Genomic DNA, 102,515 nt, shown 5'->3' with positions numbered 1-102,515 from the left:
AGGAGCCATTTAACAATCAGAGTCATTTTCCACTAGTCAGGCTGTTAATTCCCTTGTACAATTTCTCTTGGCCTCCCCAGAGAAAAGAGACTAGTCAGATTTTAGGCACTAGCGCCCGCTGCAGTGTTTGCATTGCAAACCGGAAGGGGGGGAATAGTTTTTTTAAATGTCTAGTTTGACTGTTGACAGTAAATGCGGGAACCATGGCTGCTGGGCTGAGCATCTGGCAAACGTTTGTACAAACCAGCCTTTCGGAGTGTGGTTCGTTTCCTTTACCCCCCACCCCACAAAGCAGCAGCTGTGGCCTAGTCAGGAGGCCTGAATGGGCAAACGGGGAGGGGAAGGCGCAGTCTCTCTCTCAAAAATGGCATCACTTGAGTGACTGATGCCCCCAGTGCTTCTGGCTCAGTGTCCTAACTGATAAGGCACAAGGATGGGGCCTAGCTGGCGTCTGTCCTGACCCCCAAAATCACACTAGGGAACAAGGCATGCGTCAGAAACAGCTACCCAGCGGCCTGCCTTCCATCAGCCAGTGACAGGTGCTCCATGAGCTGAAAGGGGCAGCGGTGATGAGGGCCAGCTTCAGTGCTTGGGCTGGACCTTTCCCCCAGGCGGCAGACATGCTAACTGCTGCTCTACGGCCATGGTGGGCAGCTCTATGCCCCAGTCCTCACCTCCCCCCTCTGAGATCTCGCCAGCCCTTTTCTCAGTGCAGCGTCCAGCAACAGAGGAGCCCTGTGGTGCGGTGTGACATACCAGAGACGATCCAGATCAATGACTAGCTGTGTCACCCCTGTCCTCTAACCTGTGGCCTCCAGCCTGGACTGCTCACAAACAGCCTCCAGCATGTAAGGCATTCCCAGCTATGTCTGTGTGTGCTGCAGCCAGCCTGCCACCCCTTGGCTCCTACCAGCCTGGGTTATGCTTCAGGGTGACCCCAGCACCCTCCAGTCCTAGAGGTCCCCCCGAAATGTGTGTCCTGTACTGCCCAGCCCTCCCCTGGATAGTACAAGCCTGTACAAAGCCCCTGGTGTTTGATTAATAGAAATGCCATGCACACATGTTGTTACCCAAATGGCGTTTCCCAGCCACTTCAATTCAAACACGCTGGATTAGATAAAGCGAGTTTATTAACTAGAAAGAGGGAGATTTTAAGTAGTCACAGTAATGAGGCATACGAGGCAGACATGGTTACAAGAAAAATAAAGCTAAAATACAACTGATGTCTAACTTAAACAATGTTAAATTCACAGGCATGCGCGGTTTTTGTACCCTTCCCCAGCCACAGCCATCTTGCAAGGAAAGAGAACAGTCAGGCTGGGGCTGTAGGTGCATGAGACCAACAAGGGCAGTGCTCTGGGAAGCAAAAGTGCTCACACTTTCTGTAGGACGATCTAGCAGCTGCTTCCTGCCTTTCATCCAGCTGGCTTCTTCCCCACCATGAGCCTAACAGCCCCGAGGTGCCATGGGGCCAGGAGCTCACTGACATCAGGGGGTGAGATTCAGCTGGCTTGACCAGTTCAGCCTGCCCCAATTCACTGACGTCACACTCTGTAGCTAATAGGTGTCATGTAATGCCTCCCCGATCCTTACTGTTCTGGCATGCTGTATGTACACAGGGGTATTAGGAGTTGGGGCTGTATGCTGGAATTATGACTAAAGTGTGTTTAAACCAGGCACGCCAGGGGAAGTGGCTAAACAGCTGTGCCCTAGACAAAAGCATGTGTATTTGCTTCCCTGACCAGTGCGGTCATCAGGCAGAGACAACGAAGATCCATTTACATATTAGGTAAACAAAGCTATCACATGGGGGAGGGGTCAGCATGGCAGCTACACTCCAGCGAGAGCGAGAAGTTTGGTCTGGGTTTTTACATTGCAAAGGTTTACTGCTCTATAAAGACGGGGTGAGGGGTGCTGAACCGCAAGTGACGAGCAGTTGACTCAGCGGATTGTACACAACGTTACTGTATTATAAAAGCATGGTGAGGGAGGTGTGTTCTGCCAGCCTATGACACACTGGGGATTAATATCAGCATCAAATGTTGCTCTTGGTGGTTGATCTGGCCTCATGGCTACACATTGATATTAAACTTTACAAACAAAGGGTGAGCCAGTGTCTCCCAAAGAGGAGGAAATGTCACAGCTATTCACCCATCTGGTGGAATCACAACAATGGCCATCCATTGAAACCAGGTCATTGAACTTGGACAGACCTAAGCAAAGACCAAAGCCATCTTTGGCACCCTCACTAGCCAGACACAAGGGATCAGAGCTCTCGCAAGCTGTGAAAGACGGGCCTTTCAACTAAGGGGGAGGGCTGAAATCCCTGAATATTGACTCTAGGTGAGAAACCTGCCTAGGCCAAGATCCTTCACCTAGCAAGCCAAGGGGAGCCAGCCCCTTGTTCCTCTGTGGAAGGTCCTGATGAGGGAGAGTCAGCCATGGCTGGGAAGAAGGAGGATTGATAAGAAAGCTGCCTTGAACAAGACTGTAGCTTGTTAAGTCTTAATCAGTAGCAAGTGTATTTTGGTTTGTTTTACGTCTAACTCTTTCTGGCTTCATTCCTGATACTGGAACTCACGTTATCCTCAGTATATTTTGGTACAACATCTGTACCAAACCAGCTCAGTGCTGGGTTTGACAGGAAGGGGGTATTTACCCCAGTTACATTAACAAGCTGTGATGTGCTTTTAAGGAGCAACCAACCCCATTATTTCCCCGAGTGCCCAGGTGAGGGCTAGACACTGCACACGGTTTGGGGGAAATTCAGGCCTGGGAGTGTGCTGGGGACACCCTGCTGGTGGTAGCCAGCGTGGGGTTGTAGCCAGGCTGCTGACCCAGGGCTGTCTAGCACACAGACACCCGGCAGGCTGGGCTAGGAGCTACAGAAGCAGAGCATCGCTAGGCACCCAGGTTTGCTGGCCTGGATCATGCCCCCAGAAGCGTGACACTCACTCAGAAGCAGTCACTCTCCGCGGCTCCCCCAGAAAAGGGTGCAGCTGCTGTCACAACAAGAGCCTTCCTTTGGCTAAGGGAGGTTCACAGGGCTGCCGCTGCCGAGCACCGAACCAGGGATCTTGGAGGTTGCACATTAGCAGCCTCTGAACTGAGTTACTCTGGCTGCTGTGCGCTCCTCAGGGCGTTCCTTCAGGGCTCACACAGACAAAGATAGTCAAGGCAGCTCTTGTGTGGCTGGGTTTATCAGCGCCAAGGAACATTTTCTGCTTGGTCTGTATCACAACCCCAGGTTTCCTGTACCCAGGACTGGGGGAAAACTGCTACTGCCCCCAACTCTGCAACCTGCTCATGTCACCCCCCTCACTCTGCTCCCGTTTGCAAGGACCCTGGCCCTGGAGTCGAGTGATTGCTGATGAATACGGAAAGTGCTCCTCGAAGGCCGCTCCATGAAAACCCTGTCACCACATCCCCACCAGGCTTGGCTAACGCACTGGCTGTATCAGTTACAACTAACCCTGTTAGGGGGCTTATTTCTTCACCCTCTCACTTCCCTGGTCCTTCTCGCATGAACAGAGAGCAACAATACCCGAAGTCCGAAGGCGCAAACAATTCGATGTTTATTGGGGTGAACTTCCAGCAAGCATGATTCCAGTTTCCTTCCTCAGTGTCCCCCTTCCCAGCTCTGACACCACAGAGCCTTGTCTGTGTCCCTGTTTCTGTTCCCATCCCGTTCCCATTCCCCCCTTTAGGAAAACATGATCCCAATTCCTCCACCCCCATCCCCAGTCCCTGTTCCCATCCCCCCCTTCCTGATTGACTGCAGACTGTGTAGTAAAACTTGAGTTCTGCTTAGCTAGACCTTAACCAATTTCAGTAAAATGATTGAACTAACCAATCCTAACATACTATAACATGGTTATTTAACCAATTATATCCCACCACCTTAACTGGTTTACACCCAACAAAATGCATTATACAGCAGCCAGAAACAATCACAGAACCAGACAGATTATACAGACAAACAACAGGGAAGTGGAGACTACAGTGATAGAACAATACAGAAATGAGGATTTCACATCCCAGCTATTGATAAGGGAGTTCTTGCCAGACAGGCTGCTATCAAACTAAGTTTCCTTTTACATCTTCTAGGCTCTTCCCTTTCTCTGGAGGTGACAGGAATATCAGGACAGGACTGTATTCCTAACAGCCCAATAGCACCTTATTTCCATGTGACTAGTGTGGAATGTGAGGATGTGACCATACACTTCCCAGCTTATGGCTGCCTCTGCTGCTTAGCCGAAGAACCAGGCCTCAGACTGTCACAGTAAGAGAAGGCCATTACACAGACAGACAGTGATTTTGAGTCTCTCTTTTATACCTCTATAACTAGCTAAGTGCTAAGAATACACCTAAATTCTTAAAGTATAGGCCTTTACAGACAGGCCTAAACATCTATATCCTAACACACCCCACAAGTGAACTCCTGTAGTATTCATCTAGCAGTGCCCTCTTCACCTTCTCAAGCCCTGGAAAGTCTTATGACAGAGCCCAGGTCAGACGTCCTCCTCAGAAGCTTCTGGGTTCTATGCTCCCAGCCCTGGTGTCGCCTTCCTGGATGGACAAGTCTCTGGTGTCCTGAGCATCCAGCCCAGGATCTTCAGCCAGGTCCTGAAAAAACCCACTTCTAGATGCCCAGCCTCAACTACCTCTCCTCCCCGGGCCTCTCCCACCAGCCGGCATTTGAACAAGCAGTCCATGGCAGCTCCTAGCAACTGAACAAGTCTGGACAGAGTCCTCCAATGTCAGGTTGTGGGCTCATGGCCAATCCCAGCTTTACTTCCCACAGCCGCATGCGAAAAACAGCAGTAACTCCCTGTCACGTGACTGGGACATGGGTGATTGGAGCAGGAGTCAGGGCTAGAGACTGGAGCAGGAGTCAGAGGCCAGGAAGAGAAGCCCAGGGACAGAGTCAGAGTCAGAGCCGGTTACCTGGAGTGAGGCACGGCAGGGGAGGTGGGCACAAGCAGGCACAGGCATGGTCCTAGCCGAGCCAAATGCTTTGACCAGCTGCTGAACTGCCTGCTTAAGAGTCAGTCTGCTGCCTCCTCCAGCCAATCACATGGCCTAGCCAATCAGGCAACCTACAATGGGCTGGCTGTGCCCAGAGATGGTTCTGCTGCAGGCCCTGAGGCCTGAGTCACCATGTTACCTACCCACAGGCTGTATCAATTGCTGTAATTCTCCACCAGGGCTAGCACAGATGGGGCCTGGGTACTTATCCCTCCACCCTGTGTAGCTTACCCAGAGCAGCTGTAGCGACCCCGTGACAAAACCGCCGCAGCGCTCTCTGTGCCGCAGGATCTGGCGGGGGTATTGCTGTGCTGGTGGAGAGTGACGCCCTCAACTTTGCTAGACAAGGCCAGCAAGGAAGGCTGGAGGGGCTGCAGCACCGATGCACATTTTAAGAAAGCTGTGGCCAGACTAGAGCGTGTTCAGAGGAAAGCCACAAAACTAGTCCAAGGTTTAGAAAATCTGACCTGCGAGGAAAGGGGACAAGACCCAGGCATGTTTAGTGTTGAGAAAAGACAACTGAGTGGGGACCAGATAACACTCTGGTAAAGGCTTTTACAAAGAGGCCGGTGAGCCATTGTTTTCCAGGTCTACAGCAGATAGGACACGAAGTAATGAGCTTAATCTGCAGCAAGGGAGATGGAGGTTCGCTACTGGGGAATTAGAGAGGCTATCAAAATTAAGAATCCAATAATAGTGGGGGATTTCAATTATCCCCATATTGACTGGGAACATTTCACTTCAGGACGAAATGCAGAGATAAAATTTCTCGATACTTTAAATGACTGCTTCATGGAGCAGCTGGTACGGGAACCCACAAGGGGAGAGGCGACTCTAGATTTAATCCTGAGTGGAGCGCAGGAGCTGGTCCAAGAGGTAACTATAGCAGGACCGCTTGGAAATAGTGACCATAATACAATAGCATTCAACATCCCTGTGGTGGGAAGAACACCTCAACTGCCCAACACTGTGGCATTTAATTTCAAAAGGGGGAACTATGCAAAAATGAGGGGGTTAGTTAGACAAAAGTTAAAAGGTACAGTGACTAAAGTGAAATCCCTGCAAGCTGCATGGGCCCTTTTTAAAGACAGCATAATAAAGGCCCAACTTCAATGTATACCCCAAATTAAGAAAAACAGTAAAAGAACTAAAAAAGAGCCACCGTGGATTACCAACCATGTAAAAGAAGCAGTGAGGGATAAAAAGACTTCCTTTAAAAAGTGGAAGTCAAATCCTAGTGAGGCAAATAGAAAGGAGCACAAACACTGCCAACTTAAGTGCAAGAGTGTAATAAGAAAAGCCAAAGAGAAGTTTGAAGAACGGCTAGCCAAAAACTCCAAAGGTAATAACAAAATGTTTTTTAAGTACATCAGAAGCAGGAAGCCTGCTAAACAACCAGTGGGGCCCCTTGACGATGAAAATACAAAAGGAGCGCTTAAAGATGATAAAGTCATTGCGGAGAAACTAAATGGATTCTTTGCTTCAGTCTTCACGGCTGAGGATGTTAGGGAGATTCCCAAACCTGAGCTGGCTTTTGCAGGTGACAAATCTGAGGAACTGTCACAGATTGAAGTGTCACTAGAGGAGGTTTTGGAATTAATTGATAAACTCAACATTAACAACATTCACCCAAGAGTTCTGAAAGAACTCAAATGTGAAGTTGCGGAACTATTAGCTAAGGTTTGTAACCTGTCCTTTAAATCGGCTTCGGTACCCATTGACTGGAAGTTAGCTAATGTAACGCCAATATTTAAAAAGGGCTCTAGAGGTGATCTCGGCAATTACAGACCGGTAAGTCTAACGTCGGTACCGGGCAAATTAGTCGAAACAATAGTTAAGAATAAAATTGTCAGACAGATAGAAAAACAAACTGTTGAGCAATAGTCAACATGGTTTCTGTAAAGGGAAATCTTGTCTTACTAATCTATTAGAGTTCTTTGAAGGGATGAACAAACATGTGGGCAAGGGGGATCCAGTGGACATAGTGTACTTAGATTTCCAGAAAGCCTTTGACAAGGTCCCTCACCAAAGGCTCTTACGTAAATTAAGCTGTCATGGGAAAAAAGGGAAGGTCCTTTCATGGATTGAGAACTGGTTAAAAGACAGGGAACAAAGGGTAGGAATGAATGGTAAATTCTCAGAATGGAGAGGGGTAACTAGTGGTGTTCCCCAAGGGTCAGTCCTAGGACCAATCCTATTAAATTTATTCATAAATGATCTGGAGAAAGGGGTAAACAGTGAGGTGGCAAAGTTTGCAGATGATACTAAACTACTCAAGATAGTTAAGACCAAAGCAGATTGTGAAGAACTTCAAAAAGATCTCACAAAACTAAGTGATTGGGCAACAAAATGGCAAATGAAATTTAATGTGGATAAATGTAAAGTAATGCACGTTGGAAAAAATAACCCCAACTATACATACAACATGATGGGGGCTAATTTAGCTACAACAAGTCAGGAAAAAGATCTTGGAGTCATCGTGGATAGTTCTCTGAAGATGTCCACGCAGTGTGCAGAGGCGGTCAAAAAAGCAAACGGGATGTTAGGAATCATTAAAAAGGGGATAGAGAATAAGACTGAGAATATATTATTGCCCTTATATAAATCCATGGTACGCCCACATCTCGAATACTGTGTACAGATGTGGTCTCCTCACCTCAAAAAAGATATTCTAGCACTAGAAAAGGTTCAGAAAAGGGCAACTAAAATGATTAGGGGGTTAGAGAGGGTCCCATACGAGGAAAGATTAAAGAGGCTAGGACTCTTCAGCTTGGAAAAGAGAAGACTAAGGGGAGATATGATAGAGGTATATAAAATCATGAGTGATGTTGAGAAAGTGGATAAGGAAAAGTTAGTTACTTATTCCCATAATACAAGAACTAGGGGTCACCAAATGAAATTAATAGGCAGCAGGTTTAAAACAAATAAAAGGAAGTTCTTCACGCAGCGCACAGTCAACTTGTGGAACTCCTTGCCTGAGGAGGTTGTGAAGGCTGGGACTATAACATTGTTTAAAAAAGGGGACTGGATAAATTCATGGTGGCTAAGTCCATAAATGGCTATTAGCTAGGATGGGTAAGAATGGTGTCTCTCACCTCTGTTCGTCAGAGGATGGAGATGGATGGCAGGAGAGAGATCACTTGATCATTGCCTGTTAGGTTCACTCCCTCTGGGGCACCTGGTATTGGCCACTGTCAGTAGACAGATACTGGGCTAGATGGACCTTTGGTCTGACCCGGTACGGCTGTTCTTATGTTCTTATGTCACGGAGTGTGGGGGAGTCAGGGCCCTGCACCCCCCACTTCCTGTGATTCACCGTGGCTCTCAGCCAGCCAGTAACACAGAAGGTTTATTAGATGACAGGAACACAGTCCCAAGCAGGGCTTGTAGGTACAACCAGGACCCCTCAGCCAGGTCCCTCTGGGGGGCAAGGATCTTAGACCCCAGCCCTGCCTCTTCCCAGCCAGCCCCAAACTGAAACCAAAAAAACCCCTCCAGCAGGCTCTCTCCCCGTCCCTTTGTCCAGTTTCCCAGGCAAAGGTGTTAACTCGCCCCACCCCTCTTCCTGGCTCAGGTTATAGGCTCAGGTCCTGTCCCTCATCCCCTGCTCTCCCACCCCCCATGCAGACAGCCCCAGTAAAACTAAATGACATTCCCAGGTTAATCCACCCTGCTCCCTACTGCGGCACAGATAGTAGAAAAACTTTCTAACGCTAAGGGTAGCTAAGCTCTGGAAAGGTGTCCAAGGTTGGGTGTGGAATCCCCGTTGCTGGAGGGTTTGAAGACCAGGTTGGACAAACCCCTGTCAGGGCGGGTCTAGGTTTAATGGGCCTGCCTCAGCGCAGGGGGCTGGACTAGAAGCCCTCCCGTGGGCCCATCCAGCCCGACGTTGCTGTGATGCTGAAGGGTTGGCTCTAGCTCAGCTGAAAGCCAGGGGTTAGCGGCAGGACTAGGCACTGAGCGACGTTCTGGTCTGCGTTCTGCAGGAGGTCAGAGGACCCTGGCAAAGCTGGCGTGACTCGTCATAGTGCCATTGACTTCAATGGCGAGCTGAGAGCCACTGTGAACGTGTGACCAAGCCGCCTCACCTCTCACGCCGACGGTGCGCCCCTGGGTGAGCCTGGCCTGGAAGATGGCGCACGCAGCCTGCTGGGCTGCAGCCACACGTGGGCAGCAGCGAAGGGCAAGGAAGAAGCGAAAGCAGGATGGAGAATTAAGGTGCGTGCGAGAGAGAGGAACTAGGGTGGGTCATTTCTCTATTTTACAATTCAGTGTTTTGCTCTCTCTGGTTTGTAATGTCCACCAGGAACTGAGACTGGGTTCTTTACTGCACTCTATTCGCCCGCCCCGCCGCATGCACGCCCATTGGCTTATTACGGTACGGCTCTGCTCGAGAACGGGGCTGCGGCTTAGCGATAGGCTTGTTGTGAGTGCGGGGCGACACAGCCTGTTCTTGTGGGGCTGCTCACGAATGCCGGCTCTGCCTCGCCTGGTTTGTTACTGGAGGGCTCAGCGCCTGGGTCCTTGCAGCCTCCCACCCCCAAAGAGGTACTGGCCTTTTCCCGGAGCAGCTGAGGGTGCAGTCAGTGACCTGGCTGGGTCTCTTTAAGAAACCAGTGACCTGCCCAGCCTGCCTGAGCACAGGGCAGCAGTCTGATGGGAAGTTTGTTGTGGTCCATGGGCGGGTTCAGAGGCCTGCCTGGAGATGTAGGTGCCCACTGGGGCTTGACTCACCGCTAGGCTGGCGTCTCCTCCTGGCGGCTCTGGAGATTCGCTTCGCGAGGTCCACGCCCCTTCCCGCGGTTGCAGGCAGGCTCTCCAGCCCTCTCTCTGGGTCTGCCCCTTCTGTGACACCAAAGGCTTGTTTCTGCAGCCCTAGGCAGGCCACCCATTCACTGCCCCAGGTGCCACCCCCTCAGCAATGGGCAGGAAACCCGGGCCCACCCTCTGCTCTGGCTCTGACTCAGGGACCCTTCAGGCAGCAGCCAAGGTCTGTTCCCTCTGGGCTCTCACTGCCTTTCCCTGAGCCCTTTCCTGAATGCCTGGCACTCGGGGCTTGCCAGGCTCCTAACGCCCTCCTCCCAGGCTGCCTCTGCAGCCTCCAAATCCTTCCCCCGGGGAGGGACTGCAGCCTTCCCAGCAACCCCCTCAGCTGCCAAGCTCCCGGGCTCCCGCCCTCCCACGGGGCCTCGCTGAGCCACCTGCTTCCCCAGCTGTGCCCTGCTGGGTTAATTAGCCCCTTTCTCAATCTACATTTACCTCTTCAGGGCATGTGTGGGGAGAATCCTGCTTCTGCCTTCGTCCTGGTTTAGCCTGCAGCCATAGCAAGAGACATCTACCAACCGCCTAGAAGATGGGGGCACCCAGCTGTTTGCACGACCCCCCCTTTCACTGAGCACCTGGGTCTGGGCTGTTTGGTCCGTTGTGTTTGGAGGCCTCCCCGAGGAAGCGGGGTCCCACGTTCTCCCCAGGGAGGGCCTGCTCCCCTGGTAAGGATGCTGTCAAAGCTGCTGCTGCCGCCTCTCCATGAGGAATCATAGCAAGGAAAATTAGACGAAGGTTTCTAACCATCAGAGGAGTGAAGTTCTGGAACAGCCTTCCAAGGGGAGTAGTGGGGGCAAAAGACATATCTGGCTTCAAGACTAAGCTTGAGAAGTTTATGGAGGGGATGGTATGATGGGATAGCCTAATTTTGGCAATTAATTGTTCTTTGATTATTAGCAGGTAAATATGCCCAATGGTCTGTGATGGGATGTTAGATGAGGTGTGATCTGAGTTACTACAGGGAATTCTTTCCTGGGTGTCTGGCTGGTGAGTTTTGCCCACATGCTCAGGGTTTAACTGATCGCCAGATTTGGGGTTGGGAAGGAATTTTCCTCCAGGGCAGATTGGCAGAGGCCCTGGAGGTTTTTCGTCTTCCTCTGCAGCATGGGGCACGGATCACTGGCTGGAGGATTCTCTGCACCTTGAGGTCTTTAAACCACGATTTGAGGACTTCAATAACTCAGACATAGGTCAGGGATTTGTTACAGGAGTGGGTGGGTGACCTGCGTTGTGCAGGAGGTCAGACTAGATGACCATAATGGTCCCTTCTGACCTTAAAGTCTATGAATCTATAAGGCCCTGGCACGCGTAGCTGGAGAGGTGAAGGGGGATTTTACCTGGGAAGAGATCAGAGTCTCCCATTTCAGGCCTGAAATTCACCAAATGGCTGAGCTGAAACCGTCACAAGCTGCGACATGCTGCATGTCTATTGACCTGTGCAGAGAGACCCGGCTCCGCGGGAGCGCCGGGCGGGGAGGTGGTGGCTCTCCAGGGCAAGCGGCCTGGGTTCTTTACACTCCCTCTGTGAACTGCGCTTCTCTTCTGAGAGGTGGCAGTGGGTGCAGGGGCACGCCGGTCTCAGCTTTCTCCATGCATCTCACCCTAGTTCTGTCAGCATTCCCCATCCCTGACCTGCTAAAGCTTCTCCTACGGCCTGATCCACAGCATCATTCCAGTGCTGGGACCCCGCCCCCCACCACGTCGCCTGGCCAGCGTGTTAGCCCCAACCTGCAACATCCACCCCAGCTAGGGCCAATGGGCATTAGGCCCTCATCTAGCCTGTCATCCTCCACTCCACACTTCTTTGTGAAGAGCCTTCAGTTCAGCAAATAGGCTTGTCTCTGTTTTGACCATATCCATGGCATGAGCCTGGTGCATTTCACCTCCGTTTTGATGCTGAGCACCCCTCGGCATTGAGATTATCACGTTAAAAAGTGAGGCCAAGGAGAAGGCGAGAGCCAAAGAACCCAGTGGCCCCGGGTGAGAAACGAGGAGAAAGAAGAGGTGCCATAATGGAACTGGAAGAGGGGCAGGCCCAGGAATAAGTCGTTATGGATTGTGTGGACTGTGTCTTAATGATCCTGCCAATTCAGACAGGAGAGTGGCAGCTCCCGATACCCTGTGCATATGAGCAAGTCTGCCACGAGTTACACGTCCAAACCAATTTATGTCCCATAATATTTTTGGTGTCTCAGGTCAGAGAAGCCATCAAAAAACAAAAAGGCCTCAAAAGTTTTACAATAGAATATTGCTGCAGTTAAAAATACAAAAATAAAAATAATGCTAATTATGTCATTTAGTGTCTTTTAAGCTTTGAAAGGCGAGTCTTGCATGAATAGACCATAATTAAATTTTAGAATTTCTTAACCCCTGGTTTCCCATCACTTAAGCACTCAGCACTAGCAAAATGAGAGACTTGTTTGGTAATACCATCCTAACTAAGGTTCAGGCACTACCATAGCCTAGAACCAATTTGCTGGCAAGCCTTCAAAAAGAACAATCACCCCAATGAAGCATGTCCAGATCAAGTGACACATTGTCTCCTGTTCGCTGACAAGAATCAGGCACCTCACCAGGAAGCGAGAAAGCAGGACTGGCGAAAGAATAGGTGAGACACAAAAACACACATGTGAGTCCCTGGTATTAATTACAGTACAACTTTTATTAATACTGGAATCTTCACAGTGCATTCGTTACTTGTAGCAGTGACTATTTAAATCAAGGGCAGGGTGGGGAACAGGATAATTGTCCGAAAAAGAAAAGAAAAAGAGGGTGAGGAAAGGGTAGCGGAGGAGGAGAGACAGGCGCACAGGGGGAAATAAATTAAAAAAAGGAACAAGTTAACAACAGCACCAGAAAAGTTACTTCAGTCAAAAGACATTTTTTTAAAGGAAATTTGTTTTCTCTGTACAAAATGAAAAATAAAACCAAAAAACAAACAATTGTCACGTGTCGTCATCAGCTCTGGTCACAATAAGAGGGGCGGGAGAGACGGGATGGAGAGAGGTTATAACTAATCTTTATTACACAGTGTCAGAGTAACAGGGTTGAGATGCGACACACACACACACACACACACACACACATCTGGGCTGGTGGGGCAGGCTGGGATCTCCCATTTCGAGCTATGTACATCGTGGTGATCTGCTGTGCTTTGCACGAGGAGTGCGAGAGAGGAGAAAGAAAAGGCCAGGGAGGAAGGAGAGGTTGTGCTTTCTTAAAGGCCTTTTACAGATCCCTAAAAATAACCATTTTCAAAGACTGACTAGGGCCTTCGGCGCCCAGGGACGCGGCGCCTTGGCTGCAGTTCAGAGACCTTTGCTTTTCACATCAGAGTTGGACTGTACATGCTAATAGCTTGGCCTTTATTCTTAATGCAATGCCCCCTCTCCAGCCCCACCCATCACACATCTGCTTCAGAGAGGCACAGGGCTGCTCTGCTTGGCTGAAGTGTTTCTCAAAGACCAGGAGAGCCAACCCCCAGCACGCTGCTGAAAGCCTGGCAGGCTACAGGAGAGATGAACAGTAAGATCAAAACCATGGGAGTCAATGACAGTGCAACTCCACCAAAATCAAAGGGATCTACTCAGCCCCAGTGCGACTCACTGAAATCAAGGGGCCCTGCTCATCCCTGGTGCGACTCACTGAAATCAATGGGCTCTGCTCATCTCCAGTGCGACTCACTGAAATCAAGGGGCCCTGCTCATCCCCAGTGCGACTCACTGAAATCAAGGGGCCCTGCTCATCCCCGGTGCGACTCACTGAAATCAAGGGGCCCTGCTCATCCCCGGTGCGACTCACTGAAATCAAGGGGCCCTGCTCATCCCCAGTGCGACTCACTGAAATCAAGGGGCCCTGCTCATCTCCAGTGCAACTCCACCAAAATCAAGGGGCCCTGCTCATCCCTGGTGCGACTCACTGAAATCAATGGGCCCTGCTCATCTCCGGTGCGACTCACTGAAATCAAGGGGCCCTGCTCATCTCCAGTGCGACTCACCTAAATCAATGGAGATCCCCAATCATTGGGCCGTTATATCCGTAGTAGCTCAGTCTGTGTATCCAGGGTCTGACACGGCTCCCGTCGCCGTAGGATCCCCTCTGCCCAGCTACTGTTCAGTGCAAAATACACCAGGCCAAGGGTAGCCCTCGTGTGGCTCCCTTCGTGGCTCTCTGTCCCCATCCCACTGTGGTCGGCCACCTGGTGACGATGGTACCGCTGAGCTGTCGGTCCTTCGGAGGGTGTAAGGCCAGGGCTTCTGGCTGCCTAAGGTAAAGGGGTGAGGAAGAGCGGGGGGTGGACTAGACCAGCTCTCAGCCAATCATAACTCAGCATTTCTCTAGCAAGCTGGTTGAGTACTATTCATTCCTATCCAATCAGATGCAGGGAAAGACCAGCTCTCCCCTTTCCAAACCCAAACCCTACAGACCACATGGCCACTGCTGTTCAGCCAGGACACCCTGCCCCAGCTTCCTCCCCTCCACTCACGCACCCACTCATCACAAATCCCTCCGCCCTCCCGACGGCACCTTCCGTTAGCCAGCACAGATGTTGGGGGGGGGGGGAAGAGGCAGACAGCTTGAGCACCCACACACTCTACCAGCTCGACATACATGGCAGGGGCATGGAGGAGGCCAGGCATAGCTTCAGATTCCAAGGCCACAAGGGCCCACTGGGATCACCTGGTTTGACCCCCCCAGCATGGCACCGGCCATAGGACTTCCCCACAGTAATCCCTAGAGCAGAGCTTTTTAAGAAGCAGCCAGTCCTGATCTTAACATTACCACTGATGGAGAATCTACCTCCACCCTTGCTAAATCGCTCCAATGGCTAATTACTCTCCCCGGGAAACATACATACCTCCTCTCCAGTCTGCATGTGTCTAGCTTCAACTTCCAGCCACTGGCCCGGGTTAGACCTTCGTCTGCTAGACGGACGCACCCATTATTCAATGGTTGTTCCCCATGTAGATACTAACAGACCATGATCAAGTCACCCCTTAACCTTTTCTTTGTTAGCTAAATAGACTGAGCTCCTTGAGTACGTCACTCCAAGGCAGGGTTTCTAATCCTTTAATCAGTCTCGTGACTCTTCTCTGACCCTTCTCCAATTTACCCACATCCCTCTGGAATGGTGAGCACCAGACCTGGACACAGGATTCAAGCCGTGGTCACACCAGTGCCAAATACAGGGAGAAAAGAACCTCTCTACTTCTACTCGACATTCTGTTGATGCATCCCAAGGTGGCATTCGCTCTTTTGGCCACTGCATTGCACTGGGAGCTCATGTTCAGCTGATTATCCACCCCCACCCCACATTTCTTTCAGAGTCCCTGCGTACCAGGAGAGAGTCCCCAGGCCGCAAGCATGGCCTATGTTCTTTGTTACCAGATGTGGACATGGACATTTACCCTTATTAAAATGCACATTGTTTGCTTGCACCCAGTTTATGAAGTTATCCAGATCACGCGGAATCAGTGAACCCTTCCTTTCGCACAGCTGCTGCAAGGTCTTTATGGGAGTGCACTGGCCTGGAGCGGCTTCTCATTCCTGTTCTCCCACTGTATTTATCCAACCAACACGGCTTGTAAGTGAGGGAGGTGTGTCTATCAGACCAGGTTATGAACAGAACACAGACAGTCATCCCTAAATCTGTCCCCCCCAAAAAAATTAATGCTTCTGTGGCTCTATTGCCTCTAACTCGAAATCCTAATAGGGGGACAGTGATCATGCCATGGTCTATGGTTTTGCCATTGACTTCTGAGGAAGGATGCAGCACCCCATCAGGGTGGCAGGAGTGGGAAAGCAGGTACCCAGGAACCTAGTGCTGGGAGATGCCAAGAGGCCATGATTATTGGGGCGCTCATGACCATTAGCCCCAGGTGGCCTTGGGCGAAGCAGTGTTACATTTACCATCAGAACTCAATGACAAGGAGCTGTGATCTAGCGCCCCCATGCGTCCCAGTGAGAACCATGTCCTCACTGAGCCAGAACTCCAGCGGGGCTCGTGGGCTCTGGCGGCCGGCTCTGCTCACCTTGTAACCACTGAGGCTAATGGGTCTGATTCTGCCACCTTTACTCCCACTGAGTAACACCTTCCTGTGTGAGGAGTCCCCATGCTTTTCAATGGGACTGTGTGTGGAGTAGGTGCGACTGGCCGTGAGTCTGGGAGGGTCGGGGGGAGAATGGCCCCGAGCAAGACCTGAGATTCCCATTCCTCCTGGGACGGCATCTTACTGGGAAAGGGACGGCTCAGGGCACCAAGGCCCCGCGGCACAGCCCTGTGTAGCGTAATGCCAGCGACGGGCCTCTCAGCTCCAGGGCCCTTCGCCATGACACATCCACCGGGGCCCGGCGGTGGCTGTCCCGGCCCTGTGCAGCTGAACCACTGATGTCAGCGTGCTGTGGTTGTGCTGATCTGGTGGCTACGACTGTTGTGGTGAGCAGGAGTGAGTGTGGGCAGATGCACCCCTCGCCACGCTGCAAAACCCTGCATACACCCCCAGCTGGGCACACGTGCACCCCCCCCAGCCTGACACACACCCGTGCAAACACCCAGATGGGGACTAGGCTGCACGAACAGCCCCAGGACACCCAAGCCCAGATCCCCCGGGACACTCGGGGGCACACCTAGCAGCAGCCTGCTGGATTCATAGCTATCTGGCAGCCCCTTTACCCTGTACTTGGGTTACCAGTCCCAGGCTAAGGCCGGCTGTGAAGCCGGATGCAGGGAAAAGGTAACTCTTGAGCAGGCCGGTTCCTTTAAACTACCAACGCTGCTGTATCTGAGCGCCTGGCGCAGAGCTGTGGCTGGGCACCCCGACCCCTGCCTTGTCGCTTTATGGCCAGAGACCCACACAAGCAGTCTAACCTCCTGAGAAACACCCGTACCCCATGGCCCCTGGCCTGAGAGCTGGACACGCTGGACAGAGGCGGGGAAGCCCTTCCGCAGCTCAGCTAATCGGGAGGGGAGGACAGCCTGGCCTTTCGCACAGTGCCAAGTTTTCAACAGGAGACTGTGAGGTGCTAGCCCCAAAACCCGCTCCCAGGGCGCACACGCGTGGGGGCAGCTGCTCCCCCAGCAAAGGCCTGTGACACCAAAGCACCTCAGGGTGTGCCAGGAATGCTCTCCACTCCTCTGGTGCTCTGGTGACCCTTTTCACTGCAGCCACGAGGGAGGGAGGGAGGAGAGAGGAGGGGGGTGGTCAGATGCTCAGCACAGGACTCCGTGCATCTTCCGTCCAGAGGAAGAGGAGGGAGGTGGCTTGTGGGGGACAGCAGCCAGCGGTCCTTGGCGTTGTGTGTGTGTCTATCTGTGTGTGTTCTTTATACTTATTATGTAGCTGCTTATTCGAGTCCAGGTTCGTCCCCCCCCAACACACAGTGGGGGTGGCCCCCTCTTGTAGCGCTGCCTCCTGCTGGCAGCGAGGAGTCTTTAACAGCCAGGGGCAAGGTGTGGGCAGGGGACGGGGAACGAGGAGGGCGTGAGAAATGAAATATAAAATAGGCTCCAAAACCAGTTCAGTGCCTCCTAGGCGGCGCCTTGTGAGTCTGTTAGCAAAGACTTTGAATTTCCGTTTAAATCTAGATTGGTCTCTAGCTCCATAAAGTGGCTTTGCCTCTGTGATTCTTTACTGGATCGATTTCTCTTCTACGCTCAGCCCGGCCCGGTGTTCGCTCTCTTCCCGTGGGGTGCGCTGGGAGGGAGGGAGGGGCGGCAGCGGCGGTGTCATCACAAGATCCGGGGGGCGGATCTGTCGTTGGTGACGGTCCTGCGCAGGCGCACGCCGCGCCGGATGGCTACCAGCATGTCTTCGGCAGGGGGCTCGCTGGCTGCAGCTGGGGGCAGAGTGGGCGTCTCCTCTCCAGGGCCGGGGACAGAGAGAGCGGTGGGGAAGGGGAACTGGCCCTCACCCAGGGCATGGGCACTGGCCACCAGCTCGCCAATCTTCTCCACCAGGCTGTGCCGGTTGGCGGCCAGCTGCTGGTCCTCCTCTTCCTCGGCAGAGAGGTGCTGCCCTGGCCCCGGGTACACCGAGATCTCCATGGCGTTGCTGCCCCAGGCCGTGTTGGGGAGGCTGAGCCTCTTGGGCGAGGCTTTGGCGAAGTCCATGGCGTTTGGGGAGGCGTCGTCGGCGTAAAACACACACTCTTCACTGCCCACGCGGGTGGGCCCAGTGTAGCCAGGGGAGTCGGGCACCGTGGGGGTCTTCACTGGGACAATAGGGGGCCGGATGGGGATGGGCCCGGCGTTGGAGAGGGTGCGGCGTACCGAGGGCTTGGTGGAGGGCGTGCGGCGGATGGTGGCCACGCCGGGGGGGGCGCTGGCCGGCAGGGGGCTCCCGGTGGGCAGCCCGGCGGTGGAGGCGGGGCGCTTGGTCTGGATCATCCGGCGGTAGTTCTGGGCGATGTTGCTGTTGCGCGGGATGGTGGAGGATTTGTCAAACTCGCTCTGGCTGTCACACTCCACGTCGCCGTTCACAGAGTAGCAGTCGTAATCTGAGCCTGGGGGCAACACGCAGCGTCAGTGCAACAGAGGCACAACCAACACATGCAACACAATCACCAACAACACGCAGCGTGAGCGCGACACACCACCACAACCAACACATGCAACACAATCACCAACAACACGCAGCGTGAGCGCGACACACCACCACAACCAACATATACAACACAATCACCAACAACACACAGCGTCACTGCGACACAGGCACACCCAATATATGCAACACAATCACCAACACGCAGCATCAGTGTGACACAGGCACACCCAACACATGCAACACAATCGCCAACAATATGCAGCGTCAGCCCGACACACCACCACAACCAACACATACAACACAATCACCAACAACACAGTGTCAATGCGACACAGGCACACTCAACATATGCAACACGATCACCAACACGCAGCATCAGCTCAACACACCACCACAACCAACACATGCAACACAATCACCAACAACACACAGCATCAGCTCAACACACCACCACAACCAACACATGCAACACAATCACCAACACCATGCAGCGTCAGCGCGACACATCACCACAACCAACACATGCAACACAATCACCAACACCACGCAGGGTCAGCGCGACACAACACCACAACCAACACATGCAACACAATCACCAACACACAGCGTCAGCGCGACACAGGCACAACCATCACAACCAACACATGCAACGTAATCACCAACAACAGGCAGCGTTAGCCCGACACAGGCATAACCACTACAACCAACACATGCAACACAATCACCACCAATAGGCAGTATCAGCACAACACACCACCACAACTAACACATGCAACGCAATCACCAACAATATACAGTGTCAGCACGACACAGGCACAACCACCACAACTAACCCATGCAACGCAATCAACACCATCTAGCATTAGCATGGCACAAACACATCACAAAACCGCCAGCAGTAACACAACCACAGCCACAACATGTGCAACACTACCACCAGCAACACAAATTACACCACATATCATCAGCATGGCACACACACACACCACAACCACACCACCAGCAGCAACGCAACCACATGTGCAACACAATCAACACATAGCATCGGCATGACACACGCAGACACACTACAACCACCACACCACCATGAGCAGGAACACAACCAGAGCCACAACACAATCAATACATAGCATCAGCATGCCACAAATGCCACAACCACAACACCAGCAGCAACACAACCAGAGCCACAATACATGCACCACAATCACCAACATCAGCATGACACACAAACCACAACCTCCAGCTACAAAACCACCAGCCACAGCATGCACAACACAACCACAAAACATGAACCAGCAAGAGAACCACAACCGCATTACATACACAGAACCGCCAGCAACAAAACCATTCCAGACACAATGAGCACCAGCAACTCAACGACACCACAGAGCCAAAATGCCAGCACCTATAATCAGCATGATCCAAAATACACATCATCACACATTACACAACCACAACTTCTGACAAAAAACACAATACAAACTTAACAACCAGACTACACGCCACACAATCAAAACATCACATCACACACCAACAACCACATTACACGCAACACAAACATAACACAATGCAGAAATAAGCAAACAAAGCACAACACAAAAATCATACAAAACACACACACACACACCACTTACAACACAGCCACAACACCCCACCCCAGTGTCATGGGTGCAAATATGAGCAAAGCCCACCCACCACACCACAAACCACCATGCAAACACAAGCTGGTGGGCAAACGGAAAACCACGTTTTGCAACAAATGTTGAAAACGCTGAAGAGATTGTGACAAGGAACCGTTTCTTATTTGTTCAGTACCAAGGTCACCAAGCAAACCCCACCTCTGGAGGTTTTAAGGGCAGGTAGGCCAAACCCCTGTGCGGGCTAGTCTCAGCGTACCCGCTGGTCCCTGCCTCCGCGCAGGGGGTGCACTCTCGAGGTCCCCTCCAGCCCCCCAGTTCTATGAATCTAGAATACATTTGCAAAACTGGATGTAGAGAATGCCCTGCGGCATGATGGGAGCTCCCGGCTCCCTCCCAGATCCGGCCCCCAGCTCGCCCCCAGCCTGCAGCAGCTTCTGATTCATTCTCCCCTCTTTGATCCCTTCAGCAGAAGGAACCCAGTGGCTCCATCCTGAGATCCCTGCAGCAGTGACCTGGCCACGCGAGCAGTGGATCTCAGTGAGTCCTGGGCATCAGCCCTGGCTGAGCACTTAGCTCCAAGGCCTGGAAAGCCCAGCCCCCTTGCCGGCCTGGCTACCTTGAGACGGGATGGTGTCTTCTGAGCAGGACGGAGTAGTGGTCTGGGTGCTGTAGCCACTGGAGTACTGCAGGGAATCCCGGCTGCTCTTCTGGTGTTCGAGGCTCAGGCCACGGGTGAGCACCATGGCCAGGTCGCTGGCAGCGGGGGACACCTCCTCGCCATGCTGTTGGAGAACCAGGGAGACCCGTCACAATCTGCCTTAGCTCCCAGTCAGAGAAGTTTGCTCCTCTCACCCTGGTCTCTGGGCACGACTGGGAGTCAGGAGCAACTGACATGAATACTGCAAGTCGGGCAGGGCCGATTCCCAGCCAGCGGGTCTGTGCACACGGCCGTCCCCAGCGACGGGGAGGGCAGGGTCCAGGCCCTCCCAGGGAACCGCAAAGGAACTGCACAGGAGCAGGGCTCGAACCCGGCACTCAGTGCTGTAAACAGTCGCCTTGGTCCCATGCTGCCCTCCCCTCGCTCCTAACAGCTGTACCTTGGCAGCGATGGTAGCTGGGGACATCCTGGGCCTGGGCACGTCTTCCAAGTTAATTCCCGGATACCCCATGCTGGCGGAGCCCAGCTCGGCCTCCCGCAGATGCTCCACGCGGTCCTTCCTCCGCTGCAGGGTGCTGACCACCGGCTGGTCGTAAGGACTGGCCTTGGACCAATCCTGCAAAGCAAGGCAGGCCTGGTAAGGCAGGGGGCTCGGCCGCAGCGGGACAAAAACGTAGCGACAGATTAGTGAGCATGGAAAGAAAGAGAGGAGAGTGCGGGGGTGGGGAGGGAGGGATCCTGGTGGTAACTGAGAAATGACTGGCTGGCTGCTTTGGAGTGACCACTGCAAAACCAGGGAAACCACGTCAGCAGAGGCAGCGGCTGTGTGAGCCGTCCTGCCGCCACCCTGGCTGGACGGGCTGCTATGCCACGGCCTCGCTTCCTTGTGTACCAAAGCCTCTCCGCGGCCACAGGTAGCGTTCAAAGGCTGTGTATGTGCACGCGTGTGTGCGCGTGTATGTGCGTGGTGTTTGTGCACGTGTGTGCGTGTGTGCGCGTGTATAGGGAGTCCCGAGGGGGATCTAGCCTGGACCATTCAGCCCAATGCCTAGTAGCCTCCAGCCACAATCACACCATCATCTGGGCAAGATACCAACCCCTCCCATTCCTTCCACCCCCTTCCCCACCCATCCTTGCTCATCCCCCTCCCCGCCCATCCTTGCCCATCCCCCTGCCTGCCCATCCCCCTCCCCGCCCATCCTTGCCCATCCCCCTCCCCACCCATCCTTGCCCATCTCCTTCCCCGCCCATCCCCCTCCCCGCCCATCCTTGCCCATCCCCCTCCCCACCCATCCTTGCCCATCTCCTTCCCCGCCCATCCCCCTCCCCGCCCATCCTTGCCCATCTCCTTCCCCGCCCATCCCCCTCCCCGCCCATCCTTGCCCATCCCCCTTCCCCGCCCATCCTTGCTCATCCCCCTTCCTACCCATCCCCCTCCCCATCCATCTTTGCCCATTGCCCTCCCTGCAAATTCCCACCCATCCCGCTCCCTGGTCTTTCCCACTCACCCCCATCTATCTCCCTCCCGGCCACATTTCTAGCCGTCCTTTGCGTTCCTCACCCCATGTCCCATCTGTCCCCACAGGCCTGCTCAGCCCCTTGTGTGAGCCCCACTCCTCGGCGCCGCAGAGCCCCTGTTCCAGCCTCCCGGCACTCAGTGGCTCCCCCCGACCTCGCTCGTCTCGGGATCGCACGCGGGCCAGGGCTGGGCCCATTTCGGGGCAGTCCCAGGTGCCCCCCGGGTCTCAGCTTCCCTCTGAGGTTGGCCTATGGAAGGGCCTGTGACATCCTGCCGAGGCCACGCTCAGCCGGGGGGGGAAGAAAGGAGGCCTGTGGTGGCTAGAGAACGGAGGAAGGGGCTGAGGGGGGGTGGCTGGAAGGAGGGACCCTCCCACCCCCCATGGCAGCAAGTCTCAGAGCGGGCTCAGGCCCCAGCGCTGACACTAGCTGTGTGGGGGTTTGGCCGGGCTGGAGCCCTGGGGAAGGGGTGGCTTTGCGAGCCCCGGCCCGAATGCCTGTACAGCTATTTGCTAGGCCCTAGCGCGAGCCGGGCGGCAGAGCCGGGCTCCAAGACTCGCTGCCGTTGCTCCTGGAAGGCCAATGTGTCCTGGAGCTCCGGGTGCAGCCTGACCCCCAGCCCCGCAGGAGCCGGAGAAGACGTGCAGAGAGGATGGCCTGACCCCCCGGCAGCCGAGTGACAGGGCCTGGGCTGGAGACCCCAGGGTACGGGCTGAGAGGCGACCCACGGGGCAGGCGAGGGGAACGCGGCCCCACTCCCTGTCATACGGGAAGCCGTGGGGAGGCCAAGTCTGCTGTCACAGCCAAGGAGCACAGAGGGTGAAGCCCCCAGGCCAGTGGGCCAAGCAGCGGGTTTGCTGGCCTGGAGCTCCAGGCTGCTCGGCGAGTGCTGGGGTAGCTCAGGGAGCGGGAGAGAGAGACAATAATCAACACCTAACGTGGCTCTGCTCATCCGTCCCTGCTGCCTCACCGCCCCACCAGCGCAGCGTCGGCAATACCCAGCACGCAGCCTAGCCCCATCGGCCAGGCTGCCCTGACACTCAGGTACGGCAAGTACATGCGCGGGCAGCATAGCCCGGCCCAGTCCGGCCCGGGGCCGAAGAGCCAGCCCTCCAGACGCAAAGCACAGCAGAGTCTCCCGCCGGGGATCTCCAGACCTCTGACAGGGCCCTGCCCACAGACACGCTGGGAAATACACACCAGGCTCAGGCTTCTTCGGGAGCTTCCGTCAGTCCTGGCCACATGAGCTACATTCATAGGTTTCAGCTGAAACACAGCAAGAAACCGGTGGTGAAGAAAACCCTGCGCTCACCTCCGTGCCATGTCCCCCCCAGCCTGGGAGCTGAGCAGCATGGCGGGCGGGGGGAGGGAAGCCAGACGCACGCCAGGGCTTCAGAGCCCGTGACAAAGCACAAAGCCAGCCGAGAGCCAGGGCAGCCCAGGGGTGGAGATGGAGGGGGAGATTAATGGGATGGGAGGGGTGCGTCTCCCAAGAGCCCCACAGGTGCCCTGGGGATCTGCATGGGAAACGTAGCCCCCGTGAAGTGAGACAGAGCGAGGCAGAGGGACAGAGAGAGGGGGACGTTGCCGATGAAGGCTTCACCTTTTCACCGCCTGAGCACGCCCCTGCGGTGGAGCTAGAACTAACCGAGGTGGGGGAGCTGCATTCACTAACTGACTGGCAGGTTTCCGAGGCCTCGGAGGATGCGGAGCTGGAGGACTTCTGCCATGCCCAGAGTCCGGCAGCGGGAGCGGCAAACAAACACACAGAGAAGGAAGACAATAAACTGGTTACAAAGCCAAAGGCATGCGGCAGGAGAGGAGAAAAACGCCACCCCAAGCCCGGGGGCCTCTGGACCAGCCCCACAGCAAGCAGTGCAGACACAGCTGGAGGGCCCTGCTAAGTGTTAGGTACAGACAGACGGCCTACGGGCACCCCCCCCTTCCCTGTACGTACACACGCACCCCTTCCCTGCACGCACACAGACCCTCCTTCCCTGTACGTACACACGCACACATACCCCCTTCCCTGTATGTACACACACACCCCTTCCCTGTACGTACACACGTACACATACCCCCTTCCCTGTACGCACACACGCACACACAGACTCTCCTTCCCTGTACGTACACACGCACACCCTTCCCTGTACGTACACACGCACACGCACCCCCCCTTCCCTGCACGCACACAGACCCTCCTTCCCTGTACGTACACACACACCCTCCTTCCTTGTACGTACACACGCACACGCACACCCTTCCCTGTACGCACACACGCACACACAGACCCTCCTTCCCTGTACGTACATACACACACACCCTCCTTCCCTCTGTACACGCACACACACATATTCCCCTTCCCTATACTTACACACACACACACACACACCCTTCCCTGTACTTACACACACACACACACACACACACACCTCTTCCCTGTACGTACATACACACACACACACACACACACACACCCTCCTTCCCTGTACATACGTACACACACATATCCCCCTTCCCTGTACTTACACACACACACACACACACACAGACCCTCCTTCCTTGTACATACACACACACAAACACACACACCCTCCTTCCCTCTGTACATGCACACACACAAATCCTCCTTCCCTGTACGTACATACAAACACACTCTCCTTCCACGTGTACGCACACACACCTCCTTCCCTGTACATACGTACACACACACACACATCCTCCTTCCTTGTATGTACATATATACACAAATACCTTCCTTCCCTGTGTACGTGCACACACACACAAACACACACACACTCTCCTTCCCTCTGTACATGAACACACACACATCATAGAATCTCAGGGTTGGAAGGGACCTCAGGAGGTCATCTAGTCCAACCCCCTGCTCAAAGCAGGACCAAACCCAACTAAATCATCCCAGCCAGGGCTTTGTCAAGCCTGACCTTAAAAACCTCTAAGGAAGGAGATTCCACCACCTCCCTAGGGAACCCATTCCAGTGCTTCACCACCCTATTAGTGAAAAAGTTTTTCCTAATGTCCAACCTAAACCTCCCCCTCTGCAACTTGAGACCATTGCTCCTTGTTCTGTCATCTTCTACCACTGAGAACAGTCTAGATCCATCCTCTTTGGAACCCCCTTTCAGGTAGTTGAAAGCAGCTATCAAATCTCCCCTCATTCTTCTCTTCTGCAGGCTAAACAATCCCAGTTCCATCAGCCTCTCCTCATAAGTCATGTGCTCCAGCCCCCTAAGCATTTTTGTTGCCCTCTGCTGGACTCTTTCCAATTTTTCCACATCCTTCTTGTAGTGTGGGGCCCAAAACTGGACACAGTACTCCAAATGAGGCCTCACCAGTGCTGAATAGAGGGGGATGATCACATCCCTCGATCTGCTGGAAATGCCCCTACTTATACAGCCCAAAATGCCATTAGCCTTCTTGGCAACAAGGGCACACTGTTGACTCATATCCAGCTTCTCGTCCACTGTAACCCCTAGGTCCTTTTCAGTCCCTAGTCTGTAACAGTGAATAGGATTCTTCCGTCCTAAGTGCAGGACTCTGCACTTGTCCTTGTTGAATTTCATCAGGTTTCTTTTGGCCCAATCCTCTAATTTGTCTAGGTCCCTCTGTATCTATCCCTACTCTCCAGCGTATCTACCACTCCTCCAAGTTTAGTGTCATCTGCAAACTTGCTGAGGGTGCAGCCCAACGATCTAGCCATCTTTCTATCCACTTTATAGTCCATTCATCCAGCCCATACTTCTTTAACTTGCTGGCAAGAATACTGTGGGAGACCGTATCAAAAGCTTTGCTAAAGTCAAGGAATAACACATCCACTGCTTTCCCCTCATCCAAAGACCCAGTTATTTTGTCACAGAAGCCAAATAGGTTAATCTAGCATGACTTGCCCTTGGTGAATCCATGCTGACTGTTCCTGATCACTTTCCTCTCCTCTAAGTGCTTCAGGATTGATTCCTTGAGGACCTGCTCCATGATTTTTCCAGGGACTGGGGTGAGACTGACTGGCCTGTAGTTCCCCAGATCCTCCTCCTTCCCTTTTTTAAAGATGGGCACTACATTAGCCTTTTTCCAGTCCTCCGGGACCTCCCCCGACCACCATGAGTTTTCAAAGATAATGGCCAATGGCTCTGCAATCACATCCGCCAAGTCCTTTAGCACCCTAGGATGCAGCACATCCGGCCCCATGGACTTGTGCTCGTCCAGCTTTTCTAAATAGTCCCGAACCCCTTCTTTCTCCACAGAGAGCTGGTCACCTCCTCCCCATGCTGTGCTGCCCAGTGCAGCTGTCTGGGAGCTGACCTTGTCTGTGAAGACAGAGGCAAAAAAAGCATTGAGTACACTAGCTTTCTCCACATCCTCTGTCACTAGGTTCCCTCCCTCATTCAGTAAGGGGCCCACACTTTCCTGTACGTACGTACATATACACACACACACTCCTTCTCTGTATGTACATATACACACAAACATCCTCCTTCCCTGTGTACACACACACACACACACAAACACTCCTTTCCTGTACGTACGTACACACACCCTCCTTCCCCGTGTACACACACAAACACAAACCCTCCTTCCCTGTATGTATGTACACAAACGCACTCCTCCTTCCCTGTACGTACACACCCCCCCCTCCATCCCTGTACGTACGTATACCGACACACTCTTTCCTTCCCTGTGTACGCACACACATGCACACACACACCTTGTGTATGCACACATGTACACGCTCACTGCTTATGCACCCCCCCACCACGTCATACACCCGACACACACAGATATAAACACCATCAATACACTCCTGCACATGTACCCAACCGCACTCCATATACACTTCTCAGACAGGTACACCCTCCATGTACCATCCAGACACACCCACGCCATCCCCACACAATCATATAGTACAACCTCATCCCCTCCCATTTACCCATCGAGTACCACAGCGGATACACACAAGCCATGCACACATCACACTCACACACTCCCCATCCCTGACACACCCAGACAACACACCATACGCACCGCCCCGTACCCGGTGGCTGCGTCACATCCACACTGTCACAGCATTGGCTGAGGGGGGGGTGTGGTGCAGGGGCCGCAGTCTCTTTCCGAGGAGCCTCTCCTGCTGCCCTCTCACGGGAGGGAGCTGCCGCTCCAGACTCCACCCCGGGAGCCCACACTGGGGAGTGCACCCTGCTCTGGCTGGCCTCCAGCCCCTTCTCCAGGGGACAGAAATGGAGTGTGGGGTGCTGTGCGCTACCCTCTCCCCAGCTTCAGCTGCCTTCCCTCTGGGCTTGCCCAGGATTCCCGAGGGACAGCCCCGGCGCTGCCTGCCGCACTGGCCCTGCCCTGGCTGAGAGCAGACTCACGGAAAGGACGATGGGCAGGTCCCCTACCCCTACAGTAGCGGGGGTGGAACCTGCTCCTGTCTTGTTCACGCAGGCGGCGTCCAACCCCCAGCCGGACCAGCAGGAAAGCTGCAGGGTGTTAGTGAGACTGGCTTAGCGCATCCACATTGCACGGTACCCCCCGGTTCTGAGCTCAGACACACCCAGCTGGGTTAGAGCCAGAGCCGGGCCATGAGCAGCCGTCTGAGATGTGTGTGCAGCCTGCGGGCGCCTTGCCCTTTGCCCAAGGTGTCCCCGATCATCCTGCGGGAGCCACGTCACTGCCAAGCCAGGGCAGGCAGAGAGCGAGCCAACCACCACCACATGTGGAAACTCAGCACCACGCCAACCCTGGCTGCCCTACCCGGGGTGCAGGGCCAGCTCTGCAACATGGGCCTCGTGCTGCTGACAACGTGCACTGTCCTTAGCACGCTTTGCACACCTACCATGCCCAAGCAATCCAAGCGCCAGGGCCGCCTGTTTGGTGCTACAGACCGAGGGCTTCTGGCTTTCACACTTCAGACTTGAAAAATCAGAGGGAGGGTAACTACTGGCAAATAAACTGAGTGGAGAGCAAGCCCAGTTTCCCAGGGGCTGCTCCTGACGCCAGCAGCCCCATGTGAAGCTGCTGATGGGCGGGGAAGAGAGCAGGAGCTATGCTGTATCGGAATCCACTGGAATTCCATGCCCAGAGCCCGGAGCCTGAAGGCACAGCAGGGGCAGTTGCCTAAGCCATCTCATCCCTCCCTGCTGCCGGCTTTTCTGAGTCCTTTGCAGTTCCATGCTAAAGGCAGGATGCCTGTGGCATGGGTCACTCTGAATATTTCAGGGCATGTCACAGTGAAGTGTGGATACTCTCCAGAAAATGTCATTCCAGGGCTCCAGGCTTCCCGTCTCTCCCTGATGCAGACACAACATGCTCAGCTTAACAGTAAAAAGATGTTTCTTGTCTATGTCCAAATTTGCACTGGGGTAGTTAAATCAGTGCAAACCCGCCTGTACACTCTTATTCCGGTTTAATGGTGGTTTATTTAGGTTAGTCTTAAACTTGTTTCTAGGTGACTTCTGCTAACTAGAAATAAGCCTGGTTCCAACCAAAACAAGGGCGTCCACACAGCCCTTGGCACCTACGTCAGTTTCAAATTATACCTGAGGCCAACACGGTACACCCGCCCTCCTGCCCTGCCCTGCCGAGTCACCCTGGGCTGGGACTCGGCTCGGCCGTGTCCCCAGCAATACAAGCTGCCCGTGGCTGGGGGGCGTTCTGGGGACGGTGCAGAAACCCAGCCGCTCTCTCAGGCCCAGTGCCAAGGGCTCGTGTCTGTCAGTAAGGTGAGCAGGTCGGCCCCGGGCACACAGGGAATAAGAAGGGGCCACGTTTTCTGACCATAATGCAAGTGTGATTCTGTCTGTTTCCTGAGATTGGATGGCAGTGGGTTCTCCCCTAAATCTCCTTACTGCTGGGGCTTCAAAACAGCTTGTTCAGCCAGCTGGCACGGGTCAAGAGGCCGCACAGAAACCTGTCCAGTTATCCCGCACGGATTCACTGCCATGCTGTGAGCGTCCACCTCCTGGTGCTGGACAACCCCTCCCTAGTGGGAATTAAAGCCATGTCCCCGCCTCATCTGCATTAACCCTCGCTGTGCCCGAGGTGGTCGGTGAATGTTCCCCTCTCTGGCAGATGGGGAACCGCAGGCACTGACCAGCGGGCGCAGCTTGCCCTGGATTACATGGCAAATCGGTGGCAGAGGCGGGATTAGAAGCCAGGAGTCTTGGGGTCCCCGTGCTCTATCCACTACACCCCGCTGCTTCGCTCAGGAGGCTTGAGCACATGTGATCTGACATGGAGCTCTGAAGCAGCGACTTTCCCTCTCTTTTGAAAGGGGTGTGTGGAATCCAGAGGGCATTCACCCGCCATGGCCCCCTTACCTGGCTGGTGATGTCAGATGGCATCGGCGAAGGCGGCTTGGAGTATGTGGCATCCTGGGAGATGAAGCCTGAGTCATGGGAGGAGACGCTGGACAGGCGGGTGTTGGCGTTAACCGGCTGCGCCAGGCTGCGGTAGCGATAGGTGGAACCTGGTGAGTATGTTTGGGACCCGCCGGACCAAGCGGTACCACCCTTTGTACTGTTAACACTGCTGGGGGGCGGCGGGGAGGAGGGATGAGAGGGAGGAGGGGTGGCAATCAGGAGAGAGATGCGTGTTATCAGGGTGAGAGGGGTTACGAGGAGGGCAAAGGAAGGAAAAGACAGTTTCAGACAAAGGTCCGCCACACAGATTTATACACGACAGGACTAGAGTTACAGACCAGGGGGTGGCAGGGGCGGGAGGGAGGGTGAGGGGCAGGAACAGGGGTGCACTCCTGCATTTCTGTCTCTGGGGCAGGCCCAGTTTCTGCCCCCATGCAGCATGCACTCTCCAGCACACACTCATTCTGCGGGTCCCCGGCCCCTCTCTAGCCCTGGCTGCACCAAAGCACATTCTGGGGTGAAGGGGAAGAGCCAGCAATGGAGGTGCTATGGAAGGCCAGTGGTTCAGTTCAGATGTGCACCCACAACAGTTGGGGAGCTGTTCGTCCCTAGATCTCACAGCACCTCCCCAGGGGAGCCTAGATCTTCTCTAGGAATTATTTCGGGGAAGTTCTGTGCACTGTGCTCTAAAGGAGGCCAGAACAGGTGAGCACAAGGGTCACTTCTGGCCTTAGAATCTATGAATGAAAAGGTGGGTAGGTGTCGTTACCCCCATGTTTACAGATGGGGAAACTGAGGCAGAGGGACACACCCATGGCCGAAGACTCTCTTAAAGCACAAGCAAAGTATCTGTGCAACCCGGCAGGGGTGCTATGGGCCCAGGAGACGTCATCTCCTCCTCAGCAACCCGTGAGCACTCCCTTAGTGTGTGCTGGTGCCTGGAAGAGCTGGTGCTCCTGTGATGTACCCAGCCTGGCTCCATTCCAGTACATGATTCTAAAGACTTGAGTACTGAAAAGCTGCAGGATCGGGGATCACCGCTGGCAGGCCTCTCACACTCGCCTCTCTACATTCTGCAGTGCCACAGGGGAAATCCTGCAGCTGTTTCAGACACGTTTTTAAAATGCAGGTTTTCACTGAGTTAAGTATTAAGATGAGTAAGACGCTGGGTGTCCGGGAGCCCCGGGGAGGCTGACTGGGAATTCAGTCCCATTTATCGTAGGCTGCCCCCATATTTGCAGTTTTCCCCGTGGCACAAGGTGTCCATCTTTAGGTTCCAGGGCCAGCTGACGGGGGCGGTTCACGCCTGCAGAGTGATCGCTTCAGGCTGTCGGCAAACATCTCTGAGTGGGTGACACTCAGGTCATGTTTTCAAGCTTTTCTTTGCAAGCACCAGGGCAGGAAACAGCCACTTTTAAGCAAGCTGAGATTCTGGATCCCAATTTGGTGGCAAAGAGGGAATTCCAGGGCAATTCCTAGCCCACAGGATGGTGTACATGGGGCCTGACCCTGGTACTTCTGATAAAGGCTCCAAGCCTGGGGACCCTGCAGGTGTGTGACTGAGTCGGGTCCAGTCACATACTCCAGGAGGGAGAGAAGAGATGGACAGTTCAATTAACTTCGTAACCATTCTTCGACCCCATGTGTTCCACAAATCCTCCCTCCACCGGGGGCTCTTCCTATTAAGTATTACTGAGTATTAAGATTCTCACGTAAGCAACTCCTCTGGGGTTACACAAGCACGGTCTGGGCACGGAAAGCACTGATTGTGAAAAGCAGCTCGTCTGATGGAGGATTAAGCCCCATGCCACAGATACGGATCTATGCTAACCCTCAGTGCGATGCTTTAATGATCAATTAGCATCTGATCCACAGGGAGTCTTGGGGACACTTCACCATGTGCCTGACAGCTGAGCTCAGGCCAAGTATCCGCGTTACCAGCTGAGCACTCAAGCACTTATACAATGAGGTTGTGAGTATTAAAGCAGAAACTCCTTCTCCCCAATCCCAGGCGTGTTTGTGAGGTCCCCTGTACATTCTGTACATACCTGCACATGCTGGACTTGCGGGAGCCAGAGCTGCTGGGGGAGGATGGAGGAGTCTGGTAGGACCAGCTGTAGTCAGAGCCTTTCAGGTCTTTGATCACCTGCAGGAGGAAGGAGCCAGGCCACGTTAGCATTGTAGCTTATCAAAGAGCAGGCGACTCGCTCGCTGTCTGTAAGTAGCTCCATGGGGACTAAATATAGAATACTGGGCTCTTCGTCTAGCAGGGAAAGGCCGCACATGATCCAATGGCTGGAAGTTGAAACTAGACAAACTGAGCCTGGAAACATGGCATTACAGGTCTAACACGGAGGGTAATTAGGCACGGGAACAACTTCCCAAGGGTCATGTGGAGTCTCCATCACTGGCCACTTGTCAGTCCCGATGGGCTGTTTCTCTCAAAGCTCCACTCTGGGAATGATTGTGGGGCCGGCCTCTGGCCCCTTCCATGCAGGAGGTCAGTGACACTCTGCATTTGGGGGAATACCCTGCTCCCCATGTTCATCCTTATAATAGGACTGTGCGGTGTCCAATGCAAAGTTGGTCATGTTGAGTGTCTTCGGAAGGCTCATGATGCACTGGCCATTGTTGTTACAGTGATGTCAGAGTGAGGTTATAGGTTGTAATTTCATGTATATAGTTATGAGGCTGAAAATGTGTCCTCCTGGCTTAAAATAAGCCCAGGCAAAACTCTCCAGGATCAGAGGGGCAGTTCACACCTCATCAGGGCATGGATGGGACAAACCCAGACCAACCTCAGTAAAGCAGTGTCTATGGGATAAAAATGTAAAGACTGGGAATGAGATGGCTCTTGTAGCTGATGCCTTTGAACAGATTCAGGCATCTACTGAGGGCAGGCCCCAGAAAGAGGGGTTTAAAACTGGTGGGACAAGAAGATCCCGTTTTATCCCTAGCAAGAGGGAGGGTGGCTGGGTACTTACCTCCCCAAAACCATTCCTCTAACCCTCATCCCAAACCTCCTGTGAAAGCAGAAGAGCCCCAAAGGTGCTATTGGTGTAATTCCACTGATCACCTGAGGAATAAATGCCCTGTGCTAGGCGGAAGCAGGCAACTAATAGTTCATATCAGTTCTGCTGTCCTCACACAGAACCCCCCAAGCAATCGAAACCTGGCATATTAATTTTGTGAGATTAGCCACTGCAGAACCAGATATGGACCATGTTAAGGTTGTCAAAATTAATGGCAGGAAACGCTTGGGGCAGAGGGATATAGGGGCCCAGATCTCTCTGGTTAAGCAGCGTGTGGTCCCAAAGGCCAGTATGTTACCTGGCCAAATGGCAGATTGTGGGGGTGGGCGAAAGCAGGTTCCTCATACCACTGGCTAAGATCCATGTGGTGTGGGAAGGTTGGAAAGTGTTTTGACTGGGGGGGTAATGGAACACCTCCTAGCTGATCTGCTTCTTGGCAATGATTTTGTCCGTGTAGCTCAGGTTAAAGTATTTGCCTGCAGCAGGAGGGAGTTTTATGCTGGGACCCCTGAGGGAAAGGGTCAGGTCTCAGGAACTGCTGAGAGAAGGGGCAAGAGTCTCCTTGATTCTTCTGCAGCAGGGGGAAGCCACATGCTTCCAGGTGGGAGACCAACTCCTGCCCTGCAGCTGGAGGCAACAGCACATCAGGAAGGGGCGGGGGTGTGATGCCTGTCGTGGCTATTAGCTGCCAGCAGGTCGCAGCTGAACCAGAGACAAACCCGGCACTAGGGAGCAGAGAGAAATGTGTCCCAGAGGGGAGCCCAGAGAAGGGTGATGGGATCTCGGAAACCACTGAGGTGGGTGAGGATTCCTGTGACTCTGTCACAAAGGGAAGCAGGGTGCTTCCAAGTATGGGAGGGGCTGACACTAGCTACTTTCCTGCAGAAGGCAACATGCCCTCAGGCGTGGGGGCAGGAGAGGGGTTGTCCATGATGAAGGAAATTGTCCCAGTTGTTAGCTGGCAGAGTTTTGCTGATGAACCAGGGATAGAGCCCTTCCTAGGGACCCCAGAGAAATGTGTCTTAGGAGGGGACCCAGAGGAGGAAGCTGGGGAAGGAATAGTGGGGGTGCAGAATGTCTCCTCACCAGTCACTTGGGGCAGGGAGCCCAGGACAGAATGGCTGAGTCAGCATCTGTGCACCCAGGCACTCTGCCCGTGACTCAGGTTTTGAGAAGGATCTGTGTACCTGACCTCCAGCGGGGCAGTCACACAGCTGACTTCTCAGGGACAGAGAAAGGGGGGCAGAGGGTACCCCAATCCAGGTCCCAGTTTTTCAGGATGCTATTTCTGAGACGTTTTTGGGAAGTAACTGTGTCTCTTTAAATGAAGATGCAGCTCCAACGCCTGTGACAGCAGAGGAGTTGAGACCAGGAAGTTGCTAGGTGAGAAAAGTTGCCAGGTAGTTTGTGAGAAAACAAATGTCCCAGCTGACAGAGAAGGGGGTGTCCTCCCCCACACTGGTGAGACACAGAGAGCAGTTATGGGAAAGCTGCTGGGAAAAGGTGCGTCTGATCAAAGGGTAAACACACCTGGCCCACAGAGCACAGATCACAGCCCTCTAGGGGGCAGGGAAGGACTCAGTGCTGGGAGGGGGAACACTGGGTAACCCCCAAAAGGGAGCTGGATGTTCTGTATGTGTCAGTCCTGGGGTTGGGAGACAGCTCCCCAGGGGGCCAGCCAATGTGCAGGATCCCCCTGGACCCCTATCTTGCCAGATCCTGAGGCACTAAAATTCCAGAAACATGATTAAATTAAGAGCCCACACAGAGGGGAGCACTGGAGGGAAACAAAAGCCAGTGACTGATTACAGGAACTCCTCACTTAAAGTCGTCCCGGTTAAAGTTGTTTCGTTGCTGATCAATTAGGGACCATGCTCATTTAAAGTTGTGAAATGCTCCCTTCTAACATCCTTTGGCAGGTGCCTGCTTTGTCCACTGCTTGCAGGAAGAGCAGCCCGTTGCAGCTAGCTGGTGGGGGCTTGGAACCACGGTGGACCGGCAGCCCCCCATCAGCTCCCCTAAGTTCCCTCTACAGCAGCTGCCTGCAGTTCAGCTGTGTCCCTCCCCCCACTGCCATGTGCTGCTCCTGCCCTCTGCCTTGGAGCTGCTCCCCGAGACTCCTGCTCGCTGTGGGGGGGGGGAGGGAAGGAAGAGGGGGGCTAATGTCAGGGTATCCCCTGCCCCCTGCACCCCGCTTACCCCATCTTCCCTAGAGCAGGGGGGACAGACCAGGACTCAGGGAGCTTGCAGCAGCTGTTTATCAGCAAGCTGAGCTAATTAACAAGGCAGTGTACTTAAGGGAAATGTGCATATCTCCCTCCCTCCTTCCTGCTGCCTTGTGTAGAGAGAGAGTTAACCCTTGAGGGCTCAGCCAATTGCTAGTTCATCATTTAGCAGTAAGGCATTCCCTGGGAAATATCCCACCCTCTGACTCCTCCACCTCAACCAAGCTTCACAATCATCATCACTGCGTACCAGTATTAAATTGTTTGTTTAAAACTTATACTCTGTGTGTGTGTGTGTGTATAATATAGTCTTTTGTCTGGTGAAAAAAATTTCCCTGGAACCCGCTCATTTACATTAATTCTTATGGGGAAATTGGATTCGTTTAACATTGTTTCGCTTAAATTCGCATTTTTCAGGAACAGAACTACAATGTTAAGTGAGGAGTTACTGTACATATCAATTTCTTTGTTAAATTGATGAACTCATATAAGCCTGTAGTGTCCAGCAGGCATAACTGGACACTGCAAGATGGAGGTTCCTAGGGTTGTGTCTGGGACCGGAGATATTAGCTAGTGTCGTTTGGTTGCACAATCCAAGGAGCAGCTGACATGCCAGAGGCTGTGTGTGAACAGCCCAGGAGTGGGGGTTCTCACAGCAGAGCAGGGTCAGGCTGGCTCCCAGTGTCAAGGATTGGAGTGACCTAGCAGATCACCAGTCCGGATAACACTAGAGGAACATCACAGTCAGGCTAGGTCGGTGGTTCCCAAACTGGGGTTCGCGAAATGTATCAGGGGGTTCTCAGAAAAAATTCTGTAATGGTGGACAGAGCCTTCCCTAGGGACCCCGGGTGCGGGGGGTGGCATCCCGAGCCCCATGACATGACTTCCTGGCAGAACAGGTTTAAGCTTTGTTGTAGTCCTGCGTTGTTTTCCTGGACTGCTCAAGACCCGAATGCTTGTGGGAGGAACTCTTTAATTGCGTTGGAGCCTTAAATACCTTCCTGCTGTTTCACGTCTGGTACTCCTTGATGAAACATGTAGGAGGCTTAATCAAAGTGATATGAGCTACAAAAGTGAAATCTTGGAAGAGTGTTGCCATTTTCATAATGTAATAAAATCAATACTGAAATGATAAATAATCATGTTATAATAAATAGTGTGTAATAAGCGTGTAATAAAAAAACAAATTATTTCCAAGACCACTGCTTCTATCATTTATGCTCAGATAAGGGAGAAAATCCCTGGAGATATTCATTTTTAAGAGGGAGTTTGTGAGATTTGATATTTTCGTGAAAGGGGTTCGCGGGTTGTTAAAGTTTGGGAACTACTGGGCTAGGTGATTGCAATGGTCCTTTCTGGCCTTGGCATCTATGAATCGATGAAACTGCTGATTTATAACCAAGTGCTTCTGTTCCTCTCTCCCCTCCCTCCAGCAAGACCCTCGATGGACATCTGGGTTAGCGCTGTCGGGGCCAGCTGCTCTCTGCTGCCAGTGGACATGCTGCTGTCTCTCCTCCCGGAAATATCCCCCCCCCGAACATTCCCATCCCCCACCCATGCACTCCCTCCCCACCCCGCACAACCTGTCCCTGCGCCCCTCACCTGCTCGCTGGCAGGGGGCAGCTTGTGCGGCTCTGCGGTCAGCACCACCAGGTCCTCCATGATGCCCTGCAGGTGAGTGATCTCTCCCAGCATGGTGATCTCTCCAGTCTGAGTGGCAGGAGGAGGAAGCATCAGCAGTCGGTGCCGTGGGAACCAGGGCTCTCCCCTTCCCTTCCTGCCCTGCTTGGCTTCCTCCAAGTCAGCAGTGAAACCCGCTCTGCCTGCCAGCCGGCTGGCCCTGACTGTTCTGCCAGCCCCCCAAGCAGAACGTCTGCAAGACCCAGCATCAGAGAGGTGGGCAGCCAGAGTAGCTCATCAGCCCCTACTTGGCAAAACCCCAGCGAAGTAAAGAGAATCCGGATCCCAGCCCCACTCGCAAAGCCAAGGGAGGGGCGTTGGTTTACATCAGTGGAGGATTTGGCTCTGGAAGTGTAACTGGAACCTGCCATTGCACCAGCCCCCGAGTGAATTGGGACCGTCTGGCCTCCTGGGGAGAAGCAGGAGCATCGAGGGCTGTGCCTGGCAAATTCCCAGCCACTCCATGGAGCAACTGTCCTTTCCCCCGCCACCAGAACCCTCCTGGCAGCACAGCTCCAGGAGATCCGCAACCAGGGAGGGGCTAATGTCAACCCCTCCAGCATTCGCCTCCTTGGCATTTCGCCTCGGAGCTCTGCAGCCGGGGACGGAGCTCGATCCATCAGTCACCATACACCCAACACAGCCAGTTCCAATCCATTACATGGGACAATAAAACTGATGGGTCTCAGCCACTGCCATGCGTGGTTCCTGGCAAGCTGAGAAAGGCCAGCAGCCTAGATACGTACTGGGAGGGCACGTCTCCTCCCCCCCCCCCAAGCCATGGAAGTGCCGCCAGCTCGGGGGGAGAACAATGCCAGCAGCTGCCGTAACGGGGCCGGCAGCACCGCGCAGCAGCATAGGAGCAAGAAGGGAAAAGAAGAACACGTCCGGTTCACGCTAAAGGCCCTGGGGAATCAGGTTGTAGAGGGCAGGTTGTAACTGCCCCGCTGGAAGGGGCCAGGAGCCGGGCTAACTTCCCTCCTCTTGTCAAACGTCTCCTGGCATCTTGAATGCCCTCCCAGTGTTTCACACGTGCTAGCTGGTCACCTAACCTTAGCTCACACCTCCCAAGGGTCCCAGCTTTCACGGGACTCTCACACTGATCCCCAAAGACCCTGTCCTGGGTGAAGGGCAGTTTTCCCTGAGACCCCCATTTGAGGGTCCCCTCCTATACTGAGCAGCGCAGAGGGCCTGGCTTGGCTGCCTCTCCGTCTCCCTCTACGGAGGGCAGGACGGGCCAAACGCCCTGTTGGGAGGGATGCCGCAGAGACACGGAAGCCTGCCTGCCTCCTCGCGTCTCTAGGATGAGACTGCAGGTTCCTCCGCGCTTGCGAGAGGGTTTGTTGTTGGGGAGACAGTTGGGGGCAGTGGGGAAGTGGCTGTTGGGGGACCCAGAGCAGGAGCTGGTTGGCTTCTGGCTTGCTTGGCTGGTTGATCTGAAAGCCAGCCCGCTGGGCTCTAACACACCCCTCCCCAGAAGGCCTGGGGCAGCGGCACTTACCACCACTGGCTGCAAGAAGGTGATGAAGGTGCAGAAGCGGCCCCGCTCCTCAATGAGGGCCTTGCGGACAGCCTGCTTCTCGGTCTCCTCCATCAGGAGGTACATGTCATTGACGTCTTGGAGAGCACTGTCCAGCTGGGGCTGTAGGTCCCCCTTCCCTGCAAGGAGACAAGGACACGGAGACATCATCCCCTCTCCACTCGCCGGTCCCGAGCCTGCTGCCTCCCAGAGACTGTCCCTCTTCCATGCTCTGCTGCTGTGGAACTGAGGCAGGCAGTGGGAGACGTCAGCCCTGGGGCGAAACGCTGCAGAATTTCACCCGAGCAGCCGCCAGCACAGCATCTCGCAGAGCGTGTAGGGCGACTGCTACCAGATTGCTGATGATTACAGCTTACGAACTGCGGAACGAGCTCCCCCGCTGCAGGCAGCCCGCCATGCAACCCCAGGCCCGCTGAACACCCAGCGCCAGGTCACTTGTGGGGAAGTCCCTCAAGGACCGGAAAGTAGCGTAACTCCAACAAGCCTCCTGCCAGCATGTCAAGGGCTCTCCTGAGACACAGCCTGCTGTGAGCATCCCCCTCTGCTGGGCTGCTCTGGGCTCACTGCGGGATGCCACGTCTGGCTACGCAAGGGGGAATCAGCACAGAAAAAAGCCAGTGGCTGGCTTTGCTCAGGATCCTCACGGGGCAATACAGCTCTGGAGTCCTTCCCGAGGCCTACGGAGGAGCCCTTCTGCCCAAACAAGGAGGCTGCAGGTGAGCTCCGGGGCTAATCATCCACCATGACAGACACAACAGGCCACGTGCCATCTGGCCGGTCAGTGGAGCTGCCCCGGGGAAGGACGTCGCTCAGCTTGTTCCTAGCTACAGTGCTAGAAAAGAACCGCAGGACAGGGAAAGGTGCTTTCTCCAGCTGCTGGGTTCAGAGATCTCCAGGCTCCATGGGCCCCTCCACTGGCTTCTTTCTCTTGTGGATTCCACAGCAGAGGCAGCGGCTGACCAGTATCCCCGCTGCCTTCGCCAGCTCAGTGCTCTGAACCTCTCTCTGTGTGGGCCCCAGCAGGAGGCGGTCGAGCTGACCCAGAGGCTGGGTCATGCGGCGAAAGCCCCGTCCTCACCTGCAAGGTCTGGCCTCCATGTCAGGCTCCAGCCCTACCCAACCAACCCTGGGGTTTTGCTTCAGGATGGCAGATGCAGAGCCCTGCTTTGCCCAGCTGGACATAGCAACCGGACCAGTGTCATAACCTGGCACGCTGGCTCTGCAAACAGATCAGCTATCCTCCTCCTCCCAGCCCCCACCCCAGCCCTCCCCAGCCCATGTCGGTTTCACACTCACCTTGCAGGAGTTTCCCTTGCTGGATCCCACCCCGATCCCTCCCAACATCACATTTAGCAGCATGGGTCTAAATTCATCCCTGGGGCAGCCCCACCGAAGCCCTGGAGTTGCACCGGGGAGGAATTTGCTCATCTTGTGGCTGGAGGAAGGCACCAGCCAGTGGAATGTGGAGAGCGGCGAGGTTTGGGTGAATCAGTTCGTCCAGTGGGGGCAGAATGTGACCCATGCAGTGGGCGCAGGAGTGCCCAGGCGTTAGTCCAGGGTGGGAAGATGAAACACACATGCACAGACAGAGCAAGCCAAGCGAAGAGGAGCCGAGGAGTGAGCGCTTTAGGTGGGCGGGGCCCCCAGCTTCCCTGCTTAGGGGCCACGGTGCCACCTGCATGAAACAGAGCAGATGGCATCTACCCCAGCCTCACTCTGTAGGGGCAGCCTGTGGAGATGACCAATCCCAGCTCAAAGGCTTGATCCAAGCAGACCAGGCTGAGCACTGGGTGTGGGGCTCTCTCTTGCGCATGGGTTCCCCCAGTCATTGATATGAGGGGGCCCAGGGCGGCGCTGGGGACATGAACCCCATGGAGTTCCAACAAGCCACCGCCCCCCGCGATTCCCATGAAGAGAGGGTAAAGCCGGACGACCGAGAGGCTTGGCAGGCGGAAAGACCAGGGGAACGAAGGAGAAAGATGGTGACACAAGGAGTTCCCAGGATGAGACGGTCAAGAGGCTAATCAGGCCAGGAGGTGGCGAGACGCACACTTGCGGTGGCTGAGTGCTGAGACCGGGCTGCACGAAGGGGGCTCCAGGCAGGAGGCAGAGCCCCAGAGAGGGCCTGCCTGAGCACAGGAGAGACGGGTCCGAATCAGCCCCCTGGCCAAGTCGGTGGCAGCTTGGAATCTGGACCTGGATCCCAGTCTGAATTTCCCGTCTGGCCAGCCCCAAATCCCAGAGCCAAGCCGCCGGGAACGGGGGCTCAATGGCCGGAGTGAAGAGCTGGCCTGGGCAGTCGGAGTGGGGATCCCGCCACCCCCTGGACCAGGCTCTGGAGCGAGCGCCTTGCCGCAGCCCCCCAGAGATCGAGGCTCCACGCCCAGCCCAGCGAGGGGGCACCGGCCCAAGAGGCAGGCAGGGAAGGCCTGGGTCTGGCAGCGGCCCGGGCCAGTGCGGTGTGACTGGGGGTCGTTTCATTTCGAGCTCAGGCAGAGGGGAGACCTGGCCTGATTAGCTAAAGGAAGCGCAGGTCACAGGGGAGGGCGGGGGGGAGCTGGCTCGCACCGATTGACTTACCAAGTAGCTCTACAGGAAGGATGTGGAAGGGAGGAAAGAGGAGAGAGAGAGAGACAGAGAGAGAATGTGTGAAAGCCAGGCTGACCTCCGGACACTCTGCCCCCCCACCCCCAGGGCCGGCAGGTCAGTCCCCCCTTCCCAGACATGGCTCAGACACCTGTGGGCCCCCGGCATGCCCCCATCCTGCGTGTGTGTGTGTGGGGGGGTGTTAACTCCTTGTGTGTTGGGTTGGAGCGTGAGGAATTGAAGGGAGCTGGGGGGAGTGGCTGGACTGTGTGATCCGCCCCCACCCCTGGGTGCCTGAGGGAGCGAATTGGGCCACCTTTCCCTGCGGGGAGCCTTTGGAGAGGGTATTTAGGGGCGCTGTTGGGTCTTATCATTGCAGTAACGCCACAGGCCCCAGCTGGGGGTCGGCGCCCATGGGGTCCCCGGCTCCAACGAGCCTGCGTAGCACTGATCTGCCACTGAACCCTGTGCAGAGCAATGCTCTGTCATGCCCAGCAAAATCCGTCTGACAACGTCCTCACGCAGTGCCTGCGAGCGCCCGGCTGGGACTCCCCAGCCTGAACCTCCTCACACGCAGTGCTCAGCGGCAGGGCCGGCTTTAAGCTGAGTCACCTGATTCCCCAGAATCGGGCCCCGCGCCTAATGGGGCCCTGCTCCGGGGGGTTTCGGTGGTATTTCGGTGGCGGGGAAAACCCGGAGCGGGTGCCCCGCCGCCGAGTTTTCTAACCGGGCCCCGCGGGTCACAAAGCCGGCCCTGCTCATCGGTGCCAGCCGGATCCCCACTCCCCGCCCTTCCCAGCCCACCTGGGACCCTCCCAGCGCGTCCGACTTCATTTGCGACTGCTCCCCATGGCCATCTCCACCGCAGGATTCCTCTGATGGGATCCAGGGGCAGAGACTGTGCTGGGGTCACGGCCACAGGGCGTGGTGACTGCAGCAGGCTTGTTCACCCACTGAACCTTGCCACTGAGCCCCACAAACCCCCAAGATGGATCCCCATTGTCAGCATCAAAGCCACCTTTCCAACACCTTAGAACTAGGCTGGTCTGCTACCCTCTGCCCCAGGAGCACTAATGGCGGCAGCACTTGTTAATTAAACCTCCCCACTGCCCTGTGAGCTACAACAGAATGCAGCCAACTCTGGGGCGGAGCAGACTGGCTGCTTCACAGCACACGTACCGCAACCCTGGGGCAGGAGCGGGAAGAAGAATCCTGGTCCCAGCTCACGCTGCGGAGGGAACCGAGGGAGGCAGGTGTCACGGTCTGAGCTGGAACGTAGCTAGCAGGACGAGGAGCTCGCTTGTACGCTCAACCCCGAGCCAGGATGCCCAGGTGGCACTGGGGTCTCTGTGCTGCCTTGGAGGGGAGACCGTGAACTGGGGTCCTGACTACTCCCTCCCCATCAGAGCCCCCGGCCTCAGGGAAGGTCTCAAGTTGAAGGCAGCACAGGGACCCCCTAGAGCCATGGGGCACCAGGGCCTCTCCAGCCATACCTGACCCCAGGGCCGCCCAGAGGGGGGGCAAGTGGGGCAATTTGCCCCAGGCCCCGGGCCCCGCAGGGGCCCCCACGAGAGTTTTTCAGGGCCCCTGGAGCGGGGTCCTTCACTTGCTCCGGGGGCCCCTGGAAAACTCTCGCGGGGCCCGGGCCCCTGGAGCTTCTTCCGCTCTGGGTCTTCGGCAGCAATTTGGCGGCGGGGGGTCCTTCCGCTCCGGGACCCGCCGCCAAAGGCCCCAGGCCCCCTGAATCCTCTGGGCAGCCCTGCCTGACCCAGCCCAGCCCAGCCCAGCCTTGCTTGGGTGTGAAAGCAGATGAGACCCCCACAAAGGGGCAGGCCCATAGCTCATGGAGGGGCAGGCTGCCCTCCCGGGCGTGGGCACTCGGCGGGGGGGGGGGGGGGGCAGGCAGGGCTCTTACCTTTGCGGGCCTTCTTCTGCAGCTTCAGCGTGTCCGAGGATTTCTTCTTTATCTCATGGCGGGCTCGCTTGTACTCTGAGGACACACAACAGACCCTGAGATGTGTCCTGGCCGCCAGGCGGGGGCACCAGCCCCCTCCACCCAGCCGGCGCATGATTCCTCCTGCCCCGACCCAAGACACTCCCCTAACCTGCCTCTCCTGGCACGGTGTGGTCCCCCCTCCCGTCCCAGGCACGGCGTGATCCCCCACTCCTCTCCCAGGCACAGTGTGGTCCCCTCTCCTCTCCCCTCCCAGGTATGGCATGGTGCCCCCTCTCTTCCCAGGCACGGCGTGGTGCCCCCCGTCCCCTCCCAGGTATGGCATGGTGCCCCCTCTCTTCCCAGGCACGGCGTGGTCCCCCCATCCCCTCAGAGGCACGGCGTGGTCCCCCCTCCCGTCCCAGGCACGGCGTCGTGCCTCCCTCCCCACCCTCCCCGGCATGGCGTGGTCCCCCCCTCCCCCCCCTCCCCGGCACAGCGTGCCCCCCCCCCGGCATGGTGTACAGTGCATCCCCCCGGTGGATAGGGCATGCCCCCTCACCCTGGGCAGAGTGCACACACCCCCGGTGGATATGGCATGCCCCCTGCCCCCGGGCACAGTGCATCCCCTGTGGTGGATAGGGCGCGCTCCCTCCCCCCGGGCACAGTGCATCCCCCCCGTGGATAGGGCGCGCTCCCTCCCCCCGGGCACAGTGCATCACCCCCGTGGATAGGGCGCGCTCCCTCCCCCCGGGCACAGTGCATCCCCCCCGTGGATAGGGCGCGCTCCCTCCCCCCGGGCACAGTGCACCCCCCCCGTGGATAGGGCGCGCCCCCTCCCCCCGGGCACAGTGCATCCCCCCCGTGGATAGGGCGCGCTCCCTCCCCCCGGGCACAGTGCATCACCCCCGTGGATAGGGCGCGCTCCCTCCCCCCGGGCACAGTGCATCACCCCCGTGGATAGGGCGCGCTCCCTCCCCCCGGGCACAGTGCATCCCCCCGTGGATAGGGCGCGCTCCCTCCCCCCGGGCACAGTGCATCCCCCCCGTGGATAGGGCGCGTCCCCTCCCCCCGGGCACAGTGCATCACCCCCGTGGATAGGGCGCGCTCCCTCCCCCCGGGCACAGTGCATCCCCTGTGGTGGATAGGGCGCGCTCCCTCCCCCCGGGCACAGTGCATCCCCTGTGGTGGATAGGGCGCGCCCCCTCCCCCCGGGCACAGTGCATCACCCCCGTGGATAGGGCGTGTCCCCTCCCCCCGGGCACAGTGCATCCCCTGTGGTGGATAGGGTGTGCCCCCTCCCCCTGGGCACAGTGCACCCCCCCCGTGGATAGGGTGTGCCCCCTCCCCCTGGGCACCGTGCACCCCCCCCGTGGATAGGGTGTGCCCCCTCCCCCTGGGCACAGTGCATCCCCCCCGTGGATAGGGCGCGTCCCCTCCCCCCGGGCACAGTGCATCCCCCTGTGGATAGGGCGCATCCCCTCCCCCCGGGCACAGTGCATCCCCCTGTGGATAGGGCGCGCCCCCCCGCTATCCCCTGGAGAATAGCAAATCCCCCTGCCTGTCACCTGGGCTTTACCTTTCGCATGGTCCTTGTCCAGTTGGTTGGCCGTTTTCTTCCAGTCCTCAATCCTGTCCTGCAGGGGGTTGACGAGACTCTCCATCAGGGCGCTGCACCAAGGAGACACCGGAGCGAGCCCGGTTAACGAGGCCGGTGGGAAGGAGGTGGCTAAAATACCTTTGCAGACCCAGGTGCTGGCCTTGCAGTGCTGAGCAGGGGAACCCCTAAAACACCTTTATAGATGGGGGCCTAAGTCACCTCAGAAATGCGGCGCTCCCAAGGACTGCGCTGGGGGCTCCCTGGCTCAGGCCCTGGGCGCGACAAAGCTGGCTGGGTGCCTGTCGCAGTGTGACGAGACTTACTGCCATTTCCTTCAGCCTTAGGGCGGGGAGGCTGAGGCTGGCAAACTCGTGTCACTGGTGCCCATCAGACTTACTTGGTGAACTGCCTCAGCTTGGCCTCGATGCTGCGGTGCCGCATGCACATCCGGGTCAGCGCCGAGCCGATGTCTCTCGTGGCTCCTGCAGGGAGAGAACAGCTTTGTCATCGGAGCATCTTCACTGAACCACAGCGCAGCCCCTTGAACCTGGGCACCAGCCTGGCACTATGGCTGCAAGCCGTGGGGCAGCACATGGACCCGAACCAGGCGCCACCGTCCGTTCCTGTTGGGACATCAGAGTCCAGGGCAGGATTTCCACGGGGCTGTCCCAAGTGAGGCGCGACCAAGGCAGATTTCAGAGTAGCAGCCATGTTAGTCTGTATCGGCAAAAAGTACAGGAGCCCTTGTGGCACCTTAGAGACTAACAAATTTATTTGAGCATAAGCTTTCGTGGGCTACAGCCCACTTCATCGGATGCATAGACTGGAACATACAGTGAGGAGATATATATGCATACAGAGAGCATGAAAAGGTGGGAGTTGCCCAACCAACTGTAAGAGGCTAATTAATTAAGATGCGCTATTGTCAGCAGGAGAGAAAAAAACCTTCTGTAGTGATAATCAAGATGGCCCATTACAGACAGTTTGACAAGAGGTGTGAGGATACTTAACATGGGGAAATAGATTCAATGTGTGTAATGGCTCAGCCATTCCCAGTCTCTATTCAAGCCTAAATTGATGGTATCTAGTTTGCATATTAATTCAAGTTCAGCAGTTTCTCGTTGGAGTCTGTTTTTGAAGCTTTTCTGTTGCAAAATTGCCACCTTTAAGTCTGTTACTGAGTGGCCAGAGAGGCTGAAGTGTTCTCCTACTGGTGTTTGAATGTTATGATTCCTGATGTCAGATTTGTGTCCATTTATTCTTTTGCCTAGTCTCTAAGGTGCCACAAGTACTCCTGTTCTTTTTGCAGACCAAGGCAGAGCGCACTAGAGTCAGATGGGAATCAAGAGGGGGGGGGGGAATGTGAGTACTGGAGCTGGATTTTCCTTTCCAGCGGGAAGAGACTCGGTGCAGGGACTCCCCCCGCACTGGGCTGTCCAGCTGCAGAGCTCTCTGGATGACGCCCGGCTGTGCTGAATCAGCGCCCAGGATGCACATCATAAAAGAGCAGCAGGGAGGCTCTGGCTTTGAGGGGTTTACCGTGACTAAGGCCATGGGCTGGGCTGGGCTGGGTGCACCCTGACACGTGAGCCCAGACCCATCCCATTCTCACGATAGCCTTCACTGGCAATGGCCCTGAAATCTGCTGCAAAGAGCCTGGCATTCAGGGGCTGGGGCAGAGCAGGGGGCACAGGACGAGCAGCAGGTCAGACGGGCAGTCTCACCTGCTCCCCACTCTAAGCCAGTCAGTGCAAATCCTCTCACGTAGCCATGGCAGGAACCAACCCCCTGACTGGGGTAGGAGGTCTCCAGAGCCTCGAAACCCGTGGGGAGCTGAGGGCTGAGCCCATCGGGGCACTGGTGTCATGGGGATGGATGGCTTTACTCCAGGGATAGATTTGGCCCAGGGAGTCTATCTCACGGGCCAAGACAGAAGCACCTGCTTTATCGCAGCCTTCCTCACGCGAGAGCCCCGTTCATGGCCGCCAGGGGGCAGCCCAGGCCCGGAGATGGCTGGCAGCCGGCGCCCAGCATCCAGGCAGAGCCCGTGAGAACAGGCGAGGGGAGCCAGAGACTGCTGGGGAGCGGAAGGCTGTTCTGGGGCTCGCTGCCTGGGAAGGGGCATCTCAGACTGCTCTCCGATCCCACCGCTGCAACCAGGGTGTGCAGGCAGGGCCTCCCCCGCTCAGCCTCAGGGACGGGGCAGGCACCGGGGGCTCCCACTTCTCCTCGTGCACCCAGCTGGGAGAGCTAAAGTGCCCCAGCAATCGGGGGTTAAACCCCTGCTTGATTCCCCATCCCCAGGTCTCTCTGGCCCAGCCCGGGGGGAGGGGAGGGGCCAATCCCATTCACACCCAGGGCACTGCTGGGGTCTGACACAGGCTTTAGAGACACTCACAGGCTTAGCCCATGACTCGCGCCAGCAGCCCAGTCCCTCCGCAGCTGCTCTGTGCCCGAGCCTCAGGCCTGCTCCCGAGTCCAGCTGTACAGGGGAAAGGCCCATCTCCCTTCCCGCAGCTGGAGACACCCCCCCGCACCCAACACACACACACCGACCCACCTAGGCCCTCGCCCACCAGGGAATCAGCATCTCCCCCTTCAACTCTCTTCGGGCCAGTGCCCACCTGTCCCCAGCCAGACTCTGCCTCCCGGTGGCCTTCGCTCCTTCGAGCCGGATTTAACTGTCCTGCCTCAGCACAGGGGACTGGACTAGCTGGCCTCCCCCGTCCCTTCCAGCCTGACATTTCTAGGATTCTGGCATCACCTCCTAGCCCCCGCTGCTGGGCTTCACCCCACATCCACCCAGGCCTTTCCAGGAGACCAGACTCAGATACTCGTGCTCCAAAACAGGCCTGGAAAGGCACCGGCAGGGAGGTCAGTATCGGGCCTATGGCACACAGCTGACCAGTGTCCAGTACAGGGCAGCATCACCCAGACCGGGGCTGGAGCACCCACAGGGAAAAATTAGCAGGTGATCTGCACCCACTGGCAGCCAAGCTCCCCCAACCCCCCTCCCCGAGCGCGCTGCGTTCCTCACTCCTCCCCCTCCCTTCCAGTGCTTCCCGCCGCCTAACAGCTGAAAGAGGCAGGAGGGCTCAGTGGTTTGAGCATTGGCCTGCTAAACCCAGGGTTGTGAGTTCAATCCTTGAGGGGACCATTTGGGGATTGGTCCTGCTTTGAGCAGGGGGTGGGACTAGATACCTCCTGAGGTCCCTTCCAACCCTGATAATCTATGATTTTGGGGAAAGGGTGGAATGGGGGCGGGGCGGGGGTCAAGCACTCACCGGGTAGAGGGGAAGTCGGTGCCTATCTCAAGGACTCAAAAATCATGGATCTGGCCCCCAAAATCACAAGATTGGGCTTGAAATCATGAGATTTCAAAATACAATCAACGTTGGGTTCTCTATCAGCTTTCTGCTGTTGGGGACTTTAAGGGAACCCGTCACAGACTTTAAGGCTAGATGGGCCCACCAGGTCATCAGTCTGACCTCCTGTATCTCACCCCGCACCACGCACTGACCCAGCAACAGAAAGTAAACCAAGTCGCACCGCTCTCAGGGACTAACCTGCTGCCTAGCACAAGCAGAGAACAGGAGGGAGCGAGGTGCACCAGTGCCCGTGGCCCCTGCAATGCCTGGATATAGCTCAGCTGAGATACACCAGGACCCTGATGATCCCAGCAAACAACCCACACTTCAAGCTGCAGAGGACAGCAAAACACCCGAAGGTCCCAGATAATCTGACCTGGGGAAAAATTCCTTCTCAACTCCAAGTAGGTTTTCAAGCTTTTCTCTGCAACCACGGGGGCTGGAAAAACTTTCCTTTTTCTGCTCAATGAAAGCTGAGGTGATGGCTACACATAAAACACAAGAGTGGCACCACTGCTTCGCGGCGAGGGGAGATGTAGGGAGGCTGGTCTCTTTTCAGTATAAGCCAGCCCTGAGATTCTCCCCAGCTCACATGGGGCTTTCAGAAAAACACCAAATCTTACAGGACTCCCGATAAAATGGACACAGTTGGCAGCACTGCTGTGGGGAGTGAACAAAACCGCTCTGTAAGGCACACAAAACTGCCACGGCTGGCTCTGGTGCGGAGCCCTCAAGGAATACCAACGGCCAAAACGATCTCATTGTGCTCTGCCGACCCGGAGCGGCACTATGCAGACAACACCTCCCCACTGCGAGAGACCCTCCATGGGGCTGCGAGGCAGCGAATGCAGCAGGCGGCTGCGCTGTCCCTGTCCCTGCGGCCCCTGCAGAACGCAGCTTTCTGCAGTTTAGCCTGACCAAGGCTCGCTTGAGGCCGTCCACGAGTCGAGAGAGACTCGGGACTTGCAATGCTGTCCACAGCACAGGGCTGTCTGCGCGGGACTGCACGCGCACAAAGCCCCGGCAGAAGGGTCCCTGGGGTGCGCGGTGCTGCTGCAAATCTTGTCCAGAGTCGGAGAGTTTTCCGGTTTAAAACTAAGCAGGGTTTGTTTCTAGGGAGACATTTCTCCCAAGGGAGGAGGGCGGCTGGGGGTGGCTGGAGTAGAGGATGGAGGTGAACCCAGGGTTTGTCAGCACTGGGGAGGAGAGGAGAGAAAGCTGCTCATTCCTTTCTCCTCTGTTTTCCCTTTTCTTTGCCGCCCTTTCTCGTCTCTCCTCCTCCCTTCCTGCCATCCTCTCCCACTCTTCGGCGCCGAACCTGCCTCTGCGGGAACTCTCTGCAAGCGGAAAGCCACTCGGGGCGGCATGCCCTCTCAGCCCTGGGCTTCCGCCTGGTTCTCACCCAACACCCCGCCGCAATCCAGTGGGAGCAGGGCAGGAGAGAAGAAAGGAGACCACTGGCTTCCAGGCCTGCTCAGTAGCCACTTGCACGTGGGTAGCCATAGGCTCGGCACCTGCAGCCTCCCCATGGATCTGGTGCTATGGGGCCGTCCCCATTGGAGTGCGGAGGGCCGGTTCCCAGCTCACTTAGACGTCCCCGCGCCCTGCTCAAGCTGGCATGCTAAAACCGGCAGTGTAGCTGAGCTAGCCCAAGCAGCGCTCCCGCTAGCCCCCGAGTCCAGGCCTGCCCAGAGCCCGGGTACACACCGGGGCACTAGCCAGAGCTGCTGCCACAGCCACGCCGCTAGCACAGCTCCCGCTGCCTACGCTGGGAATCGCAGAGCCCAGCTCACAGGCCGGCCTCCCTGACGCGCAGGGCAGGGCAGGGCAGGGCTGGCGGGAGGGAGGAGTTCGCTCCCTGGCAGGGCACCCGCAGGGCTGGCTGGCAGCATCTCTGTGCGGTTGATCTGGGGGGTTTCTTCTGGTGCAGCCTACTAGCAGTAGCACCAGCTAAGCTACCAGAGGCCCCTGCGCGGGGGCCAGGCTGCTGGGCCTTGCAGCCAGCCAGGGTGAAACCCTCTTTTCTGTACAATACCCAGCGACCCAGGCCACAGACAGGCCTTGAAATAAGGGACATCTGGTTCTCAGATCCATCCATAAATGCCAGCGATGGGCTTCCCTCCTCCACTGGCCCTAGCTGCTGCGACAGGGAGAGGAGTGAGGACTGTGGAAATACGCCTGCTCAGGTCCCCCGAAGCTGAGGGAAATGCCAGCTGGCCGGCCTTGGTGCAAGATATGCGAGGGCTGGGTGGAAAGGACAGTCTGGGCTGTAACTTCAGGAGGCAGCCAGGCACAAATGGATCTTTGTCCCAGACGGATGCCGCTCTACACAGCGCATACACTACAAAGGGAGAATTTATCACAGCACGGCCTAGGGGAGGTAGGAACTCCTGTGTCCAATCCTGGCCGACTCCCGGCTCGCTGCATAACCATAGCTCCGGGGTCAGCTTCCCTACCTGTGTAACTGCAAATACCGACCTTGGGGAGACCGAGCCTTAAAGGAGAAAACAACCAGGCTTGCCTCCTCCTGATGGAGACAGGCCCGAAGACAGGCCTTTGTCCCACAGAAACCCTTGGAAATTCAGGGTCTGTCTAGGCTGCGAGATTTCCCCAGTGACATGAGAACTCGTGAAGAGCCAAGAGAGAAGGTGAGCAAGTGAATGGAGAAACGATTTTCCGTCAGACTGTTTCAAACTCTCCAGACCTGGTTCTCCTCTGACTCACACTGGCGTAAATCAGGAGTAACTGCATTGAATTCAGTGGAGTTACACCGGGTAAGACTGGTGTCAGTGAGAGGAGACTCAGGGCCTTTGCTTTCAGTTTGTTTTTGTTAACACACAATTAACTCCAATGCCTAGTGCACACTTGGGAGGAAGGGCGTCTTTGCTAAATCACAGCTCTTCGAGGAAGCCCAGGCTGTGGGACATTCAGGGGGTTCGAGCGAAGCCAGACTGGAATTCCTGAGATTCTGACGGTAGAAAAACAAGCAGGATTGATTTTATTTTCCTACCAAGCCCGTTTCCGTCTTCATTGTAAAGGAGGAAGCAAAAGGGCACAAGCTCATTTGCACAAACCCATATGCAGGCTCCCGTTGGTTAACGAATGTCCAGAAAGGGCTTTGAGATCCTGTGCTGAAAGGTGCTAGGTGTTCTTCCTGGGAAGTGTCCTGCCAGCACCGGACAGATCGCCTAACAGGCTCGCCTACCCGTGCACTGAAAACATGGCGGGATTTGCAACACTGCCTCCTGCTTCCCACATTCCCCTGCAGCCGCCCACCCAGCCCCTGCCGGGCTGACCGGCCTCAATGCTCTGTTTCCAGGCAAGTTGCCATCTTAAGCCATGGTCTCTCTTTTGATTCAACAGTGACAGATGCCCCAGAAATGCCCATCAATAGATCAGATCCCCACAGAGTTGGCTTCTCTATGGATGTTGGAGAGGTCACCAGATCCTAGTCCCAGAGCCACCACAGACAGGCGGTGATGATGTCCTGAAGCACGGTGCCCTTCCTGGGGTGGAGATCTGGTGCATCTTGGTTCCCTGGGTTTCAGCCAGGACACCGGCTCCTTTTGCAATTGGTTCTACATGATCTCCTTTGTGCAGCCTCTCTCTCCCCCACATAGTTGGGGATTTCACCATGTGACCAAGCAGGCAGTCTGCGGGGGGCGGGGGGGACTGGAAGAGGGAGACTCCAGGATGTCTGGTCCAGGACTCCCAAGATGGACTTGGCTGAAAGTCACTGATGTCTGGAATAGCAAGCTCTGTTCTACACTGTGTTCCTGTCGACTAATAAACCTTCTGTTTTACCATCTGGCTGAGATTCGCATCCGACTGCAGAATTGGGGTGCAGGGCCCTCTGGCTTCCCAAGGAGCCACATCCAGGCGGACTCGCTGCGGGAAGTGCACAGTGTGGAAGGGGAGGCTGAATGCTCCGAGATCAGACCCAGGAAGGTGAAGCTGTGTAAGCTTCTTGCCCTGGAGACAGTCTGCTCAGAGAGAGGAGGCTCCCCCAGAGTCCTGACTGGCTTCTTATGGAGCAGTTCCAGAGCATCGCCCCGGTGACTCCGTGACATCTGGTGGTAAAGGTGGGATCAGCTGCACCCGGTGGACAGAGCATCCTGCAGTAAATGACTGGGGAGCAGTAGAATGAATGGGGATTAGCCGGCGTGCTGAAGGCTCAGAGAGGTGCGGTTCCAGGAGGCAGAGGAACCTACAGCTTAACCCTGAGAGAGAGTGGACCCCCGAGAAGGGGAGTCGCACTGAAGTGGTTCCTTCTAGGGATCATGGGGAGCTGAGAGAGCACAGGCCTGTGAGTCTGTGACCACTGGCAAACGGCGTGGAGATGGCCTATAACCATCTCCTTAAGAAGGACATTGTAGAGCTGTGCAGAGAGAGAGAGGGCTGCACATTAGAAGATTCACCAAGGCACAGCTGATTGCTCAGGTGGAAGAGAATGATCGCTGTAAGGAGCAGGCTCCTGACCCAGCTGGGGCCGCAAGAGAGGCTGGGAGTAGCCAGGAAGCCCCAGGGGTCACCCCAGCCACCGACCCAACCAGGGACGCGGGAGGGGCTGAAAGCAGCCAGGCAGCCCCAGGATCCACCTACCCGACCAGCAGTGGATCTTCATGGCCAAGTTCCCCGTTGGTGGAGCTGAGATGGTTGGAGTTGGAAATGGAACTGAAACAGAAGGAGCTGGAGGATCGTGAAAGACAGAGGCAGCATGAGCTGGTGATGGCGGAGCTGAGAAGCAGAGAGACCCCTACCGTGGTGAGTGGGGATGAGCCCAGGGTGGCTAAGCCCGCAGAGAACTCCGATATCAAAGTGCTGCCTCAGTTTAAGGAAGGGGATGATCAATCCCTGCTGTGCAGGTTTGAGCTGACCCCTGAGGCGTACAGGAAAAGGTTCCAGAGTGTGCAGAAGACCCAGGGGATGACGTATCTGGAACTGGTCACGCTGATGGGGGAAATACACCCGCAAGTGGGTGAATGGGGGCGGGGCCCAGACCAAGGAGGATGTGATTGAGCTGGTGGGGCTGGAGAGACTATATGAACTCTGTCCCCTGAGCTGAGGATGTGGCTGGTGGACACGAGGCCAAAGGACGTGCGCCACGCAGGGCTGCTGGCTGGCCAGTTTGTAGACAGCAGGAATTCAGAGTTGAGAAATGGACCAAATTGCCAGCAGTCAGCTGTTTCCCCCACAAAGTAAGCTTGACTTAACACTGCCATACATCTGTGTTATCACCTGTTTTCTACCCTGAAGCTTCAAGTTCAGTGCATTCAGGGGATCAGTTACATCTGTTAGAAAAGCAAGGCTGCAGATAAAAGTGATCGGCTGTGGAACCTCCTTGTTTTTCATTTTCATGAAGGAATCCATCTCCTCTCTAAGTGCAAAAAAAAGCTTCAAAACATCTCCAGGACTCAGCCATCTAACTTGAGTGTGATACAGAAGTTCCGCATATTCGCTGTCCATATTTGCTAGAAAAGAAGTGAATGGTCTGTGATTCAGCCCTCGTGCACGTATAAAGTTAACGGGTTTAACAACTACACCCATAACTTCCTTCATTTGTAGACTTTTACTACACAGGGCTTCTTGGTGCAAAATGCAGTGTATACTGGTGAAGCTAATTCCTGGTATATTGAGGCTGTTCAGTTTGGTCTTCAATAATCCAACCACACCACGTTTTCAGAGCACATTGATGGCGAACCGTCCGTAGCCAAAGATACAAATTTGTTCCATGGCAGCACAGCTTTTTCAATGCACTCTTCCAGTCCCTGAAATATGTCCCGTCCCGTTGTGGTACCCTTCAGTAGCATTAAATCTAGCAATTCTTCAGTTATATTCAAATTACAATCCATACCTCTAATGAACACTGCACACTGTGCAGTATCTGATGCATCTGTACTCTCATGAAGAGCAACTGAAAATGCTTCGAAGTCTTTTGCCATTTGAATCAATTGTTTTTGCACATTATCTGTTAAATCCGTTATCCTGAAGGCAACTGTATTGGCAGACAAGCTTACGCCTTCAAAAACTTTCTTCCTATCAGGACATAAAATTTTGCTGGCCTTCACAAGACATTATTTTACGAATAGGCCTTCTGTAAAAGGTCGCGATGATTTAGCTGTCATTTCGCTTATCGCAAAACTTGCTCTTCCTGCATCTTCGCTAGACTTGTTAATCTCCGAAAAGAAATGTCTTTGCTTGGCAAATGCTGTTTTAAGTTGCTGAACTTTTTCCTCTCAGATTTTTCCAGTGACTGCATCATATTTTTCACAGTGCATTGTGTTGTAGTGCCGACGCATGTTATACTCCTTGGGAACAGCAATCGTTTGCTGACAAATTAGGCATTGAATTTTATCTTTTACGTCTGTGAAAAAATATAAATTCTCCCATTTGTCTTGGAAAACTCTATTTTCTTCCGTGAGTGTTTTATTTTTTTTTTTTTTTTTTTTTTTTTTTACACCAAAGTCATTTCCGAGGGGTTTTAATAAAATATAAACACTCGGTAATGCACCTCCCTCAAATGACAAAACACACATTTACCTTTAGATTACTTCCATTCAAGATGGCGGTATCATCAGAAAGACAAAGAGTAAGTAAGTAAACACATTTTAAAATAGTTAAAAATAATTTCAGTTAATGTTATGTGCATAAATTCGTTGTTACAAGCCATTGTTCACGATATTTTCGCTAAGAATCGGTCCCAGGCTGTTTGAAAGTTTATCTGTTCTATTTTTAGAATGATCAGTGACGTATGAGCCACTGGGGACAGGTCTTGGCGGGGCTGTAGCCTCGGACCCAGTCACTGAGAGGGAGCAGGTCCCCACCCCTTCCCCCGCCGCTGAATTCCAGGCCGAGCTGCGGAAGGATCCGTCCTTAGAAAAGCTGAGGGAACTTGCTGGCCGCAGCATGGCGGAACCCCTGGGGGACGGCTGCCGGGAGAGAGTCCTGCAGGAGAAGGGATTCCTGTACCAGGAATGGGCTCCCCAAGGGGAAGTGGAACCGTGGGGGATCAGGAGACAGCTAGTGGTCCCCCAGAAGTACTGCCGCAGGCTACTGTACCTGGCCCACAATGTCCCTCTCTCGGGACACCGGGGGATCCAGCGCACCAGGCAGAGGCTGCTACGAAACTTTTACTGGCCCAGGGTCACTGATGCCATCCAGCAATACTGCAGGTCCTGCGACCCCTGCCAGAGGGTGGGGAAGGCCCTGGACAAGGGGAAAGCAGCTTTGAGGCCCCTGCCCATCATAGAGGAGCCTTTCTAGAAGGTGGCCATGGACATAGTGGGACCCCCCAGCAAGGCAACTCGGACAGGGAAAAATACATTCTGGTGGCGGTAGATTTCGTTACTCACTAGCCCGAGGCAGTGGCTCTGTCTTCTATCTGGGGCAGACGCACTGCTGACCATTTTCAGCAGAATGGGGTTCCCCAAGGAGGTCCTTACAGACCAGGGCTCCAATTTCATGTCAACTCTGCTCTGGTGCTTGTGGGAGAAGTGTGGGGTCCGACACACCTGGGCCTCAGCGTATCACCCTCACTCCAACGGGCTGGTGGAGAGGTTCAATGGGACCCAAAAGATGCTGCTGAAAACCTTTATGAACCAACACCTGCAGGACTGGGACAAGTATTTACCCCACCTGCTGTTCGAGTACTGGGAAGTGCCCCAGGAATCAACTCTCCTTTTGAGTTGCTATATGGGAGGAGAGTGAGGGGACCCCTGGACTTGATGAGGGACGAATGGGAGGGGAAGGCCTCCCGCGAAGGAGAATCAGTGGTGGAGTATGTACTGACTTTCCGGGAAAAGCTTGCTGAGCTCATGGGCTTGGCTGGGGAGAATCTAGCCAGGGCCCAAGGGAAGCAGAAGGTCTGGTACCACGCTCACTGCGTGCCCGCTCCTGTGCCACCGGGGACCAGGTGATGGTTCTCATCCCTGTGAGAAAGAACAAACTACAGGCTGCCTGGGACGGGCCCTTTAAGGTCATTGAGCAGCTGAATGAGGTGAACTATGTGGTGGAACAGCCACCGGGTGTACCATGTCAACATGACGTACTGGGACAGGGAGGATTGGTACTGGCCGTGTGTGGCCAGTGGGAGGAGCAGGGAGATAATCCCTTAGTGGATCTATTCCCTGAAACGGGGCTGGCTCTTGGCTGGAATCAATTCCCCTCTCTGAGCAGCTAACCCCCGCCCAGCAGGCAGAGATCCAAGAGGTGCTGGGTTCCTACCAGCAGCTGTTCTCCAACCGGCCTGGGCTCCCTAACCTGGCTGTCCGCCAGGTGGAGATAGGAGCCCACCCTCCTGTACGATGCTCCCTGTTCCGGGTCACTGGGAAAACAGCCCAGACCTGGAGAGAGAGGTCAGTGACATGCTGGCTCTAGGGGTGATCCCGCCATCTTCCAGCCCTTGGGCCTCTCCTGTGGTGTTGGTTCCCAAGAAGGACGGGTCAGTCCAGTTTTGTGGGGATTACCAGAGGCTTAATGCCATCACCAAGCTCAATGCCTACCCCATGCCTAGGCCTGACGAGCTCGTTATCTCACTACTATGGATCTCACCAAGGGCTCCTGGCAAGTCCCTTTGGATCCGGATGCCCAGGTGAAATCTGCTTTCATCACCCTCTGAGCTGATACGAGTTCCTGGTCCTACCTTTTGGCCTAAAGGGGGCACCTGCCACCTTCCAGCGCCTGGTGAACCAGTTACTCAAGGGGATGGAGAATTTTGCCCTGGCGTGTATTGATGATATCTGTGTTTTTAGCCAGACCTGGGAGGACCATGTGTCCCTGGTTAAACAAGTGCTGGGCCGGCTCCGGGATGCAGGTCTGACTATAAAAGCTGGGAAGTGCAAAGTGGGGATGTCAGAGGTGTCATACTTGGGCCACAAGGTGAAGCGGTTGCCTAAAGCCAGAGCTAGCCAAGGTGGAGGTGAGCAGAGACAGTCTGGGGAGCGGGCCGAAGAAGCAGGTCCAGGCTTTCACTGGGATGGCAGGCTACTGCCGGAATGCTCCGAGGCCAGACCCAGGAAGGTGAAGCTGTGTGAGCGTCTTGCCCTGGCGACAGTCTGCTCAGAGAGAGGAGGCTCCCCCAGAGTCCTGCCTGGCTTTGTAGGGAGCAGTTCCAGAGCATCGCCCGGGGACTCCATGACACACCGTACTGCCAATGGATAGAAAAGGTGAGGCTAGGGCAGAGAGCAGATGGCCTGAAGGCGCTATGGATGAGCGATAACCCAGCCGGTAGCATGCTGAAGTTGATGAGAGCTGAGTCAGTGACTTAAATGGGGATACGAAGCAAACACACGTGCACCCTGCCTCATGGAAGCAGTTTCAGTGGGACCTAGTCACATGTGTGAAACTGAGCACACGTGTGGCTGTTTGCAGGCTCAGGGCCCACGTCAGGTCCCCTCTCTTTGCAGCACCATGCAGAGCTAGTGCTACGGAAGCTGTGCTGCACACATCCACCTGCTAGAATCCCCACTCTCTCTAAAAAGAGGTTGCAGCCCTAAGGGTTGCTGAGCAAACCCTGACAGGCTGAATCAAATGTAACCAATGCAGAGTTGTCTTCCTGAGTCTACATACAGCCTGAAACAAGAGCTCATCGAGAGAGAGAGATGAACTGCTCCCATTAGCTTAATGGACGTTGTCTCTGAAACCTAATGATGATCACAGCATGTCAATATAGTTCATTCTTTCACTCCCATCAGTTAGCAAACACGTCCAGCTAGTGCACTGGGTGGGGGACTGGTTGTTGTCCGGGATTGCGGAGGCAGTGGGCTAGGAATTTCAGGCTCTGAGCCTTCTTGGGAAGGACAGAGATCCATCACATTCCCCCCCTCCAAGGACCAAAAGCTCCCAAAACCTCAAACTGACTGCTGACCCCTTCCGGATACCAAATGCTCCAGCTCCCAACAAATCCAGCTTTCCCGACAACTTCTCCAGCACAGCTGTGTGCTGTCAATCCAATACCCTGCAGCACACCCGCAACTTGCACTGAATCTTGTATTCCCAGGGCCACCACAAGGGCAGGATGGTGAGGACTGCATGGCTCAATTCCCCCCAGAGGACGACAAAAGCCTGCGATTTGGAATGCAGCCCCAGCTGCGGCGGGGGGTCCGGTGTGCTGCTAAGCACAGTGCCCTGATGGCACAGAGCTCAAAGACTCGGCTGCATCGCTGAGGTCTGGTTGTAGCAGAGTGCAGACGGCCCCGGCGGACACAGCAATAACGAGCACACCTGAGCCTCGCAGGCACGAAAGTAAAACTCCGGCATCAATCGTTGGGGCTGAGGCATCCCCCTTTGACTTCCATGGAAATTAGATCAGGCCCGTAATTTCCATAGCATCTTTCAGCACAAGGTGTTTTTTAATGTACATACAGCACCACTGAACTGCAGTCACCTCTGGGGAGGAGGACAGCAGCCACCCAGGCAGAACAATGCACAGCTGTGGGGGAATAAGGGTATTGGTCAAGCATGCTTGGGCAAGTCCCTCCTTTACAGACAGTGCTGCAGGATCTCTGATATACACACCACGCAAACATGAACTCTGTTTTTAAGTCCCCACCTATGGTGTGATAAAGCACATATAAAATGCCCTGCAAAGCCTCAGAGCATGTGTCACAAATATCAAGCACACTGGCTGGATCTGCACTGGCTTAAGTTACATATTTCAGACACATGCAAAGCCAAGAAATAAACCCATGTATGGAGACAGCGTTGTTTCTGCATCTCCCCTCCCCCTCCGCGAGTCTTTTCGCTTGTGCTCCTTATTTCTGACCCATCCCAGACTCTGCAGATGCCATCGGTAGAGCCCTGTGCCGCTCTCCCAGTGACCCTAGAATGGGGCACTGGGATTCATTGTGCCATGCAGCGGCAGGACTACATAGGGGATCATTTCCATAACTCAGCACAGCCCAGCTCCCTGGCTGGCTTTCTGTCTAATGGAACGGCTGGAGTAGGGTGACCAGACAGCAAATGTGAAAAATCAGGACAGGGGATGGGGGGTAATAGGAGCCTATATAAGAAAAAGACCCAAAAATCGGGACTGTCCCTATAAAATCGGGACATCTGGTCACCCTAGGCTGGAGGATTGACGGGTGGGGGTCGCAGGCAGACCGGGGTTCAGGAAGGAGCACTTGGACTGCAGGGGAGAGGAGAACATGAACCGGGGAAGGGGGGGGGGAAGGGTTTATCATATTTTCCACCCCCCAGGAACCGAAATACCCCGAGGAGCCCAGATCTCACATTAATCCAGCTACATCCATTTGGCATTAAAAACAGACAGTGAAAAATGCAAACACTGTTACAAACTCCCAGACATCTAGGCACAGGCACTGCGGGGCTGGGGAAACACCCCCCCCCCCCCGATTTTTGAACTATATTTCTTTCTGAAATGGGCATCCAAGGCATATCGGAGATTCCTGCTCCAGTGAGCTGGACTTCACTTTTCCAAGCACAGGCCCTGCTCCTACCTTGCCAACACTGGGATAACCCAACCTTTGCTCATCTCTGGTACACATTTCGATTTCCCTTTTGTTGGAGTCCAATACAGATCACAAATCAAGAATGAACGTGGTACAATTATTTTTCATGATGATTATTTCTTGGGATGTTTTCCTCCCATTCTTCCAGCCCCAGTAAGGTTTCCCATACATGGTCCAGTGTTATTTAACCCATTGCAGCAAAACATGAGTAACAAGTGTAGATACAGCAGGTATCATAGCCCAAGAGCGAGAGGTGCTTTCTGGCAGGGAGCTCCGGGTCATGAGGTCCAGGCTCCTGCTATCACAGGCAACTCATCAGTTCATCCCCTTCATACGTTTATCAAGCTCCATCTTCATACTAGCTGGATTCTTTGCCCCACTACTCTGTTAGAGACGCCGCTCCAGCACCTCACTCCTCTGACAGTGAGAAACCTCCTAATCCCATGTATACAGGGTAACAAGCCAGCAAGTATTTGGACCACTGCCCCCTACTGGGCAGGACCAGGGCTGCGCCAGTGAGTTAATGGAAGGGACGGAACGGACACTGGCCTTCAAGCACCTTGCTGAACGCACAGGGTGCTCTGACCTGCCGTTTGTGGTGCGACACCAGGGTGATGGGCACTGGGAATTACAGACTCAAGGCTCAGACTCCATGTTCCAATAACGGCACTAGGGCAAATGTCCCAAACTTTGGTGAGTCATTTGGGGAGGGGTGGGAGGCCTCTGCATGTGTGCAAATCCTCTAGCGAGCACCTCTAGGCAGCTGCATAAGGTGGGGCTGTGCCCTGTGGGTACCAGCCAGCAGACGCTTTGCACGGTGACCCAGGGCTGTGGGAACCCTGACAATCCCCAGCGTTCAGCAGCCGGGGGGGGATGGGCCCGTTTGTACAGGATCCATTTGAGCTTCGCAGCTGCACTGTAGATGCCACATTGACCGATGGGAGATGTAGGTGCTCAGCCTCTGCTCCAGACCGTGACCACAGCCACGTCTCTCCCCCAGCCCGGCCTGCTGCTGGGCCCAGCACAGAAGCAGCTGAGCCACAGCTGCTGTAATGGTGGGCAGGGACGGCTGCACGTGGAGGGGGGGGCGCGGGCACAGCGGCAGCTTGCACAAACTGAGGCAAGGAATAAAGCTGGGGCTGCTGACGTGCAGAGACTGCCCTTCCCACCTGCCTGCTGGCTGGGCTGAGAACTCGCCACGACAGCTCCTTTGGGGAGTAAGTACAAGCGGCAGCCCCCGCCCGCCCCTTTTCCCTTCAGGGCTTGGAACCCAGGCAACATCCAGCTCAGTCACCCTGGGTAACGTGGCCACCCCCAGCGAGGCCCCATCACCCCCACCATGCCAGGCGGGAGTCAGAACTACAGCTCCCGGTCCCCCTTTCCCGGAGCGCTGGGAATTAACATCCGGGTTGGAGCGGGGGTTGCGTTCAATAACCCCCATGCTCAGCCAGCCAAGAGCTGGTTCTGTGCATTTACAAGCGGTTGGGGCACATCTAACGCCAGCACTAGCTTCTTCCTCAGGCTGCAGGAACGCAGCAACGGCTGTCACAAACAACCGAGCCTCTCTGGCCCCGGCCATCGCAACCCCTCCCCCTCAGGGGGCTGTGGCGGCACTGTGTGAACCCTGCCCCCCACGGGCTGCCCCTTGTAGGCCTGACACGCTCGTCCTCATCTGCCCCCAGGCCCAGCCAGTTGCCATTTTCACACTAGGGTATCACTACCCCACCCCCTCCAGGGCCAGCTCCGCTGGGCACAGGCCCCCTTCCCCCTCCCCCGTCTGTGCCCTTCATCCCTGTCGCTGGGACCTCCCCACCCAGCCCCGCGCCCCGTTCCCTGACTGCGCTCTCCCCTCTGCTCCCTCTGCAGAGCAGCTCGGCCCCCGCCCCCCCGGCCTCTCCCCGGGGCTGTGCCGGGGGCTCCAGGGCAGGTGCTGGTTAAGGGCAGCCCACTGCCTGGCGGCGAGGTGGTGGGGAATGACTGATGGGCTGTCGGGCAGCGCTCCCCACTCTGCTGAGTGGCAGGTCTGAGCTGGGGCCGGCCCGTCCCACTGCTCCCTGACTCTGCCCCGTTGGTCCTTATGTCCAGCTGGTGTCTCTTCTCCATCCCCTGGTCCCCCCACCCTCGGTCACTTGCTCCTCACTCTTCTCGCCCTTGTCCCGACACTCCTCTTTCCGTCTCTCTGCTCCCACCCGGGTCACTCGCTCGGGCCTGGTGCTGGGCCCATGCCTAGACTCTGCCAGTGTTCCCATGCTGCCTGCCCTGGGTTTCCGCCTGTGCCCTGGCAGCCAGGCTGTGGAGCGGCTGGCATCCTGCAGGGCATCCCGAGATACGGCAGGCTCATGCCGCCGAGAGGAGTTAAGTGTTTAACCGATCTAATCCCGAGCAGTGCAGTAGGCTAGTGTGTCTGTAGACAAATCTGATTCCAGCTAAAGCTGCCTCCTGCCTGCGCAGCTCCAGATGGCCTGGAGACCGCGTTCTGGAAAACAGGCTGGGACCATCTGCTGTGAACAAGCCGAACAGTGGAAAGCGGGGCTCTGAGCTGCCAAAAGCGGGAGCCGGGCGCCCCAGAAATGCCCATCCCCCACATTGCCAGCTGGGTAGCTGACAGCAGAGGGGTGGGGAGTTTGGAGCACTGAGGTTTATGCTTTTCACAGGGGTTCACTGTCTTAGGGACACATTTCTGGGGGGAGGGGGGAACTGAGGTCAAAGCTGGTCTCCTCACAGCGTTTCAGTGCCTGGGCAGAGGAGGTCCCCTAAGGAGGCTGGATCCCACAGGCAGCCCTCAGGAGGCACAAAGCTCATAAGGACAATCAGCTACTGACCTACAGAGACCAGTCACAGATTATTATGGGACCATGATGATCATCCAGTCTGAGCTGCTGCACAACACAGACAACAACTCCTCCCAGTTGACACTAAACTGGGAGAAGTGGTTGATACGCTGGAGGGTAGGGATAGGATACAGAGGGACCTAGACAAATTAGAGGATTGGGCCAAAAGAAATATGATGAGGTTCAACAAGGACAAGTGCAGAGTCCTGCACTTAGGACGGAAGAATCCCATGCACTGTTACAGACTAGGGACCGAATGGCTGGGTAGCAGTTCTGCAGAAAAGGACCTAGGGGTTACGGTGGACGAAAAGCTGAATATGAGTCAACAGTGTGCCCTTGTTGCCAAGAAGGCTAATGGCATTTTGGGTTGTATAAGCAGGGGCATTTCCAGCAGATCGAGGGATGTGATCATTCCCCTCTATTCAGCACTGGTGAGGCCTCATTTGGAGTACTGTGTCCAGTTTTGGGCCCCACACTACAAGAAGGATGTGGAAAAATTGGAAAGAGTCCAGTGGAGGGCAACAAAAATGATGAGGGGGCTGGAGCACATGACTTATGAGGAGAGGCTGAGGGAACTGGGATTGTTTAGTCTGCAGAAGAGAAGAATGAGGGGGGATTTGATAGCTGCTTTCAACTACCTGAAAGGGGGTTCCAAAGAGGATGGATCTAGACTGTTCTCAGTGGTAGAAGATGACAGAACAAGGAGTAATGGTCTCAAGTTGCAGAGGGGGAGGTTTAGGTTGGATATTAGGAAAAACTTTTTCACTAGTAGGGTGGTGAAGCACTGGAATGGGTTACCTAGGGAGGTGGTGGAATCTCCTTCCTTAGAGGTTTTTAAGGTCAGGCTTGACAAAGCCCTGGCTGGGATGATTTAGTTGGGTTTGGTCCTGCTTTGAGCAGGGGGTTGGACTAGATACGTCCTGAGGTCCCTTCCAACCCTGAGATTCTATGATTCTATTCTATGAACACACCTGGGAAGCCAAACCTAGAAACTTGGTTCTTCTGCTCCAAACTACAAGCCCCCCTCCCCTCCCGGATCTCCATGCCCAGCCCTGCTGGAGAAAAGCAGGGCCACCGGGGAGGGGGGGGCAATTTGCCCCAGGCCCCGGCCCCCACAAGAATGCTCCAGCCCCGCCTCCGCCTTCCCCCATCCCCCAGTGCCTCAGCGCGCCACGTCCAGGAGCGGCCCTGGACAGAGCTAAAGCAGCGTGGCTCCAGCAGGGCCTGAGCTCCTCCCGCTCAGAGCTGCATGGTAAGGGGGCAGGGCTGCGAGCTCCGGTCCCCCTGAGCCATGCTGCTGCAGCGCTGTCCGGGGCCAGGGCAGCTCCTGGACGCGGCACTCCTGAGGCTCCGAGAGACGGGAGAGGCGGGGGAGAGCGGCCCTGCACAGAGCTAAAGCAGTGTTGCTCCAGTGCGGCCTGAGCTCCTCCTCGCTCGGAGCCATGGGGTAAGGGGGCGAGGCTGCGAGCTCCAGGCCGACTGGCGGGAGCTCAGGCCCCGCTGGAGCCACGCCGCTGCAGCGCTGTCCAGGGCTGCTCCTGGACACGGTGTGCTGAGGCTCCGGGAGAGGAGGGAGGCGGGGGTAAGCAGCATGGCAGGGAGCCGGGGGGTTGGATAAGGGGCAGAGAGTCCCAGGGACAGTCAGGGGGCAGAGGCTATGGGGGGGGCAGTCAGGGGACAGGGAATAGGGGGTTGGATCGTGGGCATTCCAGGGGTCTGTCAGGACTTGGCGGGGGGGTGGATAGGGGTCGGGGCAGTCAGGGGACAGGGAATGCGGGGGTTGGTGGGGGTGGGGTCCCAGGATGGTGGTTGGGAAGGGGGTCTCGGGGGGGCCGGTGAGCGGACAAGGAGCAGGATGGGTCGGGGATTCTGAGGGGGGCAGGAAGTGGGTGGGGGTCGGATGGGGGCAGGGCCAGGCTGTTTGGAGGCACAGCCTTCCCTACCCTAAAGCTCATTCAGCAGTTTGAGGCTTGCAGACAGGTATTTAACACAAAGAGACAAGCTGTTATCTTTTCCATGGGGGAGGGATCACGAGAAGAGCAATATCCTACACCACCTATCTTCTTCCCAACCCTACCAAGGGAGACCCCCCCGCCCTGCATTCCCTGAGGCCCCAGAGGGGTTAATTCAGTGGTTCTCAAACTTTTGTACTGGTGACCCCTTTCACATAGCAAACCTCTGAGTGTGCCCTCCCGCTTATAAATTAAAAACACTTTTTTACATATTTAACACGATTATACATGCTGGAGGCAAAGCGAGGTTTGAGGTGGAGGCTGACAGCTCGCGACCCCCAGTAATAACCTCGTGACCCCCTGAGGGGTCCCAACCCTCAGTTTGAGAACCCCTGGATTAATTTAATTTTAGCACCCTGTGTCCATTCACATGCATGTGCTATTTTAAGCATTTCAGTTTTCACAACATAGGCTCATTCCAGATTCTAGAACAAGCTCAAAATGCTCAGTTCGTGGAGTATGTCCATAAGCTATACTAAAGACAAACCCATAGTACCCGTCTCCAGTTTGTGATGGACCCCATGGAGCCAGTCTCTAGGAAACAGATACATTCATGGAGGTTAAGTCCATTAATGGCTATTAGCCAGGCGGGGTAAGGAATGGTGTCCCTCGCCTCTGTTTGTCAGAAGGTGGAGACAGATGACAGGAGAGAGATCACTTGACCATTACCTGTTAGGTTCACTCCCTCTGGGGCACCTGGCATTGGCCACTGTTGGCAGACAGGATACTGGGCTGGATGAACCTTTGGTCTGACCCAGTACGGCTGTTCTTATATTCTAAGCTAAATGAACCCAAAGTTATGGAGACAGATATGAGTCAAGGAAGCCTGCAGAGTATCAGAAACCTGGAAAAATCTCTGACTGGATGGGCTCAGGCATTTGGTCACAAACTGAGGTGGTTCAAAAGTTTTGGATTTTTTTTAAGCAGAATTTTTTTTATTGTTTCTTTAAACAAACACAGCAGGCAGCAAATATTTGGCCACACACTTCTGAAACCCCAAACCATGTTCAGGTTTTGGCAGACTAATTTCAACTTTTCAATTAAAAAAAACACAACAAGTTTTGAAGGAAAGCAGACATTGTCCGTGATTTTTTTCTGCTTTTTAAAAACCCCTAGTTTTCAATCCAAAAAAAGTTTTGACAGAAAATATTTGTCCAACCCTTTTAATGAGCTTTAGTGCCTTTTAGCACTAGCTGATGCTGAGAACCAGTGATAACTTCTTTTCAAATCACCTTTACAAGGTTTCTCAAAACTGGGTTTGTGCCGAGATGCGGAAGGTTTTTAAATGTTTATTTTTCCCAGGGCTGCCCGGGGGGGGGGGGGGGGCAAGTGGGGCAATTTGCCTCGGGCCCCACAGGGGCCCCCACGAGAATACAGTATTCTATAGTATTGCCCCAAGCCCCCTGAATCCTCTGGGCGGCCCTGGAGAAGAGGGGCATGCCCTGCCCACCCCAAAGGCAGGAGAGAGTGTTCATTCAGCAGTAGCAGCACCTAGTCCACGAGCCCAGCACCTCCCGTCTGGCACCTACACAGCAGCCCCAAGCCAGCACTCAGCCCTCCAAAGGCAAACATCAGTTCTCCCAAACCCCCAATCCCATGATCCTTTCCGTCCCCAAAGCACTGCTGGATTCGGCTGGGCCTCGGCAAGCCAGCACAGATGGTTTGGGTTCTAGGTTGCTAGAGGTGGAGAACCACCGCCCTATCCTATGGTACTGATCCAGGGCCTAATCCTGCCTGGTGCAGAGCATCCGCAGTGCCAGCGAAGTGGGCCGCGCCCGTACTCACAGCATCAGGCCTGGGAAGCCCAGAGCCTTGCTGCCACCCATGGGTCTGAACAGCCGCACGAGAGAGGGAGGAAGAGAGCGAAAGACAGTAGCTCCAGCAGGGCTGGGAAATAAGGGAATCAGGGAAGCGGCTGCTGCCGCTTGTGGGCAGATCACTTCAGGTGACGGGAAGCCGTGCAAGGAGACACAGGGTGTAGAGAGAAGCTGTTTGGCAACGTGGGGCCTTTCAGCAGCATCTCCTGGACTGTGCCACATGCCACTAACTCGGCTCCTGAAGCACCCGCGGGGTGGGAGGGAGGCAGAGCTCTACGGCTCCACGTGGCTGGGGCCAGACGGGAGGAACGCTGCCTCTGCTACACCAACCCTCTGTGGTCGGAGGTGGGAGCCCTGCGAGGGGCGGGTCTGGCTCACCTTGTCCCGGGTCTCTTTGGAGGGTCACACTTCAGACAGCGCTTTCTGTGGGCTAGGGAGCCAGAAATGGGGCTGTGCGACCTTTCCCCTCAGTGCTGGCTCAGATCCAGGCCAGGCCTGGCCACCCATTGTCACCATCCTGATGGTTGGTGGCCGGCGTGAAACAAGCTGGGAGCCTGTCCCACGCCAAGCAGCAGCCTCAGCAGAGCGGCCTGAATGGGCCATGCAGCCTGCGTCCTCCAGGGCAGGGCTTCGGCAGGGGCATCTTTCCGCGACAGCGCCTGCTGCGCCTGTCCTGTGGTATGTGACCCGGTGCTCTACTCACTGCAGGACAGCGCCTCCTCCTGGCCCTTCTGGGGATTAGCTCTGCACGGCCGACACCCCTTCCAGCAGTTGTGCGCCATCTCTTCCTCCCTCTGCGGCCCCGCTCTCGCTCCAGGAACCGCAGCACCTCTGCGTGACTCGGCCCTCCGGCCAGGTCACTGTGTAACAAAGGCCGGCAGCCCTCCCGTCCCACGCGCTGCCCCAGGTGCCGCTCTCTCAGCAGCTGGCTGAGCCCGTCCTCTACTCCGGGTTCCAGCTCAGGGACCCTCCAAACAGCAGCCAAGGTGCGGGTCTGCACCCTGCCTAGGGTTGTGAACTTTCTAATGGCACAAAACCGAACATCCCTGCCCCACGCCCTGCCCCTTCCCCGATGCCTCGCCCCATCCCTTCCCCGACACCCCGCCCTACCCCTTCTCCGAGGCCCCGTCCCCGCTCGCTCCATCCCCTCTCCCTCCGTCGCTTGCTCGCCCCCACCCTCACTCACTTTCACCACTGCGGCAGGGGCTTGGGGGGCAGGGGGAGGTGAGGGCTCTGGGGTGGGTCCAGGGATGAGGGGCTTGGGCTGCAGGAGGGAGCTCTGAGCTGAGGCAGGGGGTTGGAGTGTGGGAGGGGGTACAGGCTCTGGGCTGGGGGGTGCGGGCTCCAGGGTGGGGCCAGAAACAAGGGGTTCAGGGTGCAGGAGAGGGATCCGGGCTGGGGCAGGGGTGAGGGCTCCGGCTTGGGGTGCGGGCTCTGGGGTGGGGCCAGGGTTTGGGGTGCAGGAGGGGGCTCCAGGCTGGGGCAGGGGATTGGGATTTGAGGGGGGGGCAGTGAGGGCTCCAGCTGGGGGCATAGGTTCTGGAGTGGGGCCAGTGTTTGGGGTGCAGGACGGGGTGTGGGGTACGGGCTCCAGGTAGTGCTTACCTCAGGCGGCTCCCGGGAAGCTTTCTCCGGCTCCTAAGCAGAGGCGTGACCACATGGCTCTCCGTACTGCCCGTGCCTGCAGGCACCACCCCCTCAGCTCCCATTGGCCACGGTTCCCGGCCAATGAGAGCAGCTGAGCTGGCGCTGGGGGCAGGGGCAGCGCACACAGCCCCAGTAGCTGTCCCTCCATCTAGGAGCCAGAGGGAGATGCGGGCAGCTTCCTGGGAGCCATGCGGAGGTAGGTAGGAAGCCTGCCTGCGCCGCCAACCGGACTTTTAGCAGCCTGATCGGAGCTGCCAGGGTGCCTTAACCCTGCCGCCTTTCCATGATCCGTTTCCTCACCTTCTGGCCCTCACCTCCCTTCTCCCCAGAGTAACCGTGGGCTCGTTTCTATAGCCCCCGACTCACCTCCCTTCCCCCAGGAGTGACTGGAGCCCCCTCTGCTTCCACTCTCCTAGAAGAAGATAGAATATCAGGGTTGGAAGAGGCCTCAGGAGGTATCTAGTCCAACCCCCTGCTCAAAGCAGGAAAAATCCACAACTAAATCATCCCAGCCAGGGCTTGGTCAAGCCGGGCCATAAAAACCTCTAAGGAAGGAGATTCCACCACCTCCCTAGGTGAGGGATTCCAGTGCTTCACCATCCTCCTAGTGAAATAGTGTTTCCTAATATCCAACCTAGACCTCCCCCTCTGCAACTTGAGACCATTGCTCCTTGTTCTGTCATCTGCCACCACTGAGAAGAGCCGAGCTCCATCCTCTTTGGAACCCCTCTTCATAGCTGAAAGCAGATATCAAATCCCCCCCACCCTTCTCTTCTGCAGAATAAACAAGCCCAGTTCCCTCAGCCTCTCCTCATAAGTCATGTGCCCCAGCCCCCTGATCCTGTCTTTATACAAGCCCTGCCTGCTCCCCACGGGTGAGCTCCCCTAATCAGGGCTTTCCTCCAGGCCTGATTTGCCCAGATTGCAGCCAACTGGCCCAATTCAGCTCTTGCAGGGCCGGCGTGGGGAGCTCACTCCGTCACGGGCTAGTGCAGGTTCCCGTGCTGGCACGTTTCACTAGCTGTGCACTGAGAGGAGACAGGGACCCAACAGAAGAAACGCTGCTCTCTTTAGAGGAAGGAAGGGGCGGTGGGCAGCCCTGGCATGTGGAGTGTGCGATAACTGGTTATAGTGCAGGGAACGTGTCTCCTTCATCCCTAACTCACACACTGGTGCTGAGAGACTTTGCTCCCCGGGCTGGTGACTCCCAGCTTCTGGCCTCAGAGAGACTTTTGCTTTTCTGCTCACGCCCTCTGTCACTGCAGAGGATCGGGCAAAGGCAGAGTCCATTACACGTCGGCCCAGTGATCCAGTTCATGGTCTTCGCCTCCCAAAGGCTGCCCCACAACCCATTCCAGCCGAGCACCAACATTCAGGTTCTCCTCTTCGTGGCAATACCCAGACTTCATTCCAGGTGGAGGTCCGAACCCACTTCTGGCTCTTTTTCCAATGACACAGTGACACACGCATGAACTGACTCGTGAACTGCTTTCACAGCTGATTCTCACAAGAGAACCTGGCCTGGATTTTCTTGTCCTCTTAGAAGAGACCCCAGGGAGCCAGATGTCATACTGATCAGTGACAGCCAGACAACACAATGGGCCAAGCCCAGCCCTGCTGCAACTGCGGAGCTCCATGGCAGACCAAACCCCAGCTCCTAGTGCCACCTCTGTGCCTTAGTTGAGAAGACAGGGGTCAGATTCAGCCCTGGCGTAGCCTGAATCCAACCAAGGCGCAGCGCCCCGCAGCTGGCATTAGCAGTGTCTTGTGCGTCCCGAATGCGTCAGAACCACGCTGTCCCCAGAAAGCAATCTGCCCTGTCCCCTGCGGCCCCGTCTGCCATTGCAGCTCTTCCATGCCCCACAGGGAAGCGTCTGTGCTCCGAGAGCCCACCCGAGGGTCCCGCCGTGTTCGGGAGCAAAGCTAACAAACTACGGGGAAAAACACACTATTGGCCGCAGCTGCCAGCACACCCTGGCCATGCCGCCCGTCAGCCCTGCCCAGCCGAGTCTAGCGCTCTGGGAGGAGAAGCTGCCCCACACAGTCACGGTCCACACTGCTTCCCTTCGGCTGGGCCAGGGAGACAGCCCCACCGCATGGAACTGCACTGTAGCCCTGGTGACCCAGTCCAGAACTACGCCTCAGCCACGGACCCCAGCCCTGCTTGAGAGACCAGGCCCTGGCCCCAAGGAGGCGAGACAGCTTGGGGTCGCAGACTGGCTACCAATGAGGGTTTTTAACTGGTCTGACAATCCCAGCCCTCGGCACACCGTGTCCTGTCCGGTTCTCCTCAGCCCACCCCAAACCGCAGCGCCTGAGCGGGTCAGAGTGCTGGGCACATTGTAGGTTAAGCCCCAATTATATTATTTCTCTTCAATCTGGGTTTGCTGGTTACAGGCGCCGTCGGACGCAGATCAAACCCAATCAGATCTGGAGAGGCCAATGCTGTAGTCACCTAGTTTCCCCACTGGGGGAAGAAAGTATAGATCCCCCATAATGCATTCTGCCAGGCCCACCCCTGGCACACACAGATAGGTGGGTCAGGAAGTGCATATGACCCCACCCAAACCTCAGGACTCAGCTAGGAGCCAGCAGCCTTGGCCTGAGCCCTCCCCCCAGTCCTCAGTGGCATCTGACCTCCTTTCTAAATCCCAGCCTTGCTTTGCTGGCTTTTCTGTTTCCTGTGCCCCAACCTCCAGTAATCACACTGACACCTGTGCACGGCTTCACTTCCTGCCCCTTCGCAGGGGGTCCTGCACCTTGGCTGCAGGCGGGGAGGAGGAAGGAGGCGCGGGGGGACGTGACACACAAACACGTCTGCAGCGTGGTGCAGCCCAACTCTGGTTAGCCCTGCAGAGAGGCCAGGCCTGGTACAGGGCCTCTAAAGGTGAAGGAGCCTTCGCGAGTGGGGCCAGTGGGGGCCAAGGCAAGCTGAGCCCAGCTTCCAGCCGGGCTCCTGGGAGCGGGTCAGTAACTCCCAGGGGGCTGGCGAACCCCCTGCCCAGCGAGATCCTGACACCGGCTTCCACTCTTTGCTTCTTAATGTTGAAGTGGCTGCTTAATGTTGAGAGAGGCAGGAGAACGGGGATGCTGCAAACATCTGATCAGCAGCAGGGCACTGCCCTGCCAGCCCCCGCTGCCCTCGTCACCGGGCAATCCCACTGCCATCGCTCTGCCCAGCCCCAGCCGCTCTGCCTGGGGAGCCCAAAGCACCTGGCAAACATGAACAAATTCACGTTGCAGGCGGGCACCATTGTCCCCGTTTTACAGATGGGGAAACAAGCGCAGAGAGGCTCAGTCCTGAACCAGGCAGCACATCAGTCAGGAAGAGAACTCAGAGTCCTGGCTCTCCTGCTCTACGCATACAGCGCTGCCTCTCACACACAGGTGGGGAATCCTGTGCATGGCCTAATGCGGTTGCTCCTCCCACCTCTCCCTTCAACAGCCATTAGGCATAAAATGACGGAGCAGGTGTTTGAAGTTCACGCTCGTCCTCGGTGATGTGCTCCAGGGTGTGCGACTAGAGCAACACAGAGAAAGAGACTCACTTAAAGCCCGGCCGGATACAACACACGCCAGGCACAGTTTGTCCAACCGCCTCGTTCACTGCATTAGATTTGTACAATGTGGTCATTCAAGCAACCAACAAAAACCCATTGCCCAGTAGCTGGTCTTTACCCAAACTGAGGAATTCAAGCCTTGTCTACACTAGGAAATTGACTCCTTGCTGAAGGCAGATGTCAGCAACGGGTCATAGAATCTCAGGGTTGGAAGGGACCTCAGGAGGTATCTAGTCCAACCCCCTGCTCAAAGCAGGACCAATTCCCAACGAAATCATCCCAGCCAGGGCTTTGTCAAGCCTGACCTTAAAAACCTCTAAGGAAGGAGATTCCACCACCTCCCTAGGTAACCCATTCCAGTGCTTCACCACCCCAAACCAGTGCTGCAAACACTGAAATTGCTCATTTGGATGGAACAAAACCCTCCCAGCACCATCACAGAACGTGTGACTGAGACTTGGTCTATGCAGTCAAGGGCCTGAGCTTCAGAGATGCTGAGCAACCGCAGCTCCCGTGGGCTTCGGCTGTAGATGTGGGTGTTCAGCACACCTGAAAATCAGCCTCTACATTCCTGTGGGGAAAATGTCCCAAGTTTTCTCTCCAGCTCTCTGAAAGGAACGCCGCTGCATAGAGCCCGTGGGGTCCGTAGCATCCCACAGTAACGTCCAGGGACAGCCCCGCCAGCTTCCTGAGCAAGAGGTGCTACCAGAGAGAATCCAGGCTGGGTTCACAGGACGCCCCGGGCATGTCAGTGTTTGGGAGCACAGACAGTGCTGCGTGCATGCCCATGCGGTGCGCCAGCACCGACAGAGCTCACAATGGCTAGGTGCCACACGGGCGAGGTTCAGTGCCTTGGGCGGAGGAGCCCCGCGGAACCTCAGACCCAACACCTACCTCTGATTGCAATTCTTTTCAGCCCTGCCTTGGTCTCTCCTTCCTCTCCCATCCTCCTGTTTATTGCAATCCTCCCAACCCCATGTTCCCATTCTCCCCTCATCTGTCCATCCACTGCCCCTCTGCGCTTCGCCCATCCGTCCCATCTGATCTCCTCTCTCCTTCCCTCCCTACTGAGGGACAAAGTCGCTCTGTCTGGGCTCCCTTTCACTCCCCAGTAGCCTCAGAGCTCTGTCCCCTGAGGTCCACGCTTCACGCTGGGTGACAGACCAGCTTCACGACCAGTCTTCCATGGACAATATTCCTCCCACCGCCTCCCACGCACACCGAAAAACCCCGTGAAAGCAAATCTCTGGCAGGGAGTCTGCTATGGGCGTGTCAGTCCTGCTGGGTTTGAGTGTGCTGTCTGCAGGGGGGTTCTGAGCCATAGTCCTACCTCGTGTGTTGGTGGCCATGTCTGCCACTTTCTGGAAGGCATCCAGGAAGGCGACTGCTGCCAGCACCGTAGTCCTGAGGCAGAAAGAGATGGATACGCAAGTCAGAGCTGGGAGTCCGAAGGACTAATGCAGTGCACCTTCTACTGATCCCTACACACACTCAAATCACAACAAGCCACCCCACCATATCCTGTCTCCAGCAGTGGCTATTATCTGATGCTTCAAAGGAAGCATAAATAACATCCCTTAACAAGTTGTCCAGTATTGTACATAGGGGAAATGCCTTCCCGACCCTTGCTGCGATCATCCTTTGCTCTGAAGCACGAGATTAGCTCATCCCTGCCCTAGCCAGCACAGTAGCTACCTTTACCAACAGCCATGCCGTTATGCAGCCCCAACCTTTGGCTCAATGTTCTGATGCAGCAGTGAGTTCCACAGGTTGCTTGTCAGGAGAATGGCTGTGACCCTAGGCACCCCTATATTCACATCCTACGCACAACTGCAGTAACAGCTGAACAAAATACGCCTTGTGAGATATCCTATGAAAGCTAATAACACATTGGTTACTAATATAACTGTAAAATGCATGTGTTAATGTTATCCGTGAAGTTATGGATTCCCTCTGTATGATGTGATTAGAACATGTTTAAGATCAGCCAGCCTAGGCTCGGTAAAGGTGATAAACCGGTCAGTCCTAGATACAGGAATGGGGGTTTACCTCAATTTACCTATTAGCAGTAAACAGAGCCCTCAAGCTAAAGCAGCGAGGGTTATCCTGTTCCTGACCTCCAGCGACAGGGAATTAACATGGCTCCAGCACCCCAGGGAGACACAGGAGGCTGAATCCCCAGCAGCCTTCCTGATTTGTAAGACAAAGGGCTAGTCCACACTAGAGTTGCTACATCGGTGCAGCTAACCAGAAAAGGGGGAGCTCCCGACCACTGCCCACGCTGCCCGTATCGGCGCTGGTGGTGCCCATAGCACACCAGCGACGTCTGACTCCCCTGCTGATGCTACAGCCTCACAGATCACCCAGATCGCCGCTGGTTGGAGCCCTCTGCTGCCTCCTCACCGACACCCCACCGAGGCTGGAACCCTACAATGTCAGCAGCTCCAGTCCCCACACAGCCAGCCCCATGGCAAAACCCCTCCTGGCCTCGCACCCAGGACGCTGCTGAGCAGCTCAAGCGGACAGGACGGGGGCTAGATGCTACCTCACAGGCAACACCCAGCCGGGTTACAGCTGATCAGAGACACAGGCAAGTTGCTGTGAGGGAGGGAGTTGGCACTGACACTGGCTAGGCCTGCGGTTGGCGTCGCTGATACAGGGTTTCAGGATAGAGCTCCAAAGAAATCAACTTTCAGGCCAGTAAGTGATCAGGAGAAAAGGGCTCCATCTGCCTGGAGAGGTTGGGGGTGGGAATGGGGGGGGGGGGGAGATCTTCTCTGCTAGAGAGGAGGGCAGAGACCTGAAGCTGGTCTGGCTCTTACATTGCCTGAGGCCCGAATTTCCTGCGTTTGTAACAAACCGTCCAGGCTGTGACTGCTCCTCTAACTCCATTTCGAAGAGTAGCGTTTCCTGAGGGCGGACAGGGGAGGGGATTTTTCTATCAGACGTCGGAAGCCGCGTGGAAAACAAGGTGACAGGGCCCGAAGGTAATAAATAAGGCCTTCCATGGCCCGGTCCATTGGCAGATCTCAAAGCACGTCACAAAGTTGGGTAAGCAGCATTACTACCCCCAAGTCACAGATGGGGAAACTGAGGCACTGAGTGGCCTGTGGCCTCAGTTTCAGATGGGCTGAGCACCCACAGCTACTACTGACTTCAGCTGACATTGGGGAGATCAGCACATCTGAAAATCAGTCCCTACGGCCCCGAGCCTCAAAGGTATTTAGCACCCAATCCCCTGGGGATTCAAGGAACCCTTGGAGGAGCTGGTCTTAGGGATTTGCCCAAGGGCTCCTGAGGCCCAGTCCAGTAAGCCGCGCTGCTGCCCGTGTCTGCAAACTGGGGTGCGCTGTGTGACTGTGGCAGGACCCGCAGGAGCCAACCAGGCCTGGCCCCAGAGGTGTGTCCTGGGGCAGCAAGACTGGCAGATCCAAGGCCTAACAGGAAACCGCCCACCTCAGCGTGAAACACCACACACACCCCTGCCCCAAGCACGTGCTCCTGGGCCCCACGCGCGGGCATCACGGCACCCTCACAGCTGGCGCCACGGCCTGAGAGGAGCCCAACGCACAGAGCAAAGGGCCTCTGTCTGCCTGCACTGCTTCCCCCGCACCAGTGCCTGAGAGCCTCACCTCAGCATGCCGGGGTGGGGATCGGCCAGGTCTGGAGACTCAGCCCCGGGGGTAGCGGCCCCCCACCATCAGCCACTCGAAAACCCGTGGGAGTGAGCCACGCTCTGGGGCCGAGCACTGAGAGGCGCCGCAGAGGATGGGTCAGAGCGTCCTGAGCAGAGCAGGCGGGTGCACAAAGCAGACAGAGGAGGAGGCCAGGCAAAGCCCAAACAGCCAGGAATATCGAACGCCCCTTTACGTGGAAGGGGGGCCAGGAACCATGGCCATGGGGCTAATAGCCTGGGGCTATTAATGGGGCGCTGAGGGAGGCAAGACTGGGAATTAGAGACGATGAGCTAAATGCGCCCTTTGTACGCGCCCAGGGCAGGGGGTTGGGGCTCGAGGGAGATCGGAGGAGCCAGGCCCCTGAAACCAAGGCAAGCAGGTGTTCAGAGAGCACCCAAAGGACTGGGCAGCTCTGGGTAACTGGGCACTGGGAGAGCTGGCCGGGAGGGCAGCACACGAGGGCACAGCCCGGGGAAGCAGGGAAATGGCGCTTTAAGCCAGACAGGGCACGGAGCCGCTCTGACTCCCAGCAGCCCTGCCTGGGCAACCCGGAGCAGCCCAGAGTTGCCGGAGCAGTGTAGGCCATGGCCCCGCCCCAGCCACTCTCTGCCCCAGAGCTTCCATCGGGCCCTGCATCCGGCTGCCTCTAGGAACAGCACATGGCGCTGCGCCGGCAGTCAGCCAGGGGCTGTACGGCCACAGTACAGCTCAGGGGCCTAGGGGGGGAAATCCCTGGCTTCTAAGCCTGGGGCTGCCACAGCCTTGCTCTGTATCCTTGGTCAGCTCCCTTATCTTCTCTGCGCCTCTGTTTCGCCATCTGTCCCGGGAGGCTATTGAGACTGGGAGTGCTTGTGAAGCTCTTGGAGCTCTCGCCTTTGAAAATCACTAGTTCAGTCTCTGTGTCGCACGCCCAGCACATGGGGGATTGGAATGGCAAGTGCCTGGACCCTCCTGCTGCCTGGCGTGTTGGGCTGCAGAGCCGGGGCTGGAGCTCGACTCTGCAATGCCCGGGGAGGCTTTGCCAGCTCTCCTCTTACGTTCGTCACCCGAATTCCCTAGCAGCTGGCCCTGGCCTGGCTGGAGAGCGGCACTGCTCTGCACTGCCTCCTTCAGTCAGCTCTGTGGGACAGCACGGTCCTTCCCAGCTGCATTCAAACCGCCCTGGTGCAGATCCTGGGACGACTCACCTGAGCTGGGAGTGCAGCTTAGTTGCCTTGGAGTTGAAATCTTCCCAGATGGGGTAGGAGCTCTGAAACAAGAGAAAGCAGAGAGCGATGAACCACCAGAGGAGAGTTCTCAGGTCCCGGGATGCGTCCAGCGCCTCACACTGTTCCTCAGGGACGTCCCATACAACCCCAGGCACTTCTAAACGCACAGCTACCTCCTGGGAAGGGAGGGCGCCTGCCCCAGCCCAGCCCAGCCTGCTCCTCGCTCACGCACCAGCCCGGCCCCGGCGCGGCCTGCTCCTCGCTCACGCACCAGCCCAGCCCCGGCGCGGCCTGCTCCTCGCGCACGCACCAGCCCGGCCCCGGCGCGGCCTGCTCCTCGCGCACGCACCAGCCCAGCCCCGGCGCGGCCTGCTCCTCGCGCACGCACCAGCCCGGCCCCGGCGCGGCCTGCTCCTCGCGCACGCACCACCTGCTCCTCACGCACGCACCAGCCCGGCCCCGGCGCGGCCTGCTCCTCGCGCACGCACCAGCCCGGCCCCGGCGCGGCCTGCTCCTCGCTCACGCACCAGCCCGGCCCCGGCGCGGCCTGCTCCTCGCGCACGCACCAGCCTGGCCATGCAGAGTGATTCGAGAGAGACGCTCGTCTGGCCCCCAGCCCCACAGGAGCAGAGCTGCTCACCCACCCCGGGAGCAGGGCAGGGCTGTTCCCCCATGAAGCACAGAGAGACCGAGCGACTTGCCCCTGGTCACACGGGAAATCTGTGGCAGCGCGAGGAACTGAAGTCAGGACTCCCAAGGCCAAGGCTCTTGTCCTGACCACCAGCACCCCCCTCCGGGCAGAGAGCTGAGCTCCCATCAGGTATGTGGCTCACAGGATTCGTTCCCAAGGGCCCCCCCAGGCTGCCCTCTCGTTAGCCGGACAGCAAGCTAGATTTGTGGTAGAGACGACCAGTCTGGAGCTGTTTCCCTTCTCCACCCCCGTTCAGAATCCCAGTGTCTCCTCTGTGCAGTGTAACCCCCATATCACTGGTGGTCCTGTCACCCCAGAGCCATCCCCCTGCACTCCACAGAGTTACCCCAGGGAGGACATTTACCCCAGAATTTGATCTCACAAAGAGCCCCGACTCCTGGGTGCTGCGGAGCGAATACAGGCTCAGGATTTCTGCACAGGCCCCTAAGGCCAGAGAACCCAACAGACCCTACAGGAGAGCTCAGGGCTACACCACAGCAGGGGCTGCTTTACGGCAGCCAAGGGCAGGGGTGCAGGAGAGACAGGGCCTGAGACTGGAATGATCCATGAATTGCCATTCAGGAAGGGTCTCTCCCTCCATCTCAGGGTTTGCTTTGTCACACTCACAGCAGAAATTCAACCAGCCTCTCCCCCGCCCCAGCAAGCCCAGCCTAACCCAGCTCAGCAGCCTGGCCAGCCGCAGGTTCACGCCGCTAGCGTGGTGGTGCATGGGGTGAAAGCGGACAGCGGGAGCAGTGATTTACAAGTGGGGAATCCCAGCAAAGGGTTCCCCGGACCTCATAAGAGCAAAGCCCCCTCCTCTGGCTGCAGCTGGCCTGTGTGTGTGTGTGGGGGGGTCTTAGAGTGCAGGGAGCCAAGAGGGGCTGGGTGGTTTAAAACAACTCACCCAAGCAGAGGCACTTAGTGCAGAACATCAGCCAGCTGCAGGTTTGAACGCTGCCGTCGGATTCCAGCGCACTAAGCACAGGGAGAGCTGGGGGGAGACATCTCCCCGGGCCACTAACATTTTCGAGTGTTTGAACGTTTTTCCCATCATGAATCAGCAGGAAGAGATGAAATCGCAAACATTTTTGGGAACTGAAAATCCCACCACCACCACTTCCCCCTCCCCAACCCCCTGACCCCCCACGAAAGATTTTTTTAATCCGGGTCAGCTGAAACATTTTGCTTCAGTTACGACTATTTTAAAAAGCGATCTTTACTCCCATTCACTTATGTTTTGACAGGAAAAATCATTGTGAACTGGAAACCAGTTCTGAACGGGTCCAAAGGAAACACTGACCATTTCAAAACTTGGTTCCGAGTTGAGAGCTTTGGCCAAACCGACCCTTTCCTGCAAAACGGTTCACTGACCTGTCTATGCGACGTTCCCCTGGTGTTGTCCGGACCGGTGATCTGCTAGGTCACCCCAATCCTTGACACTGGGAGCCAGCCTGACCCTGCTCTGCTGTGAGAACCCCCACTCCTGGGCTGGTCACACACAGCCTCTGGCATGTCAGCTGCTCCTTGGATTGTGCAACCGAATGACACTAGCCAATATCTCCGGTCCCAGACACAACCCTAGGAACCTCCGTCTTGCAGTGTCCAGTTATGCCCGCGGGACGCTGCAAGCTTATACGAGCTCATCAATTTAACAAAGAAATTGATATGTACCAGCCTTGTTATCCCAAGGGGAGTCTCTGACAAACCTCAAAGCAAACACACTGCTTCAGGTAGAACAAACAGATTTATTAACTATAGAGAGAGATTTTAACTGATTATAAGTCAAAGCACAAGAAGTCGGATTTGCTCAAATGAAATAAAAGCAAAACACATTCTAAGCTGATCTTAACCCTTTCAGTGCCCTTACAAACTTAGCTGCTTCTCACCACAGGCTGGCTGGCTGCTCTTCAGCCAGGCTCTCCCCTTTGATCAGCGCTTCAGTTGCTTGGTGGTGGTGTCTGTAGATGGAGGTGGACGAGCCTGGCAAACATCTGTCCCTTTTATCATGTTCTTTCTTGCCTATTGGTTTTGCCCCCCTCCCCGGTCAGGTGAGCATCACCTCACCGTAGTCCCACACTGACCAAGGGAAGGGGGTGACTCACTCGAGAGTCCAACAGATCCTTTGTTGCTACCTAGGCCAGTGTCCTTTGTTCCTATGAGGCTGGGCTGGGTTTGTCCCATACATGCCCTGATGAGGTGTGAACTGCCCCTCTGCTCCTGGAGAGATTTTGCCTGGGCTTGCTTTAAGCCATGAGGACACATTTTCAGCCTCATAACTACATACATGAAATTATAACCTAGAACCTCACTCTGACATCACTGTAACACAATGCTCAGTGCATCATGAGCCTTCCAAAGTCACTCGACATGACAAACTTTGCATTGGATGCCACACAATCATTTTACAAGGATGAACATGGGGGCCCTGGGCGTTCCCCCGAGATACAGAGTGTCACAGTTTACAAACAGGTGTTGCCAATGAAAAGGCATTTTTGCTGAACAATTTCCCAGGCTCACAATCCATGGGACCGTACTGCCTCTCCTGTGCTGAGCACACACAGCTCCCATCGCAATCATCGGACACTGTGGGGGCTCAGTTCCTCTGAGAGCCAGGCCAGACCAGACACCGCAGGGAGATGCAGGGCTGGGACAGCGAATGGCATGGGTGCTGCAATGGGCTATGGAGTCTTTTGTCTCTAGGTCACTTAGTCCAATTTGGCCCACATCAATTCCAATGGGCCGGCTCTCTCCTGGCCTATCGCCTCTGTGCCTGAAGCCTGTCTGTTGGGATGTACCGATTCCCTGCTCGGGACCTGTAATGCAAACCATTCTAGCTGGCCCAGTCCCGGCCAAGCTCCAGCTTCTGCAGTCAGGAATGAGGGGTGGGTGCATTCCCAGGCCTGATCCTGGTGCCCCATGGGGCTCCTCCTGCAGCAGAATGTCTCAGCATGAGCCGGTGCATCAGAGCGTGGCCGGAGAACCTAAGCAAGGAGCAGACCTGGCACCACGCCGGCAGGGGCAGCTCCTGGGAACAGGCCAGGGTGCAAGGAGAGACTGTTTATTCCTCGGCCCCAGGCACACGACCCAGGTAGGAGTTACAGCCACGGATGGACACAACGAAAAGCCCAAGGAAGACTGGGATGGCGGGAGGCTTGTTTCCTTGCCTTCAACTCAGCCACTCAGCAGTTCCAGCCTGACAGCAACAAGCCGTGCACAGCTGGCGGGTCAGCCTGGGACAGAGGTGCTTTTGGGTCTGCGTGAGGGGGACCAGGTGTCCGGCTTTGGACTGGAACGCCCAGTTGAAAAGGAATCCTGACGGCTCCGGTCAGCACCACTGCCTGGGCTGTTGAACGTCCGGATTGCGGTGCCACAGCAGGGCTGGCAGGCTGCCTGCTAGCGCCCCGCCATGGCCCGTGCAGCTCCCAGGTCCGGAAGCAGCTGGCACGTCCGGCTCCCAGCCTTAGGGGCTGCCGGGCGGTCGGCGTAGCTCCCAGTGGCTGGGTCAGGGCAGGGGAGGAACTAGCACCACTCCTGAGCGCTCAGTAGGCAGCTGATGAGTGGTCGCGTGGCGCACGCTTCTCCCGCCACTGCCCGGCCTCTTCTCCTTGCGCTCCTCATGTGGCTGGGCTCGAGCTGCGGCACGTGCCCTGCTGCGCACCGCGGTCCGTCGCCCCAGCGCCGGCACCCAGTTGGCGGTACGTCTATCTCTGTCTCCGAGTGCTGGGAATGCAGGTGCACTCCCATCCTCCCATTCACTGCACCCCTCTGCATCCAACGCCCCCCCGCACCCCCATCCTCCTCACTGCAACCCTACCCCGCACCCCCATCCTCCTCACTGCATCCCTACCCCGCACCCCGATCCTCCTCACTGCATCCCTCTGCATCCAACCCCCCCGCACCCCCATCCTCCTCACTGCATCCCTCTGCATCCAACCCCCCCGCACCCCCATCCTCCTCACTGCATCCCTCTGCACCCCGCACCCCGATCCTCCTCACTGCATCCCTCGGCATCCCAACGCCCCCACACCCCGATCCTCCTCACTGCAACCCTACCCCGCACCCCGATCCTCCTCACTGCATCCCTCTGCATCCAACCCCCCCCCACCCCCATCCTCCTCACTGCATCCCTACCCCGCACCCCGAGCCTCCTCACTGCATCCCTCTGCATCCAACCCCCCCGCACCCCGATCCTCCTCACTGCAACCCTACCCCGCACCCCCATCCTCCTCACTGCATCCCTCGGCATCCACCCCCCCACACACCCCCATCCTCCTCACTGCATCCCTACCCCGCACCCCGATCCTCCTCACTGCATCCCTACCCCGCACCCCGATCCTCCTCACTGCATCCCTCTGCATCCAACCCCCCTCCCCCGCAGCAGGGGGGATTGGATAGAGGGCAGAGGAGTTCGGGGGGGTGGTCAGTGGGTGGGAGTGTGGATAGGGGTCGGGGCGGGGAACAGGAGGTTGAATGGGGGTGGGGGTCCCGGGGGGGCAGTCAGGAAGGAGGGGGGGTTGGATGGGGCAGCAAGAGGCAGTCATGGACAGGGGTTCCAGGGGCAACCAGGGGACAGGGAGAAGGGGTGGTTGGATGGGGCGGGGGTCCCGGGGGAGCCGTCAGGAATGAGAGGAGGGGTTGGATGGGGCGGTCAGGGGATAGGGAGTGGGGATGTGTGGATGGGGCAGGGGTCCCAGATGGGGCAGAAGTCCAGGGGGGGGCAGATAGGAGGTGGGGGCCAGGCCACGACCCCCTCCCCTAACGGGCCCTCCATAAAATGTATGAAACCCGATGCAGCCCTCAGGCCAAAAGGTTTGCCCGCCCCTGGTCTAGCTACATTATAAACTCCTTGTTGCAGACTCTCTTTTTAGGTGTAGCACTAAACAACAATTGCACTATTAAATAGTGTGGCCAGCTGTGTTAGTGCACGCGAGTGTGCACACACGAATACACGTGTGGCTCTGCAAGGAGGGCTGGGAGTCAGTTTCTACAGATTTATTTATACTGGTCTCTGGACAGGTGCATTTCTGTGGTTGTGCTCTATGGATTTGTATTTGGGCTTCAGGAACTGGCCTTTAATGGACCCACGGCAGCTGTGATGATGTACGGTCCTAATTCCACACCCAAAATTATAACAAACTTAATTAAAAAAAACAAAACACCAAACCCCACCATGGAGCTGGTTATGAAAAATGGGAAGAGGGGAGGGAAAGAATCATGAAAACCTTTGTGAAATTTCATTTTTTTAAATTACCCTTTTTGACTATTTTGCTGCCAGCTCTAGCGTCCTGTAACAAAGAAAACCTGAATTTAGCAAAACACAATAATATGCCTGTTTGGGCCTTGCAGTGAAAATGAGCATGTGAGAGGGTGGGGGAGAGCAAGTGACGGAGGGAGAGGGGATGGAGTGAGCAGGGGCGGGGCCTCAGGCAGGGGCGGGGCCTCAGGCACTGGGCAGGACAAGGGTGTTTGGTTTTCTGGAATTAGAAGGGTGGCAACCCTAGTGACGCCCCGGTTAAGCGGGCAGAGCTAAGAGGCACAGCAGGCACTGGCCGGCCCTTGTGAAGAAGCCTGCAGGTTACTGAACTGCAGCGAAGACACACACTGACTTGGCAATGGTGAGAGGGATGGCACATGCATCAGGGAAAGCTCCTTGGCTCTTGTCACCTTCACAAGCACAAGATTAGGGATAATCTTGGCATGGCACAATATCTAAACGAATATTTTGCCTTGGTCTTTAATGAGGCTAATGAAGGGCTAAGGAATAGTGGTAGAGGGACTAATGGGAATGAAGATATGGGGGTAGACATTACGGTATCTGAGGTAGAAGCCAAACTTGAACAGCTTAACCGAAGTAAATCGGGGGGGCCCGGATAATCTTCATCCTAGAATATTAAGGGAATTGGCGAGTGAAATTGCAAGCCCGTTAGCGAGGATTTTTAATAAATCTCTAAACTCGGGGGTTGTACCGTTCGACTGGAGATTAGCTAATATAGTTCCTATATTCAAGAAGGGGAAAAAAAGTGACCCAGGTAACTACAGGCCTGTTAGTTTAACATCTGTAGTATGCAAAGTCATGGAAAAAATTATAAAGGAGAGAGTGGTTACGGACCTTGAGGCCAATGGCAACTGGGACAAATTACAGCATGGTTTTATGAAAAGTAGATCGTGTCAAACCAACCTGATCTCCTTCTTTGAGAAAGTAACAGATTTTTTAGACAAGGGAAATGCGGTGGATCTACTATATCTTGATTTCAGTAAGGCGTTTGATACGGTACCGCATGAGGAATTACTGGTTAAATTGGAAAAGATGGGGATCGAAATGAAAATCCAGAGGTGGATAAGGAGCTGGTTAAAGGGGAGACTGCAGAGGGTCGTATTGAAGGGTGATCTGTCGGGTTGGAGGGGGGTTACCAGTGGAGTTCCTCAAGGTTCGGTTTTGGGTCCGATTTTATTTAATCTATTTATCACTGACCTCGGAACCAAAAGTAGGAGTGGGCTGATAAAGTTTGTGGATGACACGAAGTTGGGAGGTATTGCCAATTCGGAAAAGGATCGGGATATCCTCCAGGGAGATTTGGATGACCTTGTAAACTGGTGTATTAGTAACAGGATGAAATTCAATAGTGAGAAGTGTAAGGTTATGCATTTAGGGATGACTAACAAGAATTTTAGTTATAAGCTGGGGACGCACCAGTTGGAAGTAACGGAGGAGGAGAAGGACCTAGGAGTCCTGGTTGATCGTAGGATGACTATGAGTAGGCAATGTGATGTGGCCGTTAAAAAAGCTAATGCGGTCTTGGGATGCATTAGGCGAGGTATTTCTAGTAGAGATAAGGAGGTGCTAGTCCCGTTATATAAGGCGTTGGTAAGACCTCATTTGGAGTATTGTGTGCAGTTTTGGTCTCCCATGTTTAAGAAGGATGAATTCAAACTGGAACGGGTACAAAGAAGGGCCACTAGAATGATCCGAGGAATGGAAAGCCTGTCGTATGAAAGGAGACTTGAGGAGCTCGGTTTGTTTTCCTTAACCAAAAGAAGGAGAAGAGGAGATATGATTGCTCTCTTTAAATATATCAGAGGGATAAATACCAGGGAAGGAGAGGAATTATTTCAGCTCAGTGCTAATATGAACACGAGGACAAACGGATATAAATTGTCAGTCAGGAAATTTAGGCTTGAAATTAGACGAAGGTTTCTAACCATCAGAGGAGTGCAATTCTGGAACAGCCTACCAAGGGAAACAGTGGGGGCAAAGGACCTCCATTACTTTAAGATTAAGCTGGATAAGTTTATGGAGGGGATGGTACGATAGGATAATGGGTTTAGTCAATAGGTCAATAACGTGCCACTGGTAATTAGTACAAAGGGTGAATGTTGGGATATTGTTAGCCCTTTCCAGAGGGTCTGGCTGGAGAGTCTTGCCCGCATGCTCGGGGTTCAGCTGATCGCCATATTTGGGGTCGGGAAGGAATTTTCCTCCAGGGTAGATTGGCAGTGGCCCTGGAGGTTTTTCGCCTTCCTCCGAAGCATGGGGCAGGGGTCGCTTGCTGGTGGATTATCTGCTACTTGAAGTCTCTAAATCACGATTTGGAGCATTCAACAGCAGAGTCAAGGGAGAGAATTAGTTCAGGAGTGGGTGGATCGGCTTATGTGGCCTGCATCTTGCAGGAGGTCAGACTAGATGATCATAATGGTCCCTTCTGATCTTGAATTCTATGATTCTATGTCCCACGGTTCCCTTGGGGGGCAGGCATTAGCCCCATTTTACAGCTGGGCAAACTGAGGCAGAGAGAGGTGTTAAGCCACTAGCCCCATGGAACACTGGTGGTCACTGTCAGAGCTGGGATTAGAACTCAGACAACTCTGCTCATGGTGCCATCCCCACTACGCGGATGTAAGTGTCACTGACTTCAAGGGAGCTTCCACCGTTCCCACCAGCTGAAGATCTGGCCCCAAATATAACAGCTAAGAAAGGATTTTCAAAAGAGCCTTTAAGAATCATTTCACATGGGGGGGGGATTGCTGACAGGCCATGGAGCCTTCCCCCTCACCACCACCACCCCCGGGTCTAATCCAGCCTAGATTAGCAGTGAGTGAGCACAGGAAGGCCTCTGTGAAACACACATGGGAGTCTCGATTCAGATCCGCATGGGCAAGGGTACATCATAAATAGCACTGCCGCAACGGGCACCAATCGGGACCCTTGTTGCCAGTCTCTCTGGAGAGCCCAAGGGTTGAATGGGCCCTGGAGACAGAACCATTCCCTCCCTCCGGGGCAGGACTGAAGCCCAGCACCGATGCAGCGTGCAGAAGCCTGCACTGTCACGGCCTCTGCATTGTACCTGATTTGGGGATAGAGGACTTCGGCTCCAGGTCTGTGGAGCTGGTTCTAAATTCCTCCCCACCTCCCTGGATTATTCATCTAGAGAAAACAAGAACCATCTGTCACTGCCTGCATAACTGCGAAGGGGGCCGGTGTCACGGCTACCAGCTCCCTGATTTTTCCGGGTCGGAAGTCCAGGCAGCCCACCTCGCTGAAAACCCAGCGCGCCGGCGTAGACCATGCAAGCGCGAGCCCTGGACGTCCCAAGCAGCCGAGAGGGACGTTCCGTCATTCACCTGACGAGAGCCGTGGCTAGCGGAGCAGCCGTTTCCATTTAACACTTGTGCGTTTCCAGCACAAAGAGACGTGGCCTTGAGCAGTGCTGCAGCGCAAGACAAACTCCCGGAGCAGCTCAGAAAGGCCCTAGCTGCACTCCAGCCTCCCGCTGGGGAGCCAGCAGCTTCACCAATAACCGCTCACCTCTACCATAAGGAAGACGCTTGAGCAGAGACGAGCGATACCACAGGAGGTCAGAGGCTCAGCCACAGCCCCGGATGCGATGGAGAAGTTTGGAGCTGGAAGGATAGAGCGGTTTCAAAGCTGTCCATAGCACACAGCAGCGTATTGCACGGGATCCCCTGTACAGACATCGTAGGGCAGCGGAGATGATCGCTCAGTGGAAACCAGGTCTGGAGAAGCCAGTGACTTAGCTAAACTCATGGCTCATGTAAAAAGCCACAAAGGTAATTAATTAGGCCTAATTAACTCCAAGAACTACACTCTGTGGGGCTGTGATTGGCGCTCCCAGTCTGGACAGCCCCAAATACCGGGGAAGCCTGGACCCAGGGCATTGGCTCGAGCCCATCGCTAATACAGCTCGCTCACTTCACTATATTGCCAAGGATTCAAACGGACTGGACTAGCTGACCAGGGGAAGCGACCCCAGGACGCGTTCATCCCGCCCAGGGCTAGAACCCGCCTCCCCTGATCACAACTAGCAGGCTGCTCCGCTGGGAGGGCCACGGTCCCTGAGAAGGGAAATCCTGCAGCTCCCCCGACACCACGAGGGGCAGGGCATCAACTGCCTGTTACAATTCCACTGGGGGGGGCCCCGAAGCCTTGGTGGGCTCCGTTGTGTGAACCGACTGCCCCTGCCCCAAAGTGCTGACGCAGCGCCCCGAGCACGGGTCAAACACAGGGGCAGCGGGACGCTGAGCAGCCGCTGCGATACGAGTGCTAAGCTCGGGACGGCAGGTTGGCTGCACACATACAGCGAGCGCATGAGAATCAGTCAAAGCTGCTTTGTAATAACTCCATGGGCTGCAGGCAACAGACAATTATTAGATGAATCTCACACACACACACACAGTCACCCCAGGCGTTCAAGAATCATGAGTCAGGCCTCCCAAAAATCATGAGACCAGCTGAAAAGCATGGGCAGTTTGTTTTAAATGCATTTTAAACAATAATAAATGTTGGTTCTCTGTTTGCCTTCCCGGGCTAAGCCTAGGTTACCCTTGGGGCTCATTTCCCAGCCTGCCCCGGCAGCCAGCAGGGCTACAAAATGAAAGCTGTGGGTCTCATGAACCCAGGAGCTGGGGATTTAAGAGGACAGCAACCATCAGGCAAAAGCTGGCAGCACTGGGCAGAACCATCACTATTATTTGCAGTACAGTATTGCAGTAAGTACCCAGGGCCCCACGGCGCCAGGGGCTGTACAGACACAGAACAAAGACCGTCCTTGCCCTGAAGAGCGTCCAATCTCGATAACAGCTCACACTGGAGCCTTAGGCCCCGATGCTCAAGGGCATTTCAGCCTGCACTGGGTTTACAACTGCTAGGCTGGGAACTCATCACCGGGCTGACACATCCACACTGCACTGCGCAGCCCTGACGTGGGTCCGCCGCCTGAGCTGCGTCCACACTGCACTGCGCAGCCCTGACGTGGGTCCGCCGCCTGAGCTGCGTCCACACTGCACTGCGTCCACACTGCACTGCGCAGCCCTGACGTGGGTCCGCCGCCTGAGCTGCGTCCACACTGCACAGCGCAGCCCTGACGTGGGTCCGCCGCCTGAGCTGAGTCCACACTGCACTGCGCAGCCCTGACGTGGGTCCGCCGCCTGAGCTGCGTCCACACTGCACTGCGCAGCCCTGACGTGGGTCCGCCGCCTGAGCTGTGTCCACACTGCAGAATGACAGGGCTCGGAAAGCTGGACCCGGCTCACAGCAGGACCCACGCCCAGACAGGCTCCTAGGACCCGAGTCCTGAATAACTGCTGATCCGAGTCAGACTGATTTGTGCGTGGACAGAAGGGAGGCTTGGGCTCAACCCTGAGTCAGGGCCCAAGCTGAGCATGCAGCGTGGACATAGGTGCTGAACTGGCCCGGATTTCAATGGGAGTCTGGCACCGCAATGCCTCTGAGGATCCGGGTTCTAGCTCCTCCACTTCCCCACATGAGCTAAAGGAGAACTCCCCCCGGTGGCAGCGGTAGTGAATCCTTTATCTCGCCCGGGGCCCACACAAACACAGTCACCCACAGCAAGCACACCAGTGCATTGTCCTACCATGGCCCGTCCGTGGAGACAGACATATGGGGAGCAGAGTCCAGCTTGTCTTCCACGCCCAGACCAAGCTAGCCAATCTATCCAGCTGGGTATCTGGGTACTTCCAGAGCAGCTGAAGGGACGGGCATAGGATTATTTTCTTGAATACAGGATTTGGCTCAGTCTAATTTAAAAAAAAATCAAGAGAAGGAAAATAAACAAGAATATAGAGAATTTCTCTCCCGCCCGCAGCGCCGCCAATGGAAATATTTTCCAACCCTTTCCATGGAGAGTCAGCGGCTCTTTACGCGCCTCATGGAATATTCCACCAAATTCACTGATTATTAGGGTTTTTTTTTAAAAATCAACCTAATTAAGGTAAAAGCAAAAAATAAACAACTCTCTCTCCTAGTGACAGCCACAAGGCTGGCAATGCAGCGGCGCCGGGGAACGTACTCTTCAGCAAAGCCGGCTCGCCTTGGAAAATGGAATCACGGGCAGCTCTGCCGCATGCCAGAAGGCAAAGGCACCAGAGGCCAGCTCTGAAGTCTGGCGGTTGTCTGTGCAATATTTGGAAAAAGGGAGCTTGTGCCAGCCAGGAAAAAACGCTGGATTTTGTAAAAAAACATCTAATAGCATGTTCAAAACCCTCAAGCGCTAAGACGCGTGGAAGCGATTCTATCAGTTCTAAGGGCTCGGGAAGCTAGCCGGAGTCTGACAACAGCTGTTAATTACAGCACTACTAGATCTCTTTGTCTCTGCAACTCAGACTCTCACAGAGTCACATTCCCGTTTTACCCAGGGGGAAATCGAGGCAGGGAGCAGGGACGTGATTTGCTCCAGGTTGCACAGGAAGCCAGTGGGAGAGCTGGAAAAGGAACCCAGGTGTCCTGAGTCACAGCCTGATCTATGTTGCCACTCGCACGGCAGCTCCCACCACTAGGTGCCAAAGGACTTGTTTAAAAAACAAAACGAGGAAAAAACCAGAAGAAAAAAATATCCACTGCAATCCAGCTGGAGCAATGGGCTGGCGGGCACTCAGCACCCCAGCTAGGCCCAGAGGTAGAGATCGCAGGGCATGGGGAGGGCTCACACAGGAGGATGCCCCTCGAGGGGGGGGTGCTGTCTAACATGCCAAGAGATCTCCCGGGCTAGCTCGTAACCCTCCCTTCAGCAGACGGGGGGAGGGCAGAGCAGGGCTGCGGGCTCTCCCCTTTTCTCTGCGCATTCCCAGGCTCCGGGGCACCCTCCCCTCGACCGGCAATACACTGGAGTGGGGTTTGTTCTCTCTCCTTCCCAGCTCCAAGCGGCTGTGGTTTTCCAAAGGCTCATTCAGGCAGCCTGCGCTGGGCCCGCGGGCACACCGAGCTGCCTCCCCCTGAATGAGGCGGTTGTGCAGGGCACAGAGACATCTCTCTGCACAGTCCCTTCCTCGCTGCCAGGGGCAAACAGCCACTCTTTCATCCGCAGCTCCCTGGCGGGTCTTGCATCCAGCGCCAGCTCCATGGAACGTGTGAACATCTCCCCATGGGAGCGGAGAGTCATGCAGAGCCCGGCCCTCCCCACAGGCCGCAGCAGCTGCCACAGCCCCGGGAAAGGCCAGTGGGGCAGCAGGACGAGACCCGGCCCATGCGGGGTGAGAGGAGGGGCAGGACTGGAGGTCGGAGCCCCCAGCAGGGTGGGAAATGGGCCAGGAATGGGGGTTGGACTCTTCCGTCTGCCGTGGGCCTGGTTTGCTGAGACTCCTTAGCCTGCTCTGACTGCCAACGAACCCCCCCCGCCGGGCGCCAGCCCGGGCGCCGAGCATGCTCAGGAGCATGGAGGATCAGGCCCCCGCCGCAGGTCCCCTCAGTTTGCTTTCCCCTTCTCCGCTCATCCTGTAAGGGTGAAAATGGGAAGCGCTCAGCTGGGCAGCTAATCCCTTGCCCTGGGGCTGGTCGAGGGTCGGACCCCGGGACCCTGCCTGGCCTGTGTGCTCTGGGGCCCAACGCGTGGGTCGGCCGGTCAGTGACTTGCACAATGGAGGCCGGTCTGGTTCCTAGCTGGACAAGTGTCCCCATCTCTTTGCAGGCACCGCGTGGGCCATGAAGACTGAAGTTCTGCCACCCTCCTGGCGGGGGGGTTCCCTCGGTGCCAGGGTGAGGCGCTCGCCCTTCCATTGCCTGTGCACAGCTCCACGCCAGACATTTTGTGCTCACTCAGTAACGAGCTAGTTTGCCCATACGGGGCACTGCACCCTGCCCCGAGCAGCGGTGGGACACGGAGCTCCCCAAATCTTGGCAGCGGCAGCTGGGTGGGCCTGGAGCGTATCTAAGGTGGCTGGGTGCTGGGCAAGCTGAGAGGTACAGCAGTGTGGAGGGTGCTTGGGTTGGGGATGCATTGCGAGGGTGTCTGAAGGCTGCAGAGGCAGTTGGGTGGTGGCTGGGGGTGCTGGTATGTCATGGGGTTGTTGGGGAATCTGCTGGGGTGCTTGGGCAGATGGGGGCTGTCAGGAGGGTTGCTGGGAGGCAGATGGGTATTGTCGGGTAGATGGGTGTTGCTATGGTTGGGTGCTACCTTGGGTGGGTGCTGGTGCAGCAAGGTAAATGGGTGGCTGCTGTCTGGGGAGTGAGTGCTGGGGGGCCTAGTGGCCTCTCTGCAGAGCTGGAGTCGGGGGGGGCAGCCCCCCCACCTGCCCTGCCAGCCTGCTCAGCTCTGGCAAGGTCAGCACAGAGAGGAGACATGCAGGCCACACCGCCGCCCCCGCCAGCAGGAGAAGCCACCGCAGACCCTGCCCACTTCCCAGTGGGGTGCACGAGGAGCCAGCCGGGGTGCAGGGATGGTGACGGGCTGCGAGGCACGCAAGTCGGGCACAAGCTGCAGCCCTGCCTGTGCTACGCCGGGAGAGACCGAGCTGGCACCTCCCATGAGCACTGACTGCACACAGCCGCTTCCGAAACATCCCGCCAAGGCTGCGCGTGGCCCTGGGAACGGCATGGCAAGGGTTAACCAGGACAGGTGAGAGGGGATTCAGCCCCTCTGACAAACCCTCCGACGGGGCTGCTAACCAGGACAGGCGATGGGGACCCTGCTACGAGCTGGGCTGAGACTCAGCAAGCAAGCCCCCCCCGCCCCCAATGGAGACGAGGCCAGATCCTCAGCTGCTGTCTAGGAAGGTTACCGGAGCTTCCCTGACTCACGCCCCCAGCCCAGCCAAGGTCAGTCACTGCTGCCCTTGATCAGGTGGTTCAGGCTTCGCCCGTCCCTACAGTCACCCAGCCCCAGGACTCTCCACTGTTCACAATGCCCTGCCTGCGAGCAGCCTGAGCACAAAGCCAAGGTTGTGCCCGTACGGGCCTTTGAGGAGAACACGGATCTGTTCCTTCGCTTCCTCCTGTGTGCATCACCCTCACCAACAGCACCAGCACGGCTCTGGGCAGAACGCTTCACTTCAGAGGCTTGGAATTTCCCAGCAAGTTTCCTGAGGTTCTGGGGCTTTTAGAATCAGGACGACGACCGCTCTGCCCCGGATTCCTAACAGCTTCAAGGCAGGTCAGACGCTGAGCCCAAACTACGTGCCAGCGTTCACCCTACAGAGCACAACCCCCCGCAAAACGGGAGAATGTACAGCAAAGCCGCCCCCTCCGCTTGCCTGGCCGGGGCTGCAGCAAAGATGCGAATGATGCAGAGACTGATGATGAATGCCAGACAAATGATGAATGCCTGCAAAAGACATTGCTCCTGAATACAAGCCAGGAGCGTGGGACATTGCATGTGCAGGGGATTTGGGATCTTCTTGTTACTAAGGACACAGGTCTCAAGGTTTGCTACAGACAATCCACTCTGCTGTGTTTTCCCATTCCCCTTCCTGCTAGCCCCCACAGCTACTTTCTCCACCAAGAAGTATCATAATTCAATCTTCCACTAGAGGGAACTCCAGCCACTACGGGCCAGACCCTGCCACACTTGTGGGGTGGTGCAAAGTGACCTTACCGCTGCCCTCCGGAGCAGGTGAGGATTCCCTGGTATGCGGAGACTCGCGGCTGGCATAGCTGATCAGCCCCTCCTGGGCAAACCCCACCCCGTGAAGGAGGCATGTTGGCGGCAGGCCCAGCGTGCACAGCACTCCGGTGCACCTCACCAGCAGAAGTTAGAGCAGCCCACAGGCGGCTCTGACTTGCCTGCAGCAGAGTGAGGGGGTGGCACAGTTTGGCCCCATAGCCAGCCCCAGCTTTGGAGGAGACATAAAAGCAGCTTAGAGCCACCGCCGCGACCAATGGCCTGTCAGCAATGCCGAGCCCAGGCAAGGCCCCACGTGAATGCCCAGCAGCCCACGGAACGGCCCAGCACTTGAGGCTCCATGGGTGGGTGCGTGAGGCTGCCGGACAGACAAGCACAAGAGGACGAATTTCACGGCGCCGTGCGTGAGAGGAATCCCGGGAGGGGAGTGCGCCACGGGCGGGGACGGTGTCAAACATGCATGAAATTAAGCAAGACTTTGGCTTACTACAGTAGTGGGGTTTGGGGCCGTTCCAGGGCCCTCTGTGGGGCTGAGGAGGGAACGGCCACTTGGTCGCCCAGGGTTTACTGGCAGACTGGCCGTAATCCCACGCTGTGTGGCTGGGCTTTGCCTCCTCTCCTCTGGCCCTAAGCCAGTACGTTTCAAATACAACACTGACATCTTTAACCAGCACAAAGCTCCAGCGGGCAGCGGGGCTCCCAGCCGAGCTCCCGCTGGGCCCGCTCCCAAAGCTCGGCCCGAACGCTCTGCAGGTCCTCAGCTGGCTTATTTCCTCAGCTCTCCACCCCCCCAGTGATTCCCGGCTTGACCTGCTGCTTGTACGAGGAGGAGGGAGGGAAGTGAGGAGCAGTGGGACAAGATTAACCCAAGGACAATTGCAGAGGTACAGCTATGAGGGCCTGTGTGTGGGTCTGGCCCCAAAGGCCCCACCTGGGATCCAGCCTACTCAGCCCAGTCTCCAAAGGGAAGTGGTGGGAGCGACACCGTGTGGGGCATTTCAGAGAGGGCTGGGGGAACAGGGGGCTGTACAAAGCCTTGGCCAGGGCAGGGCTGCACCCCCCAAACAATGGAGCTCCCGTCACATCCCCGTCTCCCCCCATGGGGCCGCCAGGTCTCAGGTACACACCATGGTGAGCAGGTCCCCTGCTTAGCCCATGCTCAGCTGAGCAGGCACATTGCCTTCTCTGAATCCCTCAACCCCTCTGATCGGTGTTTAAGGTCAGGCTTGACAAAGCCCTGGCTGGGATGAGTTAGTTGCGGTTGGTCCTGCTTTGAGCAGGGGGTTGGACTAGCAGAGCTGCCCAGAGGATTCAGGGGGTCTGGGGCAAAGCAATTTCGGGGGCCCCTTCCAAAAACAAAGTTGCAATACTATAGAATACTATATTCTCGTGGGGGCCCCGTGGGGCCCGGGGCCAATTGCCCCCCCCGCTGGGCAGCCCTGTGGACTAGACACCTCCTGAGGTCCCTTCCAACCCTGATATTCTAGGATAGGTCCTTCCCAATCCCCACGCCCAGCACACCGCCAGACAGGCTGTTCCTGGGGCATGGCTGACCTGGCTAGACGCAGCAAGGACCTGAGTGCTAGCCCTGGGGAGCGCAAAGGCATTCCGAGAAGCAGCCTAGTTGGGGGGGTTCTTTCACAGACCCCCTGAGCCTCACCCACTGCTTCCCCGCCAGCCTGGCCCAGGGAATCGGGGACTAGGGAGCAGAGTCAGGGTGCCTGGGATAATTCGCAGTGCTGCCACTGACTTACTCTGGGCAAGTCATGGCACCACGCTGTGCCATGACTCAGTTTCCCCATCTACAGTAGAGGGATAATGCCATTTACCAACCAACACAAAACGCTGTGCGATTGGCAGCCGAAACAAGGTCTATGGAGGCAGTGTGGGCTGGTGGGCCGGGCACTGGATTGGGAGTCAGGAGAGACGGGCACTGTTCCTGGTTTGGCTTGTGACCATGGCCAAGTCCCTTGCATCTCTGCTTCCCCTCCTGCCCCGTGTCAATCTCACCAAGTTAGACTGCAAGGCCCAGATCCACAGAGCTAGTCAGGCATCTAACGCCCACTGAAATCAACCACCGGGCATGGTGGGCGTTCGGTGCCTAGATACCAGTCAGGCCTACGCTCTCTGAGGCAGGGCCTATCTCTCACTATGTGTTTGCACAGCCCCTTGCACAGAGGGGTCCTGATTCAGGCTGGAGACTCTAGCGCTAGTGTCAGACAAACAGTCACTGAGAGCAAAGTACAGGAGGCCCAGGTCAGAGACCGGGGGGACCGGAGATGGGACCCTGCCGGGGTGACGCAGTAACGGCATTTGTCAAGAACACCCACATCAGTGGGAATGGAGGGGCTGGCACGGGAAGGGTCACGTGTTATTAGAGAGGAGGAAGAATGGAGACAGAGGGGCCTGGAGAAACCTGGGTATGTCCTGAGCGATGCAATTTAAGGCGGGGAAAACGCAAGCGAGGTGAAGCCTGGGGAGGAAAGTAGGGTCGTGGCTGGGACCTTGCAAACCGCTGCCCGGCGGCAGGAAGGAAAGGGCACGCGTGGCTGCGGCCCTGCCGAGGGCTGAAGGAGCAAGCCCAGGGCAGAGGTTTGCTCCCACTAGAAAACAGAGCAACCTGGAGGGAAGGTGACCGATCCAAACACAAGCTGGGTCACATGGGGCTCCCAGCCACAAAGAGAAGCGGGGGATGGGAGGGGGAACAGAGCTGGACACGGCCACAGACACGGAAGTGACTCTCTCCCGGACCAGGGTGGGTGCAGCTGGAGCCAGGGCAGTGGCCACAGGCTGGGGTGCCCTTGACCTCAGACTCTCTCGCTCACGGGGTTCCACTCCCCCTCGCTGGCTTGGTGCCAGCACTGTGCAGGCCCCCTCAGCTCAGTGGACTTCAAACTCTGCCTTGACTAGGAGTCACGTGCCTAGGGCAGCGATAGCCTGTCCCTGGGGGGTGTCTACACTGCATTGCAAACCCCGTCTGTGGGACCCGCTCTTGCACATTCAGGGTTCCCCATCCACACTGCATTGCAAACAGGGGTTGCAGTTACTGGACCCGGATCTCCCAGTCCTGCCAACACGTCTGTACTACACTGTGCAGACCTGCCTGGGGTCTGCGGCGTGAACTGCGCCTAGACACGGCTTGGCCCCAAGTCGCGGGGGCGTCAGATCCACCCTTGGACGGGATCTAGGACCTGGGTGCGGGCTGACCCGAGTCCGACAGACTTGTGGGAGGCTTGAGCTCAAACCGGAGGCTGAGCTCAGGTTTACAAGGCATGAAAGGTAAAGCCAAACGCTGGGCTGCTCTGCGGGACCCTCCCTCGCCCTCCCAAGCTAAGAGCACAAGGAGGAAGATCTGGGAACCGTGCAGAGGAGAAGGGCTGTGGCTTGCGGGGGACTGAGGACCCCCGGCAGGTGCAGCAATCGGAGCAGTCTCACACATTGCTTCACATGAGCCTGGCTCCCGGCTGGCTGAAAGCAGGTGTGGAACCACCCCGCGGAGATCCAATCCAACTGCGCACGGAGAGGGCTACCTCCTGAATGGCAGCAGCTGAGAGCAATCACGAGGATCATTCACCACTGGTGACCAATCAGGTCACACATGCAAATCTCAGCTTTCTGATTGGCCCATCAGAGGTGAATAATAGTGTTTTGCAGCCCAGTTGGCTTCATCGCCTGCTCTGAATATTAATTTAAAACAAAGATTCTTCCTCCTGAGACAGTCATGGGCAATACTGGAGCGACTTCCAGCTGACACCATCCGAATGTCTGTAGCCATCCTAATGCAGACGCTGGCTTCGTGTTAGATCAACATCGAGTTTCCATGGAAGCAGTCACTGCCCTCAGTTTTGCATGGGTCAATATTTGCCTCCCAGGGCCAATGAACCTTAATGTTCAACTCCACAGAAGTCAATAGCCACATACTAAGCAGAAATGGCCTGGCTCGGCAAATCAGAGCCAGAGGAAGTTGGACATTCACTGACTTTCATCCAGCTGTCGCAGCTTGAATCAATTCTTGGTGACTACGAGATGCAAACTCTTGCGCTGTGATTGTTGGCAGTGTGCAGCTAGCTAATCAGAGTGCTGAGATTTGCATCTCAGATGGTCGTTAATTGGAATGCAGTTAGCAATTGTACAATATGCAAATCCCAGTGCGCTTGCTATTAAGTGCACTAATTGCAGGATCTGTGCAGTATGCAAATCCTGGCACTCTTGCCTTCACCCATATGCCCACAACAAACATGGCCACCGTAATGCCCCATCCCATCCAGCTGACAGCGGAGAGAACATCTCATCTGAAATGCTGGGTCTCCAGAAAATGTAATCCCGGAGACCTTTTGTGATAGCAACAACCTGAGCAGTGTCCCCTGGGCACGTCCTGCTTACAGGCGTCCATGTAGCCCCAGTCCAGTTATCTTGTAAACAGGAAGCGCCTTGCACTTGTCACTCGCTTGGTACAGCTCTCTGGCTTCAGACCTGCCCTCCGGTCATGAGGACTGGGGGGAGGGGCAGTGCTCAGAAGGGGGCAGCATGTTATAAAACTCTCCCCCCGCATGGAGCACTAATACCTGCAGCCTCCAGGCAAAAGCCAGGGACGTGGCATTCATTTTGCATAGCAGACCTACGGGAGATGTTGACATAGGGTTGAGGGGCGTGATCCAGTGGAGAGGATACTGGAGTGGCCTGTGAAGACCTGGGTTCTATTCACCGCTCGGTACCTCAGTTTCCCTCCCTGGCCTCTGACTGTCTATTTAGCGAATACGAGCGAGACCCTGCCCCGAAGAGCCTACAGTGCGTTTGCACAACACGGCCCTGATCTCAGCTGGCTATTATAATAGCAACACTAAGAGGAGCCTGGGCCTCTCTTAGCTGTGTATGAACCCATGCGGTTCCCCCAGGGGTCAGAGTGGGAAGACCCAGAGGAGGTCCCAACTCTCACCGTCTGCGCTAGTGTGTGTGGTTGCTGCAAAGCGGCAGGCTGGCTGGGAACTCACCTGCAGGAGCAGTGGGGCTGAGGAACGGTAGCAGAGCTGCACTGGCTTTGGGATACGCAGACGGGGAGCGGATTTCCCATCGTCTCACATGCAGCTGCGTGTCCCATAGCTGGGGCCAGAGGGTGTTTAGGGGTGTGTACGTGCAGCTGGAAAGCTGACTTACCCCTCCGGCAAGTTATAAACAACAGCAGCGGCAGCCAGCCGGCATAGGGTAACGCAGCCTTTATCCTCCAATGGCATCTCCACAGCCCCTCACGCCGCTCACACCAAAGGTCAAGGGAAGGCCCTTCACACACGTGCTAAGCCAGAGACGCCACGTCGGGTCGTGAGATCAGTCTGGCTTTCTCTGCGTGGAGCTGATACCGCCGCTGAGTGTGGCAGGGATGCTACCATGTGGTCTCCATGGGGTGTGTACGTACACAGCGCACCCATACTGCGCCTGAGGGGTGAGTCTGTGCTTGTGCTATTGCACACACAAAGCACCCGAACACCCACCGGGCAGTCTTTGCACTCGGTTTGCCTCCCAGGTGTGGGGAAAGCCTGGCACGGTCTGTTCACAAGCCGTAAGAACCCGCCTCACTAAAGCAACTGGCCACTCACAGCCTTTGTCAGCCAGACGCCAGAGAGCAGCTGACTTGCAGAACCACAGGAATCAGAGCTGGAAATCAGCCATTAAATCAGGGCGTCTGTTCCCTTCGAGCCAATGCAGCGCTGTCCCTACATCCAGCGCTCTGCCCGGTCTGGCTTGAAGTGACTCAGGCAATGCGTCTTCCACCACTCCCCTGACAGACAGCCGCATGCTCCGCTGGACAGTAGGGGCTTTGTTGGGCAAACGTTCCAGCCCTTCAGCTGGTTTCCCTGTGCTCCGTCTCCTCCCAGGGTCCTGAGCGACGTCCCTTGGCCCAGCCCAGTCAGGTCCTCCTGCTCCTTGGGGAGAAGAGCAGCCAGGTAGCCGCCTGGATGCGCCTTTAGTCCAGATACACTTGGGTGGTTCTTCTAATCACCTCCCCCAGCTCTGGGGTGCTCCGAGCGCCTTCCAGTTAGTCCCCACCTAGGAGCGCCCCCCGGCAACTGACGGCCAGGGCTGGGCCAGCCCACAGCAGAGGCAGAGTTTCTGTTCGAGCTCTGCCAAGCCCACCACGTGTCACAAAAAGCCCTGCCCGGGAAATGTTATTTCAAGCCTCTGAGAGCGTGATGCCAGCCCCGCCCTGGCAGGCACACCCCCATGCCACCCCAAATAAGCAGGGGGCAGCAGCCCTCGAGTCGGGAGCATTACCCCAGGGAGGGGATTCACCACAGCTGGACCCTGGCCACCCCTGAGCCCTGCAGCCAAACGACTTGGTATGCCTCCCCCCAGGGGGCAGCCCCCATGTGCCCCACCACTGGCGCTGGGTCAGTGCCCGGAGGGGGAGCAGGTGCCCACGGGAGGGCAGGATGGGGGGCTGCTGTTCTGGGAACACTGAGCGTTCTGCCTGGCACTCGTACAAAGTGAGGCCGTGATGCAAGGCAGGGCCCTGGAGGCCACGTGGATCCCGGACAGAGAGAGCAGCCCAATTCCTCCCCGTGGCAGGGGCTCCTGCTGAGCTGTGAGTGACCACCCATCGGTGCCCGGGGGAGAGGGGGCACCTGCAGTGCGGTGCCAGAGGGCATAGGAAATGCAGAGCCTTGTGGTCTCTTCCTCCCTCTATCCCCTCTGACACACACCCTGGCCCCCCCCATCCCACAGATCCCTCTCTCTCTACCACTCCCCCCAGGACCTTTCCTCCGCCTGGCCCCAGGCGATGCAGGCAGCCAGCAGCAGCCCCATGGGATCCCTGCTCTTTGGCTGGCACCGTCCCGCCCCCGGTCAGGGACCCTGCTGGAAGGTGGCTGCTTCTCCCAGACGTGGGCAGGCTGGGCCATGCTCTCACAGCTGGCGGGACGGGGTGAGGAGGCCAGGCCAGCGCTGGAGGAGCAGGCGGCAGTCGCTGCGACACAGCGTGAGGCCCAGCAGAGCCCAGCGGCTGGGCTGCAGGGATCCAGGCTGCAGGGAGCTGGATGCCCCACAGTGCTCTCCCCACGCCTTGCCCTGCTTCAGACCTCCCCTGGGCCTCTCTCCCTGGCCCCCCTCTGCCCGTCTGGAGTCCCAGCACAGCCAGGGCTCCACTGGAGGCTGGGGCCTCTCCTGCCGGGCTCTCCCTGGCTCAGCCAGGCCCCAACAGTTCACTGGGAAGTCGGGTCATTTCCCCACAGAAGACGCTGGCTCTCGAGGGGCCAGATTCTGCCACGCTGCAAGCAGGCCACAGAGCGTAATGGAGGGGCGCCAGCTTCGGCACAGCATCTCCAACACAGGCGAGCTGCCTTTCTCGGAGCCCAGGACAGGCGGGAGAGAGAGAAGGGCGAGTCCCTCTGTGCAGGAATGACGCATTCCCTGCTCCACTGCCTCAAATCCCCTTGTGAATTGGCTCCTTCCAGCTATTCACCACGAGCCACCTTTCTGCCACTAGCCTGGGAGAGAGCGCCAGGGGCATCTCCCCTCACAGGCCGACATGAGCCTTTCTAACTAGAAACACCCAAGGGCCCTGGCGATGGAGGAGAGCTGGCGTGGCTGGTTCCAGGGGTCCCACCTCACTTCCCTGCACTCAGCTTTGGAAAGCCTTCCCTCGGCTCCCCCAGAGCATATAGCTGCGGGGTGCAGGTACCACGCTGGCCTGGCTAGTCTGCTCTGCAAGACGACGTGGTGTAAACGGCTCCCAGGGCCCCACGTTCATGGCCTCTCGCTGCCTGCAGCTCGGATGATACGGAAGAAGCCGGCTCTCCCCGTGGCCAGCCCTGCAGCTCACCCTGCGAGTTTTCCTGCTCACCCAGTAGCACCTGCAGGCCTGTTACCCCCTCGGGCCAGCTCAGGGCTGTGCAGATGGGTACCCAGGTATAACGGAGCAGCACCCAGCAGACAGCTCTGGTGCTCCTGCAGTCTGGCCTGGAACCCAGCTCACCGCCCCCCCCAGCCCCAAGTCAGCTCCCGTGGGGCTGGCTGGAGTCGCACCCAGCAGAGCGATCCCCACTGCACGGGGCCCTGTGCCGAGCCAGCCAGTGCTACACGGCCTGCCTTCAGGGCAGAGCTGCACCTGCAGCATTGGGACAAGCCTGGTGCCCCGCGCACCCACTCCCCAACTGAGCTCAAGTTTCCTGTGGAGCATGGGCTGCTCCAACGCCCAGCCCCATGGCCAGCGTGGGGAAAGGGCACAGTGCAGTGGGAGGGAGAAGCAGGCTGGGGCCCAACGCAGATCTTAGCCTGCTAGGTAGGTACAGAAGAGACCGGCCTTATGGGTCTAAACCCGGAGCTCTTCCACAGTGAACTGGCCGAGGGGTGCAGCCAATTCCTGAGCCCGCCTGCGGCATTGCAATTCACCCACGCCCTGCTGGAGAGCAGGGAGCCCAGCAGGGTGGTGGGAGCGGAGAAAATACACCCTGGGCTAGGGCCTGCCGGGGGAAAGAGAGATGGACTCTCAAGGCCAGGGAGCATCTCGAAAGCTGGCAGGGAGGGTGCACAGGAACCAGCAGGCTCCTGCAGCTGTGGAGGTTTGGCTCTAGCTTCCCAGCTGGCACCTCTCTCTCTCTCTCTCTCTCTGAAGACCCCAGAATCCCTCCAGCAGCTACAGGCAGCCCTGGGGAGACCCCAAGGATGACTTGTCAGGTCTCTCCAGCTCCAGGAGCGCTTGGTAACCAGGTGCCTCTGAACCAAGGGCTGCATCTGTCCAGGCGGCCCAGAGCTCCACACAGCAGGGGACAGACAGACAGACAGGCACGTGGGGCGGGGGGCCGAGGTGGCAGCCGGCCAGTCGTACTGCTCGCCAGGCTAGCGGGACAGAGGAGCCCGGACAGTGCCGGGGGGGGGGGTGGGGTGGAGCACCCGGTCCAACCTCCATCCCACAAATGCAGTGGGAACACACAAGCCACTTGCTCAGCCCATCCACCCCACTGCGCACAGGAGCCCCACAGCAACGCCAGCCGGGGAAGAGCAATGCAGTGCGGTGCCCTCTCCCCAGTCAGCTCGCTGGGGCCATTGAGCCTCTAGCTGGACTGCGCTGAGCCTGGCTGGTCATTCTGACCTGCCCAGGGTTGAAAGCGGCCAGATCCCAGGCTGGCCGGCCCTGGGGGCAGCGGCCGGGCATGCGAATGGGTGAGACCCAGCCAGTCCCTCAGTGCTTGAGAATGTTATAGGCCGACGTGCCTGTCTGGCTTCTCCCAGCCCCCGGTTCTCAGCGTGGGAATTAACCACCAATTGGTTAACGGCCCCGCCAGGCGACCCTGGCCTGGGCGCAGGCGTGGGACCCGCGGCCCTCAGCACTGCAGCCGGAGTGGGGCTCTCCCAGGCAGGGGCCAGAGCCCTGGGATCTGCGCTACTCCCCGCGGCCCCAGGGCGGTCCCTTCAGCACCCCCAGGGCAGTTAACCCATTCCCCCCGGCCTTGGCAGTGCCAGCGCCGCGGCAGCCCCTTGGCAGGGAAATCGGAGCCAGGCCGGGCTGGAAGGAGCCCCCAGGCCAGCCCCCGGCTGAGGCAGGACCAAGGGAACCCAGACATGTTGCGCCTGGAGAAAATCCAGCCCGTTCTCTCTCTCTCCCCCCCCCCCAGCCAGCGCTACAGCCCGATGTCAAGTGTCCCCCCAGGGCCCAAAGCGAGTCCGGGGGTGAGTTCCCGGCGACTCGAGGCTGCGAGGAACGGGCCGTTTGGGTGCCCGGCCCCCCACCCCCCGCCGTGCGCGGAAAGGGAGCGGTTCGGCGCGCTGCTTCGGGGCCCCTTCCGCGAGGGACTAATCCGGAGTGAAGCCCAAAGGGGCCGAGGAGCCGCTCGGCGCTACCGCAGCCTGGCTGCGGATTTTGTGTTTCATTCCATATTGTTTACCGGGTTTCCAGCGCCGCAGAGCCACCCGCCTCCTTTTCCCTGGCGGGGATCGGGGGCAGACGCGTGTCCCGCCGGCTGGAGGGGTCTGACCGGGGGGGGGGGCGGTTCTTACCTTCATGTCATTGACGATGGCTTGGAAAAGGCCCCCCAGGGCCCCGCACTCCTTTTCCACCGTCTCCATCATCAGCAAATCCCAGCGCGCCCAGCCCGGGGGGGGGAATCGGGGCCGACAGAGCAATCCTGGGGCGGGGACAATCCGCCGGGAAACAGCCAGAGACCGGGGCCGCCTTCAGGAGCGTTTCGGCTCCCAGCTCCTCTCCTCGGGCTCCAGTTCGGGACTAACGCCCCCCACCCCCACCCCGCGCCGCAGCCAGACCGCGGCGCTTCCAGGCGAGCCGCGGCTCGGAGCGGAGCGGAGCGAAGCGAGCTCACGCCCCGTCCTTTTGTCGGGCACCTTCACCGCCGGGCAGCGGCTCCGCGCCCCAGGGCCGAAGCGAGCCCCCCTTCCGCAGCCATGGGGGCGTCCGGGAGCGGCTGCGATGCCCAGGCACGGCCCCCGCCCCCAGCCCAGGGCTGCCCGGAGCCGGCTGGAGCGACGCAAAATGGACCCGCTGCTCCGTGCGCTGCGCCGGGCGCCGTGTGGGCTCGGAGCGGGCAGCGGACGCGCTGTAACCCGAGAGGCGCCGCGGTCACATGGGCGGGGAGGGACCGGGACCGGGGGGGGGGGAGCGCCGCAAGCCGGGGGGGGGGTTGCTCCGGGGATGGGGCCGGGGCCCTGGGCGTGTCACACACACACCCACCCCCCAGTGCACGGGGGCGGGGTTTGTTACACGGCCGCGGCAGCCCCTGCCTCTTACCGCCAAGGTGCGGGGGGAGGGGCGCAGCTGGTTACTGTGGGGCTGAAGGGACGCGCACCCGCGTTATTTTAGCCCGTGTCAAGCTGCAGCCCGCGGTGCAGGCCAGGAGAGGCTGCAGCACCTGGGGCTGACTGAGACGTGGCCCCTGCCCCCAGGAAGGGGCTGGTTTCACTGGGCCCCCGGCTCCTGCCCAGGAGCAGGGAATCTGCTAAGCCTGGGACTTTCTCTTACTTAGCCACGTGGGAGCGGGAAGCCACGGCCACGAGGGCGGGGGCAGCCGCAAACCCTAGGTCACGGTCCCAAATTCTTGGTCAAGTTTTAAGCAAGGTCCAGACTCCAGAGCAAATAATAAAAACCAACCAGTAAAGAAGATGAATCATAGATTATTAGGGTTGGAAGGGACCTCAAGAGATCATCTAGTCCAACCCCCTGCTCAAAGCAGGACCAATCC

At 56.6% G+C, this 102,515-nt stretch overlaps 1 protein-coding gene across 7 annotated transcripts; it reads right to left on the bottom strand.

The window, feature by feature from the left end:
- Positions 1 to 12,493: 12,493 nt before the first annotated feature.
- MTSS2 (MTSS I-BAR domain containing 2) lies at positions 12,494 to 101,829 on the bottom strand. Of its 7 annotated transcripts, none has more exons than XM_044987432.1 (16): positions 101,320 to 101,829; positions 75,751 to 75,812; positions 72,217 to 72,290; positions 44,581 to 44,665; positions 44,163 to 44,254; positions 42,566 to 42,640; positions 40,645 to 40,653; positions 38,026 to 38,183; positions 36,447 to 36,554; positions 31,636 to 31,733; positions 29,546 to 29,756; positions 23,860 to 23,934; positions 23,412 to 23,477; positions 21,133 to 21,309; positions 20,652 to 20,817; positions 12,494 to 18,354 (listed from the first exon to the last, which is right to left on the bottom strand). In XM_044987432.1, the coding sequence occupies exons 1-16, from the start codon at positions 101,389 to 101,391 to the stop codon at positions 17,582 to 17,584; spliced, it is 2,301 nt and encodes a 766-aa protein (XP_044843367.1). In that variant the 5' UTR covers positions 101,392 to 101,829; the 3' UTR covers positions 12,494 to 17,581. The 7 variants fall into 7 exon arrangements, with proteins under 7 accessions (XP_044843367.1, XP_044843371.1, XP_044843369.1 ...); XM_044987436.1 differs by having other exon boundaries at positions 29,546 to 29,672; positions 101,320 to 101,827; XM_044987434.1 differs by lacking the exon at positions 23,412 to 23,477.
- Positions 101,830 to 102,515: the final 686 nt, after the last annotated feature.

The sequence above is a fragment of the Mauremys mutica genome, chromosome 14, assembly GCF_020497125.1.
Source record: "Mauremys mutica isolate MM-2020 ecotype Southern chromosome 14, ASM2049712v1, whole genome shotgun sequence".
NCBI lineage: Eukaryota > Metazoa > Chordata > Testudines > Geoemydidae > Mauremys > Mauremys mutica.
Note: the sequence above shows the minus strand (reverse complement) of the source record. Positions and strands in the feature narration are given on the sequence as shown.

Excerpts from the sequence above, each read along its gene's own strand:
- MTSS2 (XM_044987432.1), bottom strand. The coding sequence starts at position 101,391 with ATGATGGAGACGGTGGAAAAGGAGTGCGGGGCCCTGGGGGGCCTTTTC. Across the intron at positions 23,478-23,859 it reads AATGCAGCTCCCCCACCTCG|CTGAAACCTATGAATGTAGC; the intron begins GTTAGTTCTAGC and ends GCTGTGTTTCAG. Across the intron at positions 18,355-20,651 it reads AGACACCATCCCGTCTCAAG|GCTCAGATTACGACTGCTAC; the intron begins GTAGCCAGGCCG and ends TGTTGCCCCCAG.